Source organism: Amia ocellicauda, chromosome 12 (assembly GCF_036373705.1).
Source record: "Amia ocellicauda isolate fAmiCal2 chromosome 12, fAmiCal2.hap1, whole genome shotgun sequence".
In the NCBI taxonomy this organism is placed as follows: Eukaryota; Metazoa; Chordata; class Actinopteri; order Amiiformes; family Amiidae; genus Amia; species Amia ocellicauda.
The window spans coordinates 18708845-18832428 of record NC_089861.1 but is presented as its reverse complement, the minus strand read 5'-3'; the positions used below and the strand labels follow the sequence as shown (position 1 = coordinate 18832428).

General features: G+C 44.1%; 7 protein-coding genes and 1 long non-coding RNA gene across 8 annotated transcripts; all 8 read left to right on the top strand.

Moving 5' to 3' along the window:
• The first annotated feature begins 20190 nt into the window (after positions 1-20190).
• Positions 20191-23245, top strand: LOC136764478 (uncharacterized). Its single transcript, XR_010821202.1, has 3 exons — positions 20191-20260; positions 20689-20734; positions 22111-23245. It is a non-coding gene; the product is annotated as an uncharacterized LOC136764478 (long non-coding RNA).
• A 79-nt stretch (positions 23246-23324) lies between these two features.
• Positions 23325-33954, top strand: LOC136765034 (mucin-2-like). The gene is made up of 2 exons (XM_066719509.1): positions 23325-33810; positions 33912-33954. Exons 1-2 carry the CDS (start codon positions 23537-23539, stop codon positions 33952-33954), a joined length of 10317 nt encoding a protein of 3438 aa, XP_066575606.1. The 5' UTR covers positions 23325-23536.
• A 175-nt stretch (positions 33955-34129) lies between these two features.
• Positions 34130-39802, top strand: LOC136765032 (mucin-2-like; the record flags this gene model as incomplete). Its single annotated transcript, XM_066719508.1, has 2 exons — positions 34130-37502; positions 39264-39802. Coding segments are annotated over 2 exons (3912 nt in total), but the record flags the coding sequence as incomplete, so codon positions are not given.
• A 228-nt stretch (positions 39803-40030) lies between these two features.
• Positions 40031-44755, top strand: LOC136765031 (mucin-2-like; the record flags this gene model as incomplete). The annotated part of the gene is made up of 2 exons (XM_066719507.1): positions 40031-43370; positions 43401-44755. Coding segments are annotated over 2 exons (4695 nt in total), but the record flags the coding sequence as incomplete, so codon positions are not given.
• A 544-nt stretch (positions 44756-45299) lies between these two features.
• Positions 45300-65241, top strand: LOC136765030 (pneumococcal serine-rich repeat protein-like). The gene is made up of 7 exons (XM_066719506.1): positions 45300-48716; positions 48753-49967; positions 50259-53447; positions 54636-56819; positions 57081-61286; positions 61599-64860; positions 65157-65241. The coding sequence occupies exons 1-7, from the start codon at positions 46229-46231 to the stop codon at positions 65239-65241; spliced, it is 16629 nt and encodes a 5542-aa protein (XP_066575603.1). The 5' UTR covers positions 45300-46228.
• Positions 65242-65433: 192 nt separating this feature from the next.
• LOC136765029 (mucin-5AC-like) lies at positions 65434-71235 on the top strand. The gene is made up of 3 exons (XM_066719505.1): positions 65434-67742; positions 69285-70036; positions 71179-71235. The coding sequence occupies exons 1-3, from the start codon at positions 65837-65839 to the stop codon at positions 71233-71235; spliced, it is 2715 nt and encodes a 904-aa protein (XP_066575602.1). The 5' UTR covers positions 65434-65836.
• Positions 71236-73136: 1901 nt separating this feature from the next.
• LOC136765028 (mucin-22-like) lies at positions 73137-76158 on the top strand. The gene is made up of 3 exons (XM_066719504.1): positions 73137-73141; positions 73372-76000; positions 76123-76158. The coding sequence occupies exons 1-3, from the start codon at positions 73137-73139 to the stop codon at positions 76156-76158; spliced, it is 2670 nt and encodes an 889-aa protein (XP_066575601.1).
• A 216-nt stretch (positions 76159-76374) lies between these two features.
• On the top strand, positions 76375-110274 carry LOC136764477 (pneumococcal serine-rich repeat protein). Its single transcript, XM_066718596.1, has 28 exons — positions 76375-87774; positions 89040-89188; positions 89356-89477; positions 89732-89796; positions 90027-90166; positions 93307-93364; positions 93464-93612; positions 93780-93901; positions 94156-94220; positions 94443-94582; positions 97721-97778; positions 97878-98026; positions 98194-98315; positions 98570-98634; positions 98853-98992; positions 102134-102191; positions 102291-102439; positions 102607-102728; positions 102983-103047; positions 103246-103385; positions 103787-103868; positions 104020-104180; positions 104653-104777; positions 105424-105485; positions 106483-106583; positions 107544-107716; positions 108498-108604; positions 108733-110274. The coding sequence occupies exons 1-27, from the start codon at positions 76553-76555 to the stop codon at positions 108591-108593; spliced, it is 14100 nt and encodes a 4699-aa protein (XP_066574693.1). The 5' UTR covers positions 76375-76552; the 3' UTR covers positions 108594-108604; positions 108733-110274.
• Positions 110275-123584: the final 13310 nt, after the last annotated feature.

The window sequence follows — 123584 nt, the reverse complement described above, 5'->3', positions numbered from 1 at the left end:
GTGGCAGAGAGAGTATGCCATCAGTGTTATAGCAGCACTTAATTGCTAAACCATTTGTAAACCTTTATTGAAACCTTTTAAAAGAACACTCAGAGCCATTCACACAAGCAGAAAAAGCTTCACAGCTTTACAAAACAATGTTTCCATACCAAATTGTGTTATACATTGTGTACAGACAAATTCTTGCAACGAATCATAAAGTAATTTGAGTTTTTGTGTTTAAGCATCCAAGCAAAAGAAAAAACCTCACCAACAAATAAATATTCATTTTGGAGGAAGGCTGTTAAAAAAAATCCCATCATGCTCTGTAAACAAAATATTTTCAGGTTTTAGGAGAGCTCAGACCTGCAGAGCTCTTTTAATGGAAACCAGATACCTGCTCAGAACAGGTGTCAGCTCCTGCATGTTTCATATGTTACTGTAGTAAGAATACCTGCTTGTATATCATCAATCTTGCTATGTGTCTCATGAAAGGTGGGCATCACCATTGACACAGACCATCTCAACTATTACCATCTCTGGCAGCTCAGTGAGGAGATGCCCATGCTGCCTCTATGCCATGTCCTTTCAACACTCAAAGAGGAGAAGCAGTGTAAAATGGTAATGGTCACAAAGCACAGTTTGTACATCTTGGAAACACACACTTGCCTCTCTGGTTCATCTGAGACAGGAGCATGCCTTTCTGTCCCTCAATCAAGACCACTAGCACCGTCCTTTGCTTGCTCCACACCTTCACACTTCCATTGCAAAACACAGCCTTTTATGGTTAACATTTGATAATTGATCGATCAATTAAACAACAGCAATGAGACTGATGTATTTGGCACAGATAGACATTAACTCGTGCAACATATTAAGGTTTAGATTTTAAAATCTAAATATAACTAGTGAACTAATTAAATGTATCAGTATTATTTAAAAGTAGGATTCTGTGTAGGTGCTTGTGTTAACTGTTCAGAGAATAGGGCTAATAGGCTCAGTATTCTAGCTTTAGAAAAATGGTAAACATACTGTACTAATGTTTTTTTGTTTTTACTGTACTGTGGTGAAGTAGAGTACATTTTATATTTTAATTAGATGACAAATTGTATTGTGACTTATTTCAGTTTGTGATGTATATTTGCTGTTCTGAGCCTTAGATCAATGTGTTAATAAATTGCGTTATCCTGCAAACCATGTTCCAGTTTATGTAAGTTTATGTAAGAGAAAGTGGACATCCGCACATGTCCTTAACTGTCAAAAATCATGAAAAGGGATGAGAATTAAAGAAAGATCAAGAAAGAAAGAAAGAAAGAAAGAATGAAAAGAGACAATCTTTTTTTTTTTGTTTGTTTGTTTTAGGATCGTGTGGTGAGCGCTTATTACAATCATGCCTCCTCAGGTTTAACAGAGCTGCTTGTAAATTGTGCAACTGTGCCTTGGCAGTAACTAACTGTAGGAGACCAAACTAGCCAAACCTGTTTTCAAAATTGTATTAAGAAAACAAAATAAAATCTGTAATATATATATTGCAGAGATTCAAAAGAACGACAATTCTTTTATCATTATTTCCTTGGAGGAACAAGGAAACAATAGCACACCTTTTTTAATTATGCATGGGAATTTCAGGGGTGGAGGACGGGGTTGATATACACTGACACTCTCGCTCTCTCACACACAAACACACTGACACAATCTCTCTCTCTCACACACAAACACACTGACACACACTCCATGCTAAAATCTCCATGCTGAAAAAATTTGCCCCAATTATTTCTTCTAACTTGGCCTATTGGTTTAATATCTCTTTAGATGGCTGGGACCCCTTGTAACTGTATTTTGTCATGTTGGCATTTTTGGTATAGATATCATTTTTTTTTTTCCTGAATAGAGCAGGTACAAAGATGTATCTTTTGATGAATATATATATTGATGCGGTGCTTGGCTCTTGATATGGGCAGGGTCTAGGGAAACAGACACTGAATACAGGGGATATGGTGCAGAAGGGTGGTGAGTTTATTTTGCAGTGCCAAAGAAGTGAATGAACGCTAAGAAAGCAGAAAATAAACCCTAGCTCTTGGATCTCAGAGGAGCCTACCTCACTTCTTGAGGTCTCTCTCTACCCAAAGCATGAACAAGCAGACAGACGGCAGCAAAACAGTCTAAATCAGAATTCAAATCCCAAGTCCAAAAGCCAAGGTCATTTACCAGTTGTCTTCTACTGGTCTTCTCTGCTCTTCACAATCCACCTCTCCAACAGTAAAGATGCGCCACATTTCTTCCTTCACACAGGCTTCGGCCAATAATTTGAGCACTGCAGGTCAAAAGCTCCCACACACTGAGTCACACTCCATGGGCTTATTTTATACTCTGATGCATAAGGAAACACATGCCAATGCCAATTCAACTGAAGGAAAAAGAAAACCTAATTCAAATATGCAATTTGATACCCTGTATACTTTCATTTGTATTAATAGCCAGTGTTTCCCCCATTTGCAGCAAAAACATAGGGGTTTGGAAACATAATTGGTGTTCAATGATTGTGCAAAAACCCAGTAAAGATCTTCTACATTTGCGGGGTTCATGTTAACGTTTTCTTTGTCCAAATCGTTTCAGCTAAACTGCTATGCTATTGAGCCATCCTAATTCTCCTGTAACATGTTGTTTGTAACCATCAGTCCTGCACCAAAGAGAATTTCATGGGGGAGGAAAATTAGCTTGTCACTACAGCATCAATTTCCTTGAGGTCTTGTACCCTCATTCGGAATTCTATGTCCTTAACTGAACTTTGACTTGTCTAGCCAAAGCATCTTTGGACATTGGTCCATAGTCCAGTTTCTGTGTCCCAGTGCAGATTGATGCAGAGGTGCATGTGATGCAATTTGTCCTTTCAGTCCTGATTTCTAAACACTGGTTTAGTCGAAGAGGACATTGTCCATGCTCATGCCATTGACATATTGTAACATCTGCATTTGTCTAATCTCTCTCTCTCTCTCTCTCTCTCTCTCTCTCTCTCTATATATATATATATATATATACACACTCACCTAAAGGATTATTAGGAACAACATACTAATACTGTGTTTGACCCCCTTCCAATTCTACGTGGCATTGATTCAACAAGGTGCTGAAAGCATTCTTTAGAAATGTTGGCCCATATTGATATGATAGCATCTTGCAGTTGATGGAGATTTGTGGGATGCACATCCAGGGCACAAAGCTCCCGTTCCACCACATCCAAAAGATGCTCTATTGGGTTGAGATCTGGTGACTGTGGGGGCCAGTTTAGTACAGTGAACTCATTGTCATGTTCAAGAAACCAATTTGAAATGATTAGACCTTTGTGACATGGTGCATTATCCTGCTGGAAGTAGCCATAAGAGGGTGGGTACATGGTGGTCATAAAGGGATGGACATGGTCAGAAACAATGCTCAGGTAGGCCGTGGCATTTAAACGATGCCCAATTGGCACTAAGGGGCCTAAAGTGTGCCAAGAAAACATCCCCCACACCATTACACCACCACCACCAGCCTGCACAGTGGTAACAAGGCATGATGGATCCATGTTCTCATTCTGTTTACGCCAAATTCTGACTCTACCATCTGAATGTCTCAACAGAAATCGAGATTCATCAGACCAGGCAACATTTTTCTAGTCTTCAACTGTCCAATTTTGGTGAGCTTGTGCAAATTGTAGCCTGTTTAGAAAATGATTTGTTTATCATTTAAAAAATATTAGACTGAAGAATCTGTGATGAAAATGAAAACGTATAACCATAATCAGATCAGGCACCTCTACCCAACCCCCCCCGCCTAAACATTCACGAGAGATAACCACTATGCCCCCCTCAAAAACTAAATCGGGTTTCCAGAAAAGGAAAGAAAGGAAACATAGACAGATACAGCAAAATTCAGGAAAAAAGGAGGAGAAGGATTTGAGTGGTAAGTCAGTGCAGACGGCATGCCGAACTGAGTAGCCTAGCTAGCCAATATAGCTAGCTTGACAGCTGCCTACCGTGGACTCACTCGGCTTGGTCAGAGCAGTAATTATTAACATGATGATGATGAGCTACCACTACCAGCTATGGCTAGCTAATTAGCTATTATTTAGATATTATTATAACTGTATTCCCCAATATTTGCGTGATATTTGTTAGCTAGCTAGACTAAAATTAAAACCTAACATGTAGCCTACCTATCCATATTGTAGATGCTATTACTACTACTGCTGTAGACAAAGATCCAAACTTGTGTCTACTACATGAAGTTGAAACAGCGGACCTTGGAGATGAGGCAGTTATTTTGTAGCAGTAGTAGCATAATTAGACCATTTTTAAATTGTAACATTAGGCACATGATGACTTAGACACATTTAAATACGTATTCTATTGGATATGTATACTATAAAAATGTTTTTTCTTTCAGTAGTAGATTTTTAGTATGGTAACCTTTGTAGGAGCAAATATTAAACCTAAAATTCCCTTTGTTTACTCACTTCCTAGTGCCTAGAGAGCCCCAGGTAGGCAAAATCTCAGCAGAAAGCTGTCTGACAGATGCAGAGGAGAGCAGGGAGGTAGAAGAGGAGTTAAAGAGTAGCAGCAGTGCCAGTGAAGGAGTGACAGAAGAGATTGAACAAGCAAGTAATAAGGTAAAGGAAGAGTATGGACAGATTCAAAGTGAAGAAGATGAGGTTTTAGATGATCCAGCACTTTGGCCAGAGAAAGTACAAGACCATGAAAAGAGAAGCTATTGTTCGCAGACTATGGAACAGGTATGGTGAGGAGACAGAACTGTACAAAATCCTGCCCCCAGACTCAGAAGGCAAGCCATTCTCCAACTATTTACAGTACAGTAAGTCAGCAAACAGAAGAGAAAAGGTGCAGAGAGACTGGCTTATTTATTGTAAGAGTGTAAAGACATTATATTGCATTCCATGTGTTCTTTTTTCTCATGAGCAAAGTAAACCCTAACCCAGTTCTCTGAATAGTAAGGATGGCTATAAGATATCATTAGTGAAATGCCAGAGAATGTATGTCAAACTACCAGAGCATGAGGCTGATGTGTCTCACAAGAACTGTTACTGGAAATTGAAAAAGCTGCAGCATACCGTAACAACAGCAACAGGTATAGACAGTCATCTGCAGAAACAAATCCAATCAGAAATTTATAAAACAGAGCACTTCTAGAAAGGATTGTGGAAGTGATAATGTACTTAGCATCTAGGAATCTGCCATTCAGGGGTAAATCACTCAATCTTGATGATGTGCATAATGGACATTACCTAGGCTTACTTGAACTGTTGTCAAATTATGACCCGCTATTACGTGAGCACTTACAGAAAGTCAGGGACAAAAAGAAAGGAGCTTGACTGACTCATTACCTCAGCCCTGAAAGCCAAAACAAGTTCGTAGGAATATGAGGTCAAAGGGTTTTGAAAACAATACTTTATGAAAGAGAAGATGCAATCTATTACTCGGTTATATGTGATGCAACTCCAGACATTTCCCGTACTGACCAAAATGTATTATTGGTGAGATATGTACAGAAAGATAAAGTTCAGGGAACAGGTGAATGGCATAGTATTGACATAGCAGATTGCTATGGTCAAGGCTATGATAATGGTGCAGATATGTCAGGGAAAGTGAAGGGAGTTCAAGCACACATACTGCAAAAAATCCACTGGCCACATACTCACCTTGTTCCTCCCATACTCTTAATCTTGTGGGTGTACATGCAGCTCAGTCGTGTCCAGAAGTATCAACCTTTTTTGGTCGTGTGTACCGTCTTTACAATCTGTTCAGTGCCAGCCCAGAGCGATGGGCCATTCTCAAGGAAAAGACTGGCTGCTGTCTTAACTGCCTTTCAGAAATGTGATGGAGTGCGCGTATTGCTGTGGTCCGACCAGTGGCAACTAATTTACCGTCTATCATCAAGGCCCTAGACATGCTTCTTGCTACCTGCAGCCTGACAAACAAAGCCAAATCTGAGGCAAAAGGTCTTTCAAGGCAATCTACCTGCTCACTTTCTGGGTAAAAGTTTTGCCTATGTATTGGCCATTCTATTGTATTGTAGTACGTCAAGGGCCTTGGCCAGGGGCGCCATAACCTAAAAGATGCACAGAAAAAAGACAAGGAAAAAATAACAATTACTCAAACGTAATAGTAATAATAATAATCAATATAAGTATCCTAATAAGTAGTAGTAGTTTAACATTCAGTTAATAACCTGGGAGAAAAATTCACTACACTAGTAAGCTCACTGAGAGGTATGTGGTTGCCTTTATGTTCAGACAGATACATGGATTACAGCACCTGAACACCAGTTAACTTAAGTACATATCAAAATAAAGGTAATATTTACCTGAACATACTCCTGTATGAAAGGTGAGTTCTGTCGCTTTGAAGCGAGTCACCTGAAGCATCTCACAGGATTCCTGGAGGTCTTTCTCTTTTGTCAGGATACAGGTATTCAAGCGCTCCATGGCATGGTAAGTGGAGTTCCACCTTGTTGGACTGGGAACTATCAGCTGGCACCGTAGCTTGTCATTGATGATGTCTGAAGCTTGTGTGCTCCTGTGTTGCTTGTTCCATAGTGTCTGGCATTTGCCAATCGTTGATCTTGATCATTTTTTAAAGGGCTCTGACTGGGTCAAAGCACCCTCAATGTCTCTTGTGGCAACCAGGTTGAGGGTGTGGCAGGCGCATCACTGATGAGGTGGGAGACTGTAGTCTTCTTCTGTTTCATTTAAGATGTCTGTGACATTTCCTCTTCTTCCTCATCCTCTTCTTCTCTGTCTTGAATGGTTCTTTGAACTTCTGCAAAGAAACTGAAAGCCTTCACAAAATTTGACCCATTATCTGTGGTTGTAACGGTCACCTTGTCTTTTATGTTGAAATCTCTGTGCATGTCTTCCAACATCTCAGCCAAAACATATGTGTGGTGCCCTATGATCCTGCAACAGGCTAATGCCCCAGAGCAGATGCTTAAGGTTTCTTGGTTTATGCAGTGGATAGTCACCCCAAGGAAGCTTATGTTGTTTGATGACCATGCATCTGTTGTGGTACATACATAGTTCTGTTTGGACAAAATCTTAGACAATGTGCTTTTCATTGATAAATGCTCATCCTCAAGCATTCTTCCCAATGTTCTCCTGGACATCAAATGCCTGGTGGGTAAAATCTCTCTGAATGTGTACTCTTTCCACAGTGTGAAGTGGATGCAGTCCTTGAATGATGAAGTTAAGGATCAACTTGTCAAATCGCTCTTGGGTTATGGTGGGGCTACCATCCCTGAAATGCTGTGCTACACTACCTTGTATGAGGGGAACAGGGTGTTCCTCCTCATTCTGGGGTGCACTCCTCTTCTTGGTGTGCTCACGTTCAATTTCCATGGAGGCCATTTTAGTTGGGTGAACCCTCTACAAAATATTAAAAACTACAAGTCATAATTTCAGAATAATCTAAACTTTTCAACTTTTCCTCTGTTCCCTCATTCTTTCCCCACCTCTTCCCTCCTATATGTACTGTATTTGTTTCTTTATTTAAGTTTGTCTTTTGCACCCCCACTTCCTCCCAACACTTAATTTTATTTATTTTCTGCAACAGACAGTGAATAAAATGTAGCTATCTAGTGGTTAGCTGTTGACAAGTTGCTAGCTGATGTTTGCAGACTGTACTGAATTGTAATGATTAGCTTGGTTGGCGATGGTTGTGTTAGCTTATTCAGGAATCACCTGAATGTGTGTTCTCAAATTCGTGTTTGACGTCTTGGAAGTTGAGAGCAGCTTCTTTTTGGGGTTGCACAGTAAGCACCTGAAAACATACTTTTTTCTTTATTCCCCTGGAGCAAAGTCGCAGGCATCAGCCCAAGGATTGGTACGTGATGTCACCGTCATACAGAAGTGCTTCTGTCGTCTACACATACAGCAACGCTACCACCACGCTACTGAGAAATGTAGTTAAACTAGTAACGGCGCTACTTGTAGCGACGCTACTGCCCAACACTGGTTTTCACCAATACTTACATTTAGGAAAATGACTGAAAACCAAATTCGTGTATCTTGCCACAAATTGAGAAACAAGTACTCCAAAGATCTAACAGATGGATTTGAAAATGAAGTACGACATCTAAAGACGATATATGGTGCCACTTTTTCAGATGGTCTTTCTCCTGTAGAGCTCCTAAATGCCATCCACAAGATGCAGCTACATAGCATTTTTAAAGAGGTGTGCATTGCACTGCGAATCTTCTGTACAATGCCTGTGACAGTTGCTGGATGTGAACGTGCCTTCAGTAAGCTGAAACATATAAAGAACTATCTAAGATCTACAGTATGCCAAGACAGGTTGAACAGCATTGCCATCCTTTCAATTGAAAACCAGTAAACTAGAAAATTTAACTATAAAGACATTATAAATGAGTTTGCTCGCAAGAAGGCTCGACGCTGGGCTCTTGGTGCAGTGTAACCTCTGAGTTTTGTTTACAGGGAACAAACACAAGGACAAATGCCTTAATCTGTTCTACCCAAGCCTGCCCGGGGATGGGCAAAGTACTGTTTCAGAGTATTTTCTGCTATCTCCTGTTGAACTTACTCAGGAATGCCCACATAATGTTTTGACACTACAGTTGCAGTTTCACAGGTGCTTGATCTCTGTACTTACCACATTTATGCCTGCAGTCCACATAGTTCAGGAATTTTATGTTATTTAGGCATATATTTAGGAATTATGCATAGGGCAGAAGAGGGTTAGCCTTGTTTATAAGAATTGGTAATAAATTATTTAATCTGAAACACGGAAATTGGAAATTTCTTCATTAAAACTGACTACAATACCAAATATAAAAAAATAAGTCACCAATTGTGTAGTTATTTATAATAAAGCATCATAAAAATCTCATGACACGGACAGTTTTTGTTAACATTAGGAACCAAAAATGTTTGCAATACTGTTGATATAGGCAAAGGATGAAGGTGGAAACTAGAATCTGCACAATTGTAGTATAGAGCAGCAGAAGCTTATAGTTAGTACATTTAATAGCACATATTGTTCAGTACGTTATTTTAATATTAAACAATCTGATTTCTATGTTAGGGGCCCAGTAGTTTTTTTTTTCACCTACTAGCTTTTACGGTACTGCGTACTAAAGTTAGTGCCCATTGCAACAAAAAGGTTTAGTGCAAAGTTGGAGACTAGCTGATCCTTTTTTCTTTAGTACCATACTAAGGATTAGGTTTGTTGTTATGCTACCAAATGGGAAGTGAAGTCAGTGAAAGGCCTCGCCTCAACTAGCAAACCTGAGCAGAGCACCAGTGGTGACATGCTAATGCTTCTGCTCTTTGGCAATGCTAATCGAGTTAAAATACGAATGCAATATATCACAATATAATGATACATTTATTTTAGTAGATTTTTTTCTTGTGTGATGTTATATATATATAATTTAATAATTTAAACTCAAGACTTATTTATGGCACAAAAATATATAGCTAATGCTAAATTGCATTTCCCATTGCACTGTATTACCCCAAACGAGACCCAAAAACATTATCTAGACTAAACATTTAATACTTTGGTCTGAATTATTTTAAAGAAAATAACGGGTGTGATGCACATGCATAGGTTCAGAGCCGGTGCCTCCAACACCGCAGCCCAACAGCGCTCCTGTAAAGAGTTGCGGTCCCGAGCTGAGCTCTCAGCAATGAACCACAGCCCTGCCCGGGCACAATATACTAATATACTATATTGGCATATACTAATATACAAAGTAGGCTATAGGCTACATACAGCGAATTATATGATATATTATTAATATAATATTGGATTGCAATTCCAGTTGGGTAATAATTCCTGTAGAGCTTTCAATATATTCTCAGTTATTTCATAGTATTTAATAAAACCTTTCAACAATTTGTACTGGTTCTTATTTTAATTATGATTTTTGTTAGCTGTGGTGTCAATTTCACCAGTGTACACCACAGCATTATTATTATTTCTCAATGTCAAAAACAAAAAAGTAACTATTTGATATGTAAAACAAAACAATTAGTGGTTATTAATCAAGTTATGAGTAGTTAAGCTACAAAAGTATGACTACTTTTGTGTTTATGTCAAGTTTATCCATCCATTTTTGAAACCACTTAACCTGGTGAGGGTCACAGAAACCCAGCAGTCATAGGGCACAAGGCAGGAAGACACCCAGGACAGGATGCCAGTCTATTGCTGGGCATCACACACAGGGCAATTTAGCAAGACCAATGAACCTAACCTACATGGCTTTGGACAGTGGGAAGAAACCTGAGTGCCCGTATAAACCCCATGCGGACATGGGAAGAACTTGCAAACTCCACACAGACAGGCACCCCAAGCCAGGACTTGAACCCAGTACTAGCAGTAATAGAAGCAGTAGGGGTGTTTGTGGGTGTGGGGGTACGTGCAACTTCATGTTACATTTTTGTAAATTAGTCAAGTTACACAGTATATTACTATTAAAAATAATCTAGTATGACTAATTTCTCTTCATTGTAAATCCGTTGGACAAAGGCAAATATAAAAATCTGATTTTCAAATTGTAATTTCATCACAATCATTCAGATGCAGCATTAAGCCCCCTCTGACTTTGAAATCATGCAGAGTAGCCAGCGTCAGAGGTGTGGGTCTAACAACACTATAAGACTCATTTAATTTTTCATTAATATTGTGTTGTAATTTATGACAAGGTTTAACATGGTAGGATTCAGAATGCAGTACTGCACCAAAGGCTTAACTATGGTGGGTATTGTGTGTACTGTAGTAATTTGGTACTCTATTAATGTACCATATGAATGCACCACAGACCACATGTCATGCCATAGTAAGTACAATGGTTTCGCACAGTTAAATATTATGGTCGACTCTTGCAAACATTTCTGTGGGTAGCTTCAAATGTTCACCTGTATTCTAGTGGTTACAGGTAATCCATACTTGGCACACCTCTTCTTAATTCATAACACAAGCTCAGTATTGTTTAACAACAATGAACAGTGTCAGCTGCTCTGAATTGCCCTGGAATGTCACTTACAACCTATTTCAGGGGATCAGGGGACCATGCTAATTAAAACTTTGTAAGCAAATTACATTTTAAACATCATAATAAATCAAAGCCTGAAGCAATACTAGTGCAACAAGAGAGTACATAACATGTATATTTTTTCTAGATTAATGTCTTAAACATCAGGGTTAAAGTATTTGCAGGTGTACAGGGTGTTTATAAAGGCCTTGTTCTACTTTATTAACTGTAACCATAAACACCTCACAGTAGGTGACTTAAATCATGAATCTCGGATTCACAAACTTAAGATTTAGCTTTCAATATTCAATATTAAATTGATAATCAATTAACATTCAACTAGTGATCATCATAGTTCAATAGAATGTTAATGTTAATACACTATTATTGTTGATAATTCCTGGCTGGCAATGTTAAAATAATTGTTAGATTTTTGTCAAAAAATGTTATTAAGACAAATGTGTGAAGAAAAATAACAATTAAACTTGAACTGATTGAAATTATTATTGAAAGACAAATTGAATAAAACATTTGTAGAATGGTTACACCCCTAATAAACAGTGTAAAATATGTGATGTTTTATGTATATTTTATGATTGTGATTATTAATATGAAATTAATTCATGTAGGGGTCCATGACAATTCCCCGTCAATTTGTCCCTGCGATAATTCACCTCAAAGTCAATTTGCCCCCATCATACTTTCTCCACTTGAACATTTGTAACCATGAGTGCATTAACTTATTGTAGAGCCATAGAACACATATACATATATAGGTAGGGTATATCAATGTATATATAAAAATGCACATATTTTATATTATTTATTATAATGTATGTTTTTAATTGATATATTAATTTAAGACTATAACTCCAGAAATTCAGTCGCATACAATTAATCTCTCTAAAACCATCTCTCTCTCTCTCACACACACACACCCACTCTCTGTTTGCAAAACAGGGATCATTTATATGCTACAGTATTTAAAATCGTTCCAAAGAGTACACAATATAAACTACAACAACTGAGGAAAACATCAGAGCTAAACTGTGAACCTCGGCAGTGTAACAACAACCAAAGTGAAAAAAATTAACAGAACTTCAATCTAACAAGTAATGCAAATCACACAATATAAAATAACCCATTAGCCTCCAAATAAACAGCTCAAATATAATTCCAAAAACACAAAAAGGATGCATAGTACTAAGAGATTGATGCTGACCTACAACAATATATTCAACAAATATTACAACAAGTATTACAAAAAAGTGAGAAACAGATCAATTAACAGTTAAAATACCCCAGTTTCCATTAATAACGAATACTATCAGCTGGATTTTAAAAAGACTTAAGTCTTGTTGTGCATTTGCACTCCACTAAATTCTCCATGTCAATTTCTAGAAGTGCCTACATCTAGTGTAAAGGTTTGCTCGTTTTGCCTGCACCCAATCCCACCGAATGAGCACAAACTCTTGATTAAAATATGTTAATGAGAAGTGCAGCTAGTCTGCGTTGGTAGTTTCAATTTTAAGCACAATGTATTGTCCCTCGCAGCCTAGTCAATGTAATAGGTGGCGCAAGTCCAAGCTGCGATTCTTGATTTCTAATTTGTTCCTGCTGTAGCGTAAGGTACACTTATAAATTTCAATTAAAGAAGTGAATTTATAGTATCACCTTATCACGAATCCTGGAATCTTGTAGAACTCAATTTCTGTAATAATTGGACGCAGACACCAATTCCAAAGATATAAATTGTCAAATTTATTCAAAACAAAGACTAAATGTAGCACTACACTAATTATACAAAAGGGAAAAACTAATTAAAATTCAACTCTAGATCAACAAATCAAAGACAAATCACTTCCGTGACCAAATCAAAGACCATGGGATCGCATATGATAACACAAATCGTTAAACAAAAAAAATTATAAACACATTGACTACAATACCGGTTAGTAAGACGAAGGTGAGTCTCTCGTTAGTATTATTAGTCAGACATTAAATAACTACGCAGGTTAGTATTCATGTCAGGTAACTTCTCGTTATATATATATCAGTCTCATTCACGTTTAGGTGCCGAGAAAGATCCTATCATTACTTGTTACCACAATTTCCCTTAACTGATTATTATTCAATGATTAAGGATAGGCAGGGCCACCAATAATCTAATGTCTATTAACTTGTGTCAATTTCAGACTAAACAGTTAAACAGGAATGAGAAGATATTTCTCGGCGTTGACAGATTTTATTTCTAAAATTATCAACAAAACAGTTTAATGCAACACACATTTATATTTAAGAAAACTAAATGATATTACACATTCTAGAGTTATGAATTACAGATTAACATTTCTAATTGATTTCTCAAATGTCATGAATCACAAACTACAAACTGTTAAACTTGTCTGAACTTCGTCGCAGAGAGGCCTCTCTGTCTTCGGGCTCAGATAACAGCACACGGCACGAGGTCCGTGTGGTTTGGAACAAAGGCAGTCCGGTTCGGCTTTGTCCAAGAACTTCCACTCAGTCGATGCACCTGGAAGTTGGGGTTTCGCGAAAGTAGAGTAGTTTCCAAACAGATTTTCCACTGGTTTGAAGGCTCCAAGGTTGTGCACAAAATCTTCTTTGTAAGCAGGGTTCCACCGTAGTTACTTGAAGACAAAGTCTTTGAGGAAAGCAGGGCCCTGTTTGTTCCAAGGGTCAAGTTTCTTAAGACTCAAATAGCTATTTAAATGACTGACACTTTCGTATACAGTCGACTTGTCCAGCTGTAAAACTCCACTGATCAGGTGGGCACAGGCGGGCAGCGCAGTCTGTAAAGTTCTTTATTTAATAAAGTCCTTTAAAATAATTCTTCGTACGGCTCAATCTCCTTCTCCCAGTTTAACTCTTCTATTGCCGGCAAAAACTTGGTTGGTTTCTGGTTCCGGTTCTGGCAACAGAGCTACAGGTTGAGCTGTGGCAGCGAGTTACTGGTTCAGGTGAGAGAGAGAGCGAGAAAGACCGTCCGCTGTTCCTTATAGTCTGTCAGATCAATAGGTGATTGGTTCCTGAGTTCTTGAGATTGGATTTCGGTTTCAGCCCTCAGTGTCCTATTGGAGGGGGGCTTGATTTATGACTGATGTCAATCCATGCCATCTTTTGGAAATGCCGGTTGGCCCGGGTTCGTAGCTCTATGTCGGGATTTTGGCTCTCGTCCACTTCAAAGAGTTTTTATCACCTACAGGCCCCTGTCTCCAGACATCTCATAGCAGAATTCCAAACTATTTGGCCTCTTCTCGGTGCCATCCTCCCCAAAACTGTCACTTTGATGCAAACCAGTTCCAAGCTGATGAGCTAAGGAAATCTGATAACTTTGGGGGGGAGAGATCTTCTTTAGATCAGTGCTTCAGCTCAGAGCCCAAATGCTCTTATCCAAATACACCCAACATAACGCTACACTGCAAAATGGCTTTCCAGGTGCTTTGACGACGAAGGCGACGTAGACTATGTGCAGGATGAAAAATCAATAATGTTCGCGCTGCGAGTAACTCGCAGAAGCATTAGCGCATGTCTGCGAATGGAAATCGCGCTGCTAAACTATCGCGATATTAAATCTGACCCCATTTGCGCCGCAAAATTACCTTCTCACAGCTCCTTTCTGGCACAATGCGAGAGAACTACACCACCGTACTCAGTCGCGCTTTCATTTTTAGTTAGATGCTACTCTCTTCTAATATTAAGTAAATCCTATGATGTACAGTTGTGTAGTTTGCTATTAGCGGCTGGTTAAAGTTGTAGTTAATCCCGCCCAACAATACAGTGGGAGTGGTTACATTTTCGCTGCATTAAATCAAGAAAATATCTGTAAGAAAACTCCCTGAAAATGCGCTCAGCTGCTCTAGTGTCTCACACTGCGGATTGTCTGAAGCCTCTGCGGTTGAGGCACAGTGAGAGAAAACGCAGCTCCGGGTTCATTCACAGCCTCCGCGGATCTGTGTCAGTGAAATAACTGCACAGTGCGATAATAATACATTAGATGTTGCGCCCAACATCCACATAAACGAAATGTTGCTTATTATTCATGCACAGAGAGAAAATATGTAGATATTGAATGTCATTTTATATTGAGTTTTGTTCAGCAATGTGTCAGTGTTCGTTTCGTTTCGGTTTCATGACTTGTTTAACTCGTTTATTCTGCTCTTGCTTTCTTCCTTTTATGTCTTAACAATTGATTCCTTCTTATCAGATCTCTTGTGGAAAAAGTGCTACTATCGAGTGTATATTATTACACCTCACTCGTACTCATTACACTGATATATATTCAGCCTATACCCTATATAAGGGGGGGTGTTTCCATGCATGATACATTTGGATACAGCACACTCACACGGATTGAATGTGGATTTTGATTGATGCATTATGTAGCCGATGTTGGACAGTACAGTATTTCTACAATTCACGTATCTCTCTCTATAGGCTGCTCGGCGCTTCTCACTGACAGTTATAGGGGCTGGAAAACGGTGTTTCTACAGACGCGTAGTGGGTTTGGACGCTGTTCACCGTCACTTCGTACGTCTTTGATCGTAATATTTTTAGGGGGGCTGACAGAAAATATAGGGGGGCTGAAGCCCCACTAAATAGGGTGTAATGACGCCCGTGGGCACTTGGATTAATTTGTAAAATTGTGACAGAGCCTCTTTTGAGAGTTTCCTCAAGGAAAGGAGCATGTTCTTGAGATGAATGATAGGTATCAGGAACTTGTCCGCAAACCGAAGGCATGGCAGTCAGGATTTTTTACCGGTTGTTGAGAGAGAAGACGAGAGCAACAGGAAATGCTATTCCTTATTTTGTAATTACCCAGAAAGTGGTCAAATTACATGAAGGTAGAGCTACATTAACTTAAATTAAACTTAAATATTACACATTATATTTTACTTCCTAGTTTAATTTAATTACTATACTGTAGGAACATTTTATTGTGTTGTATAAATCAGTATTTGTGTTGCAATACTAACAACACTGCGAATCCGTGTTAAAGTCCACGCTTGCAGCGGTATGGTGCCGATGCGCACACAGCACACAGGCGCAGCTCAGCGCTGCTCAGTCTGTGTGAATGACGCGGCTCTGGCGGTGCAGTGCGCAGGTCAGTGTGTCCGCTCTGCTGCGACATTCCAATGTGAACACTCGGAGCGCCTGCGCAGAGCTGCGTTTCGGTGCCGTTTCTGGCCAAACGCTGGACTCTTGACAATGTTTTGTGGTGTAGTTCACACACATCGAAAATCATATTTAAAATACAAATAAAAATACATATTTATTAGGGTTAAAGTCACAATTTAGTTTTTATTTGGTATTGCACATATCTAAGTTAAGGCATAATCTAACCATTTAAGTGTATAACAGCTTTAATTAATTATTTTTAAAAAAACGATCAACCACCCTACTATAACTGATGCTTTATGTTTGTTTAATATTTTCTTTCAATCAACCAATTTTTATTTGGCAGAGTTGTCCCAGATTTCTGCACACATTGAAGTACACATCAGAAGCATGTGTGATTAATACAAAAAGTTAAGTTAAGCATTAGGCATGGGGAAAAAACTTCTTCAAGATGGCAGACTGTTTGCAAGAGAGACTACATCTCTGGGTGTCCATGGGCTACGGTCCAGGCCTAATGGTTGTCCTCCCCCCTTCAGGCAGTGTAACAGAAGATCAGACAGTCCTTGTCACCCCTCAGTTCTTTGGGAGGTGCTTCATTAGGGGCAGAGGAGATGGGGGAGTAAGTCTTCAGCCTAGATGTCACATACTGTGGGACACGGGAACAGGGGAACACAGTGGTGGTGCATGGTGGAGGTGGTCAGACAGGCATGGGCCAGATACCATCAGGACAGCACAATCAAGGCAAGGCAAATACATGGTCATTGTCACAGGCAAGGGTCAGGCGATCAGGCACACAGAATAGCAAGGAAAGTCCAAGGTCATGGCTGGAAGGTAAATCAAGAGGTCGAGGATTCAAGGATATATCAAGACACAAGGAGACTGCTTAGAATTGTAGATGAACTGCCAAAACTTCACAAAGACAGAGTGTGAGTAAGGGGTTTATATGTGGAGCAGAGGGAAGCAAGAAACCAAGTTGAGAGGTGCAGGGCAAATGGGAGCAGAGGGTGAATGAACAAGTGCACATGGTGTTCAGGAATGTTGATAGATTGATTGATTGAAGGTAGCTAGGAGAAATTACTAGTAAGGAAGGGCGATTTAGACATCTAGTGGGGATATGTGGAGGTGCATTTAGACAGAGATTGTGACACTAGACTTAAATGATGATACAGTAGGAATATCTAATCCCACAGTTTAGGGACCAGGTAACTAAACACTCTACCTCCTTTATTTGCAAAAAAACGTTGTAAGAACTACCAGGTAGCTGGCATCCACTGGTGTGGTCAACTTGGTGTCTATAGGGCTATGAACTTGCTAAGGTATTGAGAGGCATAAGCATTCATGGATAAATAGTTCAGCATGATAGTAAAAGCTGATTGTTAAGGTACAACTTGACTGCCAGTCAAAACCCTTCAGGTACATGTGGATCGCTTCCCAAGTTTATCACAGCAACAGGAGGAACCCTTCAGTGCATTATGAGCCCGGGAAGTAAAGTCACTGACACAATGCCAGATCGTTTGTCTTCAGTTTATTTTTGCAACAACACACACTTTTATACATGTCAGAAATCTGATTGCCAAGAGTTCCGGGGCAGGTACATACAGATATTACAAACATATTACAGATCTAGTTGCTAGGCAGACATGAAATATGTTCGATCTCATAAGTCATAAGATTCATAACACACTCAAGAGTTTTAGTTGACACAGCTGCACGGTTTGCCTAGTAGTAGATGACGTGGGACTCTATCTTATTTCTGGTTTGTCTGAAGAGCAGCATGCATATTGTTTATGTTATTAGCTCTGAGCTGTTCCTCAAAATATAATATAAATATAGGGAGTTTTGCGGTTTGACATTTCCAAGATAGAGTCAAGAAGGCCATGAGTTCAATTGTCTAGACCTTCACAGAAATAGTTATGCGCGAGTATGTTATTTATGATATTATTTCTGCAACAATGACACATTTCAGCCCCCCTTGCCACGGCAACATTTCCTCCAGTGAGATATTTTAACAATGTTAACTCTGCAACTTCTATTAAAGGCTAACCCTACAATAAGAATACAATACAATGAGTTACATGGTTACAGTAGGTTAAATAATCATTATGCCCACCAAACTCAATTATCCCCAACAGTTAGTATATTAATATGTTATATAAAAATCCTTACACTGATATTGTGCCAAGAGTGACAAAAGCACTGGTCCTAGGACAGAGCCCTGTGGCATCCCACACTTAACCTCAGATAGATATGAGGGGTGTTTGTTTCTATTTATCTGTACATATTGAAAACTGTTTGTTAGATTGGATTTATCCCAACTCAGAACAACACTGAGGTCATTCTGCATTTTCGATACAGGATTTGGGGATCAGTTGTGGCGGAAATAATCATGACTACTTGGCGTAAGTGTTTCTTTCTCTCCATACATCTTTTTATATTGCGGTTATATTGTTATATTATTATATATATATATAGAGGGTGCCTGTGTGGAATTTGCATGTTCTCCCTATGTCCACATTGGTTTCCTCCAGGCACTGCAGCTTCCTCCCACCATCCAAAGACATGCAGGTTAGGTTAATTGGCCATGCCAATTACAATTGTTACAATATATCACATTCATTTTTACATATACCCATTTATACAGGTGGGCATTTACTGGATCAATCTAGGTCAAGTACTTTGCTCAAGCAACAGCAGGGACCCTTCCCCCACCTGGAGATTGAACCCACAACCCTGTGCTCCAGAGCCCTAACCACTACTGCACAGTACTGCCAGTACACTTATTGGCTAATCCAATACAAAGTGTGTAGTGGAATTCAATTGATTTTGAGTGGAAAATTAGAGTTTGAAAGAAAGAAAGAGCCAAAACATGTATTGTTGTTTATTCCAATAGATATGATTCAGTTATTTAATTATGTAATCATCTACAAAAACAATTAAACCCATGTATTTATTTATTTCAGCATGTATTTCTTTCTTTATTGCGGTTCATTTCAACATTTATTTATTTATTATTTTCTGTGTGTATTTATTTTTAATATTGATGTGTATAGTCGTCCATACTCATTGTAGGGGTGATATTCATTGCTGTAGTCAAGCAGGCAGGCACACAACTGTTTTTAGCAAAAGTAACAAAAGTTTATTTGAACAAACTCAAAAACAAGAAACAAACCTTCAAAACAAGGTATCACTGTGCAAACACATGCAGACAGAATCTCTCCTAACCTATCTCACCCAGAAGTCTCCTACTGGGGACTTATATAGCCTAGCCTCAATAGACCCTCCTCCTGGCTAAACCATTAATTAAAACCAAAGTCTCTTTAAATACCCACAATTTACATGTCCGATAATAAATACAATGTTAATCACAATTAAACATTCACTATACATAAATATCTTAAAGTACACAGACCCCATGAACCCGGCAGGTAATCTTTTATTAGCTTATATTGGTTTCCCCTATGTAAGAGCTGAGCGCGCCTTCGCTAAACAGAATACATTAGTGTCACGTCATGCACACGCACCCTCACCTCAGTTAAAACAAAGACCTGCTCTGGAGAAGCCGCCTCCCAGTTCAGTAAGTATTCCCCCAAACCACTTATACTTTTATTTACCCAGCCGAATACTTGTAGATAAAATATCAGGTAGGTAATCTTATTACATACTCCCCCACCTGATCGTTCCCCCTTCATTAAGGTCTCTGAATACATACACCATCAATGCATACAGTGCTTATTTTCTGGACATGCCTTCATAAATCCCCAATACAACACATCCGCTAAAGGGCATATTTAATAATTTATTTAAACTTTTAAAAGTCCGTGATTGCTTTCCCCCTGTGCAACAGTCATTATAAATGCATAAATGCAGATCGCATTCTAAATAGGTGAGGGAGAAAATATACATAATAGCAGGGAGCTCACCATGCTTCTCCCTCACACTCATCTTCACCTTTATCTACATTATTTTTTTTTTTTTTCTAAATATTGTTATTATTATTACTGTTATCATTATTGTCCCCCAGCTCTCCAGTGAGTCTCCTTCACAATGACTGTGAGAATGAAGCCAAAGGAAGCAGCAACCCTGATCTTCCTTGTTGGTATGTAACCCCTCTACACTGATCTTTACAGTGTGTCAGCACTGTAATCCCTCTACACTGCTCTAAACAATGTGTGTCAGCACTGTAACCCCTCCACTGATGTACAGTGTGTGTCAGCACTGTAACCCCTCTGCATTGCTCTACACAAGGTGTGTCAGCACTGTAACCCCTCTACACTGCTCTCTCAACCTTATGTAGTCATTCTTCTTTTCAAATCTTATTAAAAATAAACCTACTCTTATTGCTATCCAGATTTTCTAAGACAATTGCTATGAAATTAAAATATATCTGTCTATTTGTAATTTTAAAGTTCTAATTCACTTTGAAGACCAACCCAAAGAGACTTGTCTTAAATAATTTTATTACCATATTTTTCTCCTTGACAATGAACAAGAAAGAATCCTAATCTTCTCTGTTTTCATGTATAGCTTCTATTTGCGGACAGATACCGGTGACCAATGGAGTGACTACAAGGTAATGGCCACACTTTTATAAGGCAGTGTGCATCAGTTAGGATGAGCCAGGGTTCAATCTGGGGTAGAGTACTGCATCCCAGCATTTTAGATGGAGGGGAGTGGGCAAATGGTACTCTTGATCAGAAACATCTGTGATGCAGTTGAGAATATGACAGCTCCAATCAAAAACTCAGGTCCAGTTGGGAAATAATTTTTCAGCTGGGAGAAAAGCGAGAGCGAGCACGAGCACACCTGGCAAGGAGGGGCACAGAGAGCTGATGCTTGATGAGAATTGACAACCTTTAAAACACTCTCAGAGGACGTGGCAATATGATTTTATTTTGAACAATATTTTGATTCTTGGAATATAATAAGGCCACTACTATCAAATGGGATTGTTGGCAACACCCTACACTAAGGACTCCGTCACAGTATGTATGTATATTTGTCAATGTTTACCAAGTTATTTACTTATTAATTAATTTGCTTATCAATTTCTATAATTTCCCACTTATTTATTTGAACAATTTTACTAATTTAAATATTTACTCATGTTTTGTCATTATCTTATTTTCTTATTTCCTAATTTACAAATTGATTTAATAATTTTCACTGACTGATTAACTATGTTATTTAAATAGTGGCTTGCCATGAACTCATTTGAATATCCTTGGCACACTAGCTCATATTTGATGACCACTGCACACAGCTTCTACAAGACCTTCTTAAGAATCTGCGTCACTTTCAGTAAAATAACCCTCGAGATACGGCATCACAACATTAACGTGAAACAAAGACAATGACGACATTACACCATGAACAATAATAGCAAAAGGACAGTTACAGCTTAGTGCTATCACCATGCTGACAATTACAACACCTGTCCAATAAAGAGCATCCCTGTCACAGTGCATTGAACCTCTGAAAACCCAACAACTGTATTTACTCTTTATTATTGAAAATAAATAATTAAAAACATAACAATACATTATACCTATAACCCTATGGTATAATAGCATGAGAGGCAGGTCAAAATGAAATACTGTTAAACAAAACACACTGCATGAAACATGACACAAACTCAAAGGCAGTGTATTATTTTGATGATCATCATTATTATTTGTTTTACTATTGTTCAATCATAAAGAACAAATACAGCTGTTGATAGTTAACAGGGCTAAGGCACAGTCATAAGGACCCTCTTCATAGCAGACTGTGTTGTGTGTGTTATTGATGGAGTGCTGAAATGTTTCACACTGTAATGGGAGGCATGCTGATGTTGTCCTTAATTCAATTCAATTTGACGCTGCAGTGTAAAGTCAATTAAAAAATCTGGATTTTAAAAGTCTACATTTAAAAATGGGAAAACAAATATTTCAAAACCTGTCTCCACAGTATGAACACAACATCAGGTCCTATCACAACTGAAGCTAACACTGCCAACACAACTGAATCTCCCACTACCACAACAACTGAAGCTCCCACTACCACATCAAGCACAGCACAAACTGCAACAACTGAAGCTGCAGCTACCACCACAACTGCAACTCCCACTACCACCATGAAAGAATCCCCAGGGAACACAATAGAAACTCCCACAACTTCAGTTCCCACTACAAATGAATCTCCCACTACAATACCTTCTACTACCACCACAACTGTTTACCCAAGTACAAAAACTGCAGCGCCAACAAACACCAAAAATGCATCTCCCAATACCACAACTGAAACTCCCACTACCACGACAACTGCAGTTTCTACTACCACAACCGAAACTCCCACTAGCACAACTGAAGCTTCCACTACTACAACTGCAGCTTCAACTTCCACCAGAACACAATCTCCCACTACCACAACGGAAATTCCCAGTAGCACAACTGAAACTCCCACTAACACCACAACAGAAACTCACAATACCACAACTAAAACTCCCACTACTACGACAACTGCAGTTTCTACTACCACAACCGAAACTCCCACTAGCACAACTGAAGCTCCCACTACTACAACTGCACCTTCAACTAGCACCACAATAGAATCTCCCACTACCACACCTGAAACTCCCACTACTACCATAACTGCTGCATCCACTACCACAGTTGAAGCTCTCAGTACTATGACAACTGTAGCTTCTGCAATCACAACTGTAGCACCCACTAGCACAACTGAAGCTCTGACTACTACAAATGCAGCATCGACTACTACCACACCTGAAACTCCCACTACCACGACAACTGCAGCTTCCACTTCCACAACTGAATCTCCCACTACTATGACAACTGCAGCTTCCACTAGCACAACTGAAACTCCCACTAGCACAACTGAAGGTCTCACTACTTCAACTGTAGCTTCAAGTACCACCACAACAGAATCTTCCACTACCACAACTGAAACTCCCAGCACTACGACAATTGAAACTCCCACTACCACAACTGAAGCTGCGACTACTACAACAGCACCTTCAACTACCACCACAACAGAATCTCCCACTACCACAACTGAAACTCCCACTACTACGACAACTGCAGCTTCCACTACCACAACTGAAACCCGCACTAGCACAACTGAAGCTCCCACTGCCACAACTGAAGCTGCGACTACTACGACAACTGCATCTTCCACTACCATATCTGAAGCTCCCACTACCACAACGAAGTCTCCCTCTACCACAACCGAACCTCCCACTACTAGGACAACTGCAGCTTCCACTACCACAACCGAAGCTCCCACTAGCACAACTGAAGGTACCACTTCTACAACTGCATCTTCAACTACCACCACAACAGCATCTCCCACTACCACAACTGAAACTCCCACTGCTATGTTAAGTGCAGCATCCACTACCACAGTTGATACTCTCAGTACTACGACAACTGCAGCTTCCAGTACCACAACTGAAACTCCCAATAGCACAACTGAAGGTACCACTACTACAACAGCACCTTCAACTACCACAACAACAGCATCTCCCACTTTCACAACTGAAACTCCCACTAGCACAACTGAAGCTACCACTACTATGACAAATGCAGCTTCCACTACAACAACTGAACCCTCCATTAATACAACTGAATTTCCCACTACTACAACTGCAGCTTCGACTACCACCACAACTGAAGCTTCGACTACTACAATTGAAACTCCCACTACTACGACAACTGCAGGTCCCACTACCACAACTGAAACTCCCACTGCTACGTTAAGTGCAGCATCCACTACCACAGTTGATACTCTCAGTACTACGACAACTGCAGCTTCAACTACCACAACCGAAGCTCCCACTACCACAACAGAAGCTCCCACTACTAGAACTGCAGCTTCGACTACCACCACAACTGAAGCTTTGACTACTACAATTGAAGCTCCCACTACCACAACTGAAGCTCCCACTACTACGACAACTACAACTTCGACTACCACCACAACTGAAGCTTCGACTACTACAATTGAAACTCCCACTACTACGACAACTGTAGGTCCCACTGCCACAACTGAAACTACCACTGCTACGTTAAGTGCAGCATCCACTACCACAACCGAAGCTCCCACTACCAAAACTGAAGGTACCACTACTACAACTGCAGCATCGACTACTACAATTGAAACTCCCACTACTACGACAACTGCAGCTCCCAATACCACAACTGAATATCCCACTACTACAACTGCAGCTTCAACTACCACCACAACAGCATCTCCCTTTACCACAACTGAAACTCCCACTACTACGACAACTGCATCTTCCACTACCATATCTGAAGCTCCCACTACGACAACAGAGCATCCCACTACCACAACTGAAGCTCCCACTTCCACAACTGAAGCTCCCACTACCACAACCGAAGCTCCCACTTCCACAACTGAAGCTCCCACTACTACAACTGCAGCTTCGACTACCACCACAACTGAAGCTTCGACTACTACAATTGAAACTCCCACTACTACGACAACTGCAGCTCCCACTACCACAACTGAAGCTCCCACTACTACGACAACTACAGCTTCGACTACCACCACAACTGAAGCTTCGACTACTACAATTGAAACTCCCACTACTACGACAACTGCAGGTCCCACTACCACAACTGAAGCTCCCACTACTGCGACAACTACAGCTTCCACTAGCAGCACTACAGAATCTCCCACTACCACAACTGAAACTCCCACTGCTACGTTAAGTGCAGCATCCACTACCGCAGTTGATACTCTCAGTACTACGACAACTGCATCTTCCACTACCATATCTGAAGCTCCCACTACGACAACAGAGTCTCCCACTACCACAACCGAAGCTCCCACTTCCACAACTGAAGCTCCCACTACTACAACTGCAGCTTCGACTACCACCACAACTGAAGCTTCGACTACTACAATTGAAACTCCCACTACTACGACAACTGCAGGTCCCACTACCACAACTGAAGCTCCCACTACTGCGACAACTACAGCTTCCACTAGCAGCACAACAGAATCTCCCACTACCACAACTGAAACTCCCACTGCTACGTTAAGTGCAGCATCCACTACCACAGTTGACACTCTCAGTACGACGACAACTGCAGCTTCCACTACCACAACCGAAGCTCCCACTACCACAACTGAAGCTCCCACTACTACAACCGAAGCTCCCACTTCCACAACTGAAGCTCCCACTACTACAACTGCAGCTTCGACTACTACCACAACTGCAGGTCTCACTACCACAACTGAAGCTCCCACTACTGCGACAACTACAGCTTTCACTAGCAGCACAACAGAATCTCCCACTACCACAACTGAAACTCCCACTGCTACGTTAAGTGCAGCATCCACTACCACAGTTTATACTCTCAGTACGACGACAACTGCAGCTTCCACTACCACAACCGAAGCTCCCACTACCACAACCGAAGCTCCCACTACCACAACTGAAGCTCCCACTACTACAACTGCAGCTTCGACTACCACCACAACTGAAGCTTCGACTACTACAATTGAAACTCCCACTACTACGACAACTGCAGGTCTCACTACCACAACTGAAGCTCCCACTACTGCGACAACTACAGCTTTCACTAGCAGCACAACAGAATCTCCCACTACCACAACTGAAACTCCCACTGCTACGTTAAGTGCAGCATCCACTACCACAGTTGATACTCTCAGTACTACGACAACTGCAGCTTCCACTACCACAACCGAAGCTCCCACTACCACAACTGAAGGTACCACTACTACAACTGCAGCTTCGACTACTACAATTGAAACTCCCACTACCACAACTGAAACTACCACTACTACGACAACTGCATCTTCCACTACCATATCTGAAGCTCCCACTACCACAACTGAAGGTACCACTACTTCAAATGCATCTTCCACTACCATATCTGAAGCTCCCACTACCACAACTGAAGGTACCACTACTACAACTGCATCTTCCACTACCATATCTGAAGCTCCCACTACCACAACAGAGTCTCCCACTACCACAACCGAAGCTCCCAATTCCACAACTGAAACTCCCACTGCTACGTTAAGTGCAGCATCCACTACCACAGTTGATACTCTCAGTACGACGACAACTGCAGCTTCCACTACCACAACCGAAGCTCCCACTACCACAACTGAAGGTACCACTACTAGAACTGCAGCTTCGAATACCACCACAACTGAAGCTTCGACTACTATAATTGAAACTCCCACTACTACGACAACTGCAGGTCCCACTACCACAACTGAAGCTCCCACTACTGCGACAACTACAGCTTCTACTAGCAGCACAACCGAAGCTCCCACTACGACAACTGAAGCTCCCACTACTACAACTGCAGCTTCGACTACCACCACAACTGAAGCTTCGACTACTACAATTGAAACTCCCACTACTACGACAACTGCAGGTCCCACTACCACAACTGAAGCTCCCACTACTGCGACAACTACAGCTTCCACTAGCAGCACAACAGAATCTCCCACTACAACAACTGAAACTCCCACTGCTACGTTAAGTGCAGCATCCACTACCACAGTTGATACTCTCAGTACTACGACAACTGCATCTTCCACTACCATATCTGAAGCTCCCACTACGACAACAGAGTCTCCCACTACCACAACCGAAGCTCCCACTTCCACAACTGAAGCTCCCACTACTACAACTGCAGCTTCGACTACCACCACAACTGAAGCTTCGACAACTACAATTGAAACTCCCACTACTACGACAACTGCAGGTCCCACTACCACAGCTGAAGCTCACACTACTGCGACAACTACAGCTTCCACTAGCAGCACAACAGAATCTCCCACTACCACAACTGAAACTCCCACTGCTACGTTAAGTGCAGCATCCACTACCAGAGTTGATACTCTCAGTACGACGACAACTGCAGCTTCCACTACCACAACCGAAGCTCCCACTACCACAACTGAAGCTCCCACTACTACAACTGCAGCTTCGACTACCACCACAACTGAAGCTTCGACTACTACAATTGAAACTCCCACTACTACGACAACTGCAGGTCTCACTACCACAACTGAAGCTCCCACTACTGCGACAACTACAGCTTTCACTAGCAGCACAACAGAATCTCCCACTACCACAACTGAAACTCCCACTGCTACGTTAAGTGCAGCATCCACTACCACAGTTGATACTCTCAGTACTACGACAACTGCAGCTTCCACTACCACAACCGAAGCTCCCACTACCACAACTGAAGGTACCACTACTACAACTGCAGCTTCGACTACTACAATTGAAACTCCCACTACCACAACCGAAGCTCCCACTACCACAACTGAAACTACCACTACTACGACAACTGCATCTTCCACTACCATATCTGAAGCTCCCACTACCACAACAGAGTCTCCCACTACCACAACCGAAGCTCCCAATTCCACAACTGAAACTCCCACTGCTACGTTAAGTGCAGCATCCACTACCACAGTTGATACTCTCAGTACGACGACAACTGCAGCTTCCACCACCACAACCGAAGCTCCCACTACCACAACTGAAGGTACCACTACTACAACTGCAGTTTCGACTACTACCATTGAAACTCCCACTACGACGACAACTGCAGCTCCCAATACCACAACTGAATATCCCACTACTACAGCTGCAGCTTCAACTACCACCACAACAGTATCTCCCTCTACCACAACTGAAACTCCCACTACTACGACAACTGCATCTTCCACTACCATATCTGAAGCTCCCACTACCAGAATTGAAGGTACCACTACTACAACTGCATCTTCCACTACCATATCTGAAGCTCCCACTACCACAACTAAAGGTACCACTGCTACAACTGCATCTTCCACTACCATATCTGAAGCTCCCACTACCACAACTGAAGGTACCACTACTACAACTGCATCTTCCACTACCATATCTGAAGCTCCCACTACCACAACAGAGTCTTCCACTACCACAACCGAAGCTCCCACTTCCACAACTGAAGCTCCCACTACTACAACTGCAACTTCGACTACCACCACAACTGAAGCTTCGATTACTACAATTGAAACTCCCACTACTACGACAACTGCAGGTCCCACTACCACAACTGAAGCTCCCACTACTGCGACAACTACAGCTTCCACTAGCAGCACAACAGAGTCTCCCACTACCACATCTGAAACTCCCACTTCCACAACTGAAACTCCCACTGCTACGTTAAGTGCAGCATCCACTACCACAGTTGACACTCTCAGTACTACGACAACTGCAGCTTCCACTACCACAACTGAAGCTCCCACTACCACAACTGAAGGTACCACTACTAGAACTGCAGCTTCGACTACCACCACAACTGAAGCTTCGACTACTATAATTGAAACTCCCACTACTACGACAACTACAGCTTCGACTACCACCACAACTGAACCTTCGACTACTACAATTGAAACTCCCACTACTACGACAACTGCAGCTCCCACTATCACAACTGAAGCTCCCACTACTACGACAACTACAGCTTCGACTACCACCACAACTGAAGCTTCGACTAGTACAATTGAAACTCCCACTACTACGACAACTGCAGGTCCCACTACCACAACTGAAGCTCCCACTACTGCGACAACTACAGCTTCCACTAGCAGCACAACAGAATCTCCCACTACCACAACTGAAGCTCCCACTACTGCGACAACTACAGCTTCCACTAGCAGCACAACAGAATCTCCCACTACCACAACTGAAACTCCCACTGCTACGTTAAGTGCAGCATCCACTACCACAGTTGACACTCTCAGTACGACGACAACTGCAGCTTCCACTACCACAACCGAAGCTCCCACTACCACAACTGAAGCTCCCACTACTACAACCGAAGCTCCCACTTCCACAACTGAAGCTCCCACTACTACAACTGCAGCTTCGACTACTACCACAACTGCAGGTCTCACTACCACAACTGAAGCTCCCACTACTGCGACAACTACAGCTTTCACTAGCAGCACAACAGAATCTCCCACTACCACAACTGAAACTCCCACTGCTACGTTAAGTGCAGCATCCACTACCACAGTTTATACTCTCAGTACGACGACAACTGCAGCTTCCACTACCACAACCGAAGCTCCCACTACCACAACCGAAGCTCCCACTACCACAACTGAAGCTCCCACTACTACAACTGCAGCTTCGACTACCACCACAACTGAAGCTTCGACTACTACAATTGAAACTCCCACTACTACGACAACTGCAGGTCTCACTACCACAACTGAAGCTCCCACTACTGCGACAACTACAGCTTTCACTAGCAGCACAACAGAATCTCCCACTACCACAACTGAAACTCCCACTGCTACGTTAAGTGCAGCATCCACTACCACAGTTGATACTCTCAGTACTACGACAACTGCAGCTTCCACTACCACAACCGAAGCTCCCACTACCACAACTGAAGGTACCACTACTACAACTGCAGCTTCGACTACTACAATTGAAACTCCCACTACCACAACTGAAACTACCACTACTACGACAACTGCATCTTCCACTACCATATCTGAAGCTCCCACTACCACAACTGAAGGTACCACTACTTCAAATGCATCTTCCACTACCATATCTGAAGCTCCCACTACCACAACTGAAGGTACCACTACTACAACTGCATCTTCCACTACCATATCTGAAGCTCCCACTACCACAACAGAGTCTCCCACTACCACAACCGAAGCTCCCAATTCCACAACTGAAACTCCCACTGCTACGTTAAGTGCAGCATCCACTACCACAGTTGATACTCTCAGTACGACGACAACTGCAGCTTCCACTACCACAACTGAAGCTCCCACTACCACAACTGAAGGTACCACTACTAGAACTGCAGCTTCGACTACCACCACAACTGAAGCTTCGACTACTATAATTGAAACTCCCACTACTACGACAACTACAGCTTCGACTACCACCACAACTGAACCTTCGACTACTACAATTGAAACTCCCACTACTACGACAACTGCAGCTCCCACTATCACAACTGAAGCTCCCACTACTACGACAACTACAGCTTCGACTACCACCACAACTGAAGCTTCGACTAGTACAATTGAAACTCCCACTACTACGACAACTGCAGGTCCCACTACCACAACTGAAGCTCCCACTACTGCGACAACTACAGCTTCCACTAGCAGCACAACAGAATCTCCCACTACCACAACTGAAACTCCCACTGCTACGTTAAGTGCAGCATCCACTACCACAGTTGATACTCTCAGTACTACGACAACTGCATCTTCCAATACCATATCTGAAGCTCCCACTACGACAACAGAGTCTCCCACTACCACAACCGAAGCTCCCACTTCCACAACTGAAGCTCCCACTACTACAACTGCAGCTTCGACTACCACCACAACTGAAGCTTCGACTACTACAATTGAAACTCCCACTACTACGACAACTGCAGGTCCCACTACCACAACTGAAGCTCCCACTACTGCGACAACTACAGCTTCCACTAGCAGCACAACAGAATCTCCCACTACCACAACTGAAACTCCCACTGCTACGTTAAGTGCAGCATCCTCTACCACAGTTGATACTCTCAGTACGACGACAACTGCAGCTTCCACTACCACAACCGAAGCTCCCACTACCACAACTGAAGCTCCCACTACTACAACTGCAGCTTCGACTACTACCACAACTGAAGCTTCGACTACTACAATTGAAACTCCCACTACTACGACAACTGCAGTTCCCACTACCACAACTGAAGCTCCCACTACTGCGACAACTACAGCTTCCACTAGCAGCACAACAGAATCTCCCACTACAACAACTGAAACTCCAACTGCTACGTTAAGTGCAGCATCCACTACCACAGTTGATACTCTCAGTACTACGACAACTGCATCTTCCACTACCATATCTGAAGCTCCCACTACGACAACAGAGTCTCCCACTACCACAACCGAAGCTCCCACTTCCACAACTGAAGCTCCCACTACTACAACTGCAGCTTCGACTACCACCACAACTGAAGCTTCGACTACTACAATTGAAACTCCCACTACTACGACAACTGCAGGTCCCACTACCACAACTGAAGCTCCCACTACTGCGACAACTACAGCTTCCACTAGCAGCACAACAGAATCTCCCACTACCACAACTGAAACTCCCACTGCTACGTTAAGTGCAGCATCCACTACCACAGTTGATATTCTCAGTACGACGACAACTGCAGCTTCCACTACCACAACCGAAGCTCCCACCACCACAACTGAAGCTCCCACTACTACAACTGCAGCTTCGACTACCACCACAACTGAAGCTTCGACTACTACAATTGAAACTCCCACTACTACGACAACTGCAGGTCTCACTACCATATCTGAAACTCCCACTACCACAACTGAAGGTACCACTACTTCAAATGCATCTTCCACTACCATATCTGAAGCTCCCACTACCACAACTGAAGGTACCACTACTACAACTGCATCTTCCACTACCATATCTGAAGCTCCCACTACCACAACTGAGTCTTCCACTACCACAACCGAAGCTCCCACTTCCACAACTGAAGCTCCCACTACTACAACTGCAACTTCGACTACCACCACAACTGAAGCTTCGACTACTACAATTGAAACTCCCACTACTACGACAACTGCAGCTCCCACTATCACAACTGAAGCTCCCACTACTACGACAACTACAGCTTCGACTACCACCACAACTGAAGCTTCGACTACTACAATTGAAACTCCCACTACTACGACAACTGCAGGTCCGACTACCACAACTGAAGCTCCCTCTACTGCGCCAACTACAGCTTCCACTAGCAGCACAACAGAGTCTCCCACTACCACAACCGAAGCTCCCAATTCCACAACTGAAACTCCCACTGCTACGTTAAGTGCAGCATCCACTACCACAGTTGATACTCTTAGTACGACGACAACTGCAGCTTCCACCACCACAACCGAAGCTCCCACTACCACAACTGAAGGTACCACTACTAGAACTGCAGCTTCGACTTACACCACAACTGAAGCTTCGACTACTATAATTGAAACTCCCACTGCTACGACAACTACAGCTTCTACTAGCAGCACAACCGAAGCTCCCACTATGACAACTGAAGCTCCCACTACTACAACTGCAGCTTCGACTACCACCACAACTGAAGCTTCGACTACTACAATTGAAACTCCCGCTACTACGACAACTGCAGGTCTCACTACCACAACTGAAGCTCCCACTACTGCGACAACTACAGCTTCCACTAGCAGCACAACAGAATCTCCCACTACCAGAACTGAAACTCCAACTGCTACGTTAAGTGCAGCATCCACTACCACAGTTGATACTCTCAGTACGACGACAACTGCAGCTTCCACTACCACAACCGAAGCTCCCACTACCACAACTGAAGGTACCACTACTACAACTGCAGTTTCGACTACTACCATTGAAACTCCCACTACGACGACAACTGCAGCTCCCAATACCACAACTGAATATCCCACTACTACAGCTGCAGCTTCAACTACCACCACAACAGTATCTCCCTCTACCACAACTGAAACTCCCACTACTACGACAACTGCATCTTCCACTACCATATCTGAAGCTCCCACTACCACAACTGAAGGTACCACTACTACAACTGCATCTTCCACTACCATATCTGAAGCTCCCACTACCACAACAGAGTCTTCCACTACTACAACTGCAACTTCGACTACCACCACAACTGAAGCTTTGACTACTACAATTGAAACTCCCACTACTACGACAACTGCAGGTCCCACTACCACAACTGAAGCTCCCACTACTGCGACAACTACAGCTTCCACTAGCAGCACAACAGAATCTCCCACTACCACAACTGAAACTCCCACTGCTACGTTAAGTGCAGCATCCACTACCAAAGTTGATACTCTCAGTTCTACGAAAACTGCAGCTTCCACTACCACAACCGAAGCTCCCACTACCACAACTGAATATCCCACTACTACAACTGCAGCTTCAAGTACCACCACAACAGCATCTCCCTCTACCACAACTGAAACTCCCACTACTACGACAACTGCATCTTCCACTTCCATATCTGAAGCTCCCACTACCACAACAGAGTCTCCCACTACCACAACCGAAGCTACCACTTCCACAACTGAAACTCCCACTGCTACGTTAAGTGCAGCAACCACTACCACAGTTGATACTCTCAGTACTACGACAACTGCAGCTTCCACTACCACTACCGAAGCTCCCACTACCACAACTGAAGGTACCACTACAACAACTGCAGCTTCGACTACCACCACAACCGAAGCTCCCACTACCACAACTGAAGGTTCCACTACTACAACTGCAGCTTCGACTGCTACAATTGAAACTCCCACTACTACGACAACTGCAGCTCCCACTACCACAACTGAAAATCCCACTACTACAACTACAGCTTCAACTACCACCACAACAGCATCTCCCTCTACCACAACTGAAACTCCCACTACTACAACAACTGCATCTTCCACTACCATATCTGAAGCTCCCAGTACCACAACTGAAGGTACCACTACTACAACTGCATCTTCCACTACCATATCTGAAGCTCCCACTACCACAACTGAAGGTACCACTACTACATCTGCATCTTCCACTACCATATCTGAAGCTCCCACTACCACAACAGAGTCTTCCACTACCACAACTGAAGCTCCCACTACTACAACTGCAACTTCGACTACCACCAGAACTGAAGCTTTGACTACTACAATTGAAACTCCCACTGCTACGACAACTGCAGCTCCCACTTCCATATCTGAAGCTCCCACTACCACAACAGAGTCTTCCACTACCACAACTGAATATCCCACTACTACAACTGCAACTTCAACTACCACCACAACAGCATCTCCCTCTACCACAACTGAAACTCCCAGTACTACGACAACTGCATCCTCCACTTCCATATCTGAAGCTCCCACTACCACAACGGAGTCTCCCACTACCACAACCGAAGCTCCCACTTCCAGAACTGAAACTCCCACTGCTACGTTAAGTGCAGCATCCACTACCACAGTTGATACTCTCAGTACTACGACAACTGCAGCTTCCACTACCACAACCGAAGCTCCCACTACCAGAACTGAAGGTACCACTACAACAACTGCAGCTTCGACTACCACCACAACTGAAGCTTCGACTACTACAATTGAAACTCCCTCTACTACGACAACTGCAGCTCCCACTACCACAACTGAAGCTCCCACTACTACGACAACTACAGCTTCGACTACCACCACAACTGAAGCTTCGACTACTACAATTGAAACTCCCACTACTACGACAACTGCAGCACCCACTATCACAACTGAAGCTCCCACTACTGCGACAACTACAGCTTCCACTAGCAGCACAACAGAATCTCCCACTACCACAACTGAAACTCCCACTGCTACGTTAAGTGCAGCATCCACTACCACAGTTGATACTCTCAGTACTACGACAACTGCAGCTTCCACTACCACAACCGAAGCTCCCACTACCACAACTGAAGGTACCACTACTACAACTGCAGCTTCGACTACCACCACAACTGAAGCTTCGACTACTACAATTGAAACTCCCACTACTACGACAACTGCAGGTCCCACTACCACAACTGAAGCTCCCACTACTGCGACAACTACAGCTTCCACTAGCAGCACAACAGAATCTCCCACTACCACAACTGAAACTCCCACTGCTATTTTAAGTGCAGCATCCACTAGCACAGTTGATACTCTCAGTACTACGACAACTGCAGCTTCCACTACCACAACCGAAGCTCCCACTACCACAACTGAAGGTACCACTACAACAACTGCAGCTTCAACTACTACAATTGAATCTCCCACTACTACGACAACTGCAGCTCCCACTACGACAACTGAATATCCCACTACTACAACTGCAGCTTCAACTACCACCACAATAGCATCTCCCTCTACCACAATTGAAACTCCCACTACTACGACAACTGCATCTTCCACTTCCATATCTGAAGCTCCCACTACCACAACTGAAGGTACCACTACTACAACTGCAGCTTCGACTACTACAATTGAAACTCCCACTACTACGACAACTGCAGCTCCCACTACCACAACTGAAAATCCCACTACTACAACTGCAGCTTCAACTACCACCACAATAGCATCTCCCTCTACCACTACTGAAACTTCCACTACTACGACAACTGCATCTTCCACTACCATATCTGAAGCTCCCACTACGATAACAGAGTCTCCCACTACCACAACCGAAGCTTCCACTTCCACAACTGAAGCTCCCACTACTACAACTGCAGCTTCGACTACCACCACAACTGAAGCTTCGACTACTACAATTGAAACTCCCACTACTACGACAACTGCAGGTCCCACTACCACATTTGAAGCTCCCACTACTGCGACAACTACAGCTTCCACTAGCAGCACAACAGAATCTCCCACTACCACAACTGAAACTCCTACTGCTACGTTTAGTGCAGCATCCACTACCACAGTTGATACTCTCAGTACGACAACTGCAGCTTCCACTACCACAACCGAAGCTCCCACTACCACAACTGAAGCTCCCACTAGTACAACTGCAGCTTCGACTACCACCACAACTGAAGCATCGACTACTACAATTGAAACTCCCACTACTACGACAACTGCAGGTCCCACTACTGCGACAACTACAGCTTCCACTAGCAGCACGACAGAATCTCCCACTACCACAACTGACACTCCCACTGCTACGTTAAGTGCAGCATCCACTACCACAGTTGATACTCTCAGTACGACAACTGCAGCTTCCACTACCACAACCGAAGCTCCCACTACCACAACTGAAGGTACCACTACTACAACTGCAGCTTCGACTACTACAATTGAAACTCCCACTACTACGACAACTGCAGGTCCCACTACGACAACTGAATATCCCACTACTACAACTGCAGCTTCAACTACCACCACAATAGCATCTCCCTCTACCACAACTGAAACTCCCACTACTACGACAACTGCATATTCCACTACCATATCTGAAGCTCCCACTACCACAACTGAAGGTACCACTACTACAACTGCATCTTCCACTACCATATCTGAAGCTCCCACTACCACAACAGAGTCTTCCACTACTACAACCGAAGCTCCCACTTCCACAACTGAAGCTCCCACTACTACAACTGCAACTTCGACTACCACCACAACTGAAGCTTTGACTACTACAATTGAAACTCCCACTACTACGACAACTGCAGGTCCCACTACCACAACTGAAGCTCCCACTACTGCGACAACTACAGCTTCCACTAGCAGCACAACAGAATCTCCCACTACCACAACTGAAACTCCCACTGCTATTTTAAGTGCAGCATCCACTAGCACAGTTGATACTCTCAGTACTACGACAACTGCAGCTTCCACTACCACAACCGAAGCTCCCACTACCACAACTGAAGGTACCACTACAACAACTGCAGCTTCAACTACTACAATTGAATCTCCCACTACTACGACAACTGCAGCTCCCACTACGACAACTGAATATCCCACTACTACAACTGCAGCTTCAACTACCACCACAATAGCATCTCCCTCTACCACAACTGAAACTCCCACTACTACGACAACTGCATCTTCCACTTCCATATCTGAAGCTCCCACTACCACAACTGAAGGTACCACTACTACAACTGCAGCTTCGACTACTACAATTGAAACTCCCACTACTACGACAACTGCAGCTCCCACTACCACAACTGAAAATCCCACTACTACAACTGCAGCTTCAACTACCACCACAATAGCATCTCCCTCTACCACTACTGAAACTTCCACTACTACGACAACTGCATCTTCCACTACCATATCTGAAGCTCCCACTACGATAACAGAGTCTCCCACTACCACAACCGAAGCTTCCACTTCCACAACTGAAGCTCCCACTACTACAACTGCAGCTTCGACTACCACCACAACTGAAGCTTCGACTACTACAATTGAAACTCCCACTACTACGACAACTGCAGGTCCCACTACCACATTTGAAGCTCCCACTACTGCGACAACTACAGCTTCCACTAGCAGCACAACAGAATCTCCCACTACCACAACTGAAACTCCTACTGCTACGTTTAGTGCAGCATCCACTACCACAGTTGATACTCTCAGTACGACAACTGCAGCTTCCACTACCACAACCGAAGCTCCCACTACCACAACTGAAGCTCCCACTAGTACAACTGCAGCTTCGACTACCACCACAACTGAAGCATCGACTACTACAATTGAAACTCCCACTACTACGACAACTGCAGGTCCCACTACTGCGACAACTACAGCTTCCACTAGCAGCACGACAGAATCTCCCACTACCACAACTGACACTCCCACTGCTACGTTAAGTGCAGCATCCACTACCACAGTTGATACTCTCAGTACGACAACTGCAGCTTCCACTACCACAACCGAAGCTCCCACTACCACAACTGAAGGTACCACTACTACAACTGCAGCTTCGACTACTACAATTGAAACTCCCACTACTACGACAACTGCAGGTCCCACTACGACAACTGAATATCCCACTACTACAACTGCAGCTTCAACTACCACCACAATAGCATCTCCCTCTACCACAACTGAAACTCCCACTACTACGACAACTGCATATTCCACTACCATATCTGAAGCTCCCACTACCACAACTGAAGGTACCACTACTACAACTGCATCTTCCACTACCATATCTGAAGCTCCCACTACCACAACAGAGTCTTCCACTACTACAACCGAAGCTCCCACTTCCACAACTGAAGCTCCCACTACTACAACTGCAACTTCGACTACCACCACAACTGAAGCTTTGACTACTACAATTGAAACTCCCACTACTACGACAACTGCAGGTCCCACTACCACAACTGAAGCTCCCACTACTGCGACAACTACAGCTTCCACTAGCAGCACAACAGAATCTCCCACTACCACAACTGAAACTCCCACTGCTACGTTAAGTGCAGCATCCACTACCACAGTTGATACTCTCAGTTCTACGACAACTGCAGCTTCCACTACCACAACCGAAGCTCCCACTACCACAACTGAATATCCCACTACTACAACTGCAGCTTCAAGTACCACCACAACAGCATCTCCCTCTACCACAACTGAAACTCCCACTACTACGACAACTGCATCTTCCACTTCCATATCTGAAGCTCCCACTACCACAACAGAGTCTCCCACTACCACAACCGAAGCTCCCACTTCCACAACTGAAACTCCCACTGCTATGTTAAGTGCAGCATCCACTACCACAGTTGATACTCTCAGTACTACGACAACTGCAGCTTCCACTACCACTACCGAAGCTCCCACTACCACAACTGAAGGTACCACTACAACAACTGCAGCTTCGTCTACCACCACAACCGAAGCTCCCACTACCACAACTGAAGGTTCCACTACTACAACTGCAGCTTCGACTGCTACAATTGAAACTCCCACTACTACGACAACTGCTGCTCCCACTACCACAACTGAAAATCCCACTACTACAACTGCAGCTTCAACTACCACCACAACAGCATCTCCCTCTACCACAACTGAAACTCCCACTACTACAACAACTGCATCTTCCACTACCATATCTGAAGCTCCCACTACCACAACTGAAGGTACCACTACTACAACTGCATCTTCCACTACCATATCTGAAGCTCCCACTACGACATCAGAGTCTCCCACTACCACAACCGAAGCTTCCACTTCCACAACTGAAGCTCCCACTACTGCGACAACTACAGCTTCCACTAGCAGCAAAACAGAATCTCCCACTACCACAACTGAAACTCCTACTGCTACGTTAAGTGCAGCATCCACTAGCACAGTTGATACTCTCAGTACTACGACAACTGCAGCTTCCACTACCACAACCGAAGCTCCCACTACCACAACTGAAGGTACCACTACTACAACTGCAGCTTCGACTACTACAATTGAAGCTCCCACTACTACCACAACCGAAGCTCCCACTACCACAACTGAATATCCCACTACTACAACTGCAGCTTCAAGTACCACCACAACAGCATCTCCCTCTACCACAACTGAAACTCCCACTACTACGACAACTGCATCTTCCACTTCCATATCTGAAGCTCCCACTACCACAACAGAGTCTCCCACTACCACAACCGAAGCTCCCACTTCCACAACTGAAGGTACCACTACAACAACTGCAGCTTCGACTACCACCACAACCGAAGCTCCCACTACCACAACTGAAGGTTCCACTACTACAACTGCAGCTTCGACTGCTACAATTGAAACTCCCACTACTACGACAACTGCAGCTCCCACTACCACAACTGAAAATCCCACTACTACAACTGCAGCTTCAACTACCACCACAACAGCATCTCCCTCTACCACAACTGAAACTCCCACTACTACAACAACTGCATCTTCCACTACCATATCTGAAGCTCCCAGTACCACAACTGAAGGTACCACTACTACAACTGCATCTTCCACTACCATATCTGAAGCTCCCACTACCACAACTGAAGGTACCACTACTACATCTGCATCTTCCACTACCATATCTGAAGCTCCCACTACCACAACAGAGTCTTCCACTACCACAACTGAAGCTCCCGCTACTACAACTGCAACTTCGACTACCACCAGAACTGAAGCTTTGACTACTACAATTGAAACTCCCACTGCTACGACAACTGCAGCTCCCACTACCACAACTGAATATCCCACTACTACAACTGCAACTTCAACTACCACCACAACAGCATCTCCCTCTACCACAACTGAAACTCCCACTACTACGACAACTGCATCCTCCACTTCCATATCTGAAGCTCCCACTACCACAACGGAGTCTCCCACTACCACAACCGAAGCTCCCACTTCCAGAACTGAAACTCCCACTGCTACGTTAAGTGCAGCATCCACTACCACAGTTGATACTCTCAGTACTACGACAACTGCAGCTTCCACTACCACAACCGAAGCTCCCACTACCAGAACTGAAGGTACCACTACAACAACTGCAGCTTCGACTACCACCACAACTGAAGCTTCGACTACTACAATTGAAACTCCCTCTACTACGACAACTGCAGCTCCCACTACCACAACTGAAGCTCCCACTACTACGACAACTACAGCTTCGACTACCACCACAACTGAAGCTTCGACTACTACAATTGAAACTCCCACTACTACGACAACTGCAGCACCCACTATCACAACTGAAGCTCCCACTACTGCGACAACTACAGCTTCCACTAGCAGCACAACAGAATCTCCCACTACCACAACTGAAACTCCCACTGCTACGTTAAGTGCAGCATCCACTACCACAGTTGATACTCTCAGTACTACGACAACTGCAGCTTCCACTACCACAACCGAAGCTCCCACTACCACAACTGAAGGTACCACTACAACAACTGCAGCTTCAACTACTACAATTGAATCTCCCACTACTACGACAACTGCAGCTCCCACTACGACAACTGAATATCCCACTACTACAACTGCAGCTTCAACTACCACCACAATAGCATCTCCCTCTACCACAACTGAAACTCCCACTACTACGACAACTGCATCTTCCACTTCCATATCTGAAGCTCCCACTACCACAACTGAAGGTACCACTACTACAACTGCAGCTTCGACTACTACAATTGAAACTCCCACTACTATGACAACTGCAGCTCCCACTACGACATCTGAATATCCCACTACTACAACTGCAGCTTCAACTACCACCACAATAGCATCTCCCTCTACCACTACTACGACAACTGCATCTTCCACTACCGTATCTGAAGCTCCCACTACCACAACTGAAGGTACCACTACTACAACTGCATCTTCCACTACCATATCTGAAGCTCCCACTACGACAACAGAGTCTCCCACTACCACAACCGAAGCTTCCACTTCCACAACTGAAGCTCCCACTACTACAACTGCAGCTTCGACTACTACAATTGAAACTCCCACTACTACGACAACTGCAGGTCCCACTACCACATTTGAAGCTCCCACTACTGCGACAACTACAGCTTCCACTAGCAGCACAACAGAATCTCCCAGTACCACAACTGAAACTCCTACTGCTACGTTAAGTGCAGCATCCACTAGCACAGTTGATACTCTCAGTACTACGACAACTGCAGCTTCCACTACCACAACCGAAGCTCCCACTACCACAACTGAAGGTACCACTACTACAACTGCAGCTTCGACTACTACAATTGAAACTCCCACTACTACGACAACTGCAGGTCCCACTACGACAACTGAATATCCCACTACTACAACTGCAGCTTCAACTACCACCACAATAGCATCTCCCTCTACCACAACTGAAACTCCCACTACTACGACAACTGCATCTTCCACTACCATATCTGAAGCTCCCACTACCACAACTGAAGGTACCACTACTACAACTGCATCTTCCACTACCATATCTGAAGCTCCCACTACCACAACAGAGTCTTCCACTACCACAACCGAAGCTCCCACTTCCACAACTGAAGCTCCCACTACTACAACTGCAACTTCGACTACCACCACAACTGAAGCTTTGACTACTACAATTGAAACTCCCACTACTACGACAACTGCAGGTCCCACTACCACAACTGAAGCTCCCACTACTGCGACAACTACAGCTTCCACTAGCAGCACAACAGAATCTCCCACTACCACAACTGAAACTCCCACTGCTACGTTAAGTGCAGCATCCACTACCACAGTTGATACTCTCAGTTCTACGACAACTGCAGCTTCCACTACCACAACCGAAGCTCCCACTACCACAACTGAATATCCCACTACTACAACTGCAGCTTCAAGTACCACCACAACAGCATCTCCCTCTACCACAACTGAAACTCCCACTACTACGACAACTGCATCTTCCACTTCCATATCTGAAGCTCCCACTACCACAACAGAGTCTCCCACTACCACAACCGAAGCTCCCACTTCAACAACTGAAACTCCCACTGCTACGTTAAGTGCAGCATCCACTACCACAGTTGATACTCTCAGTACTACGACAACTGCAGCTTCCACTACCACTACCGAAGCTCCCACTACCACAACTGAAGGTACCACTACAACAACTGCAGCTTCGACTACCACCACAACCGAAGCTCCCACTACCACAACTGAAGGTTCCACTACTACAACTGCAGCTTCGACTGCTACAATTGAAACTCCCACTACTACGACAACTGCAGCTCCCACTACCACAACTGAAAATCCCACTACTACAACTGCAGCTTCAACTACCACCACAACAGCATCTCCCTCTACCACAACTGAAACTCCCACTACTACAACAACTGCATCTTCCACTACCATATCTGAAGCTCCCAGTACCACAACTGAAGGTACCACTACTACAACTGCATCTTCCACTACCATATCTGAAGCTCCCACTACCACAACTGAAGGTACCACTACTACATCTGCATCTTCCACTACCATATCTGAAGCTCCCACTACCACAACAGAGTCTTCCACTACCACAACTGAAGCTCCCACTACTACAACTGCAACTTCGACTACCACCAGAACTGAAGCTTTGACTACTACAATTGAAACTCCCACTGCTACGACAACTGCAGCTCCCACTACCACAACTGAATATCCCACTACTACAACTGCAACTTCAACTACCACCACAACAGCATCTCCCTCTACCACAACTGAAACTCCCACTACTACGACAACTGCATCCTCCACTTCCATATCTGAAGCTCCCACTACCACAACGGAGTCTCCCACTACCACAACCGAAGCTCCCACTTCCAGAACTGAAACTCCCACTGCTACGTTAAGTGCAGCATCCACTACCACAGTTGATACTCTCAGTACTACGACAACTGCAGCTTCCACTACCACAACTGAAGGTACCACTACAACAACTGCAGCTTCGACTACCACCACAACTGAAGCTTTGACTACTACAATTGAAACTCCCACTACTACGACAACTGCAGGTCCCACTACCACAACTGAAGCTCCCACTACTGCGACAACTACAGCTTCCACTAGCAGCACAACAGAATCTCCCACTACCACAACTGAAACTCCCACTGCTACGTTAAGTGCAGCATCCACTACCACAGTTGATACTCTCAGTTCTACGACAACTGCAGCTTCCACTACCACAACCGAAGCTCCCACTACCACAACTGAATATCCCACTACTACAACTGCAGCTTCGACTACTACAATTGAAACTCCCACTACTACGACAACTGCAGCTCCCACTACCACAACTGAAAATCCCACTACTACAACTGCAGCTTCAACTACCACCACAATAGCATCTCCCTCTACCACTACTGAAACTTCCACTACTACGACAACTGCATCTTCCACTACCATATCTGAAGCTCCCACTACGACAACAGAGTCTCCCACTACCACAACCAAAGCTTCCACTTCCACAACTGAAGCTCCCACTACTACAACTGCAGCTTCGACTACTACAATTGAAACTCCCACTACTACGACAACTGCAGGTCCCACTACCACATTTGAAGCTCCCACTACTGCGACAACTACAGCTTCCACTAGCAGCACAACAGAATCTCCCACTACCACAACTGAAACTCCTACTGCTACGTTTAGTGCAGCATCCACTACCACAGTTGATACTCTCAGTACGACAACTGCAGCTTCCACTACCACAACCGAAGCTCCCACTACCACAACTGAAGCTCCCACTAGTACAACTGCAGCTTCGACTACCACCACAACTGAAGCTTCGACTACTACAATTGAAACTCCCACTACTACGACAACTGCAGGTCCCACTACTGCGACAACTACAGCTTCCACTAGCAGCACGACAGAATCTCCCACTACCACAACTGAAACTCCCACTGCTACGTTAAGTGCAGCATCCACTACCACAGTTGATACTCTCAGTACGACAACTGCAGCTTCCACTACCACAACCGAAGCTCCCACTACCACAACTGAAGGTACCACTACTACAACTGCAGCTTCGACTACTACAATTGAAACTCCCACTACTACGACAACTGCAGGTCCCACTACGACAACTGAATATCCCACTACTACAACTGCAGCTTCAACTACCACCACAATAGCATCTCCCTCTACCACAACTGAAACTCCCACTACTACGACAACTGCATCTTCCACTACCATATCTGAAGCTCCCACTACCACAACTGAAGGTACCACTACTACAACTGCATCTTCCACTACCACAACCGAAGCTCCCACTTCCACAACTGAAGCTCCCACTACTACAACTGCAACTTCGACTACCACCACAACTGAAGCTTTGACTACTACAATTGAAACTCCCACTACTACGACAACTGCAGGTCCCACTACCACAACTGAATCTCCCAGTACTGCGACAACTACAGCTTCCACTAGCAGCACAACAGAATCTCCCACTACCACAACTGAAACTCCCACTGCTACGTTAAGTGCAGCATCCACTACCACAGTTGATACTCTCAGTTCTACGACAACTGCAGCTTCCACTACCACAACCGAAGCTCCCACTACCACAACTGAATATCCCACTACTACAACTGCAGCTTCAAGTACCACCACAACAGCATCTCCCTCTACCACAACTGAAACTCCCACTACTACGACAACTGCATCTTCCACTTCCATATCTGAAGCTCCCACTACCACAACAGAGTCTCCCACTACCACAACCGAAGCTCCCACTTCCACAACTGAAACTCCCACTGCTACGTTAAGTGCAGCATCCACTACCACAGTTGATACTCTCAGTACTACGACAACTGCAGCTTCCACTACCACTACCGAAGCTCCCACTACCACAACTGAAGGTACCACTACAACAACTGCAGCTTCGACTACCACCACAACCGAAGCTACCACTACCACAACTGAAGGTTCCACTACTACAACTGCAGCTTCGACTGCTACAATTGAAACTCCCACTACTACGACAACTGCAGCTCCCACTACCACAACTGAAAATCCCACTACAACAACTGCATCTTCCATTACCATATCTGAAGCTCCCACTACCACAACAGAGTCTTCCACTACCACAACCGAAGCTCCCACTTCCACAACTGAAGCTCCCACTACTACAACTGCAACTTCGACTACCACCAGAACTGAAGCTTTGACTACTACAATTGAAACTCCCACTGCTACGACAACTGCAGGTCCCACTACTGCGACAACTACAGCTTCCACTAGCAGCACGACAGAATCTCCCACTACCACAACTGAAACTCCCACTGCTACGTTAAGTGCAGCATCCACTACCACAGTTGATACTCTCAGTTCTACGACAACTGCAGCTTCCACTACCACAACCGAAGTTCCCACTACCACTACTGAAGGTACCACTACTACAACTGCAGCTTCGACTACTAGAATTGAAACTCCCAATACTACGACAACTGCAGCTCCCACTACCACAACTGAATATCCCACTACTACAACTGCAGCTTCAACTACCACCACAATAGCATCTCCCTCTACCACAACTGAAACTCCCACTACTACGACAACTGCATCCTCCACTTCCATATCTGAAGCTCCCACTACCACAACGGAGTCTCCCACTACCACAACCGAAGCTCCCACTTCCAGAACTGAAACTCCCACTGCTACGTTAAGTGCAGCATCCACTACCACAGTTGATACTCTCAGTACTACGACAACTGCAGCTTCCACTACCACAACCGAAGCTCCCACTACCACAACTGAAGGTACCACTAGAACAACTGCAGCTTCGACTACCACCACAACTGAAGCTTCGACTACTACAATTGAAACTCCCTCTACTACGACAACTGCAGCTTCCACTACCACAACTGAAGCTCCCACTACTACGACAACTACAGCTTCGACTACCACCACAACTGAAGCTTCGACTACTACAATTGAAACTCCCACTACTATGACAACTGCAGCTCCCACTATCACAACTGAAGCTCCCACTACTGCGACAACTACAGCTTCCACTAGCAGCACAACAGAATCTCCCACTACCACAACTGAAACTCCCACTGCTACGTTAAGTGCAGCATCCACTACCACAGTTGATACTCTCAGTTCTACGACAACTGCAGCTTCCACTACCACAACCGAAGCTCCCACTACCACAACTGAATATCCCACTACTACAACTGCAGCTTCAAGTACCACCACAACAGCATCTCCCTCTACCACAACTGAAACTCCCACTACTACGACTACTGCATCTTCCACTTCCATATCTGAAGCTCCCACTACCACAACAGAGTCTCCCACTACCACAACCGAAGCTCCCACTTCCACAACTGAAACTCCCACTGCTACGTTAAGTGCAGCATCCACTACCACAGTTGATACTCTCAGTACTACGACAACTGCAGCTTCCACTACCACTACCGAAGCTCCCACTACCACAACTGAAGGTTCCACTACTACAACTGCAGCTTCGACTGCTACAATTGAAACTCCCACTACTACGACAACTGCAGCTCCCACTACCACAACTGAAAATCCCACTACTACAACTGCAGCTTCAACTACCACCACAACAGCATCTCCCTCTACCACAACTGAAACTCCCACTACAACAACAACTGCATCTTCCACTACCATATCTGAAGCTCCCACTACCACAACTGAAGGTACCATTACTACAACTGCATCTTCCACTACCATATCTGAAGCTCCCACTACCACAACAGAGTCTTCCACTACTACAACCGAAGCTCCCACTTCCACAACTGAAGCTCCCACTACTACAACTGCAACTTCGACTACCACCAGAACTGAAGCTTTGACTACTACAATTGAAACTCCCACTGCTACGACAACTGCAGGTCCCACTACTGCGACAACTACAGCTTCCACTAGCAGCACAACAGAATCTCCCACTACCACAACTGAAACTCCCACTGCTACGTTAAGTGCAGCATCCACTACCACAGTTGATACTCTCAGTTCTACGACAACTGCAGCTTCCACTACCACAACCGAAGTTCCCACTACCACAACTGAAGGTACCACTACTACAACTGCAGCTTCGACTACTAGAATTGAAACTCCCAATACTACGACAACTGCAGCTCCCACTACCACAACTGAAAATCCCACTACTACAACTGCAGCTTCAACTACCACCACAACAGCATCTCCCTCTACCACAACTGAAACTCCCACTACTACAACAACTGCATCTTCCACTACCATATCTGAAGCTCCCACTACCACAACTGAAGGTACCACTACTACAACTGCATCTTCCACTACCATATCTGAAGCTCCCACTACCACAACAGAGTCTTCCACTACTACAACCGAAGCTCCCACTTCCACAACTGAAGCTCCCACTACTACAACTGCAACTTCGACTACCACCAGAACTGAAGCTTTGACTACTACAATTGAAACTCCCACTGCTACGACAACTGCAGGTCCCACTACTGCGACAACTACAGCTTCCACTAGCAGCACAACAGAATCTCCCACTACCACAACTGAAACTCCCACTGCTACGTTAAGTGCAGCATCCACTACCACAGTTGATACTCTCAGTTCTACGACAACTACAGCTTCCACTACCACAACCGAAGTTCCCACTACCACAACTGAAGGTACCACTACTACAACTGCAGCATTGACTACTAGAATTGAAACTCCCAATACTACGACAACTGCAGCTCCCACTACCACAACTGAATATCCCACTACTACAACTGCAGCTTCAACTACCACCACAACAGCATCTCCCTCTACCACAACTGAAACTCCCACTACTACGACAACTGCATCCTCCACTTCCATATCTGAAGCTCCCACTACCACAACGGAGTCTCCCACTACCACAACCGAAGCTCCCACTTCCAGAACTGAAACTCCCACTGCTACGTTAAGTGCAGCATCCACTACCACAGTTGATACTCTCAGTACTACGACAACTGCAGCTTCCACTACCACAACCGAAGCTCCCACTACCACAACTGAAGGTACCACTACAACAACTGCAGCTTCGACTACCACCACAACTGCAGCATCGACTACTACAATTGAAACTCCCACTACTACGACAACTGCAGCTCCCACTACGACAACTGAATATCCCACTACTACAACTGCAGCTTCAACTAACACCACAATAGCATCTCCCTCTACCACAACTGAAACTCCCACTACTACGACAACTGCATCTTCCGCTACCATATCTGAAGCTCCCACTACCACAACTGAAGGTACCACTACTACAACCGAAGCTTCCACTTCCACAACTGAAGCTCCCACTACTACAACTGCAGCTTCGACTACCACCACAACTGAAGCTTCGACTACTACAATTGAAACTCCCACTACTACGACAACTGCAGGTCCCACTACCACATTTGAAGCTCCCACTACTGCGACAACTACAGCTTCCACTAGCAGCAGAACAGAATCTCCCACTACCACAACTGAAACTCCCACTGCTACGTTAAGTGCAGCATCCACTACCACAGTTGATTCTCTCAGTACTACGACAACTGCAGCTTCCACTACCACAACCGAAGCTCCCACTACCACAACTGAAGGTACCACTACTACAACTGCAGCTTTGACTACTACAATTGAAACTCCTACTACTACGACAACTGCAGGTCCCACTACGACAACTGAATATCCCACTACTACAACTGCAGCTTCAACTACCACCACAATAGCATCTCCCTCTACCACAAATGAAACTCCCACTACTACGACAACTGCATCTTCCACTACCATATCTGAAGCTCCCACTACCACAACTGATGGTACCACTACTATAACTGCATCTTCCACTACCATATCTGAAGCTCCCACTACCACAACAGAGTCTTCCACTACCACAACCGAAGCTCCCACTTCCACAACTGAAGCTCCCACTACTACAACTGCAACTTCGACTACCACCACAACTGCAGCTTCGACTACTACAATTGAAACTCCCACTACTACGACAACTGCAGGTCCCACTACCACAACTGAAGCTCCCACTACTGCGACAACTACAGCTTCTACTAGCAGCACAACAGAATCTCCCACTACCACAACTGAAACTCCCACTGCTACGTTAAGTGCAGCATCCACTACCACAGTTGATACTCTCAGTTCTACGACAACTGCAGCTTCCACTACCACAACCGAAGCTCCCACTACCACAACTGAATATCCCACTACTACAACTGCAGCTTCAACTACCACCACAACAGCATCTCCCTCTACCACAACTGAAACTCCCACTACTACGACAACTGCATCTTCCACTTCCATATCTGAAGCTCCCACTACCACAACAGAGTCTCCCACTACCACAACCGAAGCTCCCACTTCCACAACTGAAACTCCCACTGCTACGTTAAGTGCAGCATCCACTACCACAGTTGATACTCTCAGTACTACAACAACTGCAGCTTCGACTACCACCACAACCGAAGCTTCCACTACCACAACTGAAGGTTCCACTACTACAACTGCAGCTTCGACTGCTACAATTGAAACTCCCACTACTACGACAACTGCAGCTCCCACTACCACAACTGAAAATCCCACTACTACAACTGCAGCTTCAACTACCACCACAACAGCATCTCCCTCTACCACAACTGAAACTCCCACTACTACAACAACTGCATCTTCCACTACCATATATGAAGCTCCCACTACCACAACTGAAGGTACCACTACTACAACTGCATCTTCCACTACCATATCTGAAGCTCCCACTACCACAACAGAGTCTTCCACTACCACAACCGAAGCTCCCACTTCCACAACTGAAGCTCCCACTACTACAACTGCAACTTCGACTACCACCAGAACTGAAGATTTGACTACTACAATTGAAACTCCCACTGCTACGACAACTGCAGGTCCCACTACTGCGACAACTACAGCTTCCACTAGCAGCACAACAGAATCTCCCACTACCACAACTGAAACTCCCACTGCTACGTTAAGTGCAGCATCCACTACCACAGTTGATACTCTCAGTTCTACGACAACTGCAGCTTCCACTACCACAACCGAAGTTCCCACTACCACAACTGAAGGTACCACTACTACAACTGCAGCTTCGACTACTAGAATTGAAACTCCCAATACTACGACAACTGCAGCTCCCACTACCACAACTGAATATCCCACTACTACAATTGCAGCTTCAACTACAACCACAACAGCATCTCCCTCTACCACAACTGAAACTCCCACTACTACGACAACTGCATCCTCCACTTCCATATCTGAAGCTCCCACTACCACAACGGAGTCTCCCACTACCACAACCGAAGGTACCACTACAACAACTGCAGCTTCGACTACCACCACAACTGAAGCTTCGACTACTACAATTGAAACTCCCTCTACTACGACAACTGCAGCTCCCACTACCACAACTGAAGCTCCCACTACTACGACAACTACAGCTTCGACTACCACCACAACTGAAGCTTCGACTACTACAATTGAAACTCCCACTACTACGACAACTGCAGCTCCCACTATCACAACTGAAGCTCCCACTACTGCGACAACTACAGCTTCCACTAGCAGCACAACACAATCTCCCACTACCACAACTGAAACTCCCACTGCTACGTTAAGTGCAGCATCCACTAGCACAGTTGATACTCTCAGTACTACGACAACTGCAGCTTCCACTACCACAACCGAAGCTCCCACTACCACAACTGAAGGTACCACTACTACAACTGCAGCTTCGACTACCACCACAACTGAAGCTTCGACTACTACAATTGAAACTCCCACTACTACGACAACTGCAGGTCCCACTACCACAACTGAAGCTCCCACTACTGCGACAACTACAGCTTCCACTAGCTGCACAACAGAATCTCCCACTACCACAACTGAAACTCCCACTGCTACGTTAAGTGCAGCATCCACTACCACAGTTGATGCTCTCAGTTCTACGACAACTGCAGCTTCCACTACCACAACCGAAGCTCCCACTACCACAACTGAATATCCCACTACTACAACTGCAGCTTCAACTACCACCACAACAGCATCTCCCTCTACCACAACTGAAACTCCCACTACTACGACAACTGCATCTTCCACTTTCATATCTGAAGCTCCCACTACCACAACGGAGTCTCCCACTACCACAACCGAAGCTCCCACTTCCACAACTGAAACTCCCACTGCTACGTTAAGTGCAGCATCCACTACCACAGTTGACACTCTCAGTACTACGACAACTGCAGTTTCCACTACCACTACCGAAGCTCCCACTACCACAACTAAAGGTACAACTACAACAACTGCATCTTCCACTACCATATCTGAAGCTCCCACTACCACAACTGAAGGTACCACTACTACAACTGCATCTTCCACTACCATATCTGAAGCTCCCACTACCACAACAGAGTCTTCCACTACCACAACCGAAGCTCCCACTACCAAAACTGAAGCTCCCACTACTACAACTGCAACTTCGACTACCACCAGAACTGAAGCTTTGACTACTACAATTGAAACTCCCACTGCTACGACAACTGCAGGTCCCACTACTGCGACAACTACAGCTTCCACTAGCAGCACAACAGAATCTCCCACTACCACAACTGAAACTCCCACTGCTACGTTAAGTGCAGCATCCACTACCACAGTTGATACTCTCAGTTCTACGACAACTGCAGCTTCCACTACCACAACCGAAGTTCCCACTACCACAACTGAAGGTACCACTACTACAACTGCAGCTTCGACTACTACAATTGAAACTCCCTCTACTACGACAACTGCAGCTCCCACTACCACAACTGAAGCTCCCACTACTACGACAACTACAGCTTCGACTACCACCACAACTGAAGCTTCGACTACTACAATTGAAACTCCCACTACTACGACAACTGCAGCTCCCACTATCACAACTGAAGCTCCCACTACTGCGACAACTACAGCTTCCACTAGCAGCACAACAGAATCTCCCACTACCACAACTGAAACTCCCACTGCTACGTTAAGTGCAGCATCCACTACCACAGTTGATACTCTCAGTACGACAACTGCAGCTTCCACTACCACAACCGAAGCTCCCACTACCACAACTGAAGCTCCCACTAGTACAACTGCAGCTTCGACTACCACCACAACTGAAGCTTCGACTACTACAATTGAAACTCCCACTACTACGACAACTGCAGCTCCCACTACCAAAACTGAAGCTTCCACTACTACGACAACTACAGCTTCGACTACCACCACAACTGAAGTTTCGACTACTACAATTGAAACTCCCACTACTACGACAACTGCAGCTCCCACTATCACAAGTGAAGCTCCCACTACTGCGACAACTACAGCTTCCACTAGCAGCACAACAGAATCTCCCACTACCACAACTGAAACTCCCACTGCTACGTTAAGTGCAGCATCCACTAGCACAGTTGATACTCTCAGTACTACGACAACTGCAGCTTCCACTACCACAACCGAAGCTCCCACTACCACAACTGAAGGTACCACTACTACAACTGCAGCTTCGACTACTACAATTGAAACTCCCACTACTATGACAACTGCAGCTCCCACTACGACATCTGAATATTCCACTACTACAACTGCAGCTTCAACTACCACCACAATAGCATCTCCCTCTACCACAACTGAAACTCCCACTACTACGACAACTGCATCTTCCACTACCATATCTGAAGCTCCCACTACCACAACTGAAGGTACCACTACTACAACTGCATCTTCCACTACCATATCTGAAGCTCCCACTACCACAACAGAGTCTTCCACTACCACAACCGAAGCTCCCACTTCCACAATTGAAACTCCCACTACTACGACAACTGCAGGTCCCACTACCACAACTGAAGCTCCCACTACTGCGACAACTACAGCTTCCACTAGCAGCAAAACAGAATCTCCCACTACCACAACTGAAACTTCCACTGCTACGTTAAGTGCAGCATCCACTAGCACAGTTGATACTCTCAGTACTACGACAACTGCAGCTTCCACTACCACAACCGAAGCTCCCACTACCACAACTAAAGGTACCACTACTACAACTGCAGCTTCGACTACTACAATTGAAACTCCCACTACTACGACAACTGCAGCTCCCACTACGACAACTGAAAACCCCACTAGTACAACTGCAGCTTCAACTACCACCACAATAGCATCTCCCTCTACCACAACTGAAACTCCCACGATTACGACAACTGCATCTTCCACTACCATATCTGAAGCTCCCACTACCACAACTGAAGGTACCACTACTACAACTGCATCTTCGACTACTACAATTGAAACTCCCACTACTACGACAACTGCAGCTCCCACTACCACAACTGAAAATCCCACTACTACAACTGCAGCTTCAACTACCACCACAATAGCATCTCCCTCTACCACAACTGAAACTCCCACTACTCTTACAACTGCATCTTCCACTACCATATCTGAAGCTCCCACTACGACAACAGAGTCTCCCACTACCACAACCGAAGCTTCCACTTCCACAACTGAAGCTCCCACTACTACAACTGCAGCTTCGACTACCACCACAACTGAAGCTTCGACTACTACAATTGAAACTCCCACTACTACGACAACTGCAGGTCCCACTACCACATTTGAGTCTCCCACTACTGCGACAACTACAGCTTCCACTAATAGCACACCAGAATCTCCCACTACCACAACTGAAACTCCTACTGCTACGTTTAGTGCAGCATCCACTACCACAGTTGATACTCTCAGTACGACAACTGCAGCTTCCACTACCACAACCGAAGCTCCCACTACCACAACTGAAGCTCCCACTAGTACAACTGCAGCTTCGACTACCACCACAACTGAAGCTTCGACAACTACAATTGAAACTCCCACTACTACGACAACTGCAGGTCCCACTACCACAACTGAAGCTCCCACTACTGCGACAACTACAGCTTCCACTAGCAGCACAACAGAATCTCCCACTACCACAACTGAAACTCCCACTGCTACGTTAAGTGCAGCATCCACTAGCACAGTTGATACTCTCAGTACTACGACAACTGCAGCTTCCACTACCACAACCGAAGCTCCCACTACCACAACTAAAGGTACCACTACTACAACTGCAGCTTTGACTACTACAATTGAAACTCCCACTACTACGACAACTGCAGGTCCCACTACCACAACTGAAGCTCCCACTACTGCGACAACTACAGCTTCCACTAGCAGCACAACAGAATCTCCCACTACCACAACTGAAACTCCCACTGCTATTTTAAGTGCAGCATCCACTAGCACAGTTGATACTCTCAGTACTACGACAACTGCAGCTTCCACTACGACAACTGAATATCCCACTACTACAACTGCAGCTTCAACTACCACCACAATAGCATCTCCCTCTACCACAACTGAAACTCCCACTACTACGACAACTGCATCTTCCACTTCCATATCTGAAGCTCCCACTACCACAACAGAGTCTCCCACTACCACAACCGAAGCTCCCACTTCCACAACTGAAACTCCCACTGCTACGTTAAGTGCAGCATCCACTACCACAGTTGATACTCTCAGCTCTACGACAACTGCAGCTTCCACTACCACAACCGAAGTTCCCACTACCACAACTGAAGGTACCACTACTACAACTGCAGCTTCGACTTCTAGAATTGAAACTCCCAATACTACGACAACTGCAGCTCCCACTACCACAACTGAATATCCCACTACTACAACTGCAGATTCAACTACCACCACAACAGCATCTCCCTCTACCACAACTGAAACTCCCACTACTACGACAACTGCATCCTCCACTTCCATATCTGAAGCTCCCACTACCACAACGGAGTCTCCCACTACCACAACCGAAGCTCCCACTTCCAGAACTGAAACTCCCACTGCTACGTTAAGTGCAGCATCCACTACCACAGTTGATACTCTCAGTACTACGACAACTGCAGCTTCCACTACCACAACCGAAGCTCCCACTACCACAACTGAAGGTACCACTACTACAACTGCAGCTTCGACTATTACAATTGAAACTCCCACTACCACGACAACTGCAGCTCCCACTACGACAACTGAAGCTCCCACTACTGCGACAACTACAGCTTCCACTAGCAGCACAACAGAATCTCCCACTACCACAACTGAAACTCCCACTGCTACGTTAAGTGCAGCATCCACTACCACAGTTGATACTCTCAGTACGACAACTGCAGCTTCCAGTACCACAACCGAAGCTCCCACTACCACAACTGAAGCTCCCACTAGTACAACTACAGCTTCGACTACCACCACAACTGAAGCTTCGACTACTACAATTGAAACTCCCACTACTACGACAACTGCAGCTCCCACTATCACAACTGAAGCTCCCACTACTGCGACAACTACAGCTTCCACTAGCAGCACAACAGAATCTCCCACTACCACAACTGAAACTCCCACTGCTACGTTAAGTGCAGCATCCACTACCACAGTTGATACTCTCAGAACGACAACTGCAGCTTCCACTACCACAACCGAAGCTCCCACTACCACAACTGAAGCTCCCACTAGTACAACTGCAGCTTCGACTACCACCACAACTGAAGCTTCGACTACTACAATTGAAACTCCCACTACTACGACAACTGCAGCTCCCACTACCAAAACTGAAGCTCCCACTACTACGACAACTACAGCTTCGACTACCACCACAACTGAAGTTTCGACTACTACAATTGAAACTCCCACTACTACGACAACTGCAGCTCCCACTATCACAAGTGAAGCTCCCACTACTGCGACAACTACAGCTTCCACTAGCAGCACAACAGAATCTCCCACTACCACAACTGAAACTCCCACTGCTACGTTAAGTGCAGCATCCACTAGCACAGTTGATACTCTCAGTACTACGACAACTGCAGCTTCCACTACCACAACCGAAGCTCCCACTACCACAACTGAAGGTACCACTACTACAACTGCAGCTTCGACTACTACAATTGAAACTCCCACTACTATGACAACTGCAGCTCCCACTACGACATCTGAATATCCCACTACTACAACTGCAGCTTCAACTACCACCACAATAGCATCTCCCTCTACCACAACTGAAACTCCCACTACTACGACAACTGCATCTTCCACTACCATATCTGAAGCTCCCACTACCACAACTGAAGGTACCACTACTACAACTGCATCTTCCACTACCATATCTGAAGCTCCCACTACCACAACAGAGTCTTCCACTACCACAACCGAAGCTCCCACTTCCACAATTGAAACTCCCACTACTACGACAACTGCAGGTCCCACTACCACAACTGAAGCTCCCACTACTGCGACAACTACAGCTTCCACTAGCAGCAAAACAGAATCTCCCACTACCACAACTGAAACTTCCACTGCTACGTTAAGAGCAGCATCCACTAGCACAGTTGATACTCTCAGTACTACGACAACTGCAGCTTCCAGTACCACAACCGAAGCTCCCACTACCACAACTAAAGGTACCACTACTACAACTGCAGCTTCGACTACTACAATTGAAACTCCCACTACTACGACAACTGCAGCTCCCACTACGACAACTGAAAATCCCACTAGTACAACTGCAGCTTCAACTACCACCACAATAGCATCTCCCTCTACCACAACTGAAACTCCCACGATTACGACAACTGCATCTTCCACTACCATATCTGAAGCTCCCACTACCACAACTGAAGGTACCACTACTACAACTGCATCTTCGACTACTACAATTGAAACTCCCACTACTACGACAACTGCAGCTCCCACTACCACAACTGAAAATCCCACTACTACAACTGCAGCTTCAACTACCACCACAATAGCATCTCCCTCTACCACAACTGAAACTCCCACTACTACGACAACTGCATCTTCCACTACCATATCTGAAGCTCCCACTACGACAACAGAGTCTCCCACTACCACAACCGAAGCTTCCACTTCCACAACTGAAGCTCCCACTACTACAACTGCAGCTTCGACTACCACCACAACTGAAGCTTCGACTACTACAATTGAAACTCCCACTACTACGACAACTGCAGGTCCCACTACCACATTTGAGTCTCCCACTACTGCGACAACTACAGCTTCCACTAATAGCACACCAGAATCTCCCACTACCACAACTGAAACTCCTACTGCTACGTTTAGTGCAGCATCCACTACCACAGTTGATACTCTCAGTACGACAACTGCAGCTTCCACTACCACAACCGAAGCTCCCGCTACCACAACTGAAGCTCCCACTAGTACAACTGCAGCTTCGACTACCACCACAACTGAAGCTTCGACAACTACAATTGAAACTCCCACTACTACGACAACTGCAGGTCCCACTACCACAACTGAAGCTCCCACTACTGCGACAACTACAGCTTCCACTAGCAGCACAACAGAATCTCCCACTACCACAACTGAAACTCCCACTGCTACGTTAAGTGCAGCATCCACTAGCACAGTTGATACTCTCAGTACTACGACAACTGCAGCTTCCACTACCACAACCGAAGCTCCCACTACCACAACTAAAGGTACCACTACTACAACTGCAGCTTCGACTACTACAATTGAAACTCCCACTACTACGACAACTGCAGGTCCCACTACAACAACTGAAGCTCCCACTACTGCGACAACTACAGCTTCCACTAGCAGCACAACAGAATCTCCCACTACCACAACTGAAACTCCCACTGCTATTTTAAGTGCAGCATCCACTAGCACAGTTGATACTCTCAGTACTACGACAACTGCAGCTTCCACTACCACAACCGAAGCTCCCACTACCACAACTGAAGGTACCACTACTACAACTGTAGCTTCGACTACTACAATTGAAACTCCCACTACTACGACAACTGCAGCTCCCACTAAGACAACTGAATATCCCACTACTACAACTGCAGCTTCAACTACCACCACAATAGCATCTCCCTCTACCACAACTGAAACTCCCACTACTACGACAACTGCATCTTCCACTTCCATATCTGAAGCTCCCACTACCACAACAGAGTCTCCCACTACCACAACCGAAGCTCCCACTTCCACAACTGAAACTCCCACTGCTACGTTAAGTGCAGCATCCACTACCACAGTTGATACTCTCAGCTCTACGACAACTGCAGCTTCCACTACCACAACCGAAGTTCCCACTACCACAACTGAAGGTACCACTACTACAACTGCAGCTTCGACTTCTAGAATTGAAACTCCCAATACTACGACAACTGCAGCTCCCACTACCACAACTGAATATCCCACTACTACAACTGCAGATTCAACTACCACCACAACAGCATCTCCCTCTACCACAACTGAAACTCCCACTACTACGACAACTGCATCCTCCACTTCCATATCTGAAGCTCCCACTACCACAACGGAGTCTCCCACTACCACAACCGAAGCTCCCACTTCCAGAACTGAAACTCCCACTGCTACGTTAAGTGCAGCATCCACTACCACAGTTGATACTCTCAGTACTACGACAACTGCAGCTTCCAGTACCACAACCGAAGCTCCCACTACCACAACTGAAGCTCCCACTAGTACAACTACAGCTTCGACTACCACCACAACTGAAGCTTCGACTACTACAATTGAAACTCCCACTACTACGACAACTGCAGCTCCCACTATCACAACTGAAGCTCCCACTACTGCGACAACTACAGCTTCCACTAGCAGCAGAACAGAATCTCCCACTACCACAACTGAAACTCCCACTGCTACGTTAAGTGCAGCATCCACTACCACAGTTGATACTCTCAGAACGACAACTGCAGCTTCCACTACCACAACCGAAGCTCCCACTACCACAACTGAAGCTCCCACTAGTACAACTGCAGCTTCGACTACCACCACAACTGAAGCTTCGACTACTACAATTGAAACTCCCACTACTACGACAACTGCAGCTCCCACTACCAAAACTGAAGCTCCCACTACTACGACAACTACAGCTTCGACTACCACCACAACTGAAGTTTCGACTACTACAATTGAAACTCCCACTACTACGACAACTGCAGCTCCCACTATCACAAGTGAAGCTCCCACTACTGCGACAACTACAGCTTCCACTAGCAGCACAACAGAATCTCCCACTACCACAACTGAAACTCCCACTGCTACGTTAAGTGCAGCATCCACTAGCACAGTTGATACTCTCAGTACTACGACAACTGCAGCTTCCACTACCACAACCGAAGCTCCCACTACCACAACTGAAGGTACCACTACTACAACTGCAGCTTCGACTACTACAATTGAAACTCCCACTACTATGACAACTGCAGCTCCCACTACGACATCTGAATATCCCACTACTACAACTGCAGCTTCAACTACCACCACAATAGCATCTCCCTCTACCACAACTGAAACTCCCACTACTACGACAACTGCATCTTCCACTACCATATCTGAAGCTCCCACTACCACAACTGAAGGTACCACTACTACAACTGCATCTTCCACTACCATATCTGAAGCTCCCACTACCACAACAGAGTCTTCCACTACCACAACCGAAGCTCCCACTTCCACAATTGAAACTCCCACTACTACGACAACTGCAGGTCCCACTACCACAACTGAAGCTCCCACTACTGCGACAACTACAGCTTCCACTAGCAGCAAAACAGAATCTCCCACTACCACAACTGAAACTTCCACTGCTACGTTAAGAGCAGCATCCACTAGCACAGTTGATACTCTCAGTACTACGACAACTGCAGCTTCCACTACCACAACCGAAGCTCCCACTACCACAACTAAAGGTACCACTACTACAACTGCAGCTTCGACTACTACAATTGAAACTCCCACTACTACGACAACTGCAGCTCCCACTACGACAACTGAAAATCCCACTAGTACAACTGCAGCTTCAACTACCACCACAATAGCATCTCCCTCTACCACAACTGAAACTCCCACGATTACGACAACTGCATCTTCCACTACCATATCTGAAGCTCCCACTACCACAACTGAAGGTACCACTACTACAACTGCATCTTCGACTACTACAATTGAAACTCCCACTACTACGACAACTGCAGCTCCCACTACCACAACTGAAAATCCCACTACTACAACTGCAGCTTCAACTACCACCACAATAGCATCTCCCTCTACCACAACTGAAACTCCCACTACTACGACAACTGCATCTTCCACTACCATATCTGAAGCTCCCACTACGACAACAGAGTCTCCCACTACCACAACCGAAGCTTCCACTTCCACAACTGAAGCTCCCACTACTACAACTGCAGCTTCGACTACCACCACAACTGAAGCTTCGACTACTACAATTGAAACTCCCACTACTACGACAACTGCAGGTCCCACTACCACATTTGAGTCTCCCACTACTGCGACAACTACAGCTTCCACTAATAGCACACCAGAATCTCCCACTACCACAACTGAAACTCCTACTGCTACGTTTAGTGCAGCATCCACTACCACAGTTGATACTCTCAGTACGACAACTGCAGCTTCCACTACCACAACCGAAGCTCCCGCTACCACAACTGAAGCTCCCACTAGTACAACTGCAGCTTCGACTACCACCACAACTGAAGCTTCGACAACTACAATTGAAACTCCCACTACTACGACAACTGCAGGTCCCACTACCACAACTGAAGCTCCCACTACTGCGACAACTACAGCTTCCACTAGCAGCACAACAGAATCTCCCACTACCACAACTGAAACTCCCACTGCTACGTTAAGTGCAGCATCCACTAGCACAGTTGATACTCTCAGTACTACGACAACTGCAGCTTCCACTACCACAACCGAAGCTCCCACTACCACAACTAAAGGTACCACTACTACAACTGCAGCTTCGACTACTACAATTGAAACTCCCACTACTACGACAACTGCAGCTCCCACTACGACAACTGAAAACCCCACTAGTACAACTGCAGCTTCAACTACCACCACAATAGCATCTCCCTCTACCACAACTGAAACTCCCACGATTACGACAACTGCATCTTCCACTACCATATCTGAAGCTCCCACTACCACAACTGAAGGTACCACTACTACAACTGCATCTTCGACTACTACAATTGAAACTCCCACTACTACGACAACTGCAGCTCCCACTACCACAACTGAAAATCCCACTACTACAACTGCAGCTTCAACTACCACCACAATAGCATCTCCCTCTACCACAACTGAAACTCCCACTACTCTTACAACTGCATCTTCCACTATCATATCTGAAGCTCCCACTACGACAACAGAGTCTCCCACTACCACAACCGAAGCTTCCACTTCCACAACTGAAGCTCCCACTACTACAACTGCAGCTTCGACTACCACCACAACTGAAGCTTCGACTACTACAATTGAAACTCCCACTACTACGACAACTGCAGGTCCCACTACCACATTTGAGTCTCCCACTACTGCGACAACTACAGCTTCCACTAATAGCACACCAGAATCTCCCACTACCACAACTGAAACTCCTACTGCTACGTTTAGTGCAGCATCCACTACCACAGTTGATACTCTCAGTACGACAACTGCAGCTTCCACTACCACAACCGAAGCTCCCGCTACCACAACTGAAGCTCCCACTAGTACAACTGCAGCTTCGACTACCACCACAACTGAAGCTTCGACAACTACAATTGAAACTCCCACTACTACGACAACTGCAGGTCCCACTACCACAACTGAAGCTCCCACTACTGCGACAACTACAGCTTCCACTAGCAGCACAACAGAATCTCCCACTACCACAACTGAAACTCCCACTGCTACGTTAAGTGCAGCATCCACTAGCACAGTTGATACTCTCAGTACTACGACAACTGCAGCTTCCACTACCACAACCGAAGCTCCCACTACCACAACTAAAGGCACCACTACTACAACTGCAGCTTCGACTACTACAATTGAAACTCCCACTACTACGACAACTGCAGGTCCCACTACAACAACTGAAGCTCCCACTACTGCGACAACTACAGCTTCCACTAGCAGCACAACAGAATCTCCCACTACCACAACTGAAACTCCCACTGCTATTTTAAGTGCAGCATCCACTAGCACAGTTGATACTCTCAGTACTACGACAACTGCAGCTTCCACTACCACAACCGAAGCTCCCACTACCACAACTGAAGGTACCACTACTACAACTGTAGCTTCGACTACTACAATTGAAACTCCCACTACTACGACAACTGCAGCTCCCACTAAGACAACTGAATATCCCACTACTACAACTGCAGCTTCAACTACCACCACAATAGCATCTCCCTCTACCACAACTGAAACTCCCACTACTACGACAACTGCATCTTCCACTTCCATATCTGAAGCTCCCACTACCACAACAGAGTCTCCCACTACCACAACCGAAGCTCCCACTTCCACAACTGAAACTCCCACTGCTACGTTAAGTGCAGCATCCACTACCACAGTTGATACTCTCAGCTCTACGACAACTGCAGCTTCCACTACCACAACCGAAGTTCCCACTACCACAACTGAAGGTACCACTACTACAACTGCAGCTTCGACTTCTAGAATTGAAACTCCCAATACTACGACAACTGCAGCTCCCACTACCACAACTGAATATCCCACTACTACAACTGCAGATTCAACTACCACCACAACAGCATCTCCCTCTACCACAACTGAAACTCCCACTACTACGACAACTGCATCCTCCACTTCCATATCTGAAGCTCCCACTACCACAACGGAGTCTCCCACTACCACAACCGAAGCTCCCACTTCCAGAACTGAAACTCCCACTGCTACGTTAAGTGCAGCATCCACTACCACAGTTGATACTCTCAGTACTACGACAACTGCAGCTTCCACTACCACAACCGAAGCTCCCACTACCACAACTGAAGGTACCACTACTACAACTGCAGCTTCGACTATTACAATTGAAACTCCCACTACCACGACAACTGCAGCTCCCACTACGACAACTGAATATCCCACTACTACAACTGCAGCTTCAACTACCACCACAATAGCATCTCCCTCTACCACAACTGAAACTCCCACGATTACGACAACTGCATCTTCCACTACCATATCTGAAGCTCCCACTAACACAACTGAAGGTACCACTACTACAACTGCAGCTTCGACTACTACAATTGAAACTCCCACTACTACGACAATTGCAGCTCCCACTACCACAACTGAAAATCCCACTACTACAACTGCTGCTTCAACTACCACCACAATAGCATCTCCCTCTACCACAACTGAAACTCCCACTACTACGACAACTACAGCTTCCACTAATAGCACACCAGAATCTCCCCCTACCACAACTGAAACTCCTACTGCTACGTTTAGTGCAGCATCCACTACCACAGTTGATACTCTCAGTACGACAACTGCAGCTTCCACTACCACAACCGAAGCTCCCACTACCACAACTGAAGATACCACTACTACAACTGCAGCTTCGACTACCACCACAACTGAAGCTTCGACAACTACAATTGAAACTCCCACTACTACGACAACTGCAGGTCCCACTACCAAAACTGAAGCTCCCACTACTGCGACAACTACAGCTTCCACTAGCAGCACAACAGAATCTCCCACTACCACAACTGAAACTCCCACTGCTACGTTAAGTGCAGCATCCACTAGCACAGTTGATACTCTCTGTACTACGACAACTGCAGCTTCCACTACCACAACCGAAGCTCCCACTACCACAACTAATGGTACCACTACTACAACTGCAGCTTCGACTATTACAATTGAAACTCCCACTACTACGACAACTGCAGGTCCCACTACCACAACTGAAGCTCCCACTGCTACATTAAGTGCAGCATCCACTAGCACAGTTGATACTCTCAGTACTACGACAACTGCAGCTTCCACTACCACAACCGAAGCTCCCTCTATCACAACTGAATATCCCACTACTACAACTGCAGCTTCAACTACCACCACAACAGCATCTCCCTCTACCACAACTGAAACTCCCACTACTACGACAACTGCATCTTCCACTTCCATATCTGAAGCTCCCACTACCACAACTGAGTCTCCCACTACCACAACCGAAGCTCCCACTTCCACAACTGAAACTCCCACTGCTACGTTAAGTGCAGCATCCACTACCACAGTTGATACTCTCAGTACTACGACAACTGCATATTCCACTACCATATCTGAAGCTCCCACTACCACAACTGAAGGTACCACTACTACAACTGCATCTTCCACTACCATATCTGAAGCTCCCACTACCACAACAGAGTCTTCCACTACCACAACCGAAGTTCCCACTTCCACAACTGAAGCTCCCACTACTACAACTGCAACTTCGACTACCACCAGAACTGAAGCTTTGACTACTACAATTGAAACTCCAACTGCTACGACAACTGCAGGTCCCACTACTGCGACAACTACAGCTTCCACTAGCAGCACAACAGAATCTCCCACTACCACAACTGAAACTCCCACTGCTACGTTAAGTGCAGCATCCACTACCACAGTTGATACTGTCAGTTCTACGACAACTGCAGCTTCCACTACCACAACCGAAGTTCCCACTACCACAACTGAAGGTACCACTACTACAACTGCAGCTTCAACTACTAGAATTGAAACTCCCAATACTACGTCAACTGCAGCTCCCACTACCACAACTGAATATCCCACTACTACAACTGCAGCTTCAACTACCACCACAACAGCATCTCCCTCTACCACAACTGAAACTCCCACTACTACGACAACTGCATCCTCCACTTCCATATCTGAAGCTCCCACTACCACAACGGAGTCTCCCACTACCACAACCGAAGGTACCACTACAACAACTGCAGCTTCGACTACCACCACAACTGAAGCTTCGACTACTACAGTTGAAACTCCCTCTACTACGACAACTGCAGCTCCCACTATCACAACTGAAGCTCCCACTACTGCGACAACTACAGCTTCCACTAGCAGCACAACAGAATCTCCCACTACCACAACTGAAACTCCCACTGCTACGTTAAGTGCAGCATCCACTACCACAGTTGATAGTCTCAGTACTACGACAACTGCAGCTTCCACTACCACAACCGAAGCTCCCACTACCACAGTTGATACTCCCACTACTACGACAACTACAGCTTCGACTACCACCACAACTGAAGCTTCGACTACTACAATTGAAACTCCCACTACTACGACAACTGCAGCTCCCACTATCACAAGTGAAGCTCCCACTACTGCGACAACTACAGCTTCCACTGGCAGCACAACAGAATCTCCCACTACCACAACTGAAACTCCCACTGCTACGTTAAGTGCAGCATCCACTAGCACAGTTGATACTCTCAGTACTACGACAACTGCAGCTTCCACTACCACAACCGAAGCTCCCACTACCACAACTGAAGGTACCACTACTACAACTGCAGCTTCGACTACTACAATTGAAACTCCCACTACTATGACAACTGCAGCTCCCACTACGACAACTGAATATCCCACTACTACAACTGCAGCTTCAACTACCACCACAATAGCATCTCCCTCTACCACAACTGAAACTCCCACTACTACGACAACTGCATCTTCCACTTCCATATCTGAAGCTCCCACTACCACAACTGAGTCTCCCACTACCACAACCGAAGCTCCCACTTCCACAACTGAAACTCCCACTGCTACGTTAAGTGCAGCATCCACTACCACAGTTGATACTCTCAGTACTACGACAACTGCAGCTTCCACTACCACTACCGAAGCTCCCACTACCACAACTGAAGGTACCACTACAACAACTGCAGCTTCGACTACCACCACAACCGAAGCTCCCACTACCACAACTGAAGGTTCCACTACTACAACTGCAGCTTCGACTGCTACAATTGAAACTCCCACTACTACGACAACTGCAGCTCCCACTACCACAACTGAAAATCCCACTACTACAACTGCAGCTTCAACTACCACCACAACAGCATCTCCCTCTACCACAACTGAAACTCCCACTACTACGACAACTACAGCTTCCACTAATAGCACACCAGAATCTCCCCCTACCACAACTGAAACTCCTACTGCTACGTTTAGTGCAGCATCCACTACCACAGTTGATACTCTCAGTACGACAACTGCAGCTTCCACTACCACAACCGAAGCTCCCACTACCACAACTGAAGATACCACTACTACAACTGCAGCTTCGACTACCACCACAACTGAAGCTTCGACAACTACAATTGAAACTCCCACTACTACGACAACTGCAGGTCCCACTACCAAAACTGAAGCTCCCACTACTGCGACAACTACAGCTTCCACTAGCAGCACAACAGAATCTCCCACTACCACAACTGAAACTCCCACTGCTACGTTAAGTGCAGCATCCACTAGCACAGTTGATACTCTCTGTACTACGACAACTGCAGCTTCCACTACCACAACCGAAGCTCCCACTACCACAACTAATGGTACCACTACTACAACTGCAGCTTCGACTATTACAATTGAAACTCCCACTACTACGACAACTGCAGGTCCCACTACCACAACTGAAGCTCCCACTGCTACATTAAGTGCAGCATCCACTAGCACAGTTGATACTCTCAGTACTACGACAACTGCAGCTTCCACTACCACAACCGAAGCTCCCACTACCACAGTTGATACTCCCACTACTACGACAACTACAGCTTCGACTACCACCACAACTGAAGCTTCGACTACTACAATTGAAACTCCCACTACTACGACAACTGCAGCTCCCACTATCACAAGTGAAGCTCCCACTACTGCGACAACTACAGCTTCCACTGGCAGCACAACAGAATCTCCCACTACCACAACTGAAACTCCCACTGCTACGTTAAGTGCAGCATCCACTAGCACAGTTGATACTCTCAGTACTACGACAACTGCAGCTTCCACTACCACAACCGAAGCTCCCACTACCACAACTGAAGGTACCACTACTACAACTGCAGCTTCGACTACTACAATTGAAACTCCCACTACTATGACAACTGCAGCTCGCACTACGACAACTGAATATCCCACTACTACAATTGCAGCTTCAACTACCACCATAATAGCATCTCCCTCTACCACAACTGAAACTCCCACTACTACGACAACTGCATCTTCCACTACCATATCTGAAGCTCCCACTACCACAACAGAGTCTTCCACTACCACAACCGAAGCTCCCACTTCCACAACTGAAGCTCCCACTACTACAACTGCAACTTCGACTACCACCACAACTGAAGCTTCGACTACTACAATTGTAACTCCCACTAGTACGACAACTGCAGGTCCCACTACCACAACTGAAGCTCCCACTACTGTGACAACTACAGCTTCCACTAGCAGCACAACAGAATCTCCCACTACCACAACTGAAACTCCCACTGCTACGTTAAGTGCAGCATCCACTACCACAGTTGATACTCTCAGTACGCCAACTGCAGCTTCCACTACCACAACCGAAGCTCCCACTACCACAACTGAAGCTCCCACTACTACAACTGCAGCTTCGACTACCACCACAACTGAAGCTTCGACTACTACAATTGAAACTCCCACTACTACGACAACTGCAGGTCCCACTACCACAACTGAAGCTCCCACTACTGCGACAACTACAGCTTCCACTAGCAGCAAAACAGAATCTCCCACTACCACAACTGAAACTCCCACTGCTACGTTTAGTGCAGCATCCACTAGCACAGTTGATACTCTCAGTACTACGACAACTGCAGCTTCCACTACCACAACCGAAGCTCCCACTACCACAACTAAAGGTACCACTACTACAACTGCAGCTTCGACTACTACAATTGAAACTCCCACTAGTACGACAACTGCAGGTCCCACTACGACAACTGAATATCCCACTACTACAACTGCAGCTTCAACTACCACCACAATAGCATCTCCCTCTACCACAACTGAAACTCCCACTACTACGACAACTGCATCTTCCACTACCATATCTGAAGCTCCCACTACCACAACTGAAGGTACCACTACTACAACTGCATCCTCCACTACCATATCTGAAGCTCCCACTACTACAACAGAGTCTTCCACTACCACAACCGAAGCTCCCACTTACACAACTGAAGCTCCCACTACTACAACTGCAACTTCGACTACCACCACAACTGAAGCTTTGACTACTACAATTGAAACTCCCACTACTACGACAACTGCAGGTCCCACTACCACAACTGAAGCTCCCACTACTGCGACAACTACAGCTTCCACTAGCAGCACAACAGAATCTCCCACTACCACAACTGAAACTCCCACTGCTACGTTAAGTGCAGCATCCACTACCACAGTTGATACTCTCAGTTCTACGTCAACTGCAGCTTCCACTACCACAACCGAAGCTCCCACTACCACAACTGAAGGTACCACTACTACAACTGCAGCTTCAACTACCACCACAACAGCATCTCCCTCTACCACAACTGTAACTCCCACTACTATGACAACTGCATCTTCCACTTCCATATCTGAAGCTCCCACTACCACAACAGAGTCTCCCACTACCACAACTGAAACTCCCACTGCTACGTTAAGTGCAGCATCCACTACCACAGTTGATACTCTCAGTACTACGACAACTGCAGCTTCCACTACCACTACCGAAGCTCCCACTACCACAACTGAAGGTACCACTACTACAACTGCAGCTTCGACTGCTACAATTGAAACTCCCACTACTACGACAACTGCAGCTCCCACTACCACAACTGAAACTCCCACTACCACAACTGAAGGTACCACTACTACAACTGCATCTTCCACTACCATATCTGAAGCTCCCACTACCACAACTGAAGGTACCACTACTACATCTGCATCCTCCACTACCATATCTGCAGCTCCCACTGCCACAACAGAGTCTTCCACTACCACAACCGAAGCTCCCACTTCCACAACTGAAGCTCCCACTACTACAACTGCAACTTCGACTACCACCAGAACTGAAGCTTTGACTACTACAATTGAAACTCCCACTGCTACGACAACTGCAGGTCCCACTACCACAACTGAAGCTCCCACTACTGCGACAACTACAGCTTCCACTAGCAGCACAACAGAATCTCCCACTACCACAACTGAAACTCCCACTGCTACGTTAAGTGCAGCATCCACTACCACAGTTGATACTCTCAGTTCTACGACAACTGCAGCTTCCACTACCACAACCGAAGTTCCCACTACCACAACTGAAGGTACCACTACTACAACTGCAGCTTCGACTACTAGAATTGAAACTCCCAATACTACGACAACTGCAGCTCCCACTACCACAACTGAATATCCCACTACTACAATTGCAGCTTCAACTACCACCACAACAGCATCTCCCTCTACCACAACTGAAACTCCCACTACTACGACAACTGCATCCTCCACTCCCTTATCTGAAGCTCCCACTACCACAACGGAGTCTCCCACTACCACAACCGAAGCTCCCACTTCCACAACTGAAACTCCCACTGCTACGATAAGTGCAGCATCCACTACCACAGTTGATACTCTCAGTACTACGACAACTGCAGCTTCCACTACCACAACCGAAGCTCCCACTACCACAACTGAAGGTACCACTACAACAACTGCAGCTTCGACTACCACCACAACTGAAGCTTCGACTACTACAATTGAAACTCACTCTACTACTACAACTGCAGCTTCGACTACTACAATTGAAACTCCCACTACTATGACAACTGCAGCTCCCACTACCACAACTGAAGCTCCCACTACTACAACTGCAGCTTCGACTACCACCACAACTGAAGCTTCGACTACTACAATTGAAACTCCCACTACTACGACAACTGCAGCTCCCACTATCACAACTGAAGCTCCCACTACTGCGACAACTACAGCTTCCACTAGCAGCACAACAGAATCTCCCACTACCACAACTGAAACTCCCACTGCTACGTTAAGTGCAGCATCCAATACCACAGTTGATACTCTCAGTACTACGACAACTGCAGCTTCCACTACCACAACCGAAGCTCCCACTACCACAACTGAAGGTACCTCTACTACAACTGCAGCTTCGACTACCACCACAACTGAAGCTTCGACTACTACAATTGAAACTCCCAATACTACGACAACTGCAGGTCCCACTACCACAACTGAAGCTCCCACTACTGCGACAACTACAGCTTCCACTAGCAGCACAACAGAATCTCCCACTACCACAACTGAAACTCCCACTGCTATTTTAAGTGCAGCATCCACTAGCACAGATGATACTCTCAGTACTACGACAACTGCAGCTCCCACCATGACAATCGAAGCTCCCACTACCACAACTGAATATCCCACTACTACAACTGTAGCTTCAACTACCACCACAATAGCATCTCCCTCTACCACAACTGAAACTCCCAATACTACGACAACTGCATCTTCCACTTCCATATCTGAAGCTCCCACTACCACAACAGAGTCTCCCACTACCACAACCGAAGCTCCCACTTCCACAACTGAAACTCCCACTGCTACGTTAAGTGCAGCATCCAATACCACAGTTGATACTCTCAGTACGACGACAACTGCAGCTTCCACTACCACTACTGAAGCTCCCACTACCACAACTGAAGCTCCCACTACTACAACTGCAGCTTCGACTACCACCACAACTGAAGCTTCGACTACTGCAATTGAAACTCCCACTACTACGACAACTGCAGGTCCCACTACCACAACTGAAACTCCCACTGCTACGTTAAATGCAGCATCCACTACCACAGTTGATACTCTCAGTACTTCGACAAGTGCAGCTTCCACTACCACAACCGAAGCTCCCACTACCACAACTGAAGGTACCACTACTACAACTGCAGCTTCGACTGCTACAATTGATACTCCCACTACTACGACAACTGCAGATCCCACTACCACAACTGGAACTCCCACTACTACGACAACTGCATCTTCCACTACCACAACTGAAGCTCCCACTACTACAACTGCAGCTTCGACTACCACCACAACTGAAGCTTCGACTACTGCAATTGAAACTCCCACTACTACGACAACTGCAGGTCCCACTACCACAACTGAAACTCCCACTGCTACGTTAAATGCAGCATCCACTACCACAGTTGATACTCTCAGTACTACAACTGCAGCTTCGACTACCACCACAACTGAAGCTTCGACTACTGCAATTGAAACTCCCAATACTACGACAACTGCAGCTCCCACTACCACAACTGAATATCCCACTACTACAATTGCAGCTTCAACTAACACCACAACAGCATCTCCCTCTACCACAACTGAAACTCCCACTACTACGACAACTGCATCCTCCACATCCTTATCTGAAGCTCCCACTACCACAACGGAGTCTCCCACTACCACAACCGAAGCTCCCAGTTCCACAACTGAAACTCCCACTGCTACGTTAAGTGCAGCATCCACTACCACAGTTGATACTCTCAGTACTACGACAACTGCAGCTTCCACTACCACAACCGAAGCTCCCACTACCACAACTGAAGGTACCACTACAACAACTGCAGCTTCGACTACCACCACAACTGAAGCTTCGACTACTACAATTGAAACTCACTCTACTACTACAACTGCAGCTTCGACTACTACAATTGAAACTCCCACTACTATGACAACTGCAGCTCCCACTACCACAACTGAAGCTCCCACTACTACAACTGCAGCTTCGACTACCACCACAACTGAAGCTTCGACTACTACAATTGAAACTCCCACTACTACGACAACTGCAGCTCCCACTATCACAACTGAAGCTCCCACTACTGCGACAACTACAGCTTCCACTAGCAGCACAACAGAATCTCCCACTACCACAACTGAAACTCCCACTGCTATTTTAAGTGCAGCATCCACTAGCACAGATGATACTCTCAGTACTACGACAACTACAGCTCCCACTATGACAACCGAAGCTCCCACTACCACAACTGAATATCCCACTACTACAACTGTAGCTTCAACTACCACCACAATAGCATCTCCCTCTACCACAACTGAAACTCCCAATACTACGACAACTGCATCTTCCACTTCCATATCTGAAGCTCCCACTACCACAACAGAGTCTCCCACTACCACAACCGAAGCTCCCACTTCCACAACTGAAACTCCCACTGCTACGTTAAGTGCAGCATCCAATACCACAATTAATACTCTCAGTACGACGACAACTGCAGCTTCCACTACCACTACTGAAGCTCCCACTACCACAACTGAAGCTCCCACTACTACAACTGCAGCTTCGACTACCACCACAACTGAAGCTTCGACTACTGCAATTGAAACTCCCACTACTACGACAACTGCAGGTCCCACTACCACAACTGAAACTCCCACTGCTACGTTAAATGCAGCATCCACTACCACAGTTGATACTCTCAGTACTTCGACAAGTGCAGCTTCCACTACCACAACCGAAGCTCCCACTACCACAACTGAAGGTACCACTACTACAACTGCAGCTTCGACTGCTACAATTGATACTCCCACTACTACGACAACTGCAGATCCCACTACCACAACTGGAACTCCCACTACTACGACAACTGCATCTTCCACTACCACAACTAAAGCTCCCACTACTACAACTGCAGCTTCGACTACCACCACAACTGAAGCTTCGACTACTGCAATTGAAACTCCCACTACTACGACAACTGCAGGTCCCACTACCACAACTGAAACTCCCACTGCTACGTTAAATGCAGCATCCACTACCACAGTTGATACTCTCAGTACTTCGACAAGTGCAGCTTCCACTACCACAACCGAAGCTCCCACTACCACAACTGAAGGTACCACTACTACAACTGCAGCTTCGACTGCTACAATTGATACTCCCACTACTACGACAACTGCAGATCCCACTACCACAACTGGAACTCCCACTACTACGACAACTGCATCTTCCACTACCACAACTAAAGCTCCCACTACTACAACTGCAGCTTCGACTACCACCACAACTGAAGCTTCGACTACTGCAATTGAAACTCCCACTACTACGACAACTGCAGGTCCCACTACCACAACTGAAACTCCCACTGCTACGTTAAATGCAGCATCCACTACCACAGTTGATACTCTCAGTACTTCGACAAGTGCAGCTTCCACTACCACAACCGAAGCTCCCACTACCACAACTGAAGGTACCACTACTACAACTGCAGCTTCGACTGCTACAATTGATACTCCCACTACTACGACAACTGCAGATCCCACTACCACAACTGGAACTCCCACTACTACGACAACTGCATCTTCCACTACCATATCTGAAGCTCCCACTACGACAACGGAGTCTCCCACTACCACAACCGAAGCTCCCACTTCCACAACTAAAACTCCCACTGCTACGTTAAGTGCAGCATCCACTACCACAGTTGATACTCTCAGTACTACGACAACTGCAGCTTCCACTACCACAACCGAAGCTCCCACTACCACAACTGAAGGTACCACTACAACAACTGCAGCTTCGACTACCACCACAACTGAAGCTTCGACTACTACAATTGAAACTCCCACTACTACGACAACTGCAGCTCCCACTACCACAACTGAAGCTCCCACTACTACGACAAATACAGCTTCGACTACCACCACAACTGAAGCTTCGACTACTACAATTGAAACTCCCACTACTACGACAACTGCAGCTCCCACTACCACAACAGAGTCTCCCACTACCACAACCGAAGCTCCCACTTCCACAACTGAAACTCCCACTGCTACGTTAAGTGCAGCATCCACTACCACAGTTGATACTCTCAGTACTACGACAACTGCAGCTTCCACTACCACAACCGAAGCTCCCACTACCACAACTGAAGGTACCACTACTACAAATGCATCTTTCACTACCATATCTGAAGCTCCCACTACCACAACAGAGTCTCCCACTACAACAACCGAAGCTCCCACTTCCACAACTGAAGCTCCCACTACTACAACTCCAACTTCGACTACCACCACAACTGAAGCTTCGACTACTACAATTGAAACTCCCACTACTACGACAACTGCAGGTCCCACTACCACAACTGAAGCTCCCACTACTGCGACAACTACAGCTTCCACTAGCAGCACAACAGAATCTCCCACTACCACAACTGAAACTACCACTGCTACGTTAAGTGCAGCATCCACTACCACAGTTGATACTATCAGTACTACGACAACTGCAGCTTCCACTACCACAACCGAAGCTCCCACTACCACAACTGAAACTCCCACTGCTACGTTAAGTGCAGCATCCACTACCACAGTTGATACTCTCAGTACTACGACAACTGCAGCTTCGACTACCAAAACCGAAGCTCCCACTACCACAACTGAAACTCCCACTACTGCGACAACTACAGCTTCCACTAGCAGCACAACAGAATCTCCCACTACCACAACTGAAACTACCACTGCTACGTTAAGTGCAGCATCCACTACCACAGTTGATACTATCAGTACTACGACAACTGCAGCTTCCACTACCACAACCGAAGCTCCCACTACCACAACTGAAACTCCCACTGCTACGTTAAGTGCAGCATCCACTACCACAGTTGATACTCTCAGTACTACGACAACTGCAGCTTCCACTACCAAAACCGAAGCTCCCACTACCACAACTGAAACTCCCACTACTACGTTAAGTGCAGCATCCACTACCACAGTTGAAACTCTCAGTACTACGACAACTGCAGCTTCCACTACCACAACTGAAGCTCCTAATACTATGACAACTACCGCTTCCACTAGCACCACAACAGAATCTCCCAGTACCACAACTGAAACTCCCAGTTCTACGACAACTGCAGCTTCCAGTACCACAACTGAAGGTCCCACTACCACAACTGAAGCTGCGACTACTACAACAGCACCTTCAACTACCACCACAACAGCATCTCCCACTTCCACAACTGAAACTCCCACTAGCACAACTGAAACTCCCACTACTACGTTAAGTGCAGCATTCACTACCACAGTTGAAACTCTCAGTACTACGACAACTGCAGCTTCCACTACCACAACTGAAGCTCCTAATACGATGACAACTACCGCTTCCACTAGCACCACAACAGAATCTGCCAGTACCACAACTGAAACTCCCAGTTCTACGACAACTGCAGATTCCAATACCACAACTGAAGCTCCCACTACCACAACTGAAACTCCCACTACAACGTTTAGTGCAGCATCCACTACCACAGTTGATACTCTCAGTACTACGACAACCGAAGCTCCCACTTCCACAACTGAAGCTGCGACAACTACAATAGCACCTTCAACTACTACCACAACAGCATCTCCCACTACTACAACTGAAACTCCCACTACTACGTTAAGTGCAGCATCCACTACCACAGTTGAAACTCTCAGTACTACGACAACTGCAGCTTCCACTACCACAACTGAAGCTCCTAATACTATGACAACTACCGCTTCCACTAGCACCACAACAGAATCTCCCAGTACCACAACTGAAACTCCCAGTTCTACGACAACTGCAGCTTCCAGTACCACAACTGAAGGTCCCACTACCACAACTGAAGCTGCGACTACTACAACAGCACCTTCAACTACCACCACAACAGCATCTCCCACTTCCACAACTGAAACTCCCACTAGCACAACTGAAACTCCCACTACTACGTTAAGTGCAGCATCCACTACCACAGTTGAAACTCTCAGTACTACGACAACGGCAGCTTCCACTACCACAACTGAAGCTCCTAATACGATGACAACTACCGCTTCCACTAGCACCACAACAGAATCTGCCAGTACCACAACTGAAACTCCCAGTTCTACGACAACTGCAGATTCCAATACCACAACTGAAGCTCCCACTACCACAACTGAAACTCCCACTACAACGTTTAGTGCAGCATCCACTACCACAGTTGATACTCTCAGTACAACGACAACCGAAGCTCCCACTTCCACAACTGAAGCTGCGACAACTACAATAGCACCTTCAACTACTACCACAACAGCATCTCCCACTACTACAACTGAAACTCCCACTACTACGTTAAGTGCAGCATCCACTACCACAGTTGAAACTCTCAGTACTACGACAACTGCAGCTTCCACTACCACAACTGAAGCTCCTAATACGATGACAACTACCGCTTCCACTAGCACCACAACAGAATCTGCCAGTACCACAACTGAAACTCCCAGTTCTACGACAACTGCAGATTCCAATACCACAACTGAAGCTCCCACTACCACAACTGAAACTCCCACTACAACGTTTAGTGCAGCATCCACTACCACAGTTGATACTCTCAGTACTACGACAACCGAAGCTCCCACTTCCACAACTGAAGCTGCGACTACTACAATAGCACCTTCAACTACTACCACAACAGCATCTCCCACTACTACAACTGAAACTCCCACTACTACGTTAAGTGCAGCATCTACTACCACAGTTGAAACTCTCAGTACTACGACAACTACAGCTTCCACTACCACAACTGAAGCTCCTAATACTATGACAACTACCGCTTCCACTAGCACCACAACAGAATCTCCCAGTACCATAACTGAAACTCCCAGTTCTACAACAACTGCAGCTTCCAGTACCACAACTGAAGCTCCCACTACCACAACTGAAGCTGCGACTACTACAACAGCACCTTCAACTACCACCACAACAGCATCTACCACTACCAAAACTGAAACTCCGACTACTACGACAACTGCATCATCCACTACCATATCTGAAGCTCCCACTACCACAACAGAGTCTCCCACTCCCACGACCGAAGCTCCCAGTAGCACAACTGAAGGTAACACTTCTACAACTGCATCTTCAACTACCACCACAACAGCATCTCCCACTACCACAACTGAAACTCCCACTACTATGTTAAGTGCAGCATCCACTACCACAGTTGAAACTCTCAGTACTACGACAACTGCAGCTTCCACTACCATAACTGAAGCTCCCACTACTACAACTGCAGGTTCGACTACTACAACTGAAACTCCCACTACTACGACAACTGCAGCTCCCACTACCACAACTGAAGCTCCTAATACTATGACAACTACCGCTTCCACTAGCACCACAACAGAATCTCCCAGTACCACAACTGCACCTCCCAGTTCTACGACAACTGCAGCTTCCACTACAGCAACTGAAGGTTCGACTACCACAGCTAAAGCTGCCACTACTAGATCTGCTGCTTCTACTACCACCACAACTAAAGCTCCCACTTCCACCACAACTACAGCTTCCACTACTACACCTGATGCTGTAACTACTACGACAACTGCAGCTTCCACGACATCAACCGAATTCTCCATTAGTACAAGTGAAGCTCCCACTACAACACCTGCAGCTTCAACTACCACCACAACAGAATCTCCCACAACCACATCTGAAACTCCAACTACTACGACATCTGCAGCTCCCACTACCACAGGTGAAGCTCTCAGTACTACAGCTGCAGCTTCAACTACCACCACAACAGAATCTCCCACTACCACAACTGAAACTCCCAGTACTGCGACAACGGCAGCTACCAGTACAATAACCGAAGCCTCCATTAGTACAACTGAAGTTCCCACTAAGACAACTGCTCCTTCAACTACCACCACAACTAAAGCTCACACTTCCACCACAACTGCAGCTTCCACTACTACACCTGAAGCTCTAACCACTACGACAACTGCAGCTTCCACTACAACAACCGAATTCTCCATTAGTATAACTGAAGCTCCCACTACTACACCTGCAGCTTCAACTACCACCACAACAGAATCTCCCACTACCACATCTAAAACTACCACTACTGCGATATCTGGAGCTCCCACTACCACAGGTGAAGCTCTCAGTACTACAACTGCAGCTTCCACTACAACAAATGAAGCTCCCACTACCACAGCTAAAGATGCCACTACTACATCTGCAGCTTCAACTACCACCACAACAGAATCTCCCACTACCACAACTGAAACTCCCACCACTACGACAACTGCAGCTTCCACTACAACATCCGAATTCTCCATTAGTACAAATGAAGCTGCCACTACTACACCAGCAGCTGTTACTACCACCACAACTAAAACTCCCACTACTACGACAACTGCAGGTTCCACTACATCAACCGAATTCTCCATTAGTACAAGTGAAGCTCCCACTACTACACCAGCAGCTGTTACTACCACCACAACAGAATCTCCAACAACCACATCTGAAACTCCCACTACTACAACATCTGCAGCTCCCACTACCACAGGTGACGCTCTCAGTACTACAACTGCAGCTTCAACTACCACCACAACAGAATCTCCCACTACCACAGCTGAAACTCCCACCACTACGACAACTGCAGCTTCCACTACAACAACTGAAGCTCCCACTACCACAGCTAATGCTGCCACTACTAGATCTGCAGCTTCAGCTACCACCACAACTAAAACTCCCACTACTACGACAACAGCAACTTCCACGATATCAACCGAATTCTCCATTAGTACAACTGAAGCTCCCACTACTACACCTGCAGCTTCAACTACCACCACAACAGAATCTCCCACAACCACATATGAAACTCCCACTACTACGACATCTGCAGCTCCCACTACCACAGGTGACACTCTCAGTACTACAACTGCAGCTTCAACTACCACCACAACAGAATCTCCCACTATCACAGCTGAAACTCCCACCACTACGACAACTGCAGCTTCCACTACAACAACTGAAGCTCCCACTACCACAGCTAATGCTGCCACTACTACATCTGCAGCTTCAGCTACCACCACAACTAAAACTCCCACTACTACGACAACTGCAGCTTCCACGACATCAACCGAACTCTCCATTAGTACAACTGAAGCTCCCACAACTACACCTGCAGCTTCAACTACCACCACAACAGAATCTCCCACAACCACGTATGAAACTCCAACTACTACGACATCTGCAGCTCCCACTACCACAGGTGAAGCTCCCACTACTACGTTAAGTGCAGCATCCACTACCACAGTTGAAACTCTCAGTACTACGACAACTGCAGCTTCCACTACCACAACTGAAGCTCCTAATACTATGACAACTACCGCTTCCACTAGCACCACAACAGAATCTGCCAGTACCACAACTGAAACTCCCAGTTCTACGACAACTGCAGATTCCAATACCACAACTGAAGCTCCCACTACCACAACTGAAGCTGCGACTACTACAACAGCACCTTCAACTACCACCACAACAGCATCTCCCACTTCCACAACTGAAACTCCCACTAGCACAACTGAAACTCCCACTACTACGTTAAGTGCAGCATCCACTACCACAGTTGAAACTCTCAGTACTACGACAACTGCAGCTTCCACTACCACAACTGAAGCTCCTAATACGATGACAACTACCGCTTCCACTAGCACCACAACAGAATCTGCCAGTACCACAACTGAAACTCCCAGTTCTACGACAACTGCAGATTCCAATACCACAACTGAAGCTCCCACTACCACAACTGAAGCTGCGACTACTACAACAGCACCTTCAACTACCACCACAACAGCATCTCCCACTTCCACATCTGAAACTCCCACTAGCACAACTGAAACTCCCACTACTACGTTAAGTGCAGCATCCACTACCACAGTTGAAACTCTCAGTACTACGACAACCGAAGCTCCCACTTCCACAACTGAAGCTGCGACTACTACAATAGCACCTTCAACTACCACCACAACAGCATCTACCACTACTAAGACTGAAACTCCGACTACTACGACAACTGCATCATCCACTACCATATCTGAAGCTCCCACTACCACAACAGAGTCTCCCACTCCCACGACCGAAGCTCCCAGTAGCACAACTGAAGGTAACACTTCTACAACTGCATCTTCAACTACCACCACAACAGCATCTCCCACTACCACAACTGAAACTCCCACTACTATGTTAAGTGCAGCATCCACTACCACAGTTGAAACTCTCAGTACTACGACAACTGCAGCTTCCACTACCATAACTGAAGCTCCCACTACTACAACTGCAGGTTCGACTACTACAACTGAAACTCCCACTACTACGACAACTGCAGCTCCCACTACCACAACTGAAGCTCCTAATACTATGACAACTACCGCTTCCACTAGCACCACAACAGAATCTCCCAGTACCACAACTGCACCTCCCAGTTCTACGACAACTGCAGCTTCCACTAGAGCAACTGAAGGTTCGACTACCACAGCTAAAGCTGCCAGTACTAGATCTGCTGCTTCTACTACCACCACAACTAAAGCTCCCACTTCCACCACAACTACAGCTTCCACTACTACACCTGATGCTGTAACTACTACGACAACTGCAGCTTCCACGACATCAACCGAATTCTCCATTAGTACAAGTGAAGCTCCCACTACAACACCTGCAGCTTCAACTACCACCACAACAGAATCTCCCACAACCACATCTGAAACTCCAACTACTACGACATCTGCAGCTCCCACTACCACAGGTGAAGCTCTCAGTACTACAGCTGCAGCTTCAACTACCACCACAACAGAATCTCCCACTACCACAACTGAAACTCCCAGTACTGCGACAACGGCAGCTACCAGTACAATAACCGAAGCCTCCATTAGTACAACTGAAGTTCCCACTAAGACAACTGCTCCTTCAACTACCACCACAACTAAAGCTCACACTTCCACCACAACTGCAGCTTCCACTACTACACCTGAAGCTCTAACCACTACGACAACTGCAGCTTCCACTACAACAACCGAATTCTCCATTAGTATAACTGAAGCTCCCACTACTACACCTGCAGCTTCAACTACCACCACAACAGAATCTCCCACTACCACATCTAAAACTACCACTACTGCGATATCTGGAGCTCCCACTACCACAGGTGAAGCTCTCAGTACTACAACTGCAGCTTCCACTACAACAAATGAAGCTCCCACTACCACAGCTAAAGATGCCACTACTACATCTGCAGCTTCAACTACCACCACAACAGAATCTCCCACTACCACAACTGAAACTCCCACCACTACGACAACTGCAGCTTCCACTACAACATCCGAATTCTCCATTAGTACAAATGAAGCTGCCACTACTACACCAGCAGCTGTTACTACCACCACAACTAAAACTCCCACTACTACGACAACTGCAGGTTCCACTACATCAACCGAATTCTCCATTAGTACAAGTGAAGCTCCCACTACTACACCAGCAGCTGTTACTACCACCACAACAGAATCTCCAACAACCACATCTGAAACTCCCACTACTACAACATCTGCAGCTCCCACTACCACAGGTGACGCTCTCAGTACTACAACTGCAGCTTCAACTACCACCACAACAGAATCTCCCACTACCACAGCTGAAACTCCCACCACTACGACAACTGCAGCTTCCACTACAACAACTGAAGCTCCCACTACCACAGCTAATGCTGCCACTACTACATCTGCAGCTTCAGCTACCAGCACAACTAAAACTCCCACTACTACGACAACAGCAACTTCCACGATATCAACCGAATTCTCCATTAGTACAACTGAAGCTCCCACTACTACACCTGCAGCTTCAACTACCACCACAACAGAATCTCCCACAACCACATATGAAACTCCCACTACTACGACATCTGCAGCTCCCACTACCACAGGTGACGCTCTCAGTACTACAACTGCAGCTTCAACTACCACCACTACAGAATCTCCCACTATCACAGCTGAAACTCCCACCACTACGACAACTGCAGCTTCCACTACAACAACTGAAGCTCCCACTACCACAGCTAATGCTGCCACTACTACATCTGCAGCTTCAGCTACCACCACAACTAAAACTCCCACTACTACGACAACTGCAGCTTCCACGACATCAACCGAACTCTCCATTAGTACAACTGAAGCTCCCACAACTACACCTGCAGCTTCAACTACCACCACAACAGAATCTCCCACAACCACGTATGAAACTCCCACTACTACGACAACTGCAGCTTCCACGACATCAACTGAATTCTCCATTAGTACAACTGAAGCTCCCACTACTACACCTGCAGCTTCAACTACCACCACAACAGAATCTCCAACAACCACATCTGAAACTCCAACTACTACGACATCTGCAGCTCCCACTACCACAGGTGAAGCTCTCAGTATTACAACTGCAGCTTCAACTACCACCACAACAGAATCTCCCACTACCACAACTGAAACTCCCACTATTACGACAACAGCAGCTTCCACTATAACAATTGAAGCTCCCACAACCACAGCTAAAGCTGCCACTACTACATCTGCAGCTTCAACTACCACCACAACAGAATCTCCAACAACCACATCTGAAACTCCAACTACTACGACATCTGCAGCTCCCACTACCACAGGTGAAGCTCTCAGTATTACAACTGCAGCTTCAACTACCACCACAACAGAATCTCCCACTACCACAACTGAAACTCCCACTATTACGACAACAGCAGCTTCCACTATAACAATTGAAGCTCCCACAACCACAGCTAAAGCTGCCACTACTACATCTGCAGCTTCAGCTACCACCACAACTGAAACTCCCACTACTACGACAACTGCAGCTTCCACTACAACTACCGAATTCTCCATTAGTACAACGGAAGCTGCCACTACTACATCTGCAGCTTCAGCTAACACCACAACTAAAACTCCCACTACTACGACAACTGCAGCTTCCACGACATCAACCGAATTCTCCATTAGTACAAGTGAAGCTCCCACTACTATACCTGCAGCTTCAACTACCACCACAACAGAATCTCCCACAACCACATATGAAACTCCCACTACGACGACATCTGCAGCTCCCACTACCACAGGTGAAGCTCTTAGTATTACAACTGCGGCTTCTACTACCACCACAACAGAATCTCCCACTACCACAACTGAAACTCCCAGTACTGCGACAACGGCAGCTGCCACTACAATAACCGAAGCCTCCATTAGTACAACTGAAGTTCCCACTAAGACAACTGCTGCTTCAACTACCACCACAACTAATGCTCCCACTTTCACCACAACTGCAGCTTCCACTACTACACCTGAAGCTCTAACTACTACGACATCTGCAGCTCCCACTACCACAGGTGAAGCTCTCAGTATTACAACTGCAGCTTCAACTACCACCACAACAGAATCTCCCACTACCACAACTGAAACTCCCACTATTACGACAACTGCAGCTTCCACTACAACCACCGAATTCTCCATTAGTATAACTGAAGCTCCCACTACTACACCTGCAGCTTCAACTACCACCACAACAGAATCTCCCACTACCACAACTGAAACTCCCACTATTACGACAACTGCAGCTTACAGTACAACAACTGAAGCTCCCACTACCACAGCTAATGCTGCCACTACTACATCTGCAGCTTCAGCTACCACCACAACTAAAACTCCCACTACCACATCTGAAACTCCCACTACTACAACATCTGCAGCTCCCACTACCACAGGTGAAGCTCCCACTACCACAGCTAATGCTGCCACTACTACATCTGCAGCTTCAGCTACCACCACAACTAAAACTCCCACTACTACGACAACTGCAGCTTCCACGACATCAACCGAATTCTCCATTAGTACAACTGAAGCTCCCACAACTACATCTGCAGTTTCAACTACCACCACAACAGAATCTCCCACAACTACGTATGAAACTCCCACTACTACGACAACTGCAGCTTCCACGACATCAACCGAATTCTCCATTAGTACAACTGAAGCTCCCACTGTAACGACAACTGCAGCTTCCACTACAACAACTGAAGCTCCCACTACCACAGCTAAAGCTGCCACTACTACATCTGCAGCTTCAACTACCACCACAACAGAATCTCCCACTACCACAACTGAAACTCCCACTACTACGACAACTGCAGCTTCCACTACAAAAACCGAATTCTCCATTAGTACAAGTGAAGCTCCCACTACTACACCTGCAGCCTCAACTACCACCACAACAGAATCTCCAACAACCACATCTGAAACTCCCACTACTACAACATCTGCAGCTCCCACTACCACAGGTGACGCTCTCAGTACTACAACTGCAGATTCAACTACCACCACAACAGAATCTACCACTACCACCACAACTACAGCTTCCACTACTACACCTGAAGCTCTAACTACTATGACAACTGCAGCTTCCACTACAACAACCGAATTCTCCATTAGTATAACTGAAGCTCCCACTTCTACACCTGCAGCTTCAACTACCACCACAGCAGAATCTCCCACTACCACAACTGAAACTCCCACTATTACGACAACTGCAGCTTACACTACAACAACTGAAGCTGCCACTACCACAGCTAAAGCTGCCACTACTACATCTGCAGCTTCAACTACCACCACAACAGAATCTCCCACAACCACAACTGAAACTCCCAGTACTGCGACAACGGCAGCTGCCACTACAATAACCGAAGCCTCCATTAGTACAACTGAAGTTCCCACTAAGACAACTGCTGCTTCAACTACCACCACAACTAATGCTCCCACTTTCACCACAACTGCAGCTTCCACTACTACACCTGAAGCTCTAACTACTACGACATCTGCAGCTCCCACTACCACAGGTGAAGCTCTCAGTATTACAACTGCAGCTTCAACTACCACCACAACAGAATCTCCCACTACCACAACTGAAACTCCCACTATTACGACAACTGCAGCTTCCACTACAACAACTGAAGCTCCCACTACCACAGCTAAAGCTGCCACTACTACATCTGCAGCTTCAGCTACCACCACAACTAAAACTCCCACTACTACGACCACTGCAGCTTCCACGACATCAACCGAATTCTCCATTAGTACAACGGAAGCTGCCACTACTACACCTGCAGCTTCAACTACCACCACAACAGAATCTCCCACAACCACATCTGAAACTCCCACTACTACGACATCTGTAGCTCCCACTACCACAGGTGAAGCTCTCAGTACTACAACTGCAGCTTCAACTATCACCACAACAGAATCTCCCACGACCACAACTGAAACTCCCAGTACTGCGACAACGGCAGCTGCCACTACAATAACCGAAGCCTCCATTAGTACAACTGAAATTCCCACTAAGACAACTGCTGCTTCAACTACCACCACAACTAAAGCTCCCACTTCCACCACAACTGCAGCTTCCACTACTACACCTGAAGCTCTTACTACTACGACAACTGAAGCTCCCACTACTACACCTGCAGCTTCAACTATCACCACAACAGAATCTCCCACTACCACATCTGAAACTCCCACTACTACAACATCTGCAGCTCCCACTACCACAGGTGAAGCTCCCACTACCAGAGCTAATGCTGCCACTACTACATCTGCAGCTTCAGCTACCACCACAACTAAAACTCCCACTGCTACGACATCTGCAGCTTCCACGACATCAACCGAATTCTCCATTAGTACAAGTGAAACTCCCACTACTACACCTGCAGCTTCAACTACCACCACAACAGAATCTCCCACTACCACATCTAAAACTCCCACTACTACGATATCTGGAGCTCCCACTACCACAGGTGAAGCTCTCAGTACTACAACTGCAGATTCAACTACCACCACAACAGAATCTCCCACTACCTCAACTGAAACTACCACTATTACGACAACTGCAGCTTCCACTACAACAACTGAAGCTCCCACTACCACAGCTGAAACTCCCACCACTACGACAACTGCAGCTTCCACTACAACAACCGAATTCTCCATTATTATATCTGAAGCTCCCACTACTACACCTGCAGCTTCAACTACCTCCACAACAGAATCTCCCACAACCACAACTGAAACTCCCAGTACTGCGACAACAGCAGCTGCCACTACAATAACCGAAACCTCCATTAGTACAACTGAAGTTCCCACTAAGACAACTGCTGCTTCAACTACCACCTCAACTAAAGCTTCCACTTTCACCACAACTGCAGCTTCCACTTCTACACCTGAAGCTCTAACTACTACGACAACTGAAGCTCCCAGTACTATGACAACGGCAGCTGCCACTACAATAACCGAAACCTCCATTAGTACAACTGAAGTTCCCACTAAGACAACTGCTGCTTCAACTACCACCACAACTAAAGCTTCCACTTTCACCACAACTGCAGCTTCCACTACTACACTTGAAGCTCTAACTACTACGACATCTGCAGCTCCCACTACCACAGGTGAAGCTCTCAGTTTTACAACTGCAGCTTCAACTACCACCACAACAGAATCTCCCACTACCACAACTGAAACTCCCACTATTACGACAACTGCAGCTTCCACTAGAACAGCTGAAGCTCCCACTACCACAGCTAATGCTGCCACTACTACACCTGCAGCTTCAACTACCACCACAACAGAATCTCCCTTTACCACAGCTAAAACTCCCACTAATACGACAACTGCAGCTGTCACTATCACAACCGAAACTCCCACTACCACAATTGAAGCTGCCACTACTACATTTGCAGCTTCAACTACCACCACAACTAATGCTCCCACTACCACCACAACAGAATCTCCTACTACTATAACTGCAGCTTCCACTACCTTAGCTGAAGCTTTCACTGCTACGACAACTGCAGCTGCCAGTACAACAACTGATTACACTAGTACAACTGAAGCTCCCACTTCTAAAACTGCAGTTTCAACTACCACCACAACAGAATCTCCCACTACCAAACCTGAAACTCCCACTAGTATGACAACTGCAGCTGCCACTATCACAACCGGAACTCCCACTAGCACAACTGAAGCTCCGTCTACTACAACTGAAGCTTCCACTACCAAGACCTCAACTCCAACTACCACCACAAGTGCAGCTCCCACTACCACAAGTGAAGCTTCCACTACCATCATAATTGAAGCTACAGCTAGTACAACTGAGGCTGGCACTCCCACCACAACAGCTGTCTCCACTCCCACAACTGAAGCTCTCACTTCCACCATAACTGCAGCATCCACTACCACAACTGAATCTCCCACTATCACAACAGAAGCTCCCACTACCACAGCTGAATTTCACATTACCTCCACAACTACAGCTCTCAGTACCACCACAACAAAATTGTCCACTAGCACAAATTCAGCTTCAACTACCACCATAACAGAACCTCCTAGAACCACAACTGTAGCTTCCACTATTATGACAACTGAAGCTGCCACTACTACCACAACTGCAGCTTCATCTCCCATCAAGATAGATACTACTACAGCATCTTCAATATCAACCCAGTTCTCCTCTGCTGCAACTTCTACAGTCCACCCTGCAACAAGTTTACCATCATTGGAATCGTAAGTACAATAAACACAATTAGAATTACCACCTCATATATGTATTATTATTATTATTATTATTATTATTATTATTATTATTATTATTATTATTATTATTATTATCATTATCATTATTATTATTATTGTTGTTAGTTGTAAGAGTAGGATTGTTTTTGTATATCTTCTACTCCATGTCCTTCTCTCTCTCTCTCTCTCTCTCTCTCTCTCTCTCTCTCTCTCTCATGAACGGTCATGGCCATCAGTTTGACAGCTTAAACTTTTAAAATTGTAATTACTCTGGTTTTATTCTTGATTTCCTTTAAATATGCTTTTCAAGTACCCTGACATTGTTTGAAAGGCATGATTGCAAACATAAATTATTACATTAACCTAGAACCACCAGAAGCCAGAATCCATCACATTAGCTACACAGAGAACAGCAGTATTGCTTATTTACAGTATTTTGTTACAGCATTGATACATGGTTATATATTTATATCAGTTCAGATGTTTGTATACTTGCTGTTTATTGTTGTATAAGTCCGCCAGTTCTACTCTTCACCAGAATTTTTAATGAAATTAAATCTGGCAACACTTAACATAGAGTGAACAACTGAAGTGTTTTAATAATGAGTAGTGCTGTATTTACAATGTTGTTACACATAGCTACAATGTAGATTTTGTTCATTACAAATATACATGTATTTGACCAAATTGTAATGTAACCGTGGATAACCACAGTACAAGCCAAATGTAAGTACACACGGAAATACTATGCACTAAGAGTGACAAAGCCTGAAACTCACCTGGAGTTATGTGGAGAACTGCAGTTCTAGCCCCATACTGAAATATAGAAAGCCACACTTTTATCATACATTTTATTTAGATATGGAATGTAATATTTAGATCATGTTGGTGTGTGTGCATCATAATTCAGTGTGATGTGCAGCTAAAAACTTGAAGATTGATCATCCGACCAAAACCAGCTGTTTTTCCTCCAACCTATCACCGAGTTTCACATCACCTTAATAATACTGAATTCTTCACAAGATGCCGTTCACAGGGTTCAGAATTCCTTTTCTAATGCCAAAGCTGTGAATGTCCAACCCTGAATATTCTGAGCAAGATGAATCTTCCACATTCTGAATATCCTGATTACCAGATTAAATAAATGATTAAGAAAACCAGTGTTCAGTATTCAAGAGCAATATCAGCTACCATATAAACATATATTCCAGTGTATTGATGTCTCTCTGTGTGTCACCTCCTCGTCACAATTGTAGGCCGATCATCGCTGTCCTGAGACTGGAATTCAACGGCCTGAGCTCTGCTGCCAGTGAGACCCAGATTCTCCAAGCCTTCGCTGATTTCCTGGCTCCTTATGATTCCTTGGGAATCTACCCCATCAAAGTCAGCAAAATCACTTCTGACAGTAAGTTCACCTGAAAATCAGAAGATCATTGTCATCAAACAAATCTCACTTGTACCACATAACACGTAACTTCTGTCTCTTGATAATATGGTCCACCTCCAAGAGCCAAACCGTTAATGAAGATCTGAAAGATTCAGTGTTCAATGCTGTGCTTAATTCCCTTACAGAACCAAGTGGTAACACAATTGCCATCACTGTGGACTTTCTCATCAACAACCTGAAACTTCCGCAAGGCTCCGATTTGACCAACCAGACTTACGGCCAGATCCAAGACCCCATCAACGCCCTGGTGAGACTCCGAACTGAAGAACACAGTCTGAAACTAAACGTACTGACGGGCTGACTCAGTTTAGAGACAAGAGGAGGATTTAGAGATATCAAATCCTCCAGGGGAAGGACCGTGCATTTTCATTCATTTAAGTAAGGATCACGTTTCTAAGGCCATGACTGAAGCACTCAAGACCTCTGGGTTGACAGAGATGATGAAATTATTTCAGAGATCAGATTAATCTCTGACATCAATTTGTCTCAATGTCCTTCCAGTTCCAAGATATGCTTTCCAAGCACCTGGGTAAAAAGAAGACTGAATTCCCCGCTGCCCAATTCAGGTATGGCAATTCATATTACCTTCATCTCTAATCAACCAACTCTAAGCACAGAATTGAAATTGGAGTATTGTTTTAAGTTAATGCCAAGATATTGGGGAATTTCTGTACAGATTAATTGACTCTGCATCTACCTCTCTATCTCTCTGTCTGTCTGTCTGTCTGTCTGTCTGTCTGTCTGTCTGTCTGTCTGTCTGCCCTCCTCACTCTACCTTCCCTCCTTGTTTCTGCAGCCGTGACAATGACAAGATCCATGCTAAAGTTGTGTATAAGTTCAAGAAAGATGACATCGAGATCCCCAGTAATTTACTGTCCGATGTCCTGAACATCACAGGACCAGTCCAGGACATCACAGCCACTCTGAGCATCAACGGTCAGTTCAAGGGCTATTTCTGCTGCTTATCACCGCGGTCAGCAGGGCCGGGCACACTCATAGTGCAGACAATTCAGTGCTTGCATGATCAGATGTCTTTCTTCTGGTTGCATTCAAACAGCATAGAGGTGACCTTAACTCTCATATCCTCAATCTCTAACTAACTAAACAAGCTCTGACAATGGGAGATGTTCCACTAAGGAAAGAAAACCAAGGGAAACTGCTAGTAGTATGTCCTGAAGTGTTTGTACCTCAATGCCAGGAGTATAACGAACAAGACGTTAGACCTAGAAGCCACAGTGGTGGCGGGTGACTATAATGTTGTAGGAGTGATGGAAACATGGCTTACAGAAAATGATGGGGATGAATACAAGTTGAAAGGAGACAGACAGTTTTAGGAGAGACAGGCAAAATCGAAGAGGTGGTGGTGTAGCATTATATGTCAGAAATGACATTGAGGCAGAAGAACTCAAATTAGATCGCAGTAACGAAACGGAATCTTTGTGGGTTAAACTTTTGAATAAAAGATCTGGAGGATTAGCAGTAGGAGTGTGTTACAGACCACCCAACTCAGATATTCAGAAAGATGTTGCATTGTACAGTGTAATCAGGACTGCATGTAGCAAGGATGTGGCTGTTATCATGGGGGATTTCAATTTCCCAAACATAGACTGGGAAAGCCCAGTTGGGACTACAGAAGCAGAAATAGAAATGGTTGAGATGGTATATGACTGCTTACTAAATCAATTTGTCAGGAAACCATCCAGAGAGAGTGCATGCATTGACTTGATTTTTTCAAATGACCAAGATAGAGTCAGAGGGACACTAGTTAGAGAACCAATGGCAAACTGTGATCACAATATGTTTAGCTTTGAGGCATTCTTTCACAAAACAAGGATCAAGTCTAAAACAATGGTCTACAATTTTAGAAAAGTAAACCTTAAAGGTATGAGGTGGCACTTAGAAGAGGTAGACTGGAGCACACTGGATACAGAGTCAGTTGAAAATTAAGTTTTTTTTTTTTTTTTTTTTTTTTAATATACTACTTGAGGCTCAGGAGATATTTGTACCAAAACTTAGCAAATTGAGGACCAAAAAACATTGGCCAAAATGGTTTAATAGAGGTATGCAAAAAAATATCAAGAGAAAGAAAATGTTGTATAGAGCATACAGAAGGGATAGAGGCGACACCAAATACAAAGAATATGTTGAGCTGCAAAGAGATCTTAAGAAAGAGATCAGGAAAGCAAAGAGGGAAATAGAAAGAAACATAGCTCTTGGAGCTAAAACTGATGCAAAGAGCTTTTTTCAATATTACAACAGCAAGAGGTCAATAAAGGAGGAAGTGAATCAGCTAAAGGGAAAAAATTGAAGTATATTGGAAAACGAACAAGATGTGGCAAATGTTCTTAATGAGTATTTCACATAGGTGTTCACGAAAGAAAAAACAGATTACATGACACAGGCTAACAACCAGTCCAGTCAAACCCTAAGAGAGGTCAGGATAAATGAGGAGGAGGTACTAAAGGGACTAGCAGAAGTAAAAACAAACCAATCACCTGGGCCAGATGGTATATTTCCAACAGTACTTAAAGAAATGAGGAACGTTATTTATAGACCATTAACTCAAATATTCCAAAAGACACTTAGAACAGGGGATGTGCCAACTGACTGGAAGACATCAAATGTCATAGCAATCCACAAGAAAGGGGACAAAACTGAGGCAGGAAATTAAAAGACCAATCAGTCTCACCTGCATTACTTGTAAAATGATGGAAAAAATGATTAGACAGAAAATAGAGGAGCATCTTAAAGAAAACCACATTCTTGGAGAAAGTCAGCATGGGTTTAGATGAGGCAGGTCATGTCTCACTCATTTATTGGAGTTTTTTTAACATGCAACTGCAGCTGTAGATCATGTGAAAGCATATGATATGCTATACTTAGATTTCCAAAAAGCTTTTGATATGGTTCCACACCAAAGACTGATCCTCAAATTGGAAGCTGTAGGCATTCAGGGTAATGTAAGTAGATGGGTTAGGAACGGGTTGATGAATCGGAAACAGAGGGTGTCAATTAGAGGAGTTGCTTCTAACTGGAGTTAGGTTGTTAGTGGAGTTCCACAGGGATCAGTACTAGGGCCTTTGCCGTTTCTAATCTATATTCATAATTTGGACACTGGGATAGATAGCAAACTTGTCAAACTTGCAGATGATACTAAAACAGGTGGCTCAGCAGATACAATCTCGGCAGCACAGGTTATTCAAAGGGAGTTAGATAATATTCAGGTGTGGTCTGACACCTGGCAGATGAAATTCAATGTGGACAAGTGCAAGGTATTACATGCAGGTAACAAAAATGTCCACTATAATTACACTACGGGAGGAATAGAACTAGATGATGTAACGCATGAGAAAGACCTTGGAGTCTATGTGGACTCCTCACTTTCTCCATCCAAAACAATGTGGGAAGGCAATAAAAATGGCAAACACAAAATTAGGGTATATTGTCCAAGGTGTAGAATTTAAAACAAGGGAAGTAATGTTAAGACTGGACAATGCACTAGTTAGACCTCATCTGGAAGACTGTGTACAGTTCTGGGCTCCACATTTCAAGAAAGATATCGCTGCTCTAGAGGCAGTTCAGAGGAGAGCAACCAGACTTATTCCAGGTCTGAAGGTTATGTCCTACTCGGAGAGACTGAGGGAACTGAACCTTTTCACCCTGGAACAGAGGAGACTACATGGGGACTTGATTCAAGTCTTCAAAATCATGAAAGGCATTGACCACATCAAACCAGAGCAGCTGTTCCAGATTAGCAGGGACACATGGACCCGGGGACACAAATGGAAATTGGGCTTCAGGGCATTCAAGGCGGAAAACAGCAGACGGTTCTTCACACAGAGAGTTGTCACAATCTGGAACATACTCCCCAGCGATGTGGTTGAAGCTGAAAATTTGGGAACATTTAAGAACAAACTGTATAGGATCCTTGGATCACTTCGTTATTAATGGACACCAAAAGAGCACGATGGGTCGAATGGCCTCCTCTCGTTTGTAAACTTTCTTATGTTCTTATGATCTCATGTTCTTAAACCACGAAGGTCATTGACTTCCCTGTTCTTGCTTTTTAACTGCAGGTCTGCCAGATACAACAACCACACCCCCAACTACAGTCCCCACAACTTCAGCTACCAAGTAAGTTAAAGCTCCCCAATTACAAGTGATAAAAGAAAAGACTCTCCATTCCAGTGTATTGATGTCTCTCTGTGTGTCACCTCCTCGTCACAATTGTAGGCCGATCATCGCTGTCCTGAGACTGGAATTCAACGGCCTGAGCTCTGCTGCCAGTGAGACCCAGATTCTCCAAGCCTTCGCTGATTTCCTGGCTCCTTATGATTCCTTGGGAATCTACCCCATCAAAGTCAGCAAAATCACTTCTGACAGTAAGTTCACCTGAAAATCAGAAGATCATTGTCATCAAACAAATCTCACTTGTACCACATAACACGTAACTTCTGTCTCTTGATAATATGGTCCACCTCCAAGAGCCAAACCGTTAATGAAGATCTGAAAGATTCAGTGTTCAATGCTGTGCTTAATTCCCTTACAGAACCAAGTGGTAACACAATTGCCATCACTGTGGACTTTCTCATCAACAACCTGAAACTTCCGCAAGGCTCCGATTTGACCAACCAGACTTACGGCCAGATCCAAGACCCCATCAACGCCCTGGTGAGACTCCGAACTGAAGAACACAGTCTGAAACTAAACGTACTGACGGGCTGACTCAGTTTAGAGACAAGAGGAGGATTTAGAGATATCAAATCCTCCAGGGGAAGGACCGTGCATTTTCATTCATTTAAGTAAGGATCACGTTTCTAAGGCCATGACTGAAGCACTCAAGACCTCTGGGTTGACAGAGATGATGAAATTATTTCAGAGATCAGATTAATCTCTGACATCAATTTGTCTCAATGTCCTTCCAGTTCCAAGATATGCTTTCCAAGCACCTGGGTAAAAAGAAGACTGAATTCCCCGCTGCCCAATTCAGGTATGGCAATTCATATTACCTTCATCTCTAATCAACCAACTCTAAGCACAGAATTGAAATTGGAGTATTGTTTTAAGTTAATGCCAAGATATTGGGGAATTTCTGTACAGATTAATTGACTCTGCATCTACCTCTCTATCTCTCTGTCTGTCTGTCTGTCTGTCTGTCTGTCTGTCTGTCTGTCTGCCCTCCTCACTCTACCTTCCCTCCTTGTTTCTGCAGCCGTGACAATGACAAGATCCATGCTAAAGTTGTGTATAAGTTCAAGAAAGATGACATCGAGATCCCCAGTAATTTACTGTCCGATGTCCTGAACATCACAGGACCAGTCCAGGACATCACAGCCACTCTGAGCATCAACGGTCAGTTCAAGGGCTATTTCTGCTGCTTATCACCGCGGTCAGCAGGGCCGGGCACACTCATAGTGCAGACAATTCAGTGCTTGCATGATCAGATGTCTTTCTTCTGGTTGCATTCAAACAGCATAGAGGTGACCTTAACTCTCATATCCTCAATCTCTAACTAACTAAACAAGCTCTGACAATGGGAGATGTTCCACTAAGGAAAGAAAACCAAGGGAAACTGCTAGTAGTATGTCCTGAAGTGTTTGTACCTCAATGCCAGGAGTATAACGAACAAGACGTTAGACCTAGAAGCCACAGTGGTGGCGGGTGACTATAATGTTGTAGGAGTGATGGAAACATGGCTTACAGAAAATGATGGGGATGAATACAAGTTGAAAGGAGACAGACAGTTTTAGGAGAGACAGGCAAAATCGAAGAGGTGGTGGTGTAGCATTATATGTCAGAAATGACATTGAGGCAGAAGAACTCAAATTAGATCGCAGTAACGAAACGGAATCTTTGTGGGTTAAACTTTTGAATAAAAGATCTGGAGGATTAGCAGTAGGAGTGTGTTACAGACCACCCAACTCAGATATTCAGAAAGATGTTGCATTGTACAGTGTAATCAGGACTGCATGTAGCAAGGATGTGGCTGTTATCATGGGGGATTTCAATTTCCCAAACATAGACTGGGAAAGCCCAGTTGGGACTACAGAAGCAGAAATAGAAATGGTTGAGATGGTATATGACTGCTTACTAAATCAATTTGTCAGGAAACCATCCAGAGAGAGTGCATGCATTGACTTGATTTTTTCAAATGACCAAGATAGAGTCAGAGGGACACTAGTTAGAGAACCAATGGCAAACTGTGATCACAATATGTTTAGCTTTGAGGCATTCTTTCACAAAACAAGGATCAAGTCTAAAACAATGGTCTACAATTTTAGAAAAGTAAACCTTAAAGGTATGAGGTGGCACTTAGAAGAGGTAGACTGGAGCACACTGGATACAGAGTCAGTTGAAAATTGAGTTTTTTTTTTTTTTTTTTTTTTAATATACTACTTGAGGCTCAGGAGATATTTGTACCAAAACTTAGCAAATTGAGGACCAAAAAACATTGGCCAAAATGGTTTAATAGAGGTATGCAAAAAAATATCAAGAGAAAGAAAATGTTGTATAGAGCATACAGAAGGGATAGAGGCGACACCAAATACAAAGAATATGTTGAGCTGCAAAGAGATCTTAAGAAAGAGATCAGGAAAGCAAAGAGGGAAATAGAAAGAAACATAGCTCTTGGAGCTAAAACTGATGCAAAGAGCTTTTTTCAATATTACAACAGCAAGAGGTCAATAAAGGAGGAAGTGAATCAGCTAAAGGGAAAAAATTGAAGTATATTGGAAAACGAACAAGATGTGGCAAATGTTCTTAATGAGTATTTCACATAGGTGTTCACGAAAGAAAAAACAGATTACATGACACAGGCTAACAACCAGTCCAGTCAAACCCTAAGAGAGGTCAGGATAAATGAGGAGGAGGTACTAAAGGGACTAGCAGAAGTAAAAACAAACCAATCACCTGGGCCAGATGGTATATTTCCAACAGTACTTAAAGAAATGAGGAACGTTATTTATAGACCATTAACTCAAATATTCCAAAAGACACTTAGAACAGGGGATGTGCCAACTGACTGGAAGACATCAAATGTCATAGCAATCCACAAGAAAGGGGACAAAACTGAGGCAGGAAATTAAAAGACCAATCAGTCTCACCTGCATTACTTGTAAAATGATGGAAAAAATGATTAGACAGAAAATAGAGGAGCATCTTAAAGAAAACCACATTCTTGGAGAAAGTCAGCATGGGTTTAGATGAGGCAGGTCATGTCTCACTCATTTATTGGAGTTTTTTTAACATGCAACTGCAGCTGTAGATCATGTGAAAGCATATGATATGCTATACTTAGATTTCCAAAAAGCTTTTGATATGGTTCCACACCAAAGACTGATCCTCAAATTGGAAGCTGTAGGCATTCAGGGTAATGTAAGTAGATGGGTTAGGAACTGGTTGATGAATCGGAAACAGAGGGTGTCAATTAGAGGAGTTGCTTCTAACTGGAGTTAGGTTGTTAGTGGAGTTCCACAGGGATCAGTACTAGGGCCTTTGCCGTTTCTAATCTATATTCATAATTTGGACACTGGGATAGATAGCAAACTTGTCAAACTTGCAGATGATACTAAAACAGGTGGCTCAGCAGATACAATCTCGGCAGCACAGGTTATTCAAAGGGAGTTAGATAATATTCAGGTGTGGTCTGACACCTGGCAGATGAAATTCAATGTGGACAAGTGCAAGGTATTACATGCAGGTAACAAAAATGTCCACTATAATTACACTACGGGAGGAATAGAACTAGATGATGTAACGCATGAGAAAGACCTTGGAGTCTATGTGGACTCCTCACTTTCTCCATCCAAAACAATGTGGGAAGGCAATAAAAATGGCAAACACAAAATTAGGGTATATTGTCCAAGGTGTAGAATTTAAAACAAGGGAAGTAATGTTAAGACTGGACAATGCACTAGTTAGACCTCATCTGGAAGACTGTGTACAGTTCTGGGCTCCACATTTCAAGAAAGATATCGCTGCTCTAGAGGCAGTTCAGAGGAGAGCAACCAGACTTATTCCAGGTCTGAAGGTTATGTCCTACTCGGAGAGACTGAGGGAACTGAACCTTTTCACCCTGGAACAGAGGAGACTACATGGGGACTTGATTCAAGTCTTCAAAATCATGAAAGGCATTGACCACATCAAACCAGAGCAGCTGTTCCAGATTAGCAGGGACACATGGACCCGGGGACACAAATGGAAATTGGGCTTCAGGGCATTCAAGGCGGAAAACAGCAGACGGTTCTTCACACAGAGAGTTGTCACAATCTGGAACATACTCCCCAGCGATGTGGTTGAAGCTGAAAATTTGGGAACATTTAAGAACAGACTGTATAGGATCCTTGGATCACTTCGTTATTAATGGACACCAAAAGAGCACGATGGGTCGAATGGCCTCCTCTCGTTTGTAAACTTTCTTATGTTCTTATGATCTCATGTTCTTAAACCACGAAGGTCATTGACTTCCCTGTTCTTGCTTTTTAACTGCAGGTCTGCCAGATACAACAACCACACCCCCAACTACAGTCCCCACAACTTCAGCTACCAAGTAAGTTAAAGCTCCCCAATTACAAGTGATAAAAGAAAAGACTCTCCATTCCAGTGTATTGATGTCTCTCTGTGTGTCACCTCCTCGTCACAATTGTAGGCCGATCATCGCTGTCCTGAGACTGGAATTCAACGGCCTGAGCTCTGCTGCCAGTGAGACCCAGATTCTCCAAGCCTTCGCTGATTTCCTGGCTCCTTATGATTCCTTGGGAATCTACCCCATCAAAGTCAGCAAAATCACTTCTGACAGTAAGTTCACCTGAAAATCAGAAGATCATTGTCATCAAACAAATCTCACTTGTACCACATAACACGTAACTTCTGTCTCTTGATAATATGGTCCACCTCCAAGAGCCAAACCGTTAATGAAGATCTGAAAGATTCAGTGTTCAATGCTGTGCTTAATTCCCTTACAGAACCAAGTGGTAACACAATTGCCATCACTGTGGACTTTCTCATCAACAACCTGAAACTTCCGCAAGGCTCCGATTTGACCAACCAGACTTACGGCCAGATCCAAGACCCCATCAACGCCCTGGTGAGACTCCGAACTGAAGAACACAGTCTGAAACTAAACGTACTGACGGGCTGACTCAGTTTAGAGACAAGAGGAGGATTTAGAGATATCAAATCCTCCAGGGGAAGGACCGTGCATTTTCATTCATTTAAGTAAGGATCACGTTTCTAAGGCCATGACTGAAGCACTCAAGACCTCTGGGTTGACAGAGATGATGAAATTATTTCAGAGATCAGATTAATCTCTGACATCATTTTGTCTCAATGTCCTTCCAGTTCCAAGATATGCTTTCCAAGCACCTGGGTAAAAAGAAGACTGAATTCCCCGCTGCCCAATTCAGGTATGGCAATTCATATTACCTTCATCTCTAATCAACCAACTCTAAGCACAGAATTGAAATTGGAGTATTGTTTTAAGTTAATGCCAAGATATTGGGGAATTTCTGTACAGATTAATTGACTCTGCATCTACCTCTCTATCTCTCTGTCTGTCTGTCTGTCTGTCTGTCTGTCTGTCTGTCTGTCCTCCTCACTCTACCTTCCCTCCTTGTTTCTGCAGCCGTGACAATGACAAGATCCATGCTAAAGTTGTGTATAAGTTCAAGAAAGATGACATCGAGATCCCCAGTAATTTACTGTCCGATGTCCTGAACATCACAGGACCAGTCCAGGACATCACAGCCACTCTGAGCATCAACGGTCAGTTCAAGGGCTATTTCTGCTGCTTATCACCGCGGTCAGCAGGGCCGGGCACACTCATAGTGCAGACAATTCAGTGCTTGCATGATCAGATGTCTTTCTTCTGGTTGCATTCAAACAGCATAGAGGTGACCTTAACTCTCATATCCTCAATCTCTAACTAACTAAACAAGCTCTGACAATGGGAGATGTTCCACTAAGGAAAGAAAACCAAGGGAAACTGCTAGTAGTATGTCCTGAAGTGTTTGTACCTCAATGCCAGGAGTATAACGAACAAGACGTTAGACCTAGAAGCCACAGTGGTGGCGGGTGACTATAATGTTGTAGGAGTGATGGAAACATGGCTTACAGAAAATGATGGGGATGAATACAAGTTGAAAGGAGACAGACAGTTTTAGGAGAGACAGGCAAAATCGAAGAGGTGGTGGTGTAGCATTATATGTCAGAAATGACATTGAGGCAGAAGAACTCAAATTAGATCGCAGTAACGAAACGGAATCTTTGTGGGTTAAACTTTTGAATAAAAGATCTGGAGGATTAGCAGTAGGAGTGTGTTACAGACCACCCAACTCAGATATTCAGAAAGATGTTGCATTGTACAGTGTAATCAGGACTGCATGTAGCAAGGATGTGGCTGTTATCATGGGGGATTTCAATTTCCCAAACACAGACTGGGAAAGCCCAGTTGGGACTACAGAAGCAGAAATAGAAATGGTTGAGATGGTATATGACTGCTTACTAGATCAATTTGTCAGGAAACCAACCAGGGAGAGTGTATGTATTGACTTGATATTTTCAAATGACCAAGATAGAGTCAGAGGGACACTAGTTAGAGAACCAATGGCAAACTGTGATCACAATATGGATAGCTTTGAGGCATTCTTTCACAAAACAAGGATCAAGTCTAAAACAATGGTCTACAATTTTAGAAAAGTAAACCTTAAAGGTATGAGGTGGCACTTAGAAGAGGTAGACTGGAGCACACTGGATACAGAGTCAGTTGAAAATTGAGTTTTTTTTTTTTTTTTTTTTTTTTTTTATATACTACTTGAGGCTCAGGAGATATTTGTACCAAAACTTAGCAAATTGAGGACCAAAAAACATTGGCCAAAATGGTTTAATAGAGGTATGCAAAAAAATATCAAGAGAAAGAAAATGTTGTATAGAGCATACAAAAGAGATAGAGGCGACACCAAATACAAAGAATATGTTGAGCTGCAAAGAGATCTTAAGAAAGAGATCAGGAAAGCAAAGAGGGAAATAGAAAGAAACATAGCTCTTGGAGCTAAAACTGATGCAAAGAGCTTTTTTCAATATTACAACAGCAAGAGGTCAATAAAGGAGGAAGTGAATCAGCTAAAGGGAAAAAATTGAAGTATATTGGAAAACGAACAAGATGTGGCAAATGTTCTTAATGAGTATTTCACATAGGTGTTCACGAAAGAAAAACAGATTACATGACACAGGCTAACAACCAGTCCAGTCAAACCCTAAGAGAGGTCAGGATAAATGAGGAGGAGGTACTAAAGGGACTAGCAGAAGTAAAAACAAACCAATCACCTGGGCCAGATGGTATATTTCCAACAGTACTTAAAGAAATGAGGAACGTTATTTATAGACCATTAACTCAAATATTCCAAAAGACACTTAGAACAGGGGATGTGCCTACTGACTGGAAGACAGCAAATGTCATAGCAATCCACAAGAAAGGGGACAAAACTGAGGCAGGAAATTAAAAGACCAATCAGTCTCACCTGCATTACTTGTAAAATGATGGAAAACATGATTAGACAGAAAATAGAGGAGCATCTTAATGAAAACCACATTCTTGGAGAAAGTCAGCATGGGTTTAGATGAGGCAGGTCATGTCTCACTCATTTATTGGAGTTTTTTTAACATGCAACTGCAGCTGTAGATCATGTGAAAGCATATGATATGCTATACTTAGATTTCCAAAAAGCTTTTGAATTGGTTCCACACCAAAGACTGATCCTCAAATTGGAAGCTGTAGGCATTCAGGGTAATGTAAGTAGATGGGTTAGGAACTGGTTGATGAATCGGAAACAGAGGGTGTCAATTAGAGGAGTTGCTTCTAACTGGAGTTAGGTTGTTAGTGGAGTTCCACAGGGATCAGTACTAGGGCCTTTGCCGTTTCTAATCTATATTCATAATTTGGACACTGGGATAGATAGCAAACTTGTCAAACTTGCAGATGATACTAAAACAGGTGGCTCAGCAGATACAATCTCGGCAGCACAGGTTATTCAAAGGGAGTTAGATAATATTCAGGTGTGGTCTGACACCTGGCAGATGAAATTCAATGTGGACAAGTGCAAGGTATTACATGCAGGTAACAAAAATGTCCACTATAATTACACTACGGGAGGAATAGAACTAGATGATGTAACGCATGAGAAAGACCTTGGAGTCTATGTGGACTCCTCACTTTCTCCATCCAAAACAATGTGGGAAGGCAATAAAAATGGCAAACACAAAATTAGGGTATATTGTCCAAGGTGTAGAATTTAAAACAAGGGAAGTAATGTTAAGACTGGACAATGCACTAGTTAGACCTCATCTGGAAGACTGTGTACAGTTCTGGGCTCCACATTTCAAGAAAGATATCGCTGCTCTAGAGGCAGTTCAGAGGAGAGCAACCAGACTTATTCCAGGTCTGAAGGTTATGTCCTACTCGGAGAGACTGAGGGAACTGAACCTTTTCACCCTGGAACAGAGGAGACTACATGGGGACTTGATTCAAGTCTTCAAAATCATGAAAGGCATTGACCACATCAAACCAGAGCAGCTGTTCCAGATTAGCAGGGACACATGGACCCGGGGACACAAATGGAAATTGGGCTTCAGGGCATTCAAGGCGGAAAACAGCAGACGGTTCTTCACACAGAGAGTTGTCACAATCTGGAACATACTCCCCAGCGATGTGGTTGAAGCTGAAAATTTGGGAACATTTAAGAACAGACTGTATAGGATCCTTGGATCACTTCGTTATTAATGGACACCAAAAGAGCACGATGGGTCGAATGGCCTCCTCTCGTTTGTAAACTTTCTTATGTTCTTATGATCTCATGTTCTTAAACCACGAAGGTCATTGACTTCCCTGTTCTTGCTTTTTAACTGCAGGTCTGCCAGATACAACAACCACACCCCCAACTACAGTCCCCACAACTTCAGCTACCAAGTAAGTTAAAGCTCCCCAATTACAAGTGATAAAAGAAAAGACTCTCCATTCCAGTGTATTGATGTCTCTCTGTGTGTCACCTCCTCGTCACAATTGTAGGCCGATCATCGCTGTCCTGAGACTGGAATTCAACGGCCTGAGCTCTGCTGCCAGTGAGACCCAGATTCTCCAAGCCTTCGCTGATTTCCTGGCTCCTTATGATTCCTTGGGAATCTACCCCATCAAAGTCAGCAAAATCACTTCTGACAGTAAGTTCACCTGAAAATCAGAAGATCATTGTCATCAAACAAATCTCACTTGTACCACATAACACGTAACTTCTGTCTCTTGATAATATGGTCCACCTCCAAGAGCCAAACCGTTAATGAAGATCTGAAAGATTCAGTGTTCAATGCTGTGCTTAATTCCCTTACAGAACCAAGTGGTAACACAATTGCCATCACTGTGGACTTTCTCATCAACAACCTGAAACTTCCGCAAGGCTCCGATTTGACCAACCAGACTTACGGCCAGATCCAAGACCCCATCAACGCCCTGGTGAGACTCCGAACTGAAGAACACAGTCTGAAACTAAACGTACTGACGGGCTGACTCAGTTTAGAGACAAGAGGAGGATTTAGAGATATCAAATCCTCCAGGGGAAGGACCGTGCATTTTCATTCATTTAAGTAAGGATCACGTTTCTAAGGCCATGACTGAAGCACTCAAGACCTCTGGGTTGACAGAGATGATGAAATTATTTCAGAGATCAGATTAATCTCTGACATCAATTTGTCTCAATGTCCTTCCAGTTCCAAGATATGCTTTCCAAGCACCTGGGTAAAAAGAAGACTGAATTCCCCGCTGCCCAATTCAGGTATGGCAATTCATATTACCTTCATCTCTAATCAACCAACTCTAAGCACAGAATTGAAATTAGAGTATTGTTTTAAGTTAATGCCAAGATATTGGGGAATTTCTGTACAGATTAATTGACTCTGCATCTACCTCTCTATCTCTCTGTCTGTCTGTCTGTCTGTCCTCCTCACTCTACCTTCCCTCCTTGTTTCTGCAGCCGTGACAATGACAAGATCCATGCTAAAGTTGTGTATAAGTTCAAGAAAGATGACATCGAGATCCCCAGTAATTTACTGTCCGATGTCCTGAACATCACAGGACCAGTCCAGGACATCACAGCCACTCTGAGCATCAACGGTCAGTTCAAGGGCTATTTCTGCTGCTTATCACCGCGGTCAGCAGGGCCGGGCACACTCATAGTGCAGACAATTAAGTGTTTGCATAATCCGATATCTTTTTTCTCTATAACACCAGAGAAAGTTCTATACAACAGTTTTTTTTTTTTAATGTATTGTAATAGTTCCACTTTAAGGTCAAGATTATTCAATTCGTGTAGTATCACACTTTTATAGCATGAGCAGACCTGATCTAAAATGTCATCCAATTCTAACCAAATGCAGTGGCCATCATAAAAATACTCAAAAGTCATTGTCATGTTTTTTACTTATTTCTCCTTAAAACCTTGTAAAACAATATTGACTGAATTTAATTTTTCTGTTTATTGATTTACATTCATGTTACACTGTCTTGGAATACAGGCCAGTCAGATACAAGCATTTCAGCTCTAACTACAGTTGCCAGTACAACTACAGTTGCCACAACAACCACTTCAACTTTGAGGTAAACTGAAAGTTCCGGGGGCACATTTCAGTTCAATATGATTTTTCATATTTGTTTGATAATGACCTGGAATTGTACTAAATTGTTGATTCCTCTCTCTCTCTCCCTCTCCCTCTCCCAACCCTTACCCTCTCTCCCTCTCTCTCTCCAGGAGGACTGGGAAAGCACTTCTGTCCATACGACTGGAGTTCCACACAACCAAGAAGGCGCCCAGTGAGCAGGAGGTGTTGAAATTGGCCGACGAGTTATTCCTGACCCGGTTCAAGTCCATGAGGGGCTACACTGTGACCATCGAGAACATCACCTATGATAGTGTGTACCGTGTCCTGTCACCACTGCAGCACTTGCCCCCCCCACCGCACTGAAAGAGCTTCAGCAATTATTAATTAACTTTCACTATAAAAGTCTATCAGCCATGAAGTATTACACTGTAGAAAAATATTAGTAATGATTTTTACCATCACTCTCTAAAAGCCTTTAAGCAATAGTTCTTACACTTTTAAAGTCTATTAGTAATGAATCTTACCTTAACTTTAAAAATCTTTTAGCCATGACATACATTAGCAAAATATCCTTCATATCTTCCATCTCTCTTCTACCTCCAACTCTCCCCATCTCCTGTCCCTTTCCCTATCTCCTCCATCATTCTCTCCTGTATCTCTTTCTCACACTTTCTTCTTCTCCTCCACCTCTCCATTTCCTTCACTCTTCACCTTTTTCCATTTCTTAGATGTCTCACTGTACCCTCCATCTCTCTCTCACTCTTCACCTCCCTCTCCCTCAGAAACGTCCAACACAGACTTTGCCATCGTTATGCTCTTCCACATGACGAACCTGCCCATCTCCACAATGACGTTGCAGTTCACCAACGAGACATATGCCGAGATTGAGGGGGCTGTCAACAATCTGGTGAGGCTCTGGCCACTGTTCTTAGCCAGGATATCCCATTCTCTAATTGGATGATTATCACTTTGACTTTGTGATAAAACAGATGGGGATTGGCCCGTGTGTGTGTGCATGTGCATAACTGAGTGTGTGTGTGTGTGTGTATGTGTATGTGTGAAAGAGAAAAAGTGAGAGAAAGAGAGAGAATGAGAATGAGAGAAAGTGAAAGAGGAGGATGAATGACATTTGAGCAGCCAAGTTTTCAGCCTCTATTACTGCTCCCACTCCTCCCATATGGAACAAACATCATTTATTCAAACAGGGTACATACGAGAGATCCTTCTATTGTGAATTGTCTGTATGTATGTATGTATGTATGTATATCTGGAGAGTCTTTTAAGCTGCATTATTATCTAATTGGTGGATAATATAAGGCTGATTTCTACAATATATTTTCAACATAAAATACATACATTTTAATATATAACACAGATATAGTCTTGTCTGTATGGTAATGAGATGATGTTGATGAATAATTTTATTAACTTTATGTAGTGCCTTTCAAAGTAGTTATCTAAAGTGCTTTACAACAACAAAGTGGCACCAATAGTTTAACCACTGGTGTCTGATGTTGGTTTGTTTGTTCATTGGTTCGTTTTCTGTTCTCCAGCTCCAGGACATGCTCCTGGACCCCACCGCAGCTCCATTCAAATTCCCCCCAACTACGTTCATGTGAGTCCTCATCTCAGACAGTCTGTCTTGTCTCCCCTCCATCTCTCGCTCTCAATTCATTTCAAGCAAGCTTTATTGACATGACCTGCTTCTCCCTTTGGTGTTTGCCAAACAATGAATAGTACACAGGTGATACATATTATTATTATTATTATTATTAATAATAATGAAACATTAAAAAAAAAAAATGAATATCATCAATACATCATAATTAGTAATAAGTAAATAATAATTAGGCACATACTAAAATAATAAACCCGCAATTAATATGATTAAGTAATTTTGTAAATGTGAAACATCCACATCATTATCCCTTCTCTTTCTGTCTCTCTCCTAACTGCATTCATGAGTCAATGTCTTGCCTCTGTCTCAACTGCTGTAACGTCCTCAGGGACTCGGGGAATAGATCCAATTGCAGGCTCTCAAAACATAGGACAGTAAGGCAAACAATCTGAAAGGGAAGACCAGAGAGAATAAACAGGAACAGTCCAGGGTCAGGCGATCGGCCAAACAGGCTATTCAGGGAGATCCAAGAGGGGTAGTCGAAACAGGAGTCAAAACACAGGTACATAATCAAGGAAAACGGCTCAGAAATAATTCAGGAGAGAATGCAAGACTTCACAAAGATACTGTGAAATGGAGGGGTTAATGTACTGTGTAGAAGGGAAAACTGAGACTGGGTAAAAGGGTGATTGACCAATGGGAAGAGGAGAAGGTGAAACAGGTGCACATGGGTGGAAGGAATGTTAAGTGACTGAGTGATCTGGATACTAGGAATGAGAGACACTGGGTTTAATATTCGGGAGAGGGAGACCTCTGGTGGTGAACTGTAGGATCAAGTGAAACCGTGACACGCTCTATCTTCTCTCTCTTTTCTCTCTATCTCTTTCTGTTTGTCTGTCTGTTGTCCTTTCTGCTTGCACAACCCAAACTGACTCTCCACCCCCCCACCCCCCCTACCTCTCTCCTCACCATCTCCTACTCTCTCTCTCCACAGCAACGTGAGTAATGAGATCTACGCTAATGTTGTGTACCAATTCAAAGAGAATGACATCTCTGCCCCAAGCCCCTTCTTGACCGGGATCTTGACAGTCAGTGGTGAGTTTCTCTCTGATTGACGATGCCAGTACTGTGCACAATATAATAGAGCAGCTCCATGCATACAATATTTCCCAGGTTCATTTCTGTGTGTTGTGCATGTTGGCTGTGGTGGGTGTGTTTGTGTGTGTGTCTGCTAACAGAAGGTCTGAATTAAACTATTTAGACATCAAATAGACAGAAAATAGAGGAGCATCTTAATGAAAACCATATTCTTGGAGATAGTCAACATGGGTTTAGACGAGACAGATCATGTCTTACTAATTGATTAGATTTTTTCTTTAGCATGCAACTGCAGCTGTACATCATGTGAAAGCATACGATATGATATACTTAGATTATCAGAAAGCTTTTGACAAGGTTCCGCACCAGAGATTGATCCTAAAATTGGTTCAGTTCAGAGGCGAGCAACCATTCCAGGTTTAAAGGGAATGTCCTACTTGGAGAAACTGAAGGAACTGAACCTTTTCACCCTGGAACAGAGAAGACTACATGGGGACTTGATTCAAGTCTTCAAAATCATGAATGGCATCGACTACATCAAACCAGAGGAGCTTTTCCAGATCAGTAGAGACACACAGACTTGGGGACACAAATGAAAATTGGGTTTCAAGGCATTCAAGACAGAAAACAGGAGACACTTCTTCACACAGAGAGTTGTCACAGTCTAGAACAAACTCCTCAGCGATGTGGTTGAAGCTGACAATTTTGGAACATTCACAAATATACTGGATAGGATCCTTGGATCACTTAGTTATTAATGGACACCAAATGAGCATGATGGGTCGAATGGCCTCCTCTCGTTTGTAAAATTTCTTATGTTCATATGTTCTTATTTAAATAGTGGAGCTGCAGTGTAGTGACAGTGTATTTATACTGATATATTGAGTGTAGTTACAGTCTGGTTACAATGTGAAGTTACAGTGCTATGTCGTCCCCCCCCCCCCCACACACACACAGGTATTCTGCCTCCTGCCACCACCCCAACTCTTGTTGAAGCCCCTCTTCCAGTCCAGCTGCCCAACACCACAGCCACCCCTGGCAGCAGAGGGGACTTCCCTGCCTGGGCCCTGGCCATCATCATCCCCTGTGGCATTGCCCTGCTCCTGCTGCCCCTGTGGATCCTGCTCTGTGTGAGTGTCCATAGCGCCGTGTGTATGAGGCTCTATAGCGCAGTGTGTGAGGCTCTATAGCAGTGGTGCTCACGTTCCTGGAGAGCCCCTATCCAGTAAGTTTTGTCAGTCACCATGAATCGCTAATTTCAACAGACTGGGACCACATGGAAGTTATTGATCAATTAAGCAATTAACTTGTTCTATTAAAGGAATTCTGGTCATTGAGGTCTGAAAAGGGTAGTTAATTTTCTTTATACCAAATCTCTACATAATTTCATTTCACAAATCACCTGTTTAATTGAGCACATTGAAAGGGTTTCAGGTGTTAAGAAATTGATAATTAAAGGTTACCTATAAAAGCTTTTGGATTGGGGACCTTGAGGATTGGGTTTGGGCAGCACTGCTCTATAGTGTAGTGTGTGTGATTCTCTATAGCACAGTATATGTGTCTCTCTGTATAGAGCTATATGTGAGTCTATAGCACAGTGTGAGCTGTGTGAGCACATTCTCTCTCTCTCTCTCTCTCTCTCTCTCTCTCTCTCTCCCCATCTCTGCATTTAAGTGCTATCTAATGCTCTTTAACTACTATTATGTAGTATCTGTCTATCTACCTGTCCATCTCCTTCCCGACCCCCCACCCCGCAATTACAGTCTTGTTTCAGTGAGCATTGTCTCTCTCTCTCTCAAATACAAATTCATATTCAGAGGTGCTTTTTTGGCTTAACAATTGTAAGCAGTATTGACAAAGCAGTTTAGATATTGAGACATATTGGGAGCAGTCTCTCTCTCTCTATTACAGTGTCTGTTGTGTGGCTGGTGCGCAGGACTGAGAAGGAGATGGAGAAGGAGGCAATCCTATCAAGTGCAATACGCCACCAGAAATGGCCTGTTCTAACTTCAGACCGGGTATGACCATTGACATAAGCAGGACAGTGGGACATGGATTCCAGTGTTATACAGCGGTGCACACAGTACAATTAGCTGTTTTTCTGTAAACTGCACCTATGTTTCAAGCCATCTTTCTTTCTTCAAAGGTCGAGAGAAAACAGTCAAGATTCCAGCGGATTGAACTGATGGGGGTGAACAGATGTAGAACTACAGCTACTGCTACAGATACATTACAACTACAGCTTCTGCTACAGATACAACTATAGCTACTGCTAAGGATACATTACAACTATAGATATGTTACACCTACAGCTACTTCTACATATACATTACAGCTACTGCTTTTGATATGTTACAACTACAGCTACTGCCATGGATACGTTACAGCTACAGCTACTGTTATGGATACGTTACAACTACAGCTATGTTATGGATATGTAACAACTACAGCTACTTCTATGGACACGTTACAGCTACTGCTACAGATATGTTAGAACTACAGATACATTACAACTGCAGCTACTGCTACGGATACGTAACAAATACAACTACTGCTACTGAAACGTTACTACTGCAGCAACATCACTACAGTTACTACTACTACCTATCTACTGTTATTACTACAGCTGCCAATACATTACAACTTCTGCAACAGACAACATTTACAACTACACCTACAGCTACCCTACTATAAACTATAACTGCAGCTGCACTTGCAACTACATTAAAACTACAGACACTAATGCACTATGGTAACACATTTTACTATCACAGACATTGACCTACATTATACTGATTGTACTGAACTAATTGGAAATGGAGCTAGAGAGTGAGTCCCAATTTGTAATCATTGACAGATTTTAAATTTCTGTCTGTCTTTCAAAATTGTAACAACAACGCAAGGGCAAGGCAAAGACTTCGTGATATCATGCCAATTGCAATTTAAACAAAAAATAAATTCCCATGTCAGGAAACAGCAGTTCCAGATGCAGGGTAAATGCATGCATCAGTGTATTAGAATCCACTAAAGCCAAAGCAGACAGACAGTGGCACTGTCTTATAGTACTTACTATCACCTGTCCTAAAAATCTGACTGTTTCAAGCACTTTATAGTGGGCCACCAAAGAATATATTGTTATTACTGCAAATTATATTAAGATTTACCAACCATCTCTGTGCAGCTGGACAGTGCAGGGAATTATTAATTGTCACATTATTATTATTATTATTATTATTATTATTATTATTATTATTATTATTATTATTACTATTATTATTATTTACTGTTATGTATTTATTTAATCAACTTGCTCACTGTCCACTCATATGATTCTCTATGTTGTTGACACTAACTAAACAGTGTGGAAACTCATTCTAGTACTGTATGGTTACCATTGTATTCTATTGCACTGATTTGTGTTCTGTTGTTCTTCTGAATTAGATTCCATTATTTTGTATTATTGTTTTCTATGTATTATTGTTTTATATTATGTTGTGCCCGTCTCAATTATGTTCCATTATTACAGTGTTCTGTTGGATTCTATCCAATTGCATTGCATTGTATGGTCTACTCTGTTATATTGAGGTGGGATTGGGGTTAAAATATGGTACTTTATTTTTCTACTTTCTAAATCAAATGCACTATACATTTATTCTATGTAATTTAAATAAAATAGAACTAATATATATATTCAATTTCTCATTAATGCAATTATCTAATCAACCAATCACATGGCAGTTGCTTCAATGCATTTAGGGGTGTGGTCCTGGTCAAGACAATCTCCTGAACTCCAAACTGAATGTCTGAATGGGAAAGAAAGGTGATTTAAGCAATTTTGAGCGTGGCATGGTTGTTGGTGCCAGACGGGCCGGTCTGAGTATTTCACAATCTGCTCAGTTACTGGGATTTTCGCGCACAGCCATTTCTAGGGTTTACAAAGAATGGTGTGAAAAGGGAAAAACATCCAGTATGCGGCAGTCCTGTGGGCGAAAATGCCTTGTTGATGCTAGAGGTCAGAGGAGAATGGGCCGACTGATTCAAGCTGATAGAAGAGCAACTTTGACTGAAATAACCACTCGTTACAACCGAGGTATGCAGCAAAGCATTTGTGAAGCCACAACACGTACAACCTTGAGGCGGATGGGCTTCAACAGCAGAAGACCCCACCGGGTACCACTCATCTCCACTACAAATAGGAAAAAGAGGCTACAATTTGCACAAGCTCACCAAAATTGGACAGTTGAAGACTGGAAAAATGTTGCCTGGTCTGATGAGTCTCGATTTCTGTTGAGACATTCAGATGGTAGAGTCAGAATTTGGCGTAAACAGAATGAGAACATGGATCCATCATGCCTTGTTACCACTGTGCAGGCTGGTGGTGGTGGTGTAATGGTGTGGGGGATGTTTTCTTGGCACACTTTAGGCCCCTTAGTGCCAATTGGGCATCGTTTAAATGCCACAGCCTACCTGAGCATTGTTTCTGACCATGTCCATCACTTTATGACCACCATGTACCCATCCTCTGATGGCTACTTCCAGCAGGATAATGCACCATGTCACAAAGGTCGAATCATTTCAAATTGGTTTCTTGAACATGACAATGAGTTCACTGTACTAAACTGGCCCCCACAGTCACCAGATCTCAACCCAATAGAGCATCTTTGGGATGTGGTGGAACGGGAGCTTCGTGCCCTGGATGTGCATCCCACAAATCTCCATCAACTGCAAGATGCTATCCTATCAATATGGGCCAACATTTCTAAAGAATGCTTTCAGCACCTTGTTGAATCAATGCCACGTAGAATTAAGACAGTTCTGAAGGCGAAAGGGGGTCAAACACAGTATTAGTATGGTGTTCCTAATAATCCTTTAGATGAGTGTATATAGTATTGTATGTGTTGTGTTAAGTTGGAGATTTAGTGGTGGTGTGTATGTCTGTCTGTGTTGTGTGTAATGACTCAGTGATGTTGTGTTAGCCTACTGTATAACTATAGACATACAGCAAATTTTACTCACTGTACACACATGAAACAATACCGGTAACATTACATCATCAAGACCGCCTAAGCTACAACACAACGTAAATGGAGGACATTTTGCAAAAATCTAAATAAGCTTCTTTATTTAGCTGTCCTCTACCCTCTCTGGTAACAGTACTTTCTACAAGGGTCCATGACAATTCATCCCCATCAATTCTTCCTGCGAGAATTCATCCTTTACAATTTACAATTCGCCCTGGCAACAATTTGTCCCCCGCAATAATTGGTCCCCGTGACAATTTGTCCCCAGCGATAATTGTTCCCTGTGACAGTTTGTCCCTGGGTCAGTTGGCCCCTATAACAATTCGTCCCTGACGACAATTCGCCCCCATCATTATACGTTCTCCACTTGAGTATTTGTAACCATGAGTTACATGAGTGTATCCTGAGATTTACTGAAACCACTACAGCATGTAGCAGGGATGTGGCTGTTATAATGGGGGATTTTAATTTCCCAAACATTGACTAGGAAAGCCCAGTTGGGACTAAAGAAGCAGAAATAGAAATGGTTGAAATGGCAAACTCAATTTGTCAGGGAACCAACCAGAGAAACCGTATGCATTGATTTTATATTTTCAAATAACCAAGATAGAGTCAGAGGGACACTAATTAGAGAACCAATGGCGAACTGTGATCACAATATGGTAAGCTTTGAGGCATACTTAAAAAACTTAAAACAATGGTCTATGGTCCGATATTCAAACTTTGCACAATTTCCGCAGAAAATGTGTGAGAGTTTTTCAAATTTTTATGAGACATTGGAATATAGCATTTTTTCCTTTGTCGCACAAACCAAACCCACCTGCACCACTCCACAGTGCGCTGTTATCCCCACTGTTCGAACACAGCTTTGCACAATTATTAGATGAATGCGCCACACAAACATTGCGCAAAAACTGATATATTCAGTCTAATTAAGGCTTTCATGCAATTTCACGCTATGTCAGCCTGGAATATATTTGCATCTCATTTTTCCAATTACCATATGTTAATAAACCAAAACATTAAAGGAACAGGACTCTGCAAGTGGATGAATGAAGGCAGTGTGCTGGACAGACGAGTACCATGTACAAATAAGAGAACATGAAACATGCGAAGGTGGGTTTGTGCCCATAGTGACATTGTTGCTGGTGATGTCTGGTAAGGACCTGCCTTACAACAGGCCTACAAGGCCTCAGTCCAGCCTCTCTCAGCCTATTGCGGACAGTCTGAGCACTGATGTGGTAGTCTCAGCGATGTGGTAGAAGCTGAAAGTTTGGGAACATTTAAAAATAGACTGGATAAGATCCTTGGATCAGTTAGATATTAATGGACACCAAATGAGCACGATGGGTCAAATGGCCTCCTCTCATTTGTAAACTTTCTTATGTTCTTATGTTATTATGATGGAGGGATTGTGCGTTCCTGGTGTAACTCGGGCAGTTGTTGTTGCCATCCTGTACCTGTCCCGCAGCTGTGATATTCGGATGTACCGATCCTGTGCAGGTGTTGTTACACATGGTGTGCCACTGCGAGGATGATCAGCTGTCCTTCCTGTCTCCCTGTAGCGCTGTCTTAGGCGTCTCACAGTACGGACATTGCAATTTATTGCCCTAGCCACATCTGCAGTCCTCATGCCTCCTTGCAGCATGCCTAAGGCACGTTCACGCAGATGAGCAGGGACCCTGGGTATCTTTATTTTGGTGTTTTTCAGTAGAAAGGTCTCTTTAGTGTCCTAAATGTTTATAACTGTGACCTTAATTGCCTACCATCTGTAAGCTGTTAGTGTCTTAACGACCGTTCCACAGGTGTAAGTTAATTAATTGTTTATGGTTCATTGAACAAGCATGGAAAACATTGTTTAAACACTTTACAATAAAGATCTATAAAGTTATTTGATTTTTTACAAAATTATCTTTAAAACACAGTGTCCTGAAAAAGGAACCTTTCTTTTTTTGCTGAGTGTATATATATATATATAGTATTAGAAATCACATCTGGCATCAGTGCACACTGTGCAGTGCACTCAAGTCTGGACACATACCGAATGCACACCTCCTCAGTACTATAGTGCACACCTCTATGTTATTTGCAGTACAAACACAATATTGGGAACATAGTAGTAATAATTATTACCCAATACCCTTATTTGTCTGTATGTATGTAGGTCATCACAGACTCAGACAATCTTATGTACATTACTGCTGCTGTGTTTCCAAAACAGGTGTGTAATACCTACTGCAGTGCTGTGTAGCCGGCCTATCTTTTTTGATTTCCAAGTAAGCTTGTTTTTATCTTTTGAAAAAACAGTGCTTACAGTGCACAAAGGGGTTTATTTATTTTACTTAAGCATTGTTATTCAAATCAGAGCATATTTGGATGTCCTATTATTATTATTGTTATTATTATTAGGTTATTTTTTTTATTTCTTACAATTAGTCTGGCTGAATTCAATTGATGATCCACTCTAACTGGATATCAATGAGTTAATTTCCCTTTGTGTTATATTTGCTAGGAGTTAATGTTCCTTGAACCGTATTATTGAAACACAATTCTAAGTAAGAGAAGCTGTGTAATCACCTTATTCATCACCTTTTAATTATTCATTCTCATTTAGCTTTCAGAAAGAATAAAAAATACATATTATATATATAATTTAAAAAAGGAAAATAAAAATATAATATATCACAGCCTCCTTCAGGATTTGAACCCTCAATACCTGGCTTGCAGTACTGTTCCTTGACGACTATGCCAATGAAGAGTAGTATTAGAGTGTGAAACCTGTTATAAGTAGCCTATCACAAATAAATGTATAAATTGGGATATTAGAAGAAATAAGAACAACTGTGTGTGTATGTGTATATATATGTATATGTTCTATGGCTCTATGATAAGTTAATGCACTCATGGGTACATATGCTCATATGGAGGATGTATGAAGGGGGCGAATTGTGTCTGTGTGAGGTCAGTCATCCTGCAGCATCTTCGTCTGTGTCGGGGTTGCTGTTGCCGGGTGTACAGTGCAGCATTACTGTCCAAATGTCCATGGACACGCTGCAGTGCATATTTGGATAAGGGTATTGGGAGCCAGTTAGGTGTGAATTGGAGGCAGGTAGACAAAAGCTAAAGAAGCTGTTGAGAAAGAGCTGCACAGTTTCTCAGTCACAAAGTTAAGCAGTTGACTAGGGAACAGGAACTAAGCGACTAGAAAGCTGTAACTTTTACGTGTGGCCACTACAGTGTCAGGATTGCAGAATGATTTCCGTCCTGGAAGAACTCATCCAAGAAGATTTAATTTGTGAACATTGTCAGCATGTTGAAATCCTAGAGATCAAGGTCTGTGATCTTGAGGCTTAGCTTGTTGATCTGCGCTGTATTAGGGATATAGAAGAATTAGTAAATCAGCCCATGAGAGTGATGGTGTGTATGCCAAAACCTAGGAGAGTTGGGAACTTAGAGCAGGACAGCATAGAAAACTGCTGGGTTACAGTAGGTGGTAAACACAGAAAAGGGCGCGCACAACCCCTAGAGACATCCCAAGAGCTAGAAATGCCCAACATGTTCCAACTGCTGGACACCGAGTTGCACAGTGACGGCTCAGAGGGTGATGGGAGGGCAGTTGAGCACCAGATCACCATGGTGCCCACTCCCCACCGATGAAGGAGGTAGTGAAGGAGGTAGTTATACTAGGAGACTCGATTCTTAGAGGCGTAGATCACACAGAAATAAGTAAGAAAGAATATTATAAGAATAATGTTAAAGTAATACAAAATATACACTAAATAAATAGATCAATAATAATAATAATAATAATAATAATAATAATAATAATAATAATAAATAAATAGTCATGGTGTCCTCTAAGACTCAGAAGGACAATGATTTGTTTGTTAAAAATCATATTATGGACAAATTCTGTCAAATTAAAGGAAACAAAAGGCTGGAATCCACATGAGCAGCACTCTGGTGCAGCCCTGACAGCCTGGAGTATAATCCAGGCAGGAGAATGTAAACAGAAGTGACATATTATAGTCTTACTTTCAGAAAATTTTGGCTATTAGTGCCTAGCATAAAATACCTGAAGTTAAAGTTAAAATTAGACCTTGGATTTAAGATGAGTGAAGTAGTCAAAGGGTAAGAATTTTAAGAATGCTATAGAAATATAAAATTACAAGCATTGAATCAGTGAGCTAAATTAATATTGAATAATTTAAAGGAGAATAGGAAAAATAAAAAATATATATTATTAGAATAGGTTTTACAAACCAGAAATAAAAAATAAAATGTTGAAAATTTTAGAAATAGGAATCTGAGGAAACCGCACAAATTTGGTGAAGGTTTCCTAGATATGGATTCATAGACAGGGTTGGGGAGTAACGGAATACAAGTAGCGGCGTTACATAATCAGATTACAGAATTGTGATACTTGTATTTCCCTTAGGTTCCTCCTGTCAGACGAGTATTCTGATTACCGGTACTTTTTAAAGAGTAAGAGATTACTGATTACTTATACATCATTTAAATTAAGTTAAAGTATACAAGTGTAGGGGAATCTGAAGGGGCCCCTGTGTAGTATTTTTGCAACATAGTTTTTATTTACGGTCTCTCGCTAAAGAGCGGCTGATACGGCGCCATTCTGCAACAAACAGCACAATGGAGCAGCTATACAGTCAGCGCTATCCCAGTCAGTAACACGCAGCTTTGCAACGTCGTGGCCAAATTGTGTGTTAGCAGGGCTTTAACCTCCAAAGAAGAAAATTGAACAAATATTAAAATTCAATACAATTTGTGCCGACCACGGGACAATGTCTGCTTCCGAGGACTAAACTTAAAATAATAATAATAATAATAATAATAATAATAATAATAATAATAATAATAATAAAAACCATCTGGAGGTAAGATTTTATTTTTTAAATGTGTGCAACTGTAATACAATTATGCTTGACATGCCAGTAGAAAATACGAATTTTAATCACAATTATAATAAATACGATTTAATAATTACATTTTTGTATTAAAGCATAATAAGCAAAATGGCACCACAGAAATAGTATAACCAAAAAAGTAATCGATAGTTTGTATTTGCAGTAATACGTTATCCTATCTTAATTTAATATACATTCACGTACATTACAAATAGTTCCTGTGCATCCTAGCTGGTTCGGTGACCTTAACAATGAAAAACTTAATATAATAACAGAATAACATCATACACCGTGTTTATAGCCTAAAACAAAACACATCGCACAGACTGAATAAACTCGTGTGTGCGGTGCGGTGCTCTTTACAGAGTGTGCGTTCAGGATCCTCACATGTCAAACCTGTACACTTTTACAAACCCATAGATTTCACTTCAAAGAAGGTGAGACGTCAATAATGTGTTAATTGCAGAAACAAGATGCAGAACATTCCTCACTTGCTGATACTTACAAATAACGCCCCAATTGCATTGATTTCAAACTGTTTTCGGTGCTGGTGAATTGAAACCGGCGATAACAATAACATGGATAACAATACATGGCGTTTAAATCCCCTTTATTAAAACAAGTTGCTTGCTCTGTGTATCTTCACAGACAGAACAAAATAAACTGTAGTCTTTATAAGCATTGAATGTACTTACAATTTACAGACAAGGTACCTATTTAAGTTTGAAAGAAAATAGGTTTCACTATTTTCTTTCTTTCTTTCTTCCTTTCATTCTTACGCCCTTGTCCAGGGCGACTTACACTATATCAGTGATTAGCAGAAAACTGAAACCCACTCCTGCATTCAAATGACTGAACGTGATGCACCTTTTTTGACATTAACACATTATTGATATGTCTGATTAATGTTGGTTTGTAAAAAATGTAAGGGTATCAAGATCAGGCCCGGCGCCACGGGGGGGCAAAAGGGGAAATATTGTGCCCCCTCACATTATATTTTGATCCGGTTATTAATTGTCCATGTAGAAATGTCTTATGTTAATGTGCATTCTTGTTACAAAACTGATGTGTGTTCCAGGTGGCGTGGTGGTTAGCACCGCTGCCTCACAGCTCCCGGGGTCCTGGCTTTGAGTCTCAGCGCGTGGTGCCTGTCTGTGTGGAGTTAGCATGTTCTCCTTGTGTCCGCATGGGTTTCCTCCCACCGTCCAAAGGCATATAGGTTAGGTTGATTGGCCATGATAAATTGCCCAATAGGTATGTGTGTGGCCTGGTGTTCTGTCCTGGGTGTATTCCTGCCTTGTGCCCTATGCCTGCTCTGGTGCCCCCTGTGAGCCTCACCAGGACAAGTGCTTTCAAAAATGGATGGTATATCCCAGTATATCAAAGGAAGCCATCTGGTTTCTACATTTCCACACCTCCCCCCAGGAAGACAACTATGAACATTACAGAGGTCAGAGACCTGACCACAAGACAACACTTTGGGAAACCTGTGACTGACCCTGCCCACAGACCCACATGTCATGCATTATATAAAAAGCTGTTAACTTCTGCTGTTCAAAAAGAGACTCTGCTGAGGTGGAGCGCTTCCATGTTGGGTCTTTCCAGGCCTGGCATATAAAATAAATACATGTTATCCATAGGTCAGATCCATGGTCAGCTTTTACAACTGTCAATCATTAACAAAACAGTGCCTGCCAATCTGAGAAAGCAATTAAGTCCACAAACAAACTTTTAAAAAACAGCTGTGGGCCCTCTCTCTCTCTCCTGTTTGATCCTTTTATTATTGACAGGAATGTCTAGAGAGTATGCCCTGAACAATTGCCTTAGTGGCTGTTGCTAGCTTAAAAAATCTACTTTGTTTGGTCAGAATACTATTATAAATATAAAACATAATACAGTTTTATAAAACATACAGACTCTTCACCATGTCAGGAAACTGCAGTTCCAGATTCAAGATTATTATATTCCATTATTTTGTATTCTTGTATTCTTCTTTTCTTTGTATTGTTTTATATTCTTTTGTGCCCTTCTTAATCATGTTCCATTCTTTGGTATTCCACGGTGTTCTGTTGGATTATATCCAATTGCATTATATTTTATGGTCTACTCTGTTATATTGGGGTGGGATTTGGGTTACAATATTGTACTTATTTTTTCTAGTTTCTAAATTAAATCCACTATATTTGGAGATTTAGTGGTATGTGTATGTCTGTCTGTGTGGTGTGTCATGACTAGGAGTGATGTGTGTTGTCTCTTGCGTGATTGTGCTGTGTGCAGCTGGTGATACAGTGAGAGGGTGGGAGACTGGTCTGTAGTGATTGATGTTCAGATACCTACTATATCCAATATACACAAAAATGCAATACAAACACAAACAGGGATGCCTTAAAGATTATGATTGCGGTTGAAGTTACGCAAATGAGAATGATTGTGCTAATTAATATGATTTTATTCCAGGCACCTCCCTTACCCAGAGGCTACTTAGTTCAAGTTGGCACAGCACTTATGCAGTAGACAGCGAGTGCCAGGAAATACAATCAATAACATTCTAACAGTGATAGCTTGGAGCACAATATATATTAACTGACAAATCGCAGTGCAGAATCTCTTCCCCTATAAAACAAATGTGTTTAATCTGTGGTAAATTAAACCTAATCCTTATATTTCATGTAACAGATTCGGCCCACTCAACATTTATTTGTTATATTTAAAATACATGGGAGGTATCTGAGAGCAACAGCAGAGCTGGGAAAACAACACAGGCCCTAAAAATAAAACTAAGGTAAGCCAGTCTGGATAGTAAGGTCCAGAACATGCCCAATAAACAACAGCTGTCAAGTCTTAGCCAAATCAAATCAAATCTACATGAAAATAAAACTGCATCTGAATCTGTATCTATATGGAAATCTAAATCTACAGCTATTCCTGAATCTACATCTAAATCAAAGCCAATCTTAATCTACATGAAAATGAAAATCTACATGCACATCTGAACTTGCAACTGACTGAACAAAACGGAAAAAAACATTCTTACAACCTCGATGGAGGGAAATAATTTCACTTTGTTTCAAATCAGGTTGAGCGAGTTGAAAGCAATGAAAAGAAAGAATGAAAAAATAGTTTGCTTGTGGAGAAATAGTTACCTTTCTTGTCTCTGCATCCAGACCATGGTCAGGATGGCTCAGGGGAGCCTTCACTTCTTAGCTCCAGGGTCAGAGCGAGTTCGCCAAGCTTTGGGGTAATACCCACGTTTAATTGTTCTATCCGCTGCCACAATGAGTCAACTTTAATGTTGAATTATTGTTAGTACAGAGTAACATGTAAAAGGAAAAGAATAATCTAGGCTACCAGTTTCACCAAAAAAAGGCCATCTCCCCAATCACCTTTCAACCCGGAAGTACATTGTTTTTATCAAACCCATAATGCAATACATAAATTAAAGCAATACCTCCCACACTTTACCAACAAAAGCAATCCAGAACAAAACAAAACCTTAATAATAATAATAGTATAATTATAATTATGGCAGCAGTGTCGGGAAGTGGACAGGGCACATGATTTCACTAATAGCATCAATTACTGTAGTTGTCTAGGTACTTTTTTTTCTAGATTTTCATTGAGGGGAATTTTGTTCATTGGCTTCCTGAAATAAAATCCTGCCAAGCCTATATTTGTTGTATCCCCTGCTCCTGCTGTACTGTGTGTGTGTATCCTGAAGTGTGTCTATTCTGCAACAGGTATACATTTGTAACAACAACAACAACAACAACAACAACAACAACAACAATAATGAAGAGATGATTATGATGATAAGACCGTGGCATCTTGCTTCCTGATTCTCTGCCTGCAGGCTGTGAAAGTTGGTTGAGCTCTTATTCAATGCCCTCAGGAAAGGAATCTGAGCTGTCATTACCTGAGAATCATGTCAAGCATTGGAGTCAGCACAGGCGAGTATGTCAGTGCAAAAATATGAGGCTGCAGAATAGAATAAAAACAAAACTGTAAAATAAATACTGAGATAAAAACTCAATATAAACATAAATATAAATAAATTGATGCATGTAATTAAATAAACCACAATGATAATAATAAAACCAATACTAAGATGAAAACAGTAAATAATAATATAGATAGGCTACTGTACATACATTTGAATAAAACACAATATAAAACACTGTGGAGATACGGAGACAAATACACATTTACCAAATGAAATAGTGAGAGATAGAAAGATGGAGAGGTCGGAGAGAGGGGGGGGGTAGTTTGGTACAGAGGGGAACTCACAAACTCCCTCTTAGGAGAGGCAAGACTTGTAGCAAGGGCTCAGGTATGTCTATGTATATTTTTTAGAAAGGATTTCCATTGTTATATCTGTGTTTGATGCATATTTGGCAAGTCTGTGTATGATTTTGAAACTGTTTGACATCTGTCGCTATTGCTTTGGCAATAATTAGTACTGGTCATGCTAATAAAGCACTTAGAAACAGGCTGACACAGGCAGACCTGGCTGACCAGAGGAGTGTGTGGTCACTGTGAGACAGGAGAGGTGCCTATCAGGGTTCCCTAGCCCTGACCCTCTATCCCCACTAGAGGCTGCCACTGTTCCCCTGCCTTTTATTTCTCTTCTCACTGCTTTCATCTGTCACTTCCAATTAACATTCCTCCACAACCATGTGCACTCTTGTTCCTTTCCTCTGCTCCCATTGGCCATTGAAATATATTGCAATATATTATAAAAATATGTGGACATATCATGCAATATAATGTAAAATATATTTAGTTCAAAATACATTTTCCTAAATTATATATAAAATGCATGCATTCATGTATTTTACAAAATATATTATTTCCAAAAACATATTTAACATTGCATTGTAGTGAAATGCCCGAGTCTCAAACTCAGTTACTGGAGGTATGTATGGTCTACTAGCCAGTCTAATTTGACTGGACAATGTTGGGGCCCAAGTGGGTAGTAGCTGGTTAGACTGGGCTCAGCTGGACTTGGGCTATAGACAGGGGTTGACCTGTAGCGATCTATCCATTTATCCATCTATTATATAGAAGTATTTACAAGTTGCCACAGAGAGAGACCGGAGAGTACAGGTGAGAGGTAGCCATCTTGTTGTTTGACTAGTTTCAGAATAGTCTTAGCATTGCTCATTTTGTTTTAAGTTTGCCTTAAATTGACGTTAGCATTGTCTGTAGTTTGCCTAAATTGAAGTAAATTCAGTTCAGCTGCTGAGTTGGTGAAAGTAAACAGGTTGTAGAAGGTTGTAGAATGTTGTCTAGGACTAGCAGGAATTCTGTTGCAGGAGGAGCCAGGTGGGGCCAGTTAGGTGTGAATTGGGGGTAGGTAGACAAAAGCTACTTAAAGCAGCTGTTGAGAAAGAGCTGTGCTGTTTCTCGCTGACAAAAGTTAGGCAGTTGACTAGCAGCAGGAACAAGAGAAGTATAAAGAAACAAACAAAAACAAAAAGTTACATTTAGAAGCATGTGGCCACTACAGTGTCAGGTTTGCAGAATGATTGCCTTCCTGGATGAACTCATCCAAGAAGGCTTCATTTGTGAACGTTGTCGGCAGGTTGAAATCCTAGAGATCAAGGTTTGTGATCTTGAGGCTCAGCTTGTCGATCTGCGCTGTATTAGGGATATAGAAGAATTGGTCAATCAGCCCATGAGAGAGATGGTGTGCACACCAAAACCTAGGAGAGTTGAGACCTTAGAGCAGGACAGCGTAGAGAACTGCTGGGTTACAGTAGGTCGTAACCGCAGAAAAGGGCGTGCACAACCCCTAGAGACACCCCAAGAGCTTGAATTGCCCAACAGGTTCCAACTGCTGGACACCGAGTTGGACAGTGACAGCTCAGAGGGTGATGGGGGGGCAGTTGAGCACCAGAGCACCATGGTGCCCACTCCCCCCCAGAAGAAGGAGGTAGTTATAGTAGGAGACTTAATTCTTAGAGGTGTAGATCACACAGTGTGTTCTAGTGACAAGGAGACCCGCATGATATCTTGCCTGCCTGGTGCTCAGGTTGCAGATCTCCCTAAACTAGTAGACGGGCTACTGGCCAAAGCCGGGTGGAATCCACTGGTCATGGTCCACATTGGAACCAATGACATAGGAAAAGGTAGGACAGAGGTTCTGCAAGACAAATTTAAAGAGTTAGGAACAAAACTAAAGCGCAGAACCTCCACGGTAGTTTTCTCTGAAATACTTCCGGTACCACGTGCCAGGCCAGGGAGACAAGCAGAGATTAGAAAGTTTAACACATGGTTGAAAGCTTGGTGTAGGGAAGAGGGGTTTAGGTTTATGGAGCATTGGTCTTTCTTCTGGGATAGATGGGACCTGTACAAACCGGACGGTCTACATCTAAACAGAAGGGGGGCTAATGCATTGGGAGAGCGTATGTGCAGTGAAATTGAGAATCATTTAAACTAGGAACCAGGGGGCAGGGAGCTCTGACAATGGGAGATGTTCCACTAAGGAAAGAAAACCAAGGGAAACTGCCAGTAGGAAAGTCCTGAAATGTTTGTACCTAAATGCCAGGAGTATAAGGAACAAGATGTTAGACTTGGAAGCCACAGTGCTGGCGTGTGACTATGATGTTGTAGGAGTGACAGAAACATGGCTTACAGAAAATGATGGGGATGAATACAAGTTGGAAGGATACACACAGTTTAGGAGAGACAGGCAAAATCGAAGAGGGGGTGGGGTAGCATTATATGTGAAAAATGACATTGAGGCAGAAGAACTTGTATTAGATCCCAGTAACGGAACAGAATCTTTGTGGGTGAAACTTTTGAAGAAGAGATCTGGAGGATTAGCGGTAGGAGTGTGTTACAGGCCACCAAACTCAGATATTCAGAAAGATGCTACATTGTACAGTGTAATCAGGACTGCATGTAGCAAGGATGTGGCTGTTATAATGGGGGATTTCAATTTCCCAAACTTAGACTGGGAAAGCCCAGTGGGGACTACAGAAGCAGAAATAGAAATTGTTGAGATGGTAAATGACTGCTTTCTAACTCAATTTGTCAGGGAACCAACCAGA

Excerpts from the sequence above, each read along its gene's own strand:
- LOC136765034 (XM_066719509.1), top strand. The coding sequence starts at position 23,537 with ATGTTAAGTGCAGCATCCACTACCACAGTTGATACTCTCAGTACTACG. Across the intron at positions 33,811-33,911 it reads ACTACCATATCTGAAGCTCC|CTCCCACTACTACAACTGCA; the intron begins CACTACCACAAC and ends CCACAACTGAAG.
- LOC136765030 (XM_066719506.1), top strand. The coding sequence starts at position 46,229 with ATGACAACTGCAGCTCCCACTATCACAACTGAAGCTCCCACTACTGCG. Across the intron at positions 48,717-48,752 it reads GACAACTACAGCTTCCACTA|CTCCCACTGCTACGTTAAGT; the intron begins GCAGCAGAACAG and ends CCACAACTGAAA. Across the intron at positions 56,820-57,080 it reads TCCCACTACCACAACTAAAG|CTCCCACTACTACGACAACT; the intron begins GTACCACTACTA and ends CTACAATTGAAA.
- LOC136765029 (XM_066719505.1), top strand. The coding sequence starts at position 65,837 with ATGACAACTGCAGCTCCCACTACGACAACTGAATATCCCACTACTACA. Across the intron at positions 67,743-69,284 it reads AACTACAGCTTCCACTAGCA|AGTCTTCCACTACCACAACC; the intron begins GCACAACAGAAT and ends CTGCCACAACAG. Across the intron at positions 70,037-71,178 it reads CGACTACCACCACAACTGAA|TACTTCGACAAGTGCAGCTT; the intron begins GCTTCGACTACT and ends TGATACTCTCAG.
- LOC136765028 (XM_066719504.1), top strand. Across the intron at positions 76,001-76,122 it reads AAGCTGCGACTACTACAACA|TACTACGACAACGGCAGCTT; the intron begins GCACCTTCAACT and ends TGAAACTCTCAG.
- LOC136764477 (XM_066718596.1), top strand. The coding sequence starts at position 76,553 with ATGACAACTACCGCTTCCACTAGCACCACAACAGAATCTGCCAGTACC. Across the intron at positions 93,613-93,779 it reads CAGCAAAATCACTTCTGACA|AACCAAGTGGTAACACAATT; the intron begins GTAAGTTCACCT and ends ATTCCCTTACAG. Across the intron at positions 94,221-94,442 it reads TTCCCCGCTGCCCAATTCAG|CCGTGACAATGACAAGATCC; the intron begins GTATGGCAATTC and ends TTGTTTCTGCAG.